Here is a 129,184-nt window from a genome sequence, read left to right on the forward strand (position 1 = left end):
CTTGCCTGGAAAATCCCATGGATGGAGGAGCCTGGAAGGCTGCAGTCTATGAGGTCGCTAAGACTCGGACACGACTGAGCGACTTCACTTTCACGTTTCACTTTCATGCATTGGAGATGGAAATGGCAACCCACTCCAGTGTTCTTGCCTGGAGAATCCCAGGGATGGGGGAGCCTGGTGGGCTGCCGTCTATGGGGTTGCACAGAGTCGGACACAACTGAAGTGACTTAGCAGCAGCAGCCTGAGAAAGCGAGGCAGGAGACCAGGGTTCGATCCCTGGGTTGGGAAGTTCCTCTGGAGAAGGGAATGGCAATCCACTCCAGTATTCTTGCCTGGAGAATTCCAAGGACAGAGAAGCCTGGCGGACTACAGTTCATGGGGTTGCAAAGAGTCAGACACGACTGAGTGACTAACACAGTCCACAGTCCTGAGAAAGCTCAGCCTCAGTATCTCTTGATTTGACAAAAAGGTTCGTGCCAAGGGCAAATCTACTTCTTCTACTCAGCTCTGAATTGCGTTGTTATCTTCCTGGCAGTAGAAGTGATAAAAGAAAAGCTTTCTGATTTGGGACTAGAGCAGATACGTTTATGGGAGTGAAAAAATACAGATTTTCTTTCCTCCTACCACCTTCTTCAGTTTAAACTAAAATACTTACATGCAAAATCTAGGGCAGAAATAATAGTTTGTTTTCAATTGTGGTTTAATTGGTGTTTTATAGATCAGCAGTTGTTAACAAAAGCTCAACACAGGGCCAGGCTAGGGCGTTTTGTTCAGCCCTGCACACCTGCTATTTTTATGGGCATGATTCTGTGTGTCCCATGGGGACCCTGAGTGATGTGGGTGGGAAATGACTAGACACATCCATCACTGGGAGGCACTCAAAGCAACAGGCTCTTTTGTGCCAGGCACAACACAGGGAGAACATATCTAAAGAACCCCAATCCTAGATCCTAAATAGCCCAGACCAGAGGCATCTCATCAGGAGGCATTGCCTTGTCTTTGGAACCTCCGAGAGTTGAAGGGAAATTCTCAAAGGGGATCTTTGCCTCCCCGACAACAGATACTGGGTCTAATCAAAGAACACACAACTGGCTTCTGGCAAGTGCAATGGGCTTATAGAGTCCCTCACAAGGAGTGTGGAAACCACACTGTTGGTCTCGCTCAGTCCCCTTCCCAAAGCTCTTGGATACAGGGAAAGTCAAAGTGTTAGTCACTCGGTCGTGTCCAACTCTTTGCAACCCCAGAGACTGTAGCCTTCCAGGCTCCTCTGTCCATGGAATTCTCCAGGCAAGAATACTGGAGTGGGTTGCCATTCCCTTCTCCAGGGGGATCTTCCCAACCTAGGGATTGAACCCAAGTCTTCTGCATTGCAGGCAGACTCTGTACCATCTGAGCTACCAGGGAAGCCCTGAATATGGGGACCTACTCCTTATTCTTTACGAGGGAGGGTTGGCAGTGGGCAGGAGGGAGTTGAGCAGATGAGCTGTATAGCCCTGGAAACCAACATTCTACTCTCCACCTCTCTGAATTTGACGACTTTAGATTCCACATATAAATGTAATCATACAGTATTTGTCTTTCTGTATCTGGCATATTTCACTTAGCCTCCAGCTTCATTCATGGTTAATGTCCTCCAGGTTTGTGTTGTCTGAAATAGCAGAATTTCCTTCTTTAAGTCTGAATAATATTCCATTGTGTGTGTGTGTGTAGTGCATACTGTGTATCAAAACGTCCCTTGTGAATGTATATATCCATACATATTTATATATACAATGTAAATATAATATGTCCAATCTGCTAAATCATGTTTTTTCTGGTGAATGAAGTCTGGGAACTCCGAGTCTGCCATCTTGCTGATGTCACCTCTTTGATACATGACTCTAATTTCCTAAAGTATCTTCACACTTTCTGTCCAATCCTTCCTCTTCACTGCTGCAGAATAGCCCCTGATAATTTATATTGTGGTCATTTTGTCTGTCCTTCTTACATGTTTATTAGTCATGCATATATCTATCCTCTTCTATGAAAATGTCATCTCATGTCTTCCTCTCATTTTCTAATTAGATTGCTTGTCTTTTCAATTGTTGAGTTTTGAGAATTCCTTATATATTATAGATACGTGTCCTCTGTCAGATGTACAATTACACATTTTCTTCTCAGTTTGTAGCTTATCTTCACATCTTCTCTCTTTTACAAATATTTTTAATTTTGATAAGGTCCACTGAACTGTGAGGAAAGCTGAGCACTAAAGAATTGATGCTTTTGAACTGTGGTGTTGGAGAAGACTCTTGAGAGTCCCTTGGACTGCAAGGAGATCCAACCAGTCCATCCTAAAGGAGATCAGTCCTGGGTGTTCATTGGAAGGACTGATGCTGAAGCTGAAACTCCAATACTTTGGCCACCTCATGCGAAGAGTTGACTCATTGGAAAAGACCCTGATGCTGAGAGGGATTGGGGGAAGGAGGAGAAGGGGATGACAGAGGATGAGATGGATGGATGGCATTACTGACTCGATGGACATGAGTTTGAGTGAACTCTGGGAGTTGGTGATGGACAGGGAGGCCTGGCGTGCTGCGATTCATGGGGTCGCAAAGAGTCGGACACGACTGAGCGACTGAACTGAACTAAAGGTCCAATTTTCAAATTTTCCTTTTGTACATTGTATGATTGATGTCAGAACTAGTAATTCTTTACCTAGATCTAGATCCCAAAAATTTTCTATTTTTTTCTGAAAGATTTCTAACTCCAATATTACATTTAAACCTGTGATCCATTCTGGATTAATTTTTGATCAAAGTGTGAGGTTTAGGTCACTGCTTTTTTTTTTTCTTTATTGCTTTTTTCCACCCCCAGGGATTTCCAATTGCCCCATCACCATTTGTTTAAAGGATCCTTGCTTTTATTTATTTCTCATTCACAAATGGGAGAAAAGACCAACAAATACAGATTATAATGACATAATTGGGTCTAAGCTGTGGCAGGTATAGGAACACAGGGATAAAAATGTTAATTAGATACGAGGCAATAATTGCCCAGGGAGTAATTAGCTTAGATATATGCTGTTAAAAACTAAGGAAAATAAAGAGACATTTGACCTATATGTTTAAGGGGGAGAATGATAGGTGGGAAAGAGAATGGAATAAAACATGTTGGTCTTTGTCAGTAGAGGAAGCAGCCAAGTTGGAATGTCATGCAGTTCTATGGAGTGAGGAGGAGAGTGAGGAGGAAAAAGGTAGGTGGGTGTTTGAGGGGACTGTGTGCAGCTGATTAGAACTTGGGAAAGTCGCTGTTTCCCTCCATGTAGCCTCACAGACCAGAGCAGCGGCAACACCTTTTGCAAGGCACCCTAACCTCTCCGGGGCATGACCAAACTTGGTGTCTCCCTGGAGAGGAATGCCAGGGCTGCCTCTGACACTCTCCTCACTGCATTTGCCCTCTTCAGCTTCCTTGTGATGTTGGAATGTAACTACTTAAGGACTCAAGAGCCTGCCACAAGACACAGGAAGGTTTTACATTCCAATGCTTGCTTCCTTGCCGTGTGACCATCTCCAAAATTTTCTGTTATTTTTGGAATGGGAAAACCAAACATGGTATGGTTCTTCAGAAAAGCAAGGTGATTGCTCTTCAACTTGTTTTCAGAAAATAGACACTTTCTATTGATTCTTTGCCATAGAAATATAAAATTCAAGAAGATGAGGCTGTAAGGAAAACAACTATTTTGACACAGTTAATTCTATGTGTGCACTTTGTTAGTGGTTGTAGTGGAATTTGGAGCAGAATGTAACCAAACATTTGGGCACTTAGTGTTTGGCACTTAAGAAATCATTGCCTAACTCAAGGTCAGGAAGATTTATTCCTATGTTTCCTTCTAGGGATTTTATTGTTTTAGCTCATACACTTAGGCTTATGAGGTAATTTTCATATACTATGGAAGTTTACGGAGAAGGCAATGGCACCCCACTCCAGTACTCTTGCCTGGAAAATCCCATGGATGGAAGAGCCTTGTAGGCTGCAATCCATGGGGTCGCTAAGAGTCGGACACAACTGAGTGACTTGACTTTCATGTTTCACTTTCATGCATTGGAGAAGGAAATGGCAACCCACTCCAGTGTTCTTGCCTGGAGAATCCCAGGGACAGCGGAGCCAGGTGGGCTGACATCTATGGGGTCACACAGAGTCGGACACGACTGAAGTGACTTAGCAGTAGCAGTAGCATGAAAGTTTAATATTCCACACATGATAAGCAGCTTAAATACAAGTTTTATTATTGCAGAATTCCCAAGGCTGTTCATTATTTACAGCTTGGTAATATTGACTATAATCCAACTCTTCTGCTGTGAGCTGGGTTTTCCTGCTGTATAGATCTTACCTGAATTTGTCAAGGTCCCTGGGAAAATGCTAAGTTGTTTCAGTCATATCTGACTCTTTTGTGACCCCAAGGACTGTAGCTCACCAGACTCATCTGTCCATGAGATTCTTCAAGCAAGAGTACTAGAGTGGGTTGCCATTTACTACTCTAGGGGATCTTCCCGACCCAGGGATCAAACCCTCGTCTCTTATGTCTCCTGCATTAGCAGGTGGATTCTTTACCACCTGGAAATATTGAATGTGAATATTGAATACTGAATATGTTGTGTTGCCAGAGGCAGAAATCCAAATCAAAGTAGGCAGAAAAGGAGATTTTGTTGGAAAGATATCAGGTCCCTCAGGTAACTGAAGGAAGAGTTGAAGTCCCTGAATGCAGAAAGTTTGGGTAGAGCTGGCCGTGAAGAACGGCTAGAACTTGAATGTGAGCAGGACTAGTCTCTCTCTTCTTCTTAAAATTTTTTATTGGTGTATAGTTGTTTTATAATGTGGTGTTAGTTTCTGTTGTAAAGTGAATGTTATATGTATACATGTATACATTCTTCTTTAGATTTCCTTCCCATGTAGATCACCACAGATCACTGAACAGAGTTCCCTGTGCTAAACAGTGTGTTCTCGTTAGTTATCTGTTTTGTACATAGTGGTGTATATATGTCAATCCCAATCTCCCAGTTTATTCCACCATCACCCCCACCCTCTCTGGCTCTCTCCTTTCCTCTCTACCCTTCCCCTTCTTCTCACTCTCACTCTTCCTCTGGCTCTTACTTCCATTTCTCTCTGTCCGTCAATTCCAGTCCCATGCAGGCTGGGTTCTCCATGAAGCCCAAGACAAGACTACAGGCAGGTTGCAAGACCCTGGACTCCAAGCTCACACCAGAGACTCTTCCCCCCAGTCCCGCCCTTTGAAAAATTCTAGGTAAGATCTCTGATTGGCTACTTGGAGTCATGTGCCCCTCTGGACTATCAATGCAAGCTTTCTGGTAACATTGAGGATGGGTTTTATTTGTAGAAAAGACTCTTCAGAAGTTTACTTTTGATTTAAACAAGTTGTCCTCAATGTATTATAGTTCTAGTTCTTACAGAACTTTTAGTTCTATCTATAATCTTGCAGTTGTTAACAATGACTTTTTAAGTGATTCAAATATTGTTTGGTCTGTTTGAAAACTCAGTTAATGAAACAGTTTCAACATTTCAAACATCATTTATCAATCTAATATATGTGAGTTTCTTTTAAACCATAATTGCTTGACCAAACAAACCAATCTTTCTGAAGATAACTCTTATAAATGCAGTAAATTAGCCTTATAAATAAGAGAAGTCAGAGATTCCAATTCTGCATATGAACTTGTTGGGATTTCAACATAATATCGTAAATCTAACTTAGTTATTCCCTTGAATATTTTAAACTGACTTTACAAGGCTATTACTCTAATACACCCAATTCTCTTCAGTATTAGCCTCCATCCCAATGGCTGAGATGGTAAATAGTCTGCCTGCAATGCAGGAGACCCAAGTTTGATTCCTAGGTTAGGAATATCTCCTAGAGAAGAATTACAGTATCTTCAGTATTACAAACATATAGGATATCAAATCTTTCTAGAGTCTTTCCAAACACCAAGTGTTAATACCATGGTTTTGGTTCCTATAAAATTTTTAATGTTTAGTTTTAAATCTTCCCGGAATTAAAAACCCAGTACTCACTGAGGAATGGGCTTCCCAGGTGGCGCTAGCGGTAAAGAACCTGCCTGCCAATGCAGGAGACATAAGAGACATGGGTTCAATCCCTGGGTCAGGAAGTCCCCTCGAGGAGGGCGTGGCAACTCACTCCAGTATTCTTGTCTAGAGAATCCCATGACAGAGGAGCCTGGTGGGCGACAGTCCATAGAGTCGCAGAGTCAGACACAACGGAAGTGACTGAGCACATATGCACTCACTAAGGAATACTCATAGACTTCCAGAGAGCTCAGAATATTTAACTCTTAATCACCCAGGGTTAAAGGATGCTTAATCACCAAGGAAACTTCATCTTATTCCAAGATATGTGCTTTTTTTTTTTTTTTCACATTTTAACACCACTGAAATTGGGATGTGTCTTACAATCAGCGGCACCTTAATTAGCAGCAGTTAGTCCTTCTCAATGAAACTTAAAATGATGGTGTCTTAAATTAGGTGAGATGTGCTGCTATCTCAGCTAACTGTGATGACTGACGACTAGAAATGAAGGCCGTGTGTGAGGCCTGGAGCTACAGATATCCAGAACATTTCTTTTCACTCACACCACTGTCACGTTGAGGTTGCCTTTTTTGTTTGTTTTTAAAATTTATTTACTTTTTTTTCGTTTGTTTAAAACAGAAAGTTTATTTGCTCAGTACACCAAGTAGAATGCAAGCACTATCATGACAAATATACAGAAATATGCAGATCAACATAAAACAGTAATTTATTTTTAAAGAAGGGAAATCTCTTTAAATGTTATGACAACATACTCCCAAGAATCCTTTTTTTCAGTTAATTATACATTTCAATAAAATAAATGATTATGAATTAAGTGGAAGTTAGCTTGTGAATTTTTCTTAAAAATAAAAATCCAACCCTATTAATCCATGCCAGTTAAACATTCTCAACTAAAATTTCCCAGTAAGTGCAAGATATGGGGTTAGTTACCTTTTTTGCTTGAACAGTCCCAAGGGAAATGGTTACCACAAATACAGCAGGCAAACTGTTTATTTAGACCAACCAATCTAGAACACAGTGTTGAACTAATTTCAGTCTCAAATTGTGCTGAACGCTCATCATTAGTACGGCACATTTTGGTCCGTGATGTGGTTTAATGCCAAGACAGATTCCAATTTGTTACAGAAACACATAGATTGCTTTGCTTTTTTTGTTTGTTTTGTTTATATATATATATATATATATATATATATATATATAGCCAGATATACTTCCACATACAAAGGCAAGTTTTCCCAAGAGGGATTTACAGGAAGCAGTCTGGGGTGCCCCGGGTCACATGAGGCTCTCCATGAGAGGTGCTGGGTCAAACTGAAGGAAGGAATATTTCAAAGTGTCATGTAATTCCATGATAGCAGCCTGGTTCCCACAACGGTAACAGTAATTGGGTGCACTGAAAATGGTAACCACGTTCCGATCGCGACACCAATTGTATCCCACCATTACAAGTTGGTGAGCACGAGAAACCAGTGTGAGACCATTAGCATGGTTAAACGTTTCAGAAATATCTTGTCCAGATGTGTAGCCAGCACCACGTGGTGAAATACCCCACCCACCACGATCATCTGGACCTGACCATAAGAGATCACACACTGGGCCCTCCTGTGGAACTAACTTCTTGTGAACGATCCAGGGCTCCTATAAGACCCAGTGTATCTATGGATGGAGAGAGGCCACCACGGAGGCAGAATACCCTGTCCATCTACTAAAGCTGTAAGTGGCAGATAATGCAAGAGATCTGTAAAATATTTCCAAACATTGGCATTTCTGTACTTTCGCAAACATTCGTCATAAAAGCCATATATTTGGGCAATTTGTCGGCTTTCCTGGTTTCCTCTCAGTATTGTAATGCGTTCTGGATAATGCACCTTTAATGCCACAAGAAGACTTACCGTCTCCACAGAATAATCTCTGTCTACATAGTCACCCATGAACAGATAGTTTGTATCTGGTGACTTTCCACCGATTCTGAAGAGTTTCATAAGATCATGGAATTGACCATGCACATCTCCACAGACGGTAACAGGACAACGGACCTCTTGTACATTTGATTCTTTTGTTAAAATTTCCTTAGCCTTTTCACACAGCGTCCAGACTTGGTTCTCATTGAGCCGTTTACACTCATTCAGCTGCTCGACCCCACTGGTTCAGGTCCTTACTGAACGCCTTGTCATCCATGTCGGCCCCGCCCCTCCGCTGCCGCCTCCTCCAGCCCCCCACCCCCCAACCCCCCGCGGGCCCTGCCCCGGGCGCCGCTCCCCTAGGTGCCCCCCCCTTCCCTCGACGCCCGCTGCCGCCAGCTCGCGGTTGGGGAGGAACCCACTTTATTTACTTTTAATTGATGGAATTCCAGTTGAGCTATTTCAAATCCTGAAAGATGATGCTGTGAAAGTGCTGCACTCAATATGCCAGCAACTTTGGAAAATTCAGCAGTGGCCACAGGACTGAAAAAGGTCCGTTTTCATTCCAACCCCAAAGAAAGGCAATGCAAAAGAATGCTCAAACTACCGCACAATTGCACTCATCTCACATTCTAGAAAAGTAATGCTCAAAATTCTCCAAGCCAGGCTTCAGCAATACGTGAACCGAGAACTTCCTGATGTTCAAGGTGGTTTTAGAAAAGGTAGAGGAACCAGAGATCAAATGGCCAACATCCGCTGGATCATGGAAAAGGCAAGAGAGTTCCAGGAAAACATCTACTTTTGCTTTATTGACTATGCCAAAGCCTTTGACTGTGTGGATCACAATAAACTGTGGAAAATTCTGAAAGAGATGGGAATACCAGAGTACCTGACCTGACTCTTGAGAAATCTGTATGCAGGTCAGGAAGCAACAGTTAGAACTGGACATGGAACAACAGACTGGTTCCAAATAGGAAAAAGAGTACATCAAGGCTGTATATTGTCACCCTGCTTATTTAACTTACATGCAGAGTACATCATGAGAAACGCTGGGCTGGAAGAAGCACAAGCTGGAATCAAGATTGCTGGGAGAAATATCAATAACCTCAGATATGCAGATGACACCACCCTTATGGCAGAAAGTGAAGAGGAACTAAAAAGCCTCTTGATGAAAGTGAAAGAGGAGAGTGAAAAAGTTGGCTTGAAGCTCAACATTCAGAAAACGAAGATCATGGCATCTGGTCCCATCACTTCATGGGAAATAGATGGGGAAACAGTGGAAACAGTGTCAGACTTTATTTTTGGGGGCTCCAAAATCACTGCAGATGGTGATTGCAGCCATGAAATTAGAAGACGCTTACTCCTTGGAAGGAAAGTTATGACCAACCTAGATAGCATATTGAAAAGCAGAGATATTACTTTGCCAACAAAGGTCTGTCTATTCAAGGCTATGGTTTTTCCAATGGTCATGTATGGATGTGATAGTTGGACTGTGAAGAAAGCTGAGCGCCAAAGAATTGATGCTTTTGAACTGTGGTGTTGGAGAAGACTCTTGAGAGTCCCGTGGACTGCAAGGAGATCCAACCAGTCCATCCTAAAGGAGATCAGTCCTGGGTGTTCATTGGAAGGACTGATGCTAAAGCTGAAACTCCCATACTTTGGCCACCTCATGTGAAGAGTTGACTTATTGGAAAAGACCCTGATGCTAAGAGGGATTGAGGGCAGGAGGAGAAGGGGATGACCCAGGATGAGATGGCTGGATGGCATCACGGACTCGATGGCCATGAGTTTGAGTGAACTCTGGGAGTTGGTGATGGACAGGGAGGCCTGGCATGCTGTGATTCATGGGGTTGCAGAGTTGGACACGACTGAGCGACTGAACTGAACTGAACTGAACTGAACTGAAGGATAGTTGCTTTACAATATTGTGTTGGTTTCTGCCATACATTGACATGAATCAGCCATAGGTATACATATGTCCCCTCCCTCTTGAACAGTTGGATGTTTTGTTTTGTTTTGTTTGCTATGACTTCAAAACTTAAAAAAGAAATGTGGCTCATATAGACCACTGCTTCCCTGGTGGCTCAGATGATAAAGAATTTACCTGCAATGCAGGGGGCCCAGGTTTGATCTCTGGGTTGGAAAGATCCCCCAGAGAAGGGAATGGTAACCCACTCCAGTATTCTTGCCAGGAGAACTGCATGGACAGAGGAGCCTGAAGGAGGACTGCAGTCTGTGGTGTCGAAAAGAGCTGGACATGACTGAGCGACTAACACTTTTCACTTTCCTTTAGACCACTAGCTAGATTCAGTTTATCCAAATACTTGAATCTCTGCCTGCTCACAAAATCTAGGAGTCCCACCTAGATGATCACTTGATTGGATCTGCACTTACCTGATTTTTGTGTACAAAAATGTCTTTTTTTCCATCCAGCTCAACACTGATGGGAACCTATGCTGTTTAAATAATTTTTAAAATTTAACTTGAAAGGTATTTGAATGTGATCAATTCTTTTCTTCCTTCATGTTCCAGATAGGATTATCCTACTTTGTCCAGGTATGGGTCATATATTTGAAATCATAATTATTCTTTTTTCCAAACATTTGTCATTGCTTAGCTAGGAAATAGAGGATATGGACATTCTTAACTTTTCTGTAAATTTAATGAAACTGTTTTGTATGTTCTTAATGATGATTGGAGATAGATATAATGTCAAGAAGTTATGCCATTTAAAAATCAGAAATGGATTTTAAACAACTGGATTGAAATAATTGTTCACATACAGTATAATTCACCCATTTAAGATGTGCCATTCAGTGGTTTTTAGTATGTTCACAGATATGTGCAACCATCACCCTGTCAATTTTAGAACATTTCATCACTTCAAAGAGAAACCTCATACCATTTGGCTTTGTCTCCATTCCCTCCCAACCCTAAACAATCACTAGTCTACTTTCTTTATAAATGTCCCTTGTCTGGACATTTTATGCAAATGGATCATATAGTATGTGGGAATTTTTTGTAACTGGCTTCTTTCACTAGAGAACTAGATGCTGAATTTGGTCAAACATCTTTTTAGGAAATATTAGAGGAATATCCTACTTTTTAATTTGGACACTTCATATGGGTTTGTCTGTCTTGCAATCACAATGATGAAGTCTTTCTATTGAAATGGACCAACCAGTTGTGGTCCTAAGGCAAGGTGCGGGGAGGGTCCCTTCAGATCAGATATCTGCCCCAGACCCAATCTCCAGTTGAGGGCGGAATCAGTCAAGAACATGGCAGCCCTCACTGGGAATACATGGTTAAGCAAAGAAAAGTCCTTGAAAATGAGGCGAGACAGAATCGAAAATGGCTTCTTTGAAGGTCCTCTCCCATGTTTTCTGAATCATGAGTAACATTGTACCCAAAATATTGCTGTGGTTTACTGGGAAAGAGACCAAAATAGAAGTCAGAAGGCCTAGGTTTTTGCTTTGATTTTGCAGTTTGTCTTGAAAGAAGTCAGTCTATAGCTCCGAACCTCAAGTTCTTCTTAGAGAGTGAAAATTTAGTACCCAGCATGGCTGTTGGTGTATTTGAAAGATTTACGCAAACATGAGACGTGTATGTATTCATTGTCTGTCTTCTCACTCTGACTCTTGGTATCCTGCAAGACGCACCATGGCCCCCTGTTTCCTGGATCTGTTTCAGGTTTAACTCTGGGTAAGTGCAGCATCCATCCCTCTACTTCATGCTGCCCTTGGGGACTCTGTTTATGAGGCCCATGGTCAGTGGCCTCCAGGGTTCCCAGAGGTTTCCCCAGACTGCATCCATCCACCACCTCCAAGAACACTAAAAACCTTGGACCACTGCCCTATACTCCCCACCCCCACCTCACTCCTGCTTTAGGTCTCCACTCACCCACTCAATCCCAGCAAAGATGGTTTGCTTGTTAGTTACATTAGTCTCCTCAGAGGTCTGTCATAGCCAAGCTCATCCTTAGTCACATTCTAAGCTGCAGAACCTGTGAGTTCATGAGGGGTACAGCTTCTGCTCCCTGGGGCTAAGCTCTGAGGCTGACATGTAACATAGCCACCAGGAGTGGGATACCTGATATGTGGGTGGCAAGTAGCCTGACACCAGGGCTGTGAGGCCCTGGCTTGTCTTTCAGCTTCATTTATACACACACAAACACACACAGATATAAACACACCTTTCTTTATACTTACACATTGAGATGATTCATAATCAGAATATTCTTCTTTGAAGGAGACCCAGGCACTTGGAGAAGAGAGCATTCTACATGCTGGCATTTAGAATTATCTGTCAGAACTGAAAAGAACCATGCACACAATCCAGTCTAAACACCTCCCTACCCACCCACTATCCCACTCCCCATTAATGGAAAAGATTGAAGCCCACTGAGGTGACGTAATTGTCTAAGATCACACAGCAAGTGAGAGAAAAAACAAAGATCATTTGTTTATTCAATAAAACTTTATTGATTCATATTTATCAGGCATGGCTCTAGGAGAGAATATAGGCTTATTCCATGCAAAGTCCCTGGCCTCTTGAAGCTTATATTTGTCATATTGCCATGGAAACAATATACAGTGTAATGTCAGATGGTGATAAGTACCATGAAGAAATCTAGAATATGAGGATAGACAATGAAGGAGGTGGGAAAGTGCCACATTTGATAAGAAAGTCAGGAGTGATTTCTCTAAAAAGTGAATGAAATAGGGGACAAGACATGTGGGAGAAGAGCATTGCAGATAGAGCAAAAGTGCAAAGGCCCTGGTTTAGTAAAGAGGCCAGTAATTTGCCATCTAGAGCTCCTTCATCAAACCACACTGCCTCTGAATCATCAGGAGTGTCCTAAGAGTCTTCATGCCACATAACGTGTCCAGGTTTGAGGATTGCTATATAAACCCAGAGTCACCATGCTGCCCAGGTTAAAACAGAACTTGTGTCCCCCATGTATATGACAGTGACCCAATACCTCCATGTAGCATAATAGCAACAGCTCTGAGGTGGGAATCAGGAGACTGGTTCTTCTATTGAGCGAGTGATCTAGGGCAAGCCCTCTTGGGAGATCAGATGGTTGTTTTTAAAATTTTAATTAAGGTTTAATGTTTAGTTTTAAAATGAGTGAGTACGCAGTTCTTTCATGTATCCTGACCTTGTTGTGGTGGTGGTGGTGGTTGTTATAATTCAGAGATACACACAAATCTTAAATGCACAGCTTGATGAATTTTTATGCATGTATATATCGGAGACTCTCTCACTCATATCAAGATGTAGAGCATTCCAGTGTCTCTGAAGTTTTTTTTATTATGTGCCTTCCCCCACACCTGTAAGGCTCGGAGGGCCGCACTCTGAAGGGGACACTCAGGGACAGCCTCTAGTGGACTGACAAATTTTATTGTCCAGCTTTCGCAGGTATATGGTCTCAGGGAGCAGAGCATAAAGCAGACTTGCACGTAGCCTTTCTCAATAAAACATCAAAACATTCAAGCATAAAATACATTTCCCACCGCCCAAGCCATAACATAGCTTTGGCGAAACTCTAAAGGGAGTCTTATCATGAAACAACAGTCCTTGCTCCCAGAAACAGGTGGTCAGAAGGAAGCCTTCAAATGCCTCAAGGCCTGGCGTATAACCCTGCCTTATCCGTTCCCAGCCTCAGGCACTTGGTGAACGTGCATAACCCTTTGTTATGCTCGTTCCAGCTTCCAACCTTCATCATGAGTGGAGCAAATACATTCTCAGTATTTGCTTAAAGCCTTCCAGCTTCTCCACACACACCCCTCCACCTCTAATGCACCACCCCCACCCTCCCACATGCAGAGTCTCTATAGGAATCTAGACAAGAAATCAGGCAGTCACAATATGGTGCGAAGTAGACGGCAAAATGAAGCACAAAGCAGGTTCACTCTACCTGGCCTCTGGGGGGAGGTGGCCTTGTGGAGATGTCACAGACAACTTTTTGGAGCAAAGAAGCTCCAATCTGTAACCTAGGGATGAGTAGAGGTGTCCTGGGAGAATGTGTGTATGTAAGTTGCGCATCAAAGAGGTAGGCATAGAACAGTATTTTTGGCAGAGGGAACAGCATATTTAAAACCCCAGAAGTAAAAATGAGCCTGGGATAAAAGACTGATATATGTCAAAATGTTGTTATTCAGTCGCTAAGTCATGTCTGACTTTTTGCAACTTCCCTGGACTGTTGCCCACCAGGCTCCTCTGTCCATGGGATTTCCCAGGTCAAGAATACTGGAGTGGGTTGCCATTTCCTTTTCCAGGGGATCTTCTCTACCCAGAGATCTAACTTGCATCTCCTGCATTGGCAGGTGGATTCTTTACTGATGAACCACCAGGGAACCCCTATATGTCAAGATACTTATTTATATAATCAGAACAAGGTGCGAAAGCACACAGTTGAATGCACAGAACTCACATCTGTTATCAAGAGCAGCCCATCAGATCAGAAGAGGTGGGAGAGTGATTTAGTACCACACCATTTCATGGAGAGCAACTTATTTTTGTGCTCTGGACCGTTGACAGATAGTGACTATGAGCAAAAGAGGCTCAAAGGTGAATGATTTTTCTTTTGCTTCTTTCTCTTCCTTTCCAGCCCAGTTCAGCCAAGGAGCTACCTCACAGAGATGAATTAGAAATAATGCACGCAAACCTGGTCATAGCAGAACATGAAGGCCAGTAGCTAGTGTTACGAGGAGGCTCAGAGAAAGAACAGGGTTGCTCTTCTTTCTGCATCTTGACCTCCACGTTGCTCTCAGTTCCACCTCTTCTGGAGGGCTGGCAGCAGTCATGCCCTCTTCCGGCAGGGGAGACCCACCTCTTTCTTCCTGGGTGACTAAGTGGTCTTCAGTAGGTCAGTGGCTAAGATTTTAAATCCATAGAATTTGTACATTTCCCAAATGTATACACAGGGACATCTATAGCTCAGCTCACATGGGCTGCACTAAGCCCGGCCCAAATCCCCCTCATGCTCTCTCTTCTAGTTTGACAGGCAGGGACTCCATCCTCTGACTGTCTTTGAGGGCCCAAGGTTTTATCTTCTGTAAATAGTTGCTAAAAAGAACATGTGTACACGTACACATGCGCACACACACACACATACACACACACACAGGTATATTTGTCTCGAGACATAGCTTTTGAGGGCATCAACTTCTGGGGAACTTTTATTAAATATAGTATGTATGGACCCTACCAAAACCTTATAAATCAGTATCTTCACAACTGGGGGCTTAGAAATTATATATATATAGATACACACATATATATCAAATTATTTTTTTCTTATTGAAGTTTTTTTTTTTTTGAAGTCGCTCAGTCGTGTCCGACTCTTTGCGACCCCATGGACTGTAGCCTATCAGGCTCCTCCGTCTATGGGATTTTCCAGGCAAGAGTGCTGGAGTGGATTGCCATTTCCTTCTCCAGGGGATCTTCCCGACCCAGGAATCGAACCCGGGTCTCCTGCATTGCAGGCAGATGCTTTACCATCTGAGCCACCAGGTATAATTAACTTATATTAGTTTCAAGTGTACAGCAGAGATTCAGTATTTTTATACATTATAAAATGATCCCCACGGTCAGTCTGGTTATCATCTGTCACCATACAAAGTTATCACAATATTATTGACTCTCTCCCCTGTGCTGTATACTATGTCCCTGTGACATTTATTTTCTAACTGGGAATGTGTACCTCTTAATCTCCTCACCTATTCAGAGGTGGTTGCCAGAGGGGATGAGGGGTGTGGGATGAGTGGAATAGATGAAGGAGAAGCTGTATATATTTTTAAGCTCCCTTGGTGATCTGACAAGCACTTCAGACCAAGAGCCCCTTAGTGGAGGGTGAGAACTCTGCTCACACCAGGCAAGGACAGCCTCTCTTGTTATCCTCCAGGTTTTTCCTAAACATCTTCTAGGCTTCACATTTGGTATAAGTGAAAGATTTGTTCAAGAGATTTCTTCAAAAGTGCTCAAAGGTGAATTACAGCTTTAATGTCTACAGAAACTTGAACCAGGAAGCTCCGAGATTACAAGGTTTCACAACACACACACATGCGAATATTCACATTCTCTCTCATAAACACATGCTTATAAAATACAGTTTATTACATATATTTGTGTAGCTTATTTCTCCTAGAAAATTATAAGCCATAAATAAATTTTAGAGCAATTGGAATTGTATTTTGTGAGATTTGCATTATAAGAAGTTCTTCAGTATTTAATTTCAAAAAGAAAATTATGGCTGCAGCCCTTCTGTTTAATAGATAAGTCTGTCTTGGGGCCAGTGGCATTAGAAATCCTTAACAACCAACCTGCACCATTATTTCAGAAAAACAAGAGTACCTGGTTTGCCCACCTATGTTCAAGTTGCTTTCTTTTCTTCCATTTTTTTGTTCTCCCTCTCTATTAGAAAAAAAATTCCACAGCTATTTCTTTGCAAAATGAATTTTATAATGCAAGTTGCCACTCAATTTCCTGGACACAATCCTTGTTAAAAATTGTACCTCAGGGAAAAACATGTTTTTCACCAGGGAAAAACAAGAGGCCTTAAAGTTTAGAATGAAGCATTTTTCATTTTGTCATTTTATTCTAGGTCTGAAAGTTTATTCTGCACCTTAGTTCACCTGCTTTTCTTGCTCTCTACTCTCATGCTGATCACCTGAGAAATCATGGTGATTAGGATGGCTGAATTTCAAAATCGCAGGCCTTGGTAGCAATAGAGGCTAGAGAAGTTTGGAGCTGCTCAAGATCACTGAGTGGAGGAGGGACTAGAACCTGGGATGTCTGGCTCCTAATTTGGTCCCCTTTCCAGTAGAACGCAGTGGTTTCAGTCCTTCCTATGCATAAAAATCACCTGTGCAGCAATGCCTGGCTGGGACCCAGCAAAACCTCTCCCTCCAACATATTTACATCTAAGTTTGTATTCAAGCCAAATCCCTTCCAACTATTAAGCTACTTCTAGTCCCCTCCCATATGAAAATGCCCATGTAAAGATTCTTGAGTCTGACTACTACCATGGTTATCAATTAATGTTTTTAAGAATTTGTTAATATGCAATTTGCCAGTTCTTTCCAGATTGTCAGGTTCTGTGAGTATAAAGGAAGCCCATGAACCTGCATTTCAACCAGCTTTCAAGTGGTTCTGTAGTCCATGAACCAAACTTCGCAAAGCTGCTCCAGAGACACCAAATTAAAGGAGGACTTCTGGATTCCACTCTGCCTCCTTCAGAGAAGCTTTTCTCCTTGTAAAATGTTAAGTACTGGAGGCAGGTTGCCAGGGAACATGTTTCTCCTAGCACTCTAATTAGCTGGCAGGTTGGGGCTTCTGAGGAATGGTGGGAAGCACTGAGGAGTTTGTATAAAGGTGTCCAGTGTAACCTGAGTGAAAGAATTTGAATTTCTGGGCAGAAAAGGCTTTGAGTGTGGGAAGTGGAAAATGAGGTATGCGGAAGGGAGGAGTTGATGTAAATTTCTCCTTGCAATTTGGCTTTGATATTGAGGAAAGCTGGCAGCTGGGTTCCACCCAACAATATACTACAACCACTGTTTCCTTGCATTTTCGCCCACGTTAATGAAACACCTGGTCACATTTTCCACGTTTGTCTTTATTTTAATTATTTGTAATATGTCTTAGTAAGGACTTTATTAAGAGATAATGATAGATTCACCTGTAATATTTATTGAGATACCGTTCCCCCATTCAGTGTTCGATTCAGTGGTTTTTAGTATATTCCCAAGGTTGTGCAATCATCACTAAAAGAGACTTCAAGATTTTTTCACTTCAAAAAGTCACCTGACCTTTTAGCTATAAACCCCCATTCAATCTTCTAACTACTCTCCCCATTCCAATTCCTAAGCAATCATTAATCTACTTTCTGTCTCTATGGATTTGTCTGCTGTCGAGATTTCATATGAATGGATTCACATAATATATGATCTTGTGGGACTATCTTCTTTCACTTAGCATGATGTTTTCAAGGTTCGTTCATGTTGTAGCATGAACCAGTACTTCACCCCTTTATATTGTTGAAAATATCCCATTGTATGGCTCTCCTGCATTTTGTTTATCTATTCATCCATAATACCGCATTTCATTTATCCATTCACCCACACTTGCTTCTACCTTTTGGGCTATTGTGAATAATGCTATTTGTACATAAGCTTTTATGTGGACATATGTTTTACTTCTTTTGGGTATATACCGAGGAATGGAATTATTGGGTCAAATGATAATTCTTTAACTTTGGAGGAATTGCCTGTTTTCCAAAATCCTCACTTAATTTTTTTTAAGCCGACATGAAGTCAGTGACTCTGAATTATCCCATAAGAATTTAGTAACATACAACTCAGCCTGATCAGGTATAACTTAGGACTTACTGTAACCAATTGTTTGGGGGGATGCAAAGAATCAGTCTAGAGTTATACAACCCAAAGCTCAAATACCCAAAAGTGCTATTTGGCATAATTTTGAAAGTTGGGACAAAGTCTCATGGATTTGGGTTGATGGAAAAGAATCTCACAGCTATAAATATGGCCAATAACAACAACATAAAAGAAAATTTCTGTGCAACAACTCTTAATTAGCAGCTTAGGAAAAGGTTTAGTGGCCTGAAAAAATATGTGAAGCCATTGGATAAAACTGCCTATGGATTTTAGTTACCTTTGCTGTCATCTGTTTCTATATAGGGAAACAGACAAAAATTTAAGGGTAAAGTACACAGAAAGACTTGAAAATATTTAAATATAAAAAACAGAGCACTGCACAAAGTACAGCTCCATGAATTTTCTCAGAATGAGTCTCACCCATGGAACTGGCATCCACACCAAGAAACAGACCGTTACCAGCTCTCCCTTTCCAGCCATTAAACATCCGAAGGAAAGGAGGATATCTGATTTCTGGCACCAGCCTACATAGACCCAAAGAATACATTTTTGACAGTACATTTCGGGTGTCAGAGACTGACCAGCGGAATAAACTTATTAGCTGACAGAGTTTCTCAAGACTCAGACTTTTTAACATTACACAATGTAGTAGAATGTTAAAAACTGAATACCTTTAAGCTTGTGCATAAATTAAAATGTATAATCTGGCACACGAGAAACTCAATTTAACATTACTTGCAATTTAAGAATACCTACCATAAGATGTTTTAAAGTGCATGAAATCACATACTTCAAACGTTCATTTTAAAAGACAACTTTTTTTCTTTCCGGGATTTGACGTTTATTTCCAAGAGGAGTTTGTAAAAGAAGTCCTTGAGACTATGAATCACAGGTGCTTTAATAATTCAAAAAGTGTGCATGTAGACACACATGCACATTGGCAGTGCATTACATTGTGAGTTACAGTAAGTAATGAACGAAATAAATACTGCCTTTGTAAGGAGAGCATAAAAACAGATACCCGTTTCCTTTGGTTTAGTGGGCAGGAGGATATAAAATACCCTCCCCTTACTTATTACTCACCTAATACTGAGACTGACTTTCTGCAGAGTGACAGTGCTCTGGTTCTTAACCTGAAAAAATTCTATTATAATCATTTTATGTATAAGAACACTTTCAACACATAAGAATTCCTACCATTAGGAAATAAAATTTTACAAAGGCAAATCATTTCTTTTTAAGTTCTAAATATATTTTATAAATTACCAAAAACAGATTAGAATTTTATGAGGCCGTTTCTCTGAAAGTCTGGGATTCTGTGTTCTACCAGATGATGCCTAATACAGCTCAGGAGTCAGCGTGAGACGGCCACAGAGTGTATGTAACACTTGCCAGCGCTCCAGGCCGTTGGTTCTCTTTCTGGATGCCGGATACTTCCAAGGAAACTTTGGCCTCCTGCCCACTCCTACGCTGGTGCCAGGAAAGCACCCATACCCCTCATTCCCCACCTCCCAACTTCCCAGGCGGAGGGGCTGCAGAGCAGTCAGCGCCGGGAAGCCCCACGCGAACGGTGACTTTGCTCTGCGTCGTCCTTTCCCGAAACCCTGAGGCTTAGACTTTTCCCAAGTCACCCACAGCTCTCTTCCTGTCATCCTTCCTCTAGGCCGGAGAAAAGTTTAAAGCCGGGCTCCCTTCGTATGAAAGGTCGCCAGAGTCGCGCTCGCGGCTGGACCGGAAAGGGGCGAGGGGCCCCAGCGCGCCTGCGGCGCTCCTGTTGCGCCCCAGCTTGGCGGCTGTCGGTACCTCCGCGCCCAGTCCGCAGTTCCCTCCTAGCCTGAGGGAACCTGTTTTAAAATTGGGGCACCTCTTCTGGAGCCCCGGGAGAGAGCGCCGGTTTGGCGGGGCCCCAAAGGGTGCAGGCGCTGCGCGGCGGGACCTCAGGGCGTGCGTGGTGTTGGGGGCGGGGTGTGGGAGTGGGGCGCGCCCGGGAGGCCGGAGGCCGGAGGCCGACCCGCCGGCTGGCAGGTGGGTGCGGCCGGCGGGAGCCGGGGCGGCGGCTGCGGCAGCAAGTGGTTGGGCCGTGCGCATTTTCTTCCCGCCCCCTCCGCGTCCGAGCCCGCCCGCGTGCTCAGAGCCTGGCGCCGGCGGCTCAGCTCCGCGCCCGCTCCCCGCTGCCACCGGCCGCTCCTTCCCCGTTTGTCCATGTCCCTGCCTGTGGTGCTCCCGGGCTCCTGCTGCCCGGTGGCCGGGCTCTCCGGCGGACCGCAGGCCGGGGGCCCGGGCGCCGCGGCCGCCGCCGCCCAGGAGCCGCCGCTGCCCCCACTACGGCCGCGCTGGCCCCGGGCTGCGCTGCAGCCCCCGGCGCGGCCTCGCTGCGGGGCTACCGCGGCCGGGGTGCTGGCCGCGCCGCCTGCACTCTCTTCCCGCCGGGCCGCCGCCGCGGCCGGGGCTCCGGGCTCCGCGCTGCTGCCCGCTCGCCTGCTGTTGTCGCTCGGTCTGCTGCAGCTGATCCTGGGCTGCTGCATGGTGGCACTCAGCTTTGGGGCACTGTCGCTGAGCAGCTCCCCGCAGGTGAAGAACTCGTGCCCGTTCTGGGCCGGCTCCTCGGTGAGTGCCGCGCGCGCGCCCCGCTCACCGCGGGCGCAGGGATCTTGGGCCGGTTCCCTCCTCTGCCTCGTGATTGAGCGTCCTAGGGCTGCACTTGGGGAGGAGAACCTCTCAGACCGGTCGAAGTTTTTGGGCCGTTGAGAGAGTGGAGGTCCATGGTGAATTGGGTTGCACCTGGACGGTGTCTATTCCATGTAGGCTAAAGGGTTTTGTTATTCCTGTCAAACTAATAGGATAAACTTGATTTCCAGCCCCTGGCGAGACTAGAAGGATGGGGGTCGGTGGCAAAAAAAAAAAAAAGGCGGGAAGAAAATGAGTAAACTTCTTCTTTCAGCCATTGAGTGTTTACTTCGCTAACAGCGTCCGCAAGGCTCTCGATCTATTTTGTTCACCAGTTTATCAGCAGTGCCAGGCACACGGCAGGGGTATTTGTGGGATGGATGAAGTGACAGGTTGGGGCATGTCACTTATTTTATTCTGCACTGAGGCAAACGTAAACATGAAGTGTCTGGTGTAAAGTAACTCTACTGTGTTTGGGGACGAGCTCAAGAGGTAATAACAGTGTGTTAACTCGCCGTGTATTTGGTCGTTAAAGGAGGGCCCTAGGCCCGCACTGGGTTCCTGGAGCCACACAAACTGCTAGGCAGAATTTAATTCTTGAGAACAGGAAGCCATCATGTGGATGAGCTTGGAGATGTCTACCCGGCTCTGCCACTGGCCCTACCGGACTGGCGCCTCCAACAGAGAAGGCTGATGCGGGGCAAAAGGTCTGCTGCCCTGGAGCATCTCTGCCTCCAAAAGAGTTCACAGCTTCCAAGGCAACCAGTGTCTTGAGGTTTGTTGGAGACTGAGAGACTTGGAAACAGGTCTTCGTGAAGTGATTGTGGAAGATGAATATGTAAAGCAAACTATCTTTCTCTCAATTAAATCTAAAAGCCTGGCAATGCCTATAGTTCTTACTGAGATCTGTAATGAATGTAGGATACCTAAAAACATTGGGTGGTCCTTGCAAGTCCACACAAACCCACTTTCAAGACCAGATTTAAGAATATGGCGGTGGTTGGTGCTCACTCCTGTCCGACTCTTTGCAACCCCATGGACTATAGCCCCACCAGGTTCCTCTGTCCTTGGGATTTCCTAGGCAAGAATACTGGAGTGGGTTGCCATTTCCTCCTCCAGGGAATATTCCCCACCCAAGGATCCAATCAGGGTCTCCTGCATTCTCCTGCATTAGCAGGTGGATTCTTTATCAAGGAGCCACATGGGAACCAAAGAATTTCAAGATTATAGGGAGAACGAATTGAACCCAAAGTAATTGTTTGAATAAGAACTGTAAGAAAATTAGGTATGTAGAGCCTGGCTTGGTTTTTATACTTAAACTGATGCCAGTTTGTTCTCCTTATTTTGATGCTGGTACGGCCTGTGCTATGGTGGGTGGAATTCACAATCTGTGCAACATATAAAAGAAATCCCCACTTCTAGCCCTGCCCTTGGGCTCTCCAGCAGACTTCTGGGAGTTCTTTAAAACTTCACGAGGAGGAATATTCTCAACAGGGTAGGTAGGGGTTGGCTCTGTCTTACTCCTTACTCCACTTGTCAGACTAAATTCAGCCAAATGATGGGTGCATTTAATTTCTCTAAATACCCTGGGCCAGAAGTGACTCTTGCATACATTTTAGGGATTTGCTCTTTGTAAAATCATAATCTCTTGTCTTGTCAAAGATAACTAGTTCAGGATTACTGAAAACTATTTTTTCTCTTCTAAAATTAAACCCCTAAATCAGTGTACTCCTGTGAATTATATCAGAGGTAAATGCATTTCAGATGTCAGTTGAGCCATGGTTAGATTTGATGAACTAACCACTCCAGTATTCTTGCCTGGAGAATATCATGGACAAAGGAACCTGGTGGGCCACAGACCACAGGGTTACAAAGAGTCGGACACGACTGAAGCAACTTAGCACACACGTGTGCATCAGATGGTAAATTGGGCCTGCTGGCTGGGCATGTTCTTGTCCCCAGGACCCAGCAAACCAGAGCAGGGAAAGAATCAGTGATTTGGAACTAAGTCTCTTCTATAGGGTCCTTTTTCCACCTGTGCCCCCCAACTCTATATGAAATTTGCAACTGTTATTTTTTGTGGCCTGTTTCTGAGGTTGTCTTCAGAATTTGCAGTGACAACAGAACCAACAGATACTGCATGTCCAGAACAACGGAATAGGATTTGAGAATGACCTTAAGTCCCATAACTCTGTTGCAGGACAAGAGTTTCAGCAGTAGCATACCTTTTGAATTTATGTGTGTGAGAGGCATTTTTTTTTTAACTCTTCTTTATGGAAAAATTTAAATTTATTAAAAAACTGTACAGTGAATTTTCATATGCCGCTACCCCAGTTGTTGCACACTGTTTTATCTGTACCTCTTCCTGGTTCTGTTGCTGGCTCTATGTGTCCTGCTCTTCCCCCTCCACTGGGTGGCTTGTGGGATCTTAGTTTCCCAACCAGAGATTGAACCCAGGTCCTTGGTAGGGAAAGTGTGGAGTCCTAGCCACTGGACCACCAGGGAGTTCCCTCTGTGTTCTGTTAACTCCAGAAGGATGGGCTTTCCAAGCAGGGTAGAAATCAGTTTCAGCATGCTCTCCAGTCTGTTTGTCAGAATCACTTCCTATGTTATTGTGAAACAAACCTCAGACATCACATCGTTTTATCTGTATTTCAATACATCTGTATTTTTAAAAAGAAAATCTAAATGGACTAGAGAGATAGCATAGAAGTGACCAGGAAGTCTTAAGAACCTCACTCCACTTTACTATTTTATTGTGAAAATTTTAAATTTTAGCACACGTCGAAAGAATAGTATAATGACCACCCTCCACCAGTGACCCATTACCCAGCTTTAGTAGTTATCAGCACTCACATGATCACTGTGTGCTCAGACTCATTCTCCTTTTGTAACACCCACTGGATTATTTTAAGCCAAATCTCCATCATTGTAATTTCAACATTAACTATTTCACAATGTATTTCTAAAAGAAAGAGACTTAATAGTTAAAGGGGAGGGGCCTGATAGCACATTGTAACTAATTTAATTACAGCTAAAGTTTTTATGAAAACTTAAAAAAATTATGACTTGAAGGCTGCAGAATTTTTTTTAATGAACACTTTTGTTGAGATATAATTCACATTCCATTTAAATCTACTTAAATCACCCATTTAAAGCGTGCAATTCAATGAATTTTATTAAATTACAGTTTTGTAACCACCCCCACGATCAATTTTAGAAAATTTTCATCACTTCCTCAAAGAAACCCTATACCCATTAGCAGTCACACCCCGTTTCTCCCTTAGCTCCCTTATCAGCAAGCAACTACTTACTTTCTGTCTCTATGGATTTGTTATTCTGGACCTTTCATATAAATGGAGTCAGTTGTGACTGGCTTCTTTCACTTGGTATAACATTTTCAAGGTTCATCCATGTTGTGGCATGTATCAGTACTTCATTCCTGTTTATAGCCAAATGAGAATCCATTGTATGGCTATAATGTTTTATTTATCACTCAGACTTTTGACTGGCATATGAAAGTAGGCAGTTGAGTGGCAGTGCCAACTTAAGTCTAAGGTTACTTCAAACCCACGTAAGAACACAGTAGAAAGATATCCTCATATTTCAAGTTTTGAATAACCATTATATGCCTGAGTCTGCTATAGCAAGTAAATCAGCAAATCTTGTGGCTTCAATAAAAGTTTTGCTCATATATCTGATACAAAATTAAGAGACAGATATATTCATCTGAGGCTTCTCTGGTGGCTTTCCTGTTGGCTCGGATGGTGAAGAATCTGCCTGCAATGCAGGAGACCCGGGTTCAATCCCTGGGTCAGGAAGATCCCCTGGAGAAGGAAAAGGCAACCTACTCCGCTGTTATTGTCTGGAAAATCCCATGGACAGAGGAACCCGGCAGTCTGTGTTCCATGGAATTGCAAAGAGTTGGACGTGATTAAGAGAGGCACTAAACAACAACAGCAACAGATTCATTTGAAAGGACCATCTTGTTAAACACACTGTAGTTCAAGAATATTTTTCCATGTATACTCCTGTAACTAGTCTCACCTTGAGCCTGAGATTTGGAGGCTTCCTTCACTTGTCTGAATCTTGAAGGCATATTTTACCTGTTGTAATGTATATTTGAGAATTAGCAAGTCCTATAAAGACTCTTCGATTTCAGTCTGAATTTGGCAATAAGGAGTTCATGATCTGAGCCACAGTCAGCTCCTGGTCTTGTTTTTGTTGACTGTATAGAGCTTCTCCATCTTTGGCTGCAAAGGATATAATCAGTCTGATTTCAGTGTTGACCATCTGGTGATGTCCATGTGTAGAGTCTTCTCTTGTGTTGTTGGAAGAGGGTGTTTGCTATGACCAGTGCGTTCTCTTGGCAAAACTCTATTAGTCTTTGCCCTGCTTCATTCCGTTTTCCAAGTCCAAATTTGCCTGTTACTCCAGGTGTTTCTTGATTTCCTACTTTTGCATTCTAGTCCCCTATAATGAAAAGGACATCTTTTTTGGGTGTTAGTTCTAAAAGGTCTTGTAGGTCTTCATAGAACCATTCAACTTCAGCTTCTTCAGCGTTACTGGTTGGGGCAAAGACTTGGATTACTGTGATATTGAATGGTTTGCCTTGGAAACGAACAGAGATCATTCTGTCATTTTTGAGATTGCATCCAAGTACTGCATTTCGGACCGTTTTGTTGACCATGATGGCTACTCCATTTCTTCTGAGGGATTCCTGCCTGCAGTAGTAGATATAATGGTCATCTGAGTTAAATTCACCCATTCCCGTCCATTTTAGTTCGCTGATTCCTAGAATGTCGATGTTCACTCTTGCCATCTCCTGTTTGACCACTTCCAACTTGCCTTGATTCATGGACTTGACATTCCAGGTTCCTATGCAATATTGCTCTTTACAGCATCGGACCTTACTTCTATCACCAGTCACATCCACAACTGGGTATTGTTTTTGCTTTGGCTCCATGTCTTCATTTTTTCTGGAGTTATTTCTCCACTGATCTCCAGTAGCCTATTGGGCACCTACTGACCTGGGGAGTTCCTCTTTCAGTATCCTATCATTTTGCCTTTTCCTACTGTTCATGGGGTTCTCAAGGCAAGTGGACCACATTCTGTCAGACCTCTCCACCATGACCCACCCATCTTGGGTGGCCCCACAGGGCATGGCTTAGTTTCATTGAGTTAGACAGGCTGTGGTCCTAGTGTGATTAGATTGACTAGTTTTCTGTGGTTATGGTTTCAGCGTGTCTCCCCTCTGATGCCCTCTTGCAACACCTACCCTCTTACTTGAGTTTCTTTTACGCTGGACATGGGGTATCTCTTCACGGCTGCTCCAGCAAAGCGCAGCCGCTGCTCCTTACCTTGGAGGAGGGATATCTCCTCACCGCCGCCCCTCCTAACGTTGAACATGGAATAGCTCCATTAGGCCCTCCTACGCCCCATGCAGCCACTGCTCCTTGGATGTGGGGTTGCTCCTCCCGGCTGCTGCCCCTGGCCTCGGGCAGGGGATAGCTCCTCCCAGCCGCCGCCCCTGACCTCAGACCCACGCGGGGTAGCTCCTCTCGGCTGCTCGTGCGCTGTAGCAGTCAGCTGTGATCAGCTGTGACAAGCTGGAATCAAGATTGCCGGAAGAAATGTCAATAACCTCAGATATGCAGATGACACCACCTTTATGGCAGAAAGTGAAGAGGAACTAAAAAGCCTCTTGATGAAAGTGAAAGAGGAGAGTGAAAAAGTTGGCTTAAAGCTCAACATTCAGAAAACGAAGATCATGGCATCCAGTCCTATCACTTCATGGGAAATAGATGGGGAAACAGTGGAAACAGTGTCAGACTTTATTTTTGGGGGCTCCAAAATCACTGCAGATGGTGACTGCAGCCATGAAATTAAAAGATGCTTACTCCTTGGAAGAAAAGTTATGACCAACCTAGATAGTATATTCAAAAGCAGAGACATTACTTTGCCAACAAAGGTCCACCTAGTCAAGGCTATGGTTTTTCCAGTGGTCATGTATGGATGTGAGAGTTGGACTGTGAAGAAAGCTGAGCACCAAAGAATTGATGGTTTTGAACTGTGGTGTTGGAGAAGACTCTTGAGAGTTCCCTGGACAGCGAGGACATCCAAGCAGTCCATTCTGAAGGAGATCAGCCCTGGGATTTCTTTGGAAGGAATGATGCTAAAGCTGAAACTCCAGTACTTTGGCCACCTCATGCAAAGAGTTGACTCATTGGAAAAGACTCTGATGCTGTGAGGGATTGGGGGACAGAGGATGAGATGGCTGGATGGCATCACTGACTCGATGGACGTGAGTCTGAGTGAACTCCGGGAGTTGGTGATGGACAGGGAGGCCTGGCGTGCTGCGAATCATGGGGTCGCAAAGAGCCGGACACAACTGAGTGACTGAACTGAACTGAACTGATAAAGACTCTTTCCCCATACTTTACATTCTTAACTTTCAGCAACTTGAAGAGAGTGTTTTTAATGTGCTTATTGTTTTCGGGCACTGTATAATCATCTGTTTCCTTGCTGGTGTCCTTGACTAATGACTCAATCTATTATTATTCCCCAAATTCATGAAGCTAAGAGATTAGACACTTGAAAAACATACTGAAGTTTGACCCAGGTGGGTGGCACAGGGAGGATTTGAATGTGTTCAGTCCTTGCTGTCCTGGCTCCCGGTTTGGAGGCATAGTTAGTTAATGTTACTTAGATCCCACTGGGATTACAGAGACCAGCCTACCACATTTTCAGGTTAATGAAAGAGTAGAGAGAATTGCATTGTTTTCTGTCTTCCTCAAAACCCAAAATTCCTGACCCTAATGCCATGTATGATCCTTGGGAGATATTTCAGGCAAGTGGTAGAGAATTAGTTACTATTTTTTGTTCTTCTCTGGGGACCCTAATGCCATTTATCATCATTAATGTCTCTGTGTTGAAGTCACTGACCTGAACTCATGGTCACCCCTCCCTTGATTCTGTGATTCTTTGTCAAAATTCCAGTTCCTTATAAAGACACAGACATTGGTGAACCTTAAGGTTAATCTTTAAAAAGTTTTACAGTGACAAAATGTAAAAAATGAATGGTTCAAAGGGGAAACTAACACAAAAATTCTAAAATCTCTACCAGTCAAACAATAGTAAATACATTTTTTCTATCACGGTCATCAAGTACTACTTTAATATTGCAGCCGTTTTTTAAAGTATAACCTTTGAGATAAATTTCATTTTCTTTGGTCCTTTATTTTACACAACAGCAGAGTCATAAGTTCTTGAGCAAATGTTCAGCCTGTCAGCCTCAGTTACTCACCTATAAAAATGAGTGAGATGATTCTTGCCTCAGAATTGATTTTGTTAAAGTATAATTAGAGAACACTTAGGAAAATGCTTTGTTGCTGAGCACTAGCAGCAGGCCTGGTACATACTAGAACTTCTGTCAGTGTTTTTTAAAACATAAGGATAATATTTAAGGTAAGGTGAACAGACTAGTTTTTGTGTTTTGTTCTGTGGGATATTGTGGTAACCAACAAGCATACACAAGAAATACCCAGTTGTCCACTTTGTCAGATCTTTTACTGAGTTGCCCTGGGCAGATAAAGAATGATACATGCACACATACATTAAAAAAAATTCCCAATGTAAAAGCTATCGGGCAAGATAGGTTATTAAGAGGTGTGAATATTGTGTGTTTTTTTACAAGGTAAGTATGGGATGTCTATAACGTGACTCTTTTTAACTCTGTATTTAATACAGCAACTTTGATGAATAATTCAGAATTCAGAACATTTTTGCACTACAGCATGTTATTGGATTCCTGGAGTAGGAAATCGCAACCCACTCCAGTACTCTTGCCAGGTAATTCCATGGACAGAAGAGCCTGGTGAGCTACAGTCCGTGGGGTTGTAAAGACGTGACTGAAGTGACTGCGTACCCATGTGTTAATGGATTAACACAGAAGAATAGGGTAGTCGAATTATTAATATATGCTTTTGACTTTAATGATTTGATTTTTAAGCTGAAAAGTTCAGGCACATTCACAATATATGGTGGGTAACAATGATTCTTGCCTGGAGTATCTCAATATCCTTCTTTGCAATATTAGAAATAAAGAAAGGCCTCTGCTTTTCCCTATAAGCTACAAGGAATGGGTTTCAAGTGAGTGAAACCAAAAGTGTAATAAATCTCATTATAATAATATAGAGATAATTTCATATTAGAAAATAGGTTCTTACCTATGTATTCAGAGCATGTTGTAGCTTGCACTGGGCAGAAAGAATGCTAATGGAGTTGCTTTTTACTGTTGCTGTACTCTTTTAAGAAGCACAGGAGTGAAAGTGTGTTTAGGCTTACACAGTCATCTTTGAGCAAGTTGATCTCCTGTTTTTGATCTTCATTCATTCATTTATTCTTTATCTACTCATTGACTCCTGCCATAACTAACTGAGTGCCCCTAGGAGCCTTTAGTGATACTTGAGTGAATATTCAGAGATCCAAGTCCTCATGAGATTGCAAGTGAGTGTAAAACACAATTGAACAAATAAAAGCATTATGGTGTAATAAAAAGGGCCCGTGTTAGGGCCCTTCTTGAGTCCCTTGGGATGCAGGCCCAGCTGCTGCTGCCCCTGAGGAGAGTGGAGGCATTGAATACACCGCATCTTCCTTTTCGCGTCCCCATCCCCTCTCCTCAGTCATGAATTCCACACCTTTCCCCAAAATGTGACCCTCAATTTCTTAAGGCTTGAACTCTTAAAGGATTCATCCCCAGCTACGACACTTTTGTTCAGTATTCCAGGGTTTCTACCTATGCAGTCCTACTTCATCTGCTTCCCCTTCTCCATCTCATCAGTCAGAGAGTTCCTCTAGTGTGTTAGGGCTTACTTAAGCTTAAAAAAAGGGATAAACTGAGTGGAAGCTGGTGTGAGACTTTGTTGCAGGGTTCAGGACTGAACAACTCCCCACCCATGACTGGAATATAGTTTCTTGAAGCATCCATAAAAAATGTTGTTTGCAAAAATCCTCCTGAAATTTAAAGTGGATGTGTGCTAAGTCTGCAGAACAATTCAAATGGAAATGATATCTAAGTATTTTGTCCTCCAACTCATGAATGTGATATAGGCCTTGATTTATTTGGATCTTTATTTAATATTGTTCGGTAAGGTTTTATTTCTTCCTACTGAGGTCTTAAACGTTTCTTTGTCATATATATTTTGAGATTATTGATATTTCTTACTTGTCAAATACATATTGTACTTTTTTTAACAATTATGTTTTAAATTTAGTTTGCTTATATATGCCAAGTTCTCCCTAAAAGGAAAAAAGAAAGAAAGCTTAGTTCTTTTGTCCCAGAGACCCTTCATTTGAAATTGTATCTGTCACGATCTATCAAAATATTTTATTTATTCATGTATTTATTTATACACATATGCTCCTGAAAACTTTAGCAATACTACTCCTGGGACTTTAGTCAACCAGAAATGAAAAGCACTTGTTTGTAAAGATATATGTCCATGATGTTTATTGCAACACTGTTAGTGAGGGTAATAAATTGAAAAAAGAGTGAATACCCATGAATATGCAGATGATTGAATATATTAGGTGCTAGCTATATAAAGGAATATTATGTAGCCATTAAATAGAAATGAATGAGAGCTAGTCTGGTAAGCATGAAGTGATTTCCAACGAAGTATTTGTTGAGAGATAAAAAGAAGAGGAAGAGGAGTGTCTTTGATGATTTTTTTGGTAAGAATCACACCCCTCTGCATGTGTGTGTATACTTAAAATCCATGTAAGGAATCTGAACCACAAGGCCTCATGGATTTCAAGTTCCAGGTTGTAAGTAGAAGCAGCCCAGGCCCTCTAGACCAGCAGTCCCCAACAGTTTGGGCACCAGGAACTGGTTTTGTGGAATATAGTTTTTCCCATGGATGGGGAGGGGATGATTTCAGAATGACTGATCCTCTTTACGTTTATTATGCCACCCCTGATCTAACAGGAGGCAGAGCTCTGGCGGTAATGCAAGCAGTGGGGAGTGGCTGTAAATACAGATGAAGCTTCATTCACTGGTCCGCCACTTACCTCCTGCTGTGTGTCCCGGTTCCTAACAGGCCACAGACCAGTACTCACCCACGGGTTGGGGACCCCTGGTCTAGATGAGCCCCACCAAGTATGTTTCCTAGAAGAAATCATTTAAAGGAAGGAAATATCCTATTGAATTTAAGATGACGAAAGTATATAGTGCACAAAACAGGCTGCAATAGTATGTTTAAACATAGATATATACAAAGAAGTGGTCCCCTGTCTGCCCATATGTATTTCTCATCCTCGATATAAGTGGGTCGACTTGTCCTCTGCTGGTTTGTTGTGAAATGATTGCCCTCAGTCAATAAATGGAGAATTGAGAGTATTGCAAGCAGGCCTATGAGCTTCGGATTTCAAGTAGCACTGTAATCCTTAGAGTTAAATAAGAAGTTCTTGTGAAATAGTACATTTGAGTGATTTTGGTAAAAAGTGAATTTGAAAAAAAATCCTCATAACTGCCTTCAGGAGATTCACTTTACTGCATACACAAAGATAAATGTGTTCTGATGGCATCAGAATGTCCCTGGGCTGAATAATTACTTTGCTCATCCTTTCTGACCTGCTTATGAACTGTGTTATTCAAAGGGCTGATGGTGGCTTCCACGTTACGTTTGGCAAAATGCTGGTTCTTCTTTACTGAGGATGTTTAGGTTGTTTACTGACATATCATTCTGCAACATGAGATATTTCTTACTGTATTCCCTCCCCCTTTGTGGAATGAGTGTTCAAGAACATTTTCAAATTGCCAGTCATGTGACAAGCGCTGTGCTAGGAGCTAGGGATTCAGAGAGACGAGACAGGAGTTCACAGTCAGTGGGCAAGACAAAAATGATACGATATTTTGGGGGGAGAAAAATTATGTGTAGAGGGCTTCTAGGAGGGTGGGGTGTTGAGATTAATAAGGCTTAACAGAGAAGGTGACTGTGAGTTGGGGCCTTGCAAAATGCAAAGGAGTTCTCAGGCAGGAGAGTGGAGAGGAGTTGAGAGATTTCAGTGGCAAAGAGAAGCACAAAGTCCTAGAATGTCTAGAGCCTGGCCAGTCTAAGGAAAGACAAGTATGCCTGGGAGGAGGGTATGTGGTGGGTGGACCAGGGATATGTGGAAACCAGGCTTGAGAAGTAGGCAGGGGAAGATCCTGAAAGGCCTTGTTTACCATTTTGAGGAACTGACTTGCCCCCTGAAGGATGGGGCTTCCCAGGTGGCACTTGTGGTAAAGAACCCATCTGCCAACGCAGGAGACTTAAGAGACGTGGGTTCTATCCCTGAGTTGGGAAGATCCTTGGAGAAGGAAATGGCAACCTGCTCCAGTATTCTTGCCTGGAGAATCCCATGGACAGAGGAGCCTGGAGGGCTGCGGTCCCTACGGTTGCAAAGAGTCAGAAACAACTGAAGTGACTTAGCACGCACGCATGTAGGATGGGTACCCACCTAGTGAAGGGAGGGCTGTGGCCAGGCATTTCTGTTCTTTTTTAAACAAAAACGACTTTTATTTTTTACTTACGGCTGCGCTGGGTCTTGTTGCTGCACTTGGACTTTCTCTAGTCGTGGTGAACAGGCCTATTCTCTGGTTGAGGCACGCAGGCTTCTCATTGTAGCAGCTTTTCTTATGGAGCGTGGGTTCCAGGTGAGCGGGCTTCAGCAGTTGCGGCTCACTGGCTCTAGAGCACAGGCTCAGTAGTTGTGGTGCATGGGCTTGGTTGTTCCATGGCATGTGGGATCTTCCCAGACCAGGAATTGAACCCCTGTCCCCGCACTGACGGGCAGATTCTTTACCCTTGAGCCACCAGGGAAGCCCCAGATGTTCTTCTTATGAGGCTGACTTTGGCTACAGATTAGGTGCTGCCGGGGGCCGGAAGCCCGGATGGGAAATACTGATTCCTTCATTTATTAGAAGGTAGGCTACTTTCTGTTTGTGTGTTCTTAACTGACCTTAAGAAAAAACATACAGTCAGTGAAAACATTTTAGGACCATGGACATGAAAGATAGTCCAAGATGGTCTACCAGGTCCCATGTAATCAATAGGAATATTAAATGTTTGAGGTAGAAGCCTTTGAAATTTCATGTATTTTAAAAAATATATACTTTAGAGATTGGGGATTAGTGATTGGAACTTGTCTAGATTTCTGATACTGTTTATCCTTGTAGGTGATACTCTCTGGAATCATAGGATTAACAACATGGAAGCGACCTATGATACTCCTGGTATGTACTGATCTTATAAATTTTTACCCTTTGTAAAATGTGCTGTTTATGAAGTCTATAGAGACAAATTGTTGAAATGCTAAAGCTTTCTTGTTCCTTAAAAAAGTAAGTTAACAATGGACACTATTACCCAGATGTTCTCATAACAGTAAAGTGAGATGATAACTTTGCTCTAATTTTGTGTGTTTCAAGTTCCAGGATTAGCTCTATTGTAAAGATATAGCAAACACAAAGTAAAGCAAAACTAAATGGCTTACTCTGAACATTCTGAACATACACTGAAGTGGAGGGAATGATATAAGGGACTCCCTGTACCGGTCATTCAACTTCAACAGTTTTCAACTCTTAGCCAGTCTTGAGGAGGTTCTCCACATTCTTTTTCTTTCTCATTCTTTTAAAGGAAATCTCAGCTTCAATCATGAATACATTATTTTTTACTGTTATAATGTTTTGGTTGGATAATCTCAGAAATTCCTTGCTTAGATCCCCTATATTCTCTCTTTATCACATCTATTATATTTTATCACATATATTTTCATGGCAGTAGACTTGGCCCTCTTTTAAGGTATTGAGGTAAAACTCACATAGTATAAAATGAACCATTTTAAAGTGTGCAGGTAATCCTTTGTTTTTATTTGCTGTGTCCTTTTGATCAGTAAATGTTATAAAAAATAGACAAATGTGCAGAGAGGCTCACGTACAAGGATGAAGTAGAGGATGTAGGAATTTGATATGAAGTATAATTAAAAATTATTTTTTCTGTATAGCATCTCTTCTTATTTTTCTCCCATCCATTTCAAAATAGGGTTAAATGATTTTCTAAACTCATTCTGTAAATATACTTAATACAGCCAGACTGTCCTTCAGACTACTGTTTGCAAGGTGATGGGTAACAAATACAAACTAGTTAAATTCTTACATACAAGGAGGAGAAGCACATTTTAAAATACAATGAGAATAATGGTACTGTGTTGATGGTCTTGAAAAACTAACCTGGAGAGTTTTCAGACCCAGAAGACAATGCAGGCAACATTTTATAACATTTCACATGTCTTTGCTGATATTTCCAGAAGGAACAAATTACTGATGCAGTATTTTAACATATTAGACAGCAAGATAGGAGAAAAGGAGGCTTTGGATGAATCTTGTGGCATGTGCTATGTGTGCCTGGGGTTTGTTTTGCAACAACTCTCTAGGTTATAGTCTCTGCAGAAAAATGTTTGATGGTGTTCAGTGTTTATGCTAGTATTTCACTATATGCGTCATCTTTGCACTGTCCTTTTCCATTAGGTCATTATTGAAATGCTCAGTGACCCTCAGGTATTTAAATAAATTAAAATCAGAAAACTATCTAATCTAATGCTCTTTGTACTTTTAAAATTTCAAATGGTGAATAGAGTGACTGCTTGTTCTAGATAGATATTAAGAAAGTCCACCTTTTAAAACATTTCTTTCTTTAACACTGTTTTCTTGTGGAAAGATGCCTTGTGAATTTATTCTGTGAGCTCAAGCAATTTTAACTGAAAATAACCCCAATAAAAATATATTTCTCATCTTTGTTGATAAGTATATGAACTTTGTCACAAAGTTGTAACCAGTTTGTGCATATCATGTTGTGCCTGCTTTTTCTGTTTAATATTAAATTAAGTTCGTATCAGTAGCTATTGTGTTTTCCTGAGCAAGGATTTCATATGTCTATCACTTAGAATTGCTAAGTAGCTTTTTGTCATATTTCTGTATTACCTTCGGTTGTTGAGTCTGTTGGACATTTGAGCTTCTGTGTTTTGACTGTTAAGAACATACATTTAGAAGGACATTTAGTGATTATTTTGAAATGTTAATTAACATCAGTTTATAAAGAAGATAAGTTAATTGACAGGAATTGTGCAAAGGAAAACTTTCTGAGTGTATCAGTAGTTCATTTGAGCCTTATGTATGTGTTAATCAGTTGTGTCTAACTCTTTGCGAGGCCCACCAGGCTCCTCTGTCCATGGAATTCTCCAGGCAAGAATACTGGAGTTGGTTGCCATTCCCTTCTCCAGGGGATCTTCCCAATGCAGAAATCAAACCTTGGTCTCCTTCATTGCAGGCATATTCCTTACCGTCTGAGTCACCAGGGAAGCCCATTGAGCCTTAGTCAGTATAATAAAGGAAAAAAACAGTCTGTGTGAATCTCAGTTGTATATCATTATAACCCGTGCCAAATGATTTTGTTATGTTAAAAAGCAAAATGAAAAAAGCTGATGTGCCAGTCAGACGCTCCTAGTTTGAGTCCTAGCTCTTCTGTGGAAGAGCTGTGACACCCTGTGCAAGCCACTTGACTTTCCAGTGTCCAGTTTTCTTTTCTGAACAGAGAGGATACTCTAGTGACACCATGGGGTGGCTCTGCCACCCCACCCCCACCCTCAGTGGATACTTTTTTTTTTTAACCGCACAAGCATCACCCTTTGTGAGTTTAGGGAATCTGCGGTTGGATGATTTGAGTGGGAGGCTATGTTCGTTAGAGAAACCAGAAGTGCCCATGTGTTTTCATCACAGACCCCGACTGAGCTGGTCCGAGTTACAACCCTACCCACCTGCACATCCCACACTCTACCTACAGGGGTGCCTTCTGACCCTGGCACAGCCAGGCTGTCCTTCAGAGACTAGGACCATCTGCCCCGAACTGTTTGCTTAGCTACCTCCTCTTCTGGGTCTCAGCTCAGCAGTCATTTTGAGAGAGAGATACCTTCCTGAACCACCCTGATTGAGTGGCCCCTCCTCCATGCCCCTTACCCGGTCCCAACCTCTGAGTACTGGCTCCTCGGTCTGAAAGCAGCCTGAGTGCTTTCCTGGATGAACCTCTCCTGTGACCCCCAGTAGATGGTCAGTGAGTTCTGTGAGGACAGGGGTCTCTCCCCAGGACCAGTGGGCTCAAGACTTACTTATTTTTGAACAGTGGGGTTACTCTGGCAACCAATAAGCTGTTTAGGTTCTGGGTTGGTTCTCAAAGTTTCTCTTTTTGTCTTAAATGTTTCTCACTTATTTTTGTTCTCTGAACTTTGTGTTTACCCGCTTTTAACTTCAGGGGGTTAGGGAGTATTCTGGCAGCAGAGTTTGGGAGGGGGCTTTCCAGTGGCAAGCTGCTCTCAGTTTTGGGCTGCTGTGGGCACACTGGTCTAGAACACTTGAGCTCTTCCTTTTGAGAGCTGTTTGCATTTGCGCTCCTTTGTGTGTGTGTGTTTCAGTGATTACATCAGGTTTATACTGGTTTGAACAAAGAAGGGTTGGTTTGACCTAGTTCCTTCAAACTCTAGTTTTCGTGGAAACTCAGTTGGAAACTTCCATGCACTGAGTCCTCTTCTTTTTATTGATAAAATACTCAGATGCCAGAACAAAATACAGTGTTGGGAGGTACTTTGTGAATGTTTGTATCTGTTCTGGCTATGAGTGGAATTAGGACTGGGGGTATGGGCATGTGTGTGCACTTGTGTGTGTATGTTGGGGGCGTTCTATCAAAAATACTTGTATAGTTTCCGTCAAGATCAAACATTTTTAAAAGATGGTCTTATTTTTTTTTTTTCTAGTTATCATTCATTTTTTTCATTCTAATAAAATATTGTAGATTTGTTTAGAAATCATAGATTCAGTGCTGGGAATGACCTCGAAGCCTGTCTTATCTAGGCACCTCAGTTGGAAAATGGACTTGTTTTGGTAAGATAGTTGCAGAATGAGTTGACTGGACCTGATATCCCAGGTAGAGAGCCCCTGTCTCAGGCAGGGAAGTCATTTTCTTATTGGATTTGCACAGCCAGTAATGAAACCATGCTAAGACTGGAATAGTATAAGCTTTAACTGATGGACAGAGGATAGAGAAGAAGGAACCTAGTTTACAAATCAACTTGTCAACCCAGTGTGGGTGAGAGACACCAAATATATTGGAGAGTTGAGGTAAAAGGGAGGGAATTGGAAAGAGTGGAAAGAATACCCATGTGTTATCTAAGAGTGGGGTAACAGGTTCCAGGGGACCCGGAACTAATGCAGCTCTCCTTTTCAGTCCTCGCATGGGCTTTCCCAGTTGGCATGGGCATCATCAAGTATCATGGTGCTGGTGGTTATGTCGTAACGTGCTGATGCATTTCAGTGAACATATAGTGAGGCTGAAGTTCTACTAGAGGTCATATTTTTTTTTTCCTTTTTTCTTTGCAGCTTCCTCCTGAAACTCAAAGATTAAGACTCATTGTTTCTGTTTGAGGGAGTGCAAGGGTCTCACTCTGGGGCAGCAACCTCAGTGACTGGTGTTTTTCTTTGGTGGTATACTTGGTAAGAGTCGCCACTGTGAAAGCCCGGTCAGGCATGCTGCCTACAGTTTTGGTTGCTTATGAAGTGCTAATTTGAGCTATAGTTATTTTTATTTTTCTTGTCAGTTTGGAACAGAGGGGGTGAATATGACCTTCAATGACTATCAAAGACAGCTTTATTCTCTAGCACCAAGAATGAAGAAGATTCTTCCCTAGTGATGTTCTGGGGTTATGTATGTGGTTTATTCTCAACTGTGGGTCCTGTTGATTTGAACTCTAGACTAAAAATAGGAAAAGTAAGTGAATTGGCTCTTTTTAGAAAACGATCCATCAGTTTCTCTTCTAACTTCAAGATTATAGTATTTAGGGTAAAACCTCATTCCCCAAAGAGCCTCAAAAAGTGGCATGCATAACGTATACAGAGATTTTATTCCCCCTCAGCTAATGGCACCAGTAGGCTAGGCTGGTAAGATGGTCCTTCTCCATGAAACTGTTTGGGGATCCAGTTTCTTTCCATCTTATTGTGCCTTACAGGAAGAGTAATGGAACATCCAGACCCTTTTGTCAAAAGAGATTGACAAATTGGCATCACTAGATTGTCAGAAATATACATATAGGTGGGTTATGGTGCAGGATAGGTAGTGGTCCTTTCATTCCTGATGATATAAAGAACAGGAGGAGGGCAGAATACCTCAGCACAGTTTAGGAATCTGTACATTTATAAAAGGAACTCTGCAGAATACCTCAGCACAGTTTAGGAGTCTGTACATTTATAAAAGGAACTCTGAAGCTCTGGCTTGTGCAGTTTGGTTCTTTCAAGTACATTTCACGGTCGTTAATACTTTGGAATGAACTCCCTGGTTTGAAAGTTCAAGAAACCTGCATTTTCATGCTGACATATTACCACTAATTATTGATTGGTCTTGGGGAAATCTCTTGATTTCCCCTTCTATAAAATGAGAACTCAGAACACTCTCTTTAAGAGTCCTTCTGGCTCTCATATTATAGGTGTCCCAAATCCTCTTTAGTTACCTGGATGGTGTTTTAACTTTAAACGTTTATTTGCACCAGGTTATTGTAAACTCCTGTGTATAAACTGAAATATTATGCTTGTTTCGCACTTGGTATTTTATTTTTGGCTGTGTTGGATCTTTGCTGCGGCGTGTGGGCTCTTCTAGTTGTGGTGCCTGGGCTTCTCTCGTTGCTGAGCAGGCTTAGTTGCTCCAGGGCATGTGGGATCTTAGTTCTCCAACAAAGTATCAAACTGATGTCCCCTGCATTGGAACATGGATTCTTAACCACTAGACCACCGGGGAGGTCACCACACTTGGTGTTTCAAGGCATAAATATGGAGGGCTTTTCTCACTCTTTAGAATTATTATACTACTCTGTTGCATGCATATAATGCATAACAGTTTACCAGGTTCTTTCATTTACCATTCTTGCATGATTTCTATGGCAGGTGTTTTACTTGTTTTGTAGATAATGAACCAGTGGCTCAAGAGTTAACTGGCTTGTCCACTTTCCAAACAGATGAACTATTATTAGAAAGAACCTAGGAGCTTTGATTGCTAGTCCATTGCTTGTTTCATAGTGCTAGTATGTCACCTCCTCCATTGGCAAATTAGTAGATATTTCTCTGTGGCCAACAGTGCTGTGTATGTGTAGCATAATTTAAATAAGTTATTTCCTTGGTGCTGACTGTCTACTTTTTTTTCATGTTCCCAAGTGGCAAAAGCTTAAGGAATTTTGCCCTTGACTCAAAAATATCAGACAGAAGGTGACAGAAGGTCAAGTTTTGGGACTTAGTCTTGTCACTTTCAGTCAGTGAGTGGATAAGGAATTTATCTGCTCAGTTTCCTCATCTGTACAGTGGGAGATCAAGCATCCCTCAGGATCTCAGTGAGGAACAAAAGACACGAATGGATAGGAGACTACAAAATGTAAGGGGAGGCAAGCACATTGTGCATTGTTTTTCATCGTTCACTGAGAAAATCAGTCTCTGAGATCTGATCTCTCAGTTTAGTGTGTCGTTAAGTAATCTGTGCAACAAAATATGCATTTAGGTATCATGAAGTTACCTAGACTGGGTTTGGGCTTATCTGTTGGCAATAGAGCTGTTATTTTTCTGCTCTGATCGTCTCTCCCAGGAGGAAATCAGAAATGAGAAAAAACTGTGGAACTCCTTTCTGGGAAGAATCAAGGCTTTGCTTTACAAAATGACCTAAGCCATTTGGTCATGCTCTCATTATTAGCAGGTTTAGTTTGGTAGCAACAGGTAGCTGGGAAGGCTTTGAATTAACCTTCCTGCCAAGTTGATTGTTACAGTGAAAATGAACCCCTGCCCTCAGACCAAATTTTGCTATACAAGCAATTAATAGCCAACAGACCCCTGCCCGCACCCCCCCCCCAAAAAAAGTTCATGCATTCTGTTCTACAAGCTTAAAGGATAAACTGCAATTTTTATCGAGCTTACAGAACAGCGCGAACGAATTTTTTTACGTTTTTATTTTACGAATTTATTTGTTGTATCCCTTTGTCTCTAGTGGGATTCCCAGGTGGCTCAGTAGTAAAGAAGTTGCCTGCAATGCAGGAGACGTGAGTTCGATCCCTGGGTAAGGAAGATCCCCTGGGGAAGGAAATGGCAAACCACTCCAGTATTCTTGCCTGGAATATTCCATGGGCAGAGGGACCTGGTGGGCTACAATCCACACGGTCGCTAGAGTTGGTCACGACTTAGTGACTAAACAACTTGTCGAATATCACTGTTTATTCCCTGAAATCCTGTTGATCAAGCAAAGCTAAGTTTATTGGACCTGCTGAAGTAAGGGGGAACACCTTACCAGTAGTTCTCAGAAAGACTGAGTCTAAGAGAGGATTTTATAGGGTTTTAGGATCCTGGCTGGGTGATTTTAAGGTGAGTCTCACAAGATAGGGAATTGATTGTATTTGAGCAAAACCTATGAGATAGTGACTTTGGACTGCTGGGCTGATGAAGGAGAGGGCCTGGAAGGAAGATTTGATGAGTAAGCTGTTAGTTTTGATAACTGTTTTAGTTGGCTCACAATCTTACCTTTGAGGAACAAGTATTTCTTAGAGCAAGTAGCTAAGTTACTGTTTTTGTTCGCAGTATTGCTTACTATAGGGTCCGAAGAGCATGGCCAGTCCCAGAATTAATTAACACGAGGACTGAAAGGGATATTGGTTTTGATTCTTACCATAAATTTCATGGGAACTCATTTTTAACATTCTTTACACTTATTAAGCAAGCCAAGAATTTCATCAGTTGGACAACTCATTTCCATTGTCACTGCTCATTTAGCAAAGCTGCTTGGATGCTGTTGGGATGTAAAGATAAAATCAGCAGCTTCTGGAGTGTGGCTGTGCCAGCTGAGTATCCTGGAATATGAATTCTTAGTCATCCTGAGCGTGTAGCTCAACCAGTCAGTATGTACATGGTATTACCCTGTCTGTGCTGAAGTGTTTCCAAGTGTATTTCAGACACTTGAAGTATGTGTCTGAGTTGTTGAGGGGCCTTCTGACTATCCTGCATCCAGGCTTTCTGGACCCGACAGATCATAGTCATCAATTTCTGAATATGATTCTCAGACAACTACGTGAACTGTGACTCTCTGGGGCGAGGGAGGAAACACTTTGAATCATGGAGCATCTTAAAATAGATGTTACATGAAAAGTCATGGTATAATGTAAATAGTATATGCAATAATGGAATAGTGTATATGGTACCACTTGTGATTTTTCAAAACATCTGGGGAATCATATGTGTGTTTGCAGTTACATGAAAGGTTCCTGAAAAGATGTGTAAGGAACTGTTGAGAGTAGGCACATCCATTGAGTGCAGTGGATGGGCAGGAGGGAGACTGATTTTCCACTTTACATCTGCAGAGGACATGTGGATGAAGTGGAGGATGTTTTAGCTTCCCTATTTTGTTTGGGTTCTGGCTGCTGGTATCTGCATATTTAAACTCTATTTGGAGGGTTGGTTTATCTGCCCTTGTGTGTCTTGATGAGAGACAGGACTCTTCCCCCAGCTGGAAGCCCCTGAGGCCAGACGCCTGCCCTCCTGAATGCTGGCAGCCTGGGTGGGAGCCCGTGACCTCTCTCCACTGAAGCCTCTGCCCAGGACTTGGAAGCTGGAGCTGCTGATGCAGAATAGCCAGGGCAGCTTAGATTTCATCGGGCAGAAGAGGCCACTGGCGTCCAAGGCTGGCAGCCAGGGCCCAGGCTTTCCTGTGGCATGACCTTGGTAGAGGTCCCAGCACCCAGGTTCACTTGGCTCCTTCCTGGGTTTCTGAGCCTGTCCCTGTGGATTCTGTGAACTACTTGATAGTTTTTATAGATATAGACATAAGAGAAATAGGGAACAGGGCTAGAGTCGTGTGGAATTGGGTCTCAATAAGGATACCAAAGGTTGCCTTGTAGAGCTCTTTAACGAACAGAGAAGAAGAATTTATAAATGGACATTGTGTATTAGCAGGTATTGGTGCATGTTGGTTAAGGGGAAAGAGGGTAGATTTGAGTCAGACCTGGATCTGATAGGGGCCCCATAATTAGATGTATGAAAGTGAAAGTGAAGTCGCTCAGTCGTGTCCAACTCTTTGTGACCCTGTGGACTGTAGCCTACTGGGCTCCTCTCTCCATGGGATTCTCCAGGCAAGAATACTGGAGTGGGTTGCCATTTCCTTCTCCAGGGGATCTTCCTGACCCAGGGATCGAACCCAGGTCTCCCGTATTGCAGGCAGATGCTTTAACCTCTGAGCCACCAGGGAAGCCCAATTAGATGTATAATTGAGGGCATAATAAACAAATCACCTCTCTGAGACTATTCTCTATTTCTTTTATGTCTATATCTATAAAATATATTTATATGTGATATATATACATAACAGTATATGTGTATGTACCAAACATATGTATATATGTAACATATGTACACACACACACAGATACTATATGTATATTTCAAGCATACCACTGTGACATTATGACTTTTATAATTTGCTAAGTGCCTTTTAAGAGAAAAGAAACCTTTAAAAAAAAAAGAGGAGCTCATTAGCTTTCTTATTCTTATTTAATTAGACTTCTGTGCATGTGTGTGAATTGCAGTCAGCACCCAAACGTGACTGCTGCTGCTGCTAAGTCACTTCAGTCGTGTCCGACTCTTGCGACCCCAGAGACGGCAGCCCACCAGGCTCCCCCATCCCTGGGATTCTCCAGGCAAGAACACTGGAGTGGGTTGCCATTTCCCTCTCCAATGCATGAAAGTGAAAAGTGAAAGTGAAGTCCCTCAGTCGTGTCCGACTCCTAGCGACCCCATGGACTGCAGCCTACCAGGCTCCTCCGTCCATGGGATTTTCCAGGCAAGAGTACTGGAGTGGGGTGCCATTGCCTTCTCCACCAAACGTGACTACATTCCCCCAAACTGACCATTTTAGTTTCTCTCTGGTTGTACTGTGCCTGGAGGTTGTCTACGTCTCACTAAAAGTGAGTCATGATGACGTTTTTCTCTCCTGCCTATCTTCCTCTTCTGTTTTTGAAATTATGTTTATTTCTCCTATTGATGGCTTTATTATTTTAAATAATATCATAAAGTTCTGTTTCTTGCTTCATCAACTTTGAGTAGTATCTTTTGATTCTCTCTCTTTTTCTTGGCTGTGTAGGTCTTTGTTGCCACTCTTGGGCTTTCTCCAGGCGCAGCGTGCGGGGCCTTATCTCGTTGGGGAGCGTGGGCTCTAGGCACATGGGCTCTGTGGAAGTATGCTTCTTGGGCTTGATCTGTGAAAAGTACAATTATTTGTACTTGTTGCATTTGGGAAATAATGGTACTCTCATAAACCAAGTTGCCACGCGGCATGTGGGATCTGAGTTCCCTGACCAGGGGCTGAACCCACATCTCCTGCATTGGAAGGCAGATTCTTAACCACTGAATCGCCAGAGAAGTCCTGATTCTCTTTTATAAGATGAAGAAATTAGCAGTTAGCTCTGCTTCTTCCCCTTTCTGCCTTCTTTTGATAACAACACCATTCATTTCCTTTATATAGGCAGTGAGTTAGCATTAACATTTACTCTTAGAACTAAATTATACCATTCAAAACTTTGTCTGTAAATGGTTTCTAAAAGAGTGAAAACCGATAATAGCGTTTATAATATTTTCGTTATATGAATATGGTTGAAATAGGGTGTTATGATTAGATTCTTGCTTTCCAGATTCACTTGAGGCCAAAATACAACCGATGTCAATAGCTCCCACATTCCAGTGTGTTAGAATATCTAAGGGGACTTGCAAAGTTTCTGGGTGAAAACCAGTTTTGCAGTCCTTAGCTGATCTCCATCCCCCAGACTGTAAAAAGATTAGGGGTTAAAGAGACCAATGTTTGGAGAAAGTTATTGAATCGCTCTGGCATTGAGTTCCACCTCTATGTGGGGAGGGGAGAGGTGCTTAACGGTAAGCAGTGGAGAGCGTGAGATGTGTCTCACAGTGGTTGAATTTGAAGGGCGGGCTGGAGTGCCTTGAGGCTGAGAGTTAAAGACTGCAGTTGGGAAATAATTGTACTTTCACAGACCAAACCCACGATGCATACTTCCAACTGACCAGGGGGTTGGGGCCCTGTAAGAGAGAGTAGGCCTGGGGTGAGCTTATATCCTGCCCCAGAGAGCCCCTTAGAGCAAACCACAGCAGAGTGAGGCTGGGCCTGCACTGCAGGATGCCTATGTTAAGAGAACTAACTGCAGGTTCAAAAGTGGTTATCTCAGAGGAGCCAGTGGGAGCCCCATTCAGCAGTCTCTCTAAGTACCTGCCAAGGCCAGTTGTGAACAGTCATGGGAACTCTCCTTTCCCCTCACCTGTGTACCCGCTTGGCCTGGCCTGCTCTGGCTCCCTCCTCTCCAGGGTGGCAGAGCTGTAGCTGGCAGGCTTCAGGAGAAGTGGACACAAAAAGCAGGGGTATCGAAAAGATTGTCTCTTTCCACTGCCGTTCCCACTGCAGGCTTGTTTGCTCCCTACAATGAGAAGATGAGACGGAAAGAAACTGAAACTTAAATGTGGTTTCAGGTTTTTACTGGGACACAGGTCTGGATATTTTAATTACCAAAATGGGACTTTTTGTGACTCGAAGTGCTTGGAGGAGGACTTTTTGTCACTGATATTGTCCACAAGAATCATGTGCCTCAAATTTCATCTAAGCAGTCAAGAAGAACTAGCTCTACAAAGTGGGAGTGGCCAACATTGGGGAAAAAAACAAAGTGGTTTTCTGTTGATGCCCATGAGTCCTGCTTGTTCGAGGGATCAGCTGTATTATTTTCTGTAGCACCAGGAAGAAATGATGGGATCTAGAGAGAAGGAAATTTAATCCTGTGTTTAAAGGATTTTAAACTGTGTTTAAGAGCAGTTTCGAGCTGCCAAGTCAAATCTGTTATTCTCTTTTATTTTCTCTATTGTTTGCTTGGTATCATGTCATATTTTAGTTTGCTTCAGTTTTGGACTGTGACTCTGATATGTAGATTTACGTTTTTACTAGAGTTTTTAAGTGATTCTTTTCTTTTTTTCCTGTAGACGAAAAAAGGAAAAGTTACCTAATCGCAGAGATCATCTAGCTGCTTCTTGCATTTTTGAAAATTTGTTATTTATGTATTTATTTTTGGCTGTGTTGGGGCTTCATTGCTGGGCAGGCTTTTCCACAGTTGCAGAGAGCAGGGGCTAGTGCCTAGTTGCAGTGCCTGGGCTTCTCACTGTGGCGGCTTCTCTTGTTGTGGACGACCGGCTGTAGGGCTTGCAGGCTTCCGTAGCTGCGGCTCCCAGGCTCTAGAGCACAGGCTCAATGGTTGTGGCACATGGGTTTAGCCGCTGAAGGCATGTGCAATCCTCCTGGACCAAGGGTTAAACCCATGTCTCCTGCATGAGCAGGTGGATTCTTTACCCCTGAGCCACCAAGGAAGCCCTCTTATATTTTTAAACATCTTGTGGAGATATAATTGACACACTATAACATTTACCCATTTAAACTCTACAGTTCAATGGTTGTTAGCATGTTCACAGATATATACAACCACCACCACCATCAATTGTAGAACATTTTCAGATCACTCCCAAAAGGAACCGTGTACCCATTAGAGGTCACTCCTCATTTCCCCTCAATATTCCCAGCCCTAGGCAACCACTATCTGTCTCTATAAAATTGCCTATTTTTGGTATTTCAAATAGAATCATATAATATGTGATCCTTTGTAACTGGTTTCTTTAACTTAGCACATTTTTAAGCACAATATTTTTAAGGGTCATATGTTATAGTATGTATCAGTACTTTCCCCCCTTTCTATTGTTGAATGATATTCCATTAATGGATATACCGCAGTTAATTTATCTATTCATCAGTTGATAGACATTTCCACTTTCTGTCTACTGTGAATAATGCCGCTGTGAACAATAGTGTTCAAGTTTATTTGTGGGCATGTTTTCATTTCTCTTGGCTATAAACCTTGAGGTGGAATTGCTGAGGCATATGGTATACATTTAACATTTTGAAGACCGGTTTTCTGAAATGACTTTTATTTTATATTTCCATCAGCAGTGCATGCAGGTCTCAATTTGGCTACATCTTTGTCAACACTTATTACTGTCTGTCTTGTTTATTATGGCCGTCTTTACGGGTGTGAAGTGGTACTTCATTGTGGTTTTGACTTGATGTTGAGCATTTTCACGTGTTTATTGGCCATTTGCATGTCTTTGGCTCACTAGACCTCATCATAATAACATCATCACAACTAAGAGAATTATCCAGTTTCCCTTTGCAAGTCCCTTATCAGATATTCGATGTGCAAATAGTTTCTCTCATTCTGTGAATTGTCTTTTGGCTTTTTTGATGGCATCCTTTAAAGCACAAAAGTTTTTGATTTTGATGAAGTTCTTTTGTTGCTATACTGTCATATCTATTAATAAGAAGCCTGGTCTAGCCCATGGTCATGAAGATTTATTCCTATATTTTCTTCTGGGAGTTACATTGTTTTAGCTTATGATTAGATCCATAATCTGTTTTGAATTAACTTTTGCATATCCTATATTAGTAGTCCAAGTTCATTCTTTTGCAGGTGGATATCCAGTTGTTCCAGCATCACTTGTTAAAGAGCCTGTTCTTTCCTCATTGAATTATCTTGGAACTTTATTGAAAATCTGTTGACTCTAAGTTCAGTTTTATTCATCTAGCTTCTTAATCATACTCTTTCTGCTAGTTGTTTTATTTCCCCCTTTGGACATTCTTAAGACTATTGACTTCCTATTCTAGTTTGGATTTAATTGTTTTCTAGGTATCCTATACAAATGTCATCTAGATATTTTCTTTGTATCATTGGATTAGGGACATTGTTTCTTAGAGCTCATGCCTCACACATTCTTTTTTCTTGAATTCCTTTTTCATTTTGCCAGAAAATGTGCTGTGTTGTGCTTAGTCACTCATTCATGACTGACTCTTTGTGACCCCAAGACTGTAGCCCGCCAGGCCCCTCTGTCCATGGGGATTCTCCAGGAAAGAATACTGGAGTGTGTTGCCATGCCCTTCTCCAGGGGATCTTCCTGAACCAGGGATCGAACCCAGGTCTCCTGCACTGCAGGTGGGTTCTTTACCAACTGAGCCACCAAAATTTCCATGAAGAATGTGAGAGAAAGGAGCTCTCTAAGAGTTTGAATGCTTGATGTATCTTTGTTTTGCCCTCCCATTTGAATGATGGTTTGGCTGCATGTAGAATTTTGGGTTCAAATGATTTTCCTTCCAAAATTTAAAGGCATTGCTTGATGACTATTGTCACTGATATAAATCTGAGTCTTGTTGCTTAGTTATTGTTCCGTTAGTTGCTCAGTTGTGTCCAACTCTTTGTGACCCCATGGACTGTAGCCCACCAGCCTCCTCCATCCATAGGATTCTCCAAACAAGAATACTGGGGTGGGTTGCCATTTCCTTCTTCATGTTCCTTAGTGGGCAACCTCTTTTTCTATCTGGAAGCTTTTAGGATCTTCTCTTTACCTTGGTATTGATAAAGTTTAATTTTCAAAAAGATAAAACCATGACTCTCACGCCAGTACAAAATGAATGTGTGTCAGTAACAAGGGAAAATTGGTTCAAAGCACAGTTGAGAAGCTCAGTGTTCATAGGATGTTCATAGGATGTTAGGAGGAGACTGCTGGGATAAATAGAAAACTGGTAGATATCCAGCAGTAAATCTCCAGGTTTTTCTATTACATTGGACAGATTTTGTTTCCATCCTTACTGAAAAAGAATCTGCAACTTAAGCTCTGCCTCTCCAGAGTTGTAAAATGGCCAAATAACTGAATAGGTAAATGGAACAGCCAGTAATTTCTTTTTCCCATTTCCAAGTTTCTGATAATTTTTCTGGCAGTCTTCTGAAATAATGTAAAGGTATATTTAGATGTGGGTCTTTTTTCCTTCATGCTTTTGGACTATTTTTACCCTTGAGTTTTTTAAAATTTGAGACACGTTTCTTGGACGGAGGAGTGTGGTAGCTTACAGTCCATGGGGTCGCAAAGAGTCAGACATGACAGAGCAACTTCACTTTCTTTTTTTTTTCCAACATAAAGCAGTTTCCTTTTATTATTTCTTTGATTATTTCCTTCCCTCCATTTCCTCTGCTCTTTCTAGAACACCCAGTAATCAGATGTTGGAGCTCTCGAGTTGAGCTACTTTGTTTCTTAACTTTTCAGAGTCTTACACTTTTTATTTCTTTGTCTTTTTCTTTCCTGCTCTGTGAGTGAGCATGTTTTCTCCATGCGGGTCAGTAGTTCTGGTTGATATCTTGGTCCTTCTTTTTTAGGGACTGTTATGTGTTTGAATGTCTGTTGACCCTTGATTATTCTTTCTAATTATGACTGAAGAACTAGGTTGGTAGTATTTTACTGTTTGTAGTAATTTGTAATAATAATAAACACACGAGTGAGATGTATGTATTAATATTAACCCACTAATCCTATAAGATGTTATTCGTATCTTTATTCTGAGGAAACCAAGACACAGAGAGGTTATGAAATTTGCCCAAGGTCACGTAGCTAGTAGTGACAGAGTTGGGATACACATTTTTAGGTAGCATCTCTCTAGAGCCCATGCTCTTAATCACTACCCTTGCTTTTGTGGGTCTGTTTGCACAACAGGCTTGTCTCTTAAGGGATGGGAGGGTTGCCTGGAAGCTCTGTGCTACTGAGTGGATAGGCTTTAGTTTAAAGTGTGCTTGAGAGAAGCAGATAATCCTCTTATGCCAAAAAGAAGATTTGACTTGGAGGGACTGTTCCATCAGGAGCCCTGTTTCCCCAGGTAGATGACTCAGTTCTTTTAGAAAGAAGTTCTTTAGTAATAGCTGATGGGCATGTGCTTCTGCTGCTTGTTACTTTTGCACCTGCAAAAGCCTCTTCAATATATTTTTTAATGTTTTATTATGAAAATTCTCAAACTTACAGAAAAGTTGAGCAAATAACATAATGAATTCTCACATACCTTCTACTTGGATTCAATAGCTTTTAACATTTTGCCTTACTTGCTATGTTTATATAAAATATTTTATATAGAACTATTTTGAAGTTTCAGACATGTGGTACTTCATCCCCATGTGCTTTAGGAGTTATCTCCTAAAAATAAGACATTCTTCTACCTCACCATAGTAACATTATCATAACTAAGAAAATTATTGTAATTTCTTAATGCCATCTAATATTCAGCCCATATTTAAATTTTCTCAATTATTGCAAAATGTTATACAATTTTTATTAATCAGAAACCTTTTCAGCTGAAATATGATTTGTACACATTTTTATATGTGTGAGTGTAAAGCTTGATGAATCATCCAAAAGTGAATCCTCCTATGTAAGCCTGTTCTTTTTTTACAAAAGTCAGGACTCAGTCAGGTTTCCGTCATGTCAGTGGACTATCCTGTCTCTTTAGTCCTCTGTATTCTAGAATACCCTTCCTGCCACTTTCTTTCTTTTTCCATGAGTTTGTGAAGAGATAAGTGCAGTTGGCTTCTTCACTCTTCATTCCCTCCCATCTCCTTTCCTCCTCTTCTCCTTCTTCTCCTTCTCTTCCTTCCCCCTCTCCGTCTCCTCTTTCATTTTCTTCTATTCCTCCTTTTTCTTCTTTCTTTGCTATGGAAAATTTCAAATATACTCCTAATGAGGGAAATACAACCGCCTCCACCCCATGCTCATTGCCCAGCTGCGCGTGGGCAAGCTCATCTCATCTGCCCCCTAACCATTTCTCCTCTCCCTCGCCACTGTGTTGGTTTCACTTAGATCCCAGCCTTCACAGCATCTCCTCCTTAAATATTTCAGTGCATGTTTATAAAAGACCCGGCCGGGAGCCCAGCAAGGGCTGCTGGCTGGAGCATGAACATGTGACCTCCTCATGTAACAGCCACCCAGCATGGTTCCTGAGAGGGCATGTCTGTGAGCAGTGTTCCAGGAGGCCCAGGTGGCTCAGGCATCTTACCGTCTAGCCTGGATGTCCCAGAACATCACCTCTGCTGAATTCTCTTGGTCAAACACGTTCCCATGGATCAAGGGGAGGTGAATTGGGAATTGGACTCCACCTCTTTTCCTTTTTGAAACAATTTTGTGATTCTTAAAAACCGTGGTAAAATATACATATTTAAAATTTTACAATTTTAGCCATTTAAAGGTGTACAGTTCAATGGCATTAAGTACATCGTACAAGTCCAGTACATGCTGTGTAATCAGCAGTGCTCTCCATTTCCAGAGCTTTTTCATCATTCCCAACGGAGAGTCTGTATCCATTCAACCAGAACTCCAATTCTTCCTGGGTAATTACTGTTCTGCTTTCTATCTCTATGAATCTGACGACTCTAGGTACCTCATGTAAGTGCAATCATACATGTCCTTTTGTATCTGGTTTATTTCACTTAGCATAGTGTTTCCAAGGTTCGTTCATGCTGTAATATATGTCAGTACTTCCTATTTAAGGTTGGATAATATTTCATTGGATATATTAGCCTTCACCTCTTGACATGAGGAACAGCCAGTGAAGTACAGACGGAAGGACTTGACGGAAGCCATCTTTGAGGACTGTTGTCTCTAAGTAACGTCTCTAGAGCCATGATCTTCATTACTGGGGAGTCAGAAAGTCTGATTCTAACTTAGCTTCTTACGAAGCTGAGAGTAGAGATTTCCCTGATGGTCCAGTGGTTAGGACTCCAAACTTCCAATGCAGGGGGTGCAGGTTTGATTCCCTGGTTGGGGAACTAAGATCTCACCTGCCATGCAGCCAAAAAGTTTTAAAAATAAAATAAAATTGGATCTTAAAAACTTTTTTTTTTTTAAAGAAGAAGCTAAGATCACAGTGTTCTTGTTTCAGTGGGAAAATGTAACCTGGAGAAAGGGCTGGGAGCAGGGGAAGAATGACACACAGATGAAAGAAAAGCACAACAGAGAAGGAAAGTGATGTCTCAAGAGTCATAGCTCTGCACTTTTGTTTAAAACTTGCTGCTGCCTTTCTTATCTTCAGATCCAAATTGACTTCTGCCACCTTAGTCCTGTGGGATCGAGCAGAACATGATCCTGAGCCTTTCACCTGTTCAAAGAGCAGATCTCAGGGTGTCCATCATCCTCTGATTATTTCGTCCTGAGACTCTCAGTAGGGTGTTTTCGTCTTAGCCCTCTGCTGCACTGCTGATGAAAACATGTGAATTCAGGGTGACAGAGCTTCCTCTGTCGTATCAGGGAACTGTGGCGCCAGACACATGATGAGTTCACCCCCTTCTCTGCTGGTTGCTTAGGTCGTGAGAAGAGTCGCTTTACTGAGAAATGAGGGGCATTGTGCAGAAAGGGAGCCCTGGGACACAGGGGATCTGTAAGAGAACAGGGCGGCGGGGGGGACCCCAGGAAAGGCAGAATTTCCTCTCGCGAGCTGGGAGCCTTAAAAGTACCCTGAGATTTGTATTTGTGTGTTGTTATTCAGTTTGTGACTCCATGGACTGCAGCATGCCAGGCTCCCCTGCCCCTCACCATTTCCTGGAGTCTGCCCAAGTTCATATTCATTGCATTGGTAATGCCGTCCAGCCATCTCATCTTCTGACGCCCCCTACTCCTTCCTCCCTCAATCTTTTCCAGAATCAGGGACTTTTCCACTGCGTCGTCTGTTCGCATCAGATGACCAAAATACTGTATTTGCCTGTATATTTATCTATTTATCCTTTGGCCATGGCACACAACATGAGAGATCTATTTCCCAAGCAGGGATTGAACCCCAGCCCCCTGCATGGGCAGTGCAGAGTCTTAACCACTGGACTACCAGGGAAGTCCTGAGATTTGTATATTTTTATCAGGAATTTGCAAGTCTCAGTTGTAATTATTTTTTGCTCACCTCAAGACTGTTCCAAAATAATGAAAAGTTGTGTCTTTCACTGGTTGGGAGAAGAAGAAGGCTTTCACTCCTGTTGAAAAAGGGATTCAAAATAAATGTTATTATATTTTAGATATTTTATGAAAAGAGAGTCTGGGACAACCATAACATGGACAAATCTGACACTTAAACATCTCTGAGAGGAAAGAGAGACAGCTGTTTCTGTTCACAGCAACGGGCCTGTGTTTGGCTTGTTGGCAGGGAGCACCAGCCTGGACATTGGCAATATATCTGCCAGGCTTCTGGAAGAAGTTTAAAAGATGTCAAGGGAGTGAAGCCCGGGAGCAGGTTCTCTTGGGATCTGAGTTGATTAAAGGCACATTGCAAACCAAGTCAGTGCGTGTGCGAGCTCCTGAAACAGGGTTAAAGCAGCCAGAGGCTGGGCTTTGTGAGTCACTGTGATTTATTATGTTTTGTTGGTTGCCGTGGTGCTGAACAGTCTATCAGAAGAGTCATTTTACTAAGCTAGTTCAGAAAGATTTTAGTTTGGTGTCTTCCTCCCCCCCCCCCAAACCCGGTGTCAGTGTGTTGTATTTAGATAACTTGGCCCTACAAGGGCCCCTTGATTCTACATCTGTGTATTAAAATGCTTCTCCAAACTGAATTAAAATTGTGAATATTAAGAGTCAAATAAGTGTTTTTGCTCATTGTCATATGTCCTATGACATTTGTCTTATTAACCAGTGACTGATCAGTAGTTTGGAGCTGGGACTTCTTGTCTCTGAGGACATAAAAGTTAGAATGTCAGTCACATTCCCAGCCAGATCGCATAATGTTCTTGTTTCAATGGGAAAATGTAACCTGAATTCTATGCACTGGGTGCTTAGTTCTTCCACCCACTCACTCACCACCCCTACTTGTTCCTATGACATGATGGGAAAGGAGTCCCAGCCCTTCCCATCTTTGCTCCCCAGGAAGTGGTGAGTTCCCACCAGAAGCAATAGCAGTAGCCATTTTCCTGCAAGCAGTGAGAGTCAGTCTGGTGACTGCCTTTCAGGGCCTGTCTGTGTATGTTCCCCAGTATTGATAAGGATGCATGATACCTCCAAACAGTGTTTATCATGAGTCAATTTCCTTTCATTAATTCATTGATTGATTTGTTCATTCATTCAGTAATATTTAAGATGACCTATGTTTTTGTACCCCACTGGAGAAAAGTGTATTCTGATTTTCATTTATTTTCAACAGCATCATCTGAGGAAAAATAAGGCATCATGACTAAATGGGTACCAGTGATGTTTTCTTGGGAAATTAAAAGATGAAAGAAAGTGTGAAAGAAAAGGATTGTGAGGCAGTAGTAGTATTTTTTGAACTAAACCTTTTTAAGAAGTTTCTAATGGAAATAATTTGGTGAGCCTTTGATATTTAAATCAAAAAATACATACACAAATTCATTAATCTCATTCATGAGAAATAAATTCTGTTGTTTTGGCTTTCCTCATCGCTGTTGTAAGATTCAGTTTTCTCAGGACCACTGACTAAATTTATTCTTGCCCATCATGACTTAATAGCCTCCCGAAGACCCCCAACTCCTAATACCATCACTTTGGGGCTAGGATTTAAATTTATGAGTTTGGGGGAACACAGACATTCAAACCATAGCAGTGGGTTTTATTTTATTTAAGAGGGTACTACAGATTATTCCTCTACTATCCTATTCTTGGACATTTGGGTTGTTTTCCAGTTTTTGGTTATTATGAACCCATTGCTATGACCTTTCTTGTACATGTCTTTTTGTGGGCATATACATTAATGTATGTACCTAAGGTGAATTGCTGAATCATAGGATGATAGATACTTAACTTCATTAGAAACTGCCACTGGTTTCCCATAGTGGTTGTACCATTTTCTAATTGCTTCTTAGACTCTCAGCCAGTTCTATCTTTAGCCTCACTTTTATATCCAGAGGTATCTGCTGCCACCCATTTTTGAACATGTGGCGACTGAGGAATAAATTCTTCTATCTGGGCTTTCGTCATTGCTGTTGTAGCATTCAGTTTTCTTAGGAGCCCTGAGTCAATTCATGCTTGCATACTGGCTTTGTAACTTCTAAAATTTTTCCTCTTGGTCCTTATGAATTTCTGCATTAAAAATGTTTCCTTTATTGTCAATTTATTGGGTTTTCAGGACTTAGTAGAACTAAATGCTTATGTTCAATTCACTATTTTAAACCTATTCATTTTAAGCTACTCTACCTTCACACTATTAGTGAAACTATTTATTTAAAGATACATAGTTTATTTTCAGGTGAATCTTAAGTTTAGAGCAGTAGGGAACTAAGAAGCAAAATAAAACCTCTTAAGCAGCAGGGAAAGGTCAGTCTATTTAGAGATAGAAATATTGTATCAAAAAGGACTCAACAATACCAAGCTGTGATAGCTATAATTATTTAATGATGTTATGTGAGAAAAGTTATGACAAACCTAGACAGTGTATTGAAAAGAAGAAGTATCATTTTGCTGACAAAGGTCTGTATAATCAGAGCTATGATTTTTCCAGTAGTCATGTACAGATGTGAGAGTTGGACCATAAAGAAAGCTGAGTGATGAAGAATAGATGCTTTAGAATTGTGGTGTTGGAGAAGACTCTTGAGAGTCCCTTGGACAGCAAGGAGATCAAACTAGTCAATTCTAAAGATTTCTGCCCTGAATATTCACTGGAAGGACTGATGCTGAAGCTGAAGCTTCAATACTTTGGCCACCTGATGCAAAGAACTGACTTGGAAAAGACCCTGATGCTGGGAGCGATTGAGGGCAGGAGGAGAAGCGGACGACAGAGGATGAGATGGTTGAATGGCATCGCTGACTCAATGGACATGAGTTTGAACAAACTCTGGGAGATGGTGAAGGACAGGGAAGCCTGGTGTGCTGCAGTCCATGGGCTCACAAAGAGTCGGACACGGCTGAGCGACTGAACAACAACAATGTGATGGAAATTATGAAGAACTTTCAGCAGGTTGGAATAAGCAAATTGCAGGTGATGTTTTTTATTGGATGGCTTCCCCAGACTGATTCTTATATTGAGTCACTTAATTGAGACCTAGAATGGACTGGGCACACATTTGCAAGAAATCAGTGTTAAGGTGAATTCCAAATACTCAATTGAAAAACATACTTCCAAGGACTTCCCTGGGAGGTCCAGTGGTTAAGACTCCACACTTACATTACAGGGGGATAGGTTCCATCCCTGGAGGGGAAATTTAAGATCCCACATACTGTGTGGGGTGGCCAAAAATAGAAAAGAAAAGACAAACATACCTTTTGTGGCAAGCTGCCTGGTGTCTGCTGCTGCTGAGTCACTTCAGTCATGTCCGACTCTGCGACCCCATAGACGGCAGCCCACCAAGCTCCCCTGTCCCTGGGATTTTCCAGGCAAGAACACTGGAGTGGGTTGCCATTTCCTTCTCCAATGCATGAAAGTGAAAAGTGAAAGGGAAGTCATTCAGTTGTGTCCGACTCTTGGCGACCCCATGGACTGCAGCCTACCAGGCTCCTCTGTCCATGGGATTTTCCAGGCAAGAGTGTGTAAGTATCAGAAAATACATATGATTCAAGTTAGTAACAATGAAACTGAAACTGTAAAAGGCTTAACTCATATTGCCAGTCCTGATCTTGGATTTTGCATTTTGCTCTTGAAAGCCACAGGATGCAATGAGGCAAACTCTCTACTTCTTGGGTCTGTCAGTCTTTCATGGCTAAAATATAAATTCTAGAAAGACTTTTCTCCATGAACGCTGGGTTTTTCTGTTTCTTGTTGGTAAATCCAAACTTCCCAGGTGGTGTTAGTGGTAAAGAACCCATCAGCCAATGCAGGGATTGAAAGAGATGCGAATTTGGTCCCTGAGTTGAGAAGAACCCCTGGAGGTAGGCATGGCAACCCACTCCAGTATTCCTGCCTGTGAATTCGCATGAGCAGAGGAGCCTGTGAGGAGCCTGATGGGCTACAGTCCGTAGGGTTGCACAGAGTCGGACACGACTGAAGTGACTTAGCATGCATGCACACACACATGTTGGTAAATCACAGTGAGGAATTGGCTTCAGTAGAATTCAGGGACTGTAACCCATGGGATTCACTTCATTGAGCAAGTAATATTCCAGTTTGAAGTGAGAGCAATAGGAGATAGGCTTAAAGAGCAGGGAAAAAATATGGAAAAATTTTATAGAGAAGGTCTTGCTAAAATGCTATAATGATACCCTGACAAGAAGTTCATTAAGGGCCAGTTCACAAAGATCTGTGCAGGGTGTAGTCCTGACAGGGGAAGATAGTCAGAGTCTAGAATTTGGGATCATGTGCTGAGGAGCCCTTGAGAAGACCTGTGGCTTTTCACGAGAGACACAGCCAGCCTGAAGCTGTAGAGAAGGAACCAGGAGAATAATTACTCCCACCTCATCCTCCTCTCTCCCTTGGGTCTTCTTCCAGGGCGCCCACTGACTGAACCAAACCAGACACCAGAGGGCAGAGGAGCCCTATTGATACAGTCTGCAGATCAGTCTCCCCGAGAGGAGTGGGGAAGTATGGGGAGCAGAGAGAGATCTGGAGGGGCCAGTAGGAGACACCTCACACACGTGTCAATGGTCAGCATGGTGGAGTGAGTTCCTAAAGCAGGCTGCAGAGAGATTTATGGAAGAGTTTTGGAAATAATATACCTACAGATTATTACAGGTGGACTGTAGTAACTGACTATCCTTCCCAGCTGCCATAGATTTGTTGGGGGGGCAGTTATGCATCACAAGTATAAGAACAAGTTGCTGCTACTGGAAACTAGTGAAACACATTTTGTGAAAATATTTTATAATAAAAAGTCTTCCCCACAAAGGCAAAACGCCTGTTGTTAGCAATAGTAAAACTGGTTGCCTAGTATTTTGCAGCATATAAAAGATTTTCATGTACATTATTTTGTGTTATTCTCTCATTAATCTTGGGAAGTACCTGGGATGATAGATCTTTTTTTTTTTAAACTTATTATATTGACGTATAGTTGATTTACAGTGTTGTGTTAATTTCTGGTATAGAACAAAGTGGTTTAATCATACATATAAGTACATTATTTTTCATATTCTTTTCCATTATGGTTTATCATAGGATATTGAATATAGCTCCCTGTGTTATACAGTAGAACTTTATTGTTTATTTATCCTATATATAATGGTTTGCATCTGCTAATCCCAAACTCCCAGTCCATCTCTCTTTCACCCTCTCCCCTGCTTGGCAACCACAAGTCTGTTCTTTATGTCTGTGAGTCTGTTTCTGTTTCGTAGGTAAATTCATTTTTGTCATATTTTAGATTCCACGTATAAGTACTATCATGATACTTGTCTCTCTCACACTTACTTCACTTAGCATGATAATCCCTAGGTCCATCTATGTTATTGCAGATGACGTCATTTCCTTCTTTTTTGTGACTGAGCAGTATTCCATTGTATATATCTACCGCATTGTCCTTATCCATTCATCTGTAAATGGACATTTAAGTTGTTTCCATGTCTTGCATATTGTAAATAGTGCTGCTATTAGCACAGAGATGCATGTATTTTTTCAAATTATAATTCTGTCCAGAATATGCCCCAAGTGCGATTGCTGGATCATATGGTAACTCTATTTTTTGAAAAACCTCCCTGCAGTTTTCCATAGTGTCTGAACCAATTTACATTCCTACCAACACTGTCGGAGAAGGCAATGGCACCCCACTCCAGTACTCTTGCCTGGAGAATCCTATGGACGGAGGAGCCTGGTGGCCTGCAGTCCATGGGGTCGCTAAGAGTCGGACACGACTGAGCGACTTCACTTTCACTTTTCACTTTCATGCACTGGAGAAGGAAATGGCAACCCACACCAGTGTTCTTGCCTGGAGAATCCCAGGGATGGTGGAGCCTGGTGGGCTGCCGTCTATGGGGTCGCACAGAGTCGGATACGACTGAAGTGACTTAGCAGTAGCAGCACCAACACTGTGGGAGGATTCCCTTTTCTCCACAGCCTCTCCAGAATTTGTGGTTTGTGGACTTTTTGATAATGGTTATTCTGACCAGTGTGAGGTGGTACCTCATCATAAGTTTGATGTGCGTTTCTCTAATAATCAGTGATGTTAAGCATCTTTTTATGTGCATGTTGGCCATCTGTATGTCTTATTTGGAAAAATGTCCATTTAGATCGTCTGCCCACTTTTTAATAGGGTTTTTTGTTGTTGTTGCGTTGTATGAGCTACTTGTTTATTTTGAAAATTAAGCACCTGTCGATTGTATCATTTGCGTGTATTTTCTCCCAGTAGGACAATAGACCTTTCTAACAGATGAGAAAAGCAAGTCTTATAGAGATAGAGATTGTCTAAAATATCACGGCAAGCAAGGGGAAAGCCTGAATTTGAACTAAGTGTCCTGACAAAAAATTCAGGTGCCTTCCACAAAGAGAAATCCAGATCACATGCAATGGTTTTCTAAAGGCAAGAATTGTTGACAATAGAAGAAAATACCAGTCTAAGAAATTCTGCTTTCAGGGTATAGCTGAGTGGGCTTTTGACTATGATGTTCTTTACTAGTAGCTGATTTTTTACTGTCTTCTGTTTGAGAGGACTCCATCTGGTGATAGATGGGGTGAATATTTGAGTCTTGGAAGTTATACCATTATAACTAGGTAAAAGCCAGATGAGTCCATTCTGAAGGTCTGTTTAAATCCTGAGTCCCGTATAACTCCAATATTTCATAGAGTTGAGCCTGATTTAATCTCTGAAAGACATGTGCTTGGTATCCTAATAGCTACCATGTCTGATATATGCTACAGTGATCTACACTAGAGTGATTAGGTGACCATTTGGCCAATGTTTGGCCAGAGTTATAACAATAGTAATAAAAAATCCATATCAGGAATAAATTTGGGAAAGAGTGCATGGCAGTTTTGTACATAGCCTGTGTGCCTTGGGGCAGGTCTTTATTCTGGGGTTTGTAGGTGGCCATTCTGGTGATGTGACTTTGACTGCTCATTAGCAGCCCCTCCACTGTAGAAGAGAAGCCAACCCATTAGGCAGTGAATCCCTGGGCCTTCTCTCATATTTGTTGTTCTGACATTATATGATCTCACCCTGCTGTCTTGACAGCTGGACTCAGAATTTTCTTCCTTATTTAAAAAATACATATGAAGTATAATTTATATAAACCCCAGATCGTAAGTATTCAATTAGCTAAGCTTTGACAGTTGGATATACACATGTAGCCAATATCCAAAACAAGAGAGAAAACATTTTTATCACTCCAGAAAGTTCCCTAATGTCTTCTTAATCAGTCCCCTCACATCATGCCTCCTCTGGGAGGGCAACTGCTCTTCTCATTTCTCTCACCAGGATTGTCTGTCTGTTCTTGAACTTCATGTGAGTGGAATAATACAGTATCTGGCCTGTTTTACTCAATGTAATGTCTTTGAACTGCTTGTGTTTTTGTGTATCACCAGTTTTTTTTATTGCTGGAGGTGTTCCATCATTTAAAAGTACCACAATTTGTTTATATATTCTTCTGTTGTTGGTTGGTTGAGCTCTTTTCATCTTTTCATTTTTGGCCCAGTTTGAATAAGGCTAATGTGAACACCCTTTTGTAAATTCTTTTGTGGGCAATTGCATTTATTTCTTTGGTCTATTCCTAGCAGTGAAATTGTAGGTATATGTTCAGATTTTTTGCAGTTTTTAAAAAATTATTTATTCATTTTAATTGGAGGATAATTACTTTTCAATATTGTGATGATTTTTGCCATACATCAACATGAATCGGCTGTGGGTATACATGTGTCCCACCATCCTGAACCCTCCTCCCACCTCCCTTCCCACCCTGTCCCTCTGGGTTGTCCCAGAGCACTGACTCTGGGTATCCTGCTTCATGCATTGAATTTACACTGATTATCGTTTTACATATGGTGATGTACATGTTTCAGTGCTACTCTCTCAAATCATCCCACCCTCACCTTCTCCCACTGAGTCCAAAAGTCTGTTCTTTACATCTGTGTCTCCTTTGTCGCCCTGCATGTGGGATTGTTGTTACCATCTTTCTTGTTGTTCAGTTGCTCAGTCATATCCGACTCTTTGTGATGCCATGGACTGTAGCATGCCAGACTTTTCTGTCCTTCGCCATGTCCTGGAGCTTGCTCAAACTCATGTCCATTGAGTCAGTGATGCCATCCAACCATCTTGTCCATTGTCATCCCCTTCTCCTCCTGCCTTCAGTCTTTCCCAGCATCAGGGTCTTTTCTAATGAGTTGGTAAAGTATTCACATCAGGTAGCCACAGTATTGGAGCTTCAGCGTCAGCATCGGTCCTTCCAATGAATATTCAGGATTGATTTCCTGAATCAGGTAGCCAAAGTATTGGAGCATCAGCTTCAGCATTGGTCCTTCCAATGAATATTCAGGATTGATTTCCTTTAGGATGGACTGGTTTGATCCCCTTGCAGTGCAAGGGACTCTCAAGAGTCTTCTCCAACACTACAGTTCAAAAGCATCAATTTTTTGGTGCTCATCCTTGTTTATGGTCCAACTGTCACATCCATACATGACTATTGGAAAAACCATAGCTTTCACTATATGGACCTTTGTTGGCAAAGTAGTGTCTCTGCTTTTTAATATGCTGTTTAGATTGGTCATAGCTTTTCTTCCAAGAACTAAGCGTCTTTTAACTTCATGGCTGCAGTCAGCATTTGCAGTGATTTTGGAGCCCAAGAAAATAAAGTCTGTCACTGTTTCCACTGTTTCCGCATGTACTTGCCGTGAAGTGATGGGACCGGATGCCATGATCTTAATTTTTTGGATGTTGAATTTTAAGCCAGCTTTTTAAAGCTGGGTCATATGGCATTTCTATTCCCAGTTTTTTAAGGAATCTCAACACTGTTCTCCATAGCAGCTATACCAGTTTGCATTCCCACCAGCAGTGTAAGAGGCTTCCTTTTTCTTCACACCCTCTCCAGCATTTACTGTTTGTAGACTTTTAAAGTTTATGACGATGGCCATTCTGACCAGTGTGAGATGATACCTCCTTGTGGTTTTGATTTGCATTTCTCTAATGATGAGTGATGTTGAGCATCTTTTCACATATTTATTAACCATCTGTATATTTTTTATTTTAGAATAGTTTTAGTTTTACAGAAGCGTTTCCCAGGTGATGCTAATGGTAAAGAATCCACCTGCCAATGCAGGAGATGGAGGAGACGAGTGTTCGATCCTGGGTTGGGAAGATCCCCTGGAGTAGGAAATGGCAGCTCATTCCAGTATTCTTGCCTGGAGAATTCCATGGAAAGAGGATCCTGGTAGGCTACAGTCCATGGGGCCTCAGAGAGTCAGACACGACTGTGTAAGCACAATTGCATAGAAATATGGTACAGCGTGGCCCTGTATACCCCATACCCAGTTTCCTCTGTTATTGATACCTGACATTGGTATGTTACATTTGGCACCATTAAGGAACCAGTATTGATATATTGAAAGTGAAAAGTGCAAGTGCTAGTCACTCAGTCGTGTCCAACTCTTTGTAACCCTGTGCACTGTAGCCCTCAAGGCTCCTCTGTCTGTGGGATTCTCCAGGCAAGAACATTAGAATGGGTTGCCATTTCCTTCTCCAGGGGATCTTTCCAACCCTGGGATTGAACCCTGGGTTGAAAAATCAGGTTGAAAAATCCTTTGTAGTTTCTAATCTGTGCTAAGTAAATACTGGCTTCTTGATTGATTTCTGTCAGTTCTTAATCACTTAGCATAGTGTTTGTAATATTTAACTTTGGAGATGAGTACTTGGAAGATCATTGCATGCCTTTTCTTTAGTACCAATGGTGTTTGCAACTGAAAAAGAGATTCACCTATATTTTATTTTTACACATATACTATGATTTCTGGCTGGTAATGGCTCTGAACTCCTTGATTTTCCTGGGTTCCACTTATGTTCTAGAATTCTCCATTTATGCAATTACCATGATTCTGTAAAAGTTGGAAAAAATAACAGTGGCTCAAGGAGAAAATAGCCATGGCTTAATGTCTTGTACAGCTAAAAGTCAGGACTCTATTATTTGCAAAGAGGAAGAAAAATAGGGACTTGAAATTGAGAAGACTTGAGAGTCAGTGGCATTCCTCAGCACAATTTAAAGCATTCTAAAAAGTGGGGGGGAAAAGTTTGCCCGCTAAAAACATGATTCTGGCTTTTCTTTTTTTTCTCTAGGGAAAGAATGAGTCTTTTTACTTAGAAAAAAATCCGTCTCTGAATTTAGCCGTCACCTTTTCTCTAACTGCCTCTTTTCTTGCTGTTTCAGGTGAATCTCTTTGTACTGCTGTCTGTGGTGTGTGTCCTCCTGAATTTAGCCGGATTTATTCTTGGCTGCCAGGGTGCTCAGTTTGTGTCCAGTGTGCCCAGGTGTGATCTGGTAAGCTGTCCTGAAGCATCACTTTGTGCCTATGCCAACCGTGGCCTGCCCAGCATTCTTGGGTGCCAGTGTATGTCTGGACACAGGACCACGCAGTGTCCTAAAGTGAGAGCTGAAGTTGGTAAAAGGAGGTGGGAAAACAAAATACAGAACTAACTGCTAATTATTTTACTCAGATTGTCGATTAGTTTTTCTAAAGCAGGGACCAGCCAGTAGAGCCCCCAAACCACAGCAATATAATGCATCATTAGTCAGTGAATAGATGGACCAGTTGTCCACAATCAGGATCTATCTGCTCTTGTCTTAAGAGAAAAGATGGATATTCTCAGAATTCAGGTTAGCAGTCCTTTATCTGAAACTTCTGGAGGCCTTTCAGCATTCAGAGTTTTTCCAGTTTTTAGAAGATAAGTGTGACACATAGACTGTTTATTCTTTAACAACTCAGTGGAGTTGGGAGACAGCAGACCGTAATCAAAATTTTTGGTGTCCAGAGCTTTGGGGGTTTCAGAATCAGAGATAAGAGGTTGTGAACCTGTGTTATCCCATTTTTTTTTCTAATTTTTAATTGTGGTAAAATATACATAGCATAAAATATACCATCCTAACCATTCATTAGTGTTAAATACATTCACCTCATTGTGCAGCCAATCTTCAGAACTCTTTCCATCTTGCAAAGCTGACATTATACATTTTACTTTATTTAAAAATTATTTATTTATTTATGGCTGCGCTGGGTCTCATTGCTGCGTACCGGCTTTCTCCAGTTGCAGAGGGTGGGGGCTGCTGTCTAGTTGCAGTGCGTGGGCCTCTCATCGCGGCGGCTTCTCTTGTTGTGGTGCATGGGCGAAGTTGCCCCACTGCATGTAGAGTCTTCCCAGACTAGGGATCAAACCCATGTCCCTTGCATGGCGGGCAGGTTCTTGACCACCGGGGAAATCCAATGCTATATATTTTAAACTGCTACTCTGCATTCCCTCTTCCCTCTGGCCTCTGCCAACCACTCTAATACTTTATGATGCTATGGATTTGATGGCTCTGATTGTCTGATGTAAGTGGGATCACCCAGTATTTGTCTTTTAGTAAGTGTTTATTTCACTTAGTATAACACCCTCAATACATCCGCATGTTGTAGGAGGTGTCAAAATTTCCTCTCTTTTTAAGGCTGAATGATAAATATTTCACTGTATGTAGAGGTCACGTTGTGTTTACCCTTCATCCATTGGAGGACTAGGATTCTTTTTACCTTTTGGCTGTTATAAACAATGCTATCATGGAAATGGGTCAATTCTCTGGAGTATGTGCCCAGAAGTAAAATTTCTGGCCATCTCTGAACTTTTTAAGAGGACTTTTCCGTGACAAATATCTCCCTGTGGCAAAAAGCAAAAGAAGTGGACTCCTGGGGATTCCCTGACCATCCAGTGGTTAAGACTCCATGCTCCCAATGTGGGGGGCACAGGTCAGGAAACTAAGATCAGCATGTCTCACGACATGTCCCCCACCCCCTCAGTGGACTTTTTACGAGTTATAGTAAACCTCATCTATTTGGAACTTGTTTCCATGGCATTCTCACCCAGTCAAAACCAGCAGGATGCAAGTGAAGGCCCCCGTGTCTCTTATAACGCTGTGATGGAATCTGTGCAGAAAGCTCATGATCTCCCCAGATGGGACGATTCCTCGGGGACTCAGTAAAAACTTGTTGCTCTTAACAACCCTTCACAGTTTTAAAAAAGTTTTTGTCATTTTGTTGCTTAATAACCTTAAGTTTTGGAAGCACAGGCTCACTGTGTTTCCTGATGTTTAAGGCCCTCTATGACTTGCCCTTGTCCCTCTCTCCCACTGTCATCAAGCCCAGCCCACAAGCCACCTAGGTTCCTGCCCTACTTTGCTGTTCCTGACAGTGCCTCTCCCCTGACCATCCCCTGTCCCTTACTTCTCTGTTCATCCAAATAGGATTGGCCTTTTAATGCCTCTTTCAATGATTATCTTTTAAAGGAAGTAGTCCTTGATCCCCAGAGAAGATAATCTTCCAGAATTCCTGTCTGTCCATCTCTGAAACATTTCTCCTTTTCTTTTTTGGGCTAAAGGTGTTCACACACTTGTCTTCTCTCTTTTCCTGTTCTGGAATCTCCCCGAGGACAGTGTCTGGCTCTCCATCTCCTGGGGAGTTTTCAACAGCACCTCCTCACACACTTCTTTATATACACAGAGTTCTCAGAAAAAAATTTTAAACAAGGCTCGATCTCCCTGTCACTAATCACACAGAAAATTGGAAGGGACAAAGAGAACAGACACAGCAGAGAAGTGAAAAGTCTTAATACACTGAAAGATAATTCAACAAAAGAGTAGCATCTAGTCTATGCAAGACACCATACTAGAGACTGCAGAGAGCAGAAAGAAAAGTCAGGCATCATTTCTGACCTAGAAGTTTATCACAGAGCACGGGGAGTGCGGTCACTGCGGCAAGTGCTTGATCAGTGTGTGCGGAGGGAATGAATAAACACCCACATGCAAAGCCAGGGAGACTGCGTGCAGCCATCAGAGTGAGACATGGTGTTCTGGGGATGCAAAAGAGAAGGTCTTGGACCCTTGGGAAGATGGGAAAAGGATACCTGGGACATCGGTATTTGAGATGGGCCCTGAACGATAATAAGTAAAGGGAGTGAGTTGAAGCCAGGAGAGGAGATTCTGAGTGCGGTGGTCAGAAGTTAGCCCAAGCGCTAGATCACTGGGGGCTCTGGAACAAACAGAAGCCAAACTGTAAGGTGTAAAGGTCCATACAATTGACGTTTCTGAGAAATTCTGTGGTTCTCTACCTTGACTGCTGTTAGAATCACCTGGGGAACTTTTTAAAAAGAATATCCAAGCTTGGGCCCTATACCCAGATATTCTCAGTTGCCCTGAAGTGGGGGCCTGGACATCAGTATTTTTTTTTAAAGCTTTTAAGTATATTTTTAATTAAAAAATTTCCCACTACCACAAAACCAACTCTGAGATTGTTTCTGATTATATGATTGTAAAAATTGGACAATCCTTAAAAGTATGGGATGGAACTTAAAAATCATTTGAAACCTCAGTATCCTGGGATATTGTAGTTAATCATTTGACATTTTTTTGTGTGTCTTTATGAATAAAAACATTCATCAACAGGACTGTATTGTAGTTAGTTTTCACTAGGGAGCCTGTTTGACAAGTGGGGTCGTTCTGAGGAAGGGATGTTTTCCTTCCCTCTTTGCCTCACCACCCACATGTCATTCCAAATCCACAGTAGTAAGCTGGGGGGTTTCCTTTCATGTTTTCACGCTTATGTAACCTTGCATAGATGTGTCTGGGGTGGGGCTTTGTTGTTCAGTTGCTCAGTCACGTCCAACTCTTTGTGACCCCATGGACTGCAGCACGGCAGGCTTCCCTGTCCTTCACTATCTCCTGGAGCTTGCTCAAACTCATGTCCATTGACTCAGTGATGCCGTCCAACAATCTCGTCCTCTGTCGTCCCCTTCTTCTGCCTTCAGTCGTTCCCAGCATCAGGGTTTTTTCCAGTGAGTCAGCTCTTTGCTTCAGGTGGCTCAAGTATTGGAGCTTCACCTTCAGCATTGGTCCTTCCAATGAATATTCAAGATTGATTTCCTTTAGGATAGACTGGTTTGATCTTCTTGCAGTTCAAGGGATTCTCAAGAGTCTTCTCCAACACCACAGTTCAAAAGCGTCAGTTCTTCAGCGCTCATCCTTCTTTATGGTCCAGCTCTCACATCCATACATAACTACTGGAAAAATCATAGCTTTGACTGTTTGGACCTTTTTTGGCAAAGTAATGTCTCTGCTTTTTAATATGCTGTCTAGGTTTGCCATGACTTATTTTTCAAACATGGAATCTGTTGTATCCACTTACCTGTATATTGTTTTTCTGACTTAAAATTACGTGAGGTACAGCTCTAACATCTTTTTTCTTTTCCCTTTGAGCAGCTCAGTTGTCTGTTTTCTTGTTGTCTGCTGTGGCTTGGGTTTTGGCCGATAAAAGCAATGCTGCTATGAATACCACTCTGCATATCCCCACGGGAGCTGTTGGCCTAAGTGGGCTAGTCTCCCAGGACAGGGATTATTCTTCTGTTTGTCTCATCTTTTTATAGCTCATTCAGCCACTTGATGATTGTATTCTTTTTTTTTTTAATTAAGATAAAATTTGCCAACAGTTAAATGACCAGGTTTCAAGTGCACAGTTCATCAAGTTTTGACCAGTGTGTCTATTCATCATAACAAATACACTCCTGTTCAGACAAGATAGGGAGCATTTTCATTACTTTAGAGAGTTCTTTGCTGCCTCCTTTCAGCCAAGTTCAACTTTCTCATGGGCAACCACTGTTCCAGTTTCGTTCACCATAGATTAGTTTTGCCTGTTCGTGAACTTCACACAAGTGGAGTCGTGTGGTATGTACCTTTTTGTGTCTGACCTATCTCAGCATGATGTTTTTGAGATTCATCCATGTTTTGGGGGTCATATCAGTTGTTTGCTCTTTTTCTTTAAAAAAAATTATTCATTTTAATTGGAGGCTAATTGCTGTACAATATTGTAGTGGTTTTTGCCATACATTACATGAGTCAGCCGTGGGTTCCCCATCCTGAACCCCCCTCCCACCTCCCTCCCCATCCCATCCCTCAGGGTCATCCCAGTACACCAGCCCCGAGCATCCTGTATCATGCATTGAACCTGACTTGAAATCTGTTTCACATATGATAATATACATGTTTCAATGCTATTCTCTCAAATCATCCCACCCTCACCTTCTCCCACGGAGTCCAAAAGACTGTTCTTTACATCTTTGTCTCTTTTGCTGTCTTGCATATAGGGTCATCGTTACTATCTTTCTAAACTCCATATATATGTGTTAGTATATGTATTGGTATCTTTCTTTCTGACTTACTTCACTCTGTATAATAGGCTCCAGTTTCATCCACCTCATTTGAATTGATTCAAATGCATTTTTTTAATGGATGAGTAATACTCCATTGTGTATATGTACCACAGCTTTCTTATCCATTCATCTGCCAATGGACATCTAGGTTGCTTCCATGTCCTGGCTATTGTAAACAGTGCTGCAATGAACATTGGGGTACACGTGTCTCTTTCAATTCTGGTTTCCTCAGTGTATGCCCAGCAGTGGGATTGCTGGGTCATATGGCAGTTCTGTTTCCAGTTTTTTAAGAAATCTCCACATTGTTCTCCATAGTGGCTGTACTAGTTTGCATTCCCAGCAACAGTGTAAGAGGGTTCCCTTTTCTCCACACCCTCTCCAGCATTTATTATTTGTAGACTCTTTGATAGCAGCCATTCTGATTGGCATGAGATGGTACCTCACTGTGGTTTTGATTTGCATTTCTCTGATAATGAGTGATGTTGAGCATCTTTTTATGTATTTGTTAGCCATCTGTATGTCTTCTTTGGAGAAATGTCTGTTTAGTTCTTTGGCCCATTTTTAGATTGGGTCGTTTATTTTCCTGGAATTGAGCTGCAGGAGCTACTTGTATATTTTTGAGGTTAATTCTTTGTCAGTTGCTTCACTTGCTATTATTTTTTCCCATTCTGAAGGCTGTCTTTTCACCTTGCTTATAGTTTCCTTCGTTATGCAAAAGCTTTTAAGTGTAATTAGGTCCCATTTGTTTATTTTTGCTTTTATTTCCATTACTCTTGGAGGTGCTCTCTATTTTTTTTAACCAGGGCAATATTTCATGCTATAAAAATACTATAACTTGTTTTATTAGTTCTCCTGATAATTGGGTTGTTTCCAGTTTGGGGGTATTATGAACAAAGTTGTGAACATTTTTGTGTAGTTTTTCTTGGTCAACCTGTTTTCATTTCTCTTGAGTAAGCACACAGGTGTAGAATTGTTGGGCTGTGTGGTGAATGTATGTTTAACTTTGTAAGAACTGCTAAATGGTTTTCCAAAGTAGATGGGGAATAAGTATATTTAATTAAAGGGCTTTAACTTACTTTTCCACCAGTAACCCTCCACCTACAACATGTTACTCTGATTTTTACCAGTCTGATGGGATTGAGTCCAGATCTCATTGTTACTTTTAGTTGCAGTTTCCTGATTGATAGAGGTGGTACAGCATTTTGGGGAAAACTTTACAGAAAATTCTAATATGTGGCTAGGGTAGAGAACTGTAGTAATGGATGATAGGAGGAAGAAGAAGATCTTCTATTTTACATTTAAAGTTGCTCAGTCGTGTCCGACTCTTTGTGACCCCGTGGACTAAGTCCATGGAATTCTCTAGGCCAGAATACTGGAATGGGTAGGCTATCCCTTCTCCAGGGGATCTTTCCAACCCAGGAATCAAACCGGGGTCTCCTGCATGGCAGGGGATTCTTTACCAGCTGAGCTATCAGGGAAGCCAAAAGTCTGACCCTTGTGGTTTGTTTTCTCCTGCCGTTAAAGAGAGAGAGAAACGATGTCTGACACCTGCAGCCTATTTCCTCCATTTGGAGACCCCTAGCCTTCCTACCTGTTCCCGTCTCATTCCCCCCCTTTTCTTTTAGGAGAATTATGTTGCCTAGGAAAAGGTACATCGTCCCTAAATTGTTGAGGCAACATATTCTCATATTGAGGGTCTCTAATCCAGGGGCCCCAAGTAGTAGTTGGAAGAAGCTGCCACAGTGGCAGGAGTTTGAGCAGCCATTTGTAACTTGAAAGCCTTCATGCAGCTAGAAACAAATCCAGTCACACAGTTACAGATGCAGGCAGCAAACAGCAAAAACAGAACAATCACCAAAGTTAAAAGTCACATTATGTCCACAGTTAAGGTACAAAGCGTTGCACCAGTCCATTTTAGGATTGTTAGATGTCATCAGATCAAGAAGAGCCATCACATATGATTGTTGCTGTCAAAGGTATTCGCAGACTTAAGAGAAAGTCTGAAAGATGGATGGTTTTCATTTAAGAATGGGGAGATTCTTAAGAGATGGAAGAGAAGTTTAAATAGATTTTCAGAAATATTGGGCAGAGATGGGATTAAGAAGGCAGGAGAAGGATTAGAAGCAGGAAGAACAAGGAACACAAATGCATGGTTGCCTAGAACCTTTTTGTACAGAGCCTAAGGGCTTTCCTGTATTCACTAGGCAAGGTGATAGATATTCACTGTTGTTTGCATAATGATTAACTTTCAGATATTATCTCTTATTTAAAGGAATTAATTCTCACTTATCTGGAAAAATTTTGCCATCCAAACTGGCTCACCCCAAAAGTTTCAGATAGCTGAGGTTTCTATATATTTGGATGCCCAGGGTTGTGTGAATTACGCAAGTGGGTGTACAGCCCACACAGGACTGGTTTCCCTCTTATGATAAAGCCTTGCATCAAGAATGGACTCACGTAGGAAGGGAGTACTTTGTAAGATGACACCTAATGTTACCTGAGGGAGGTAAAACTAGGTAAGATTTTGAGGCTTACACAGCTATAAATAATGGAAATTGCTTTGTGACCCATTGAAAAGCCTGAGTTTGGTTCCTGCTTGGGGAGGGAGGGTCCTGTGTATGTGAACAGAATGGAGATGTGAGAAGAATGAATAATCTCTATTAGCTGCTGCTTTGTTATACTGAATAATGCTATGAGTATTCAAACAGGAAGTTCTCAGCCAGAGACTTTCAAGGAGGAAGCCCACTGGGAGTAATATTTACCTTCTGAATTTAGCCTGATATCATTAACTGTGGAAGAGGGCCAAGGGAAAGTCAGCCATCCCTGAGGGGAAAGAATAGTTCCCACCTGCCGAGGGAAATCCCGTGTGAATGGCCGCAGTAATTTTCCTTTAGAAGGAAGAAGAATCTCTTATAGATATTAACGGCAGGATGTACCTTCAAAAATGGGAGACAATGAAAGAAAAATTCAAATACAAACAGCTTTGTGCCTTTGTGTGTGGACTTGTGGATCTAGGTGTGGGGACATTGCTGAGGTAACAATCTCTGTGGATAAACCAGGAAAAGACAGAAATCAAGTGTCTATGAACTGATACATTATGGAGTCCGTGGAGGTAACTCTAGTTGTAATTTTTTTATCAGAGGCAAAAGTTATATCAAAATCAGCATCTGTGTTTAATACAGTAACGCGTCCCTTTAAATATGATTTAAGGACAAGGAATAAAAAGTGTTCTAGGACCCATGGAGTTCTAGAAGAGGCAAAGCTATCCCTTTCTCTCTCTTTGCTGCATCTTGCGGATGTGGGGATTTGGTTCCCCGACCAGGGATTGAACCCACACCCCCTGTCGTGAAAGTGTGCAGTCTTAACCACTGGACCACCAGGGAAGTTCCTGAGACAAAACTAATCTCTATATAAAAAATATCCAAGCAGTGGTTGCCTTTGGGAGGGTGTGGGCATGGATCAATGGGGAAGGGGCATGAAGGATTTTCTCTGGTGATAGGATCTTCTGTATGTTATTAAGTGTTTGGGTCACAGAGGTATACGCATGGCTCAATGTTCCTTGAATGATATGCTTATGATTTGTGTATGTAAATTTTCTGTGTGTACTTAGATTTCAGCTCAAAAGAAAAACAGTTCAGGTTAGTTCAGTCGCTCAGTCATGTCCAACTCTTGCGACCCCATGAATAGCAGCACACCAGGCCTCCCTGTCCATCACCAACTCCCAGAGTTCACTCAGACTCAAGTCCATCGAGTCCATGATGCCATCCAGCCATCTCATCCTCGGTCGTCCCCTTCTCTTTCTGCCCCCAATCCCTCCCAGCATCAGAGTCTTTTCCAATGAGTCAACTCTTTGCATGAGGTGGCCAAAGTACTGGAGTTTCAGCTTCAGCATCATTCCTTCCAAAGAAATCCCAGGGCTGATCTCCTTCAGAATGGACTGGTTGGATCTCCTTGCAGTCCACGGGACTCTCAAGAGTCTTCTCCAACACCACAGTTCAAAAGCATCAATTCTTCGGCGCTCAGCCTTCTTCACAGTCCAACTCTCACATCCATACGTGACTACTGGAAAAACCATAGCCTTGACTAGATGGACCTTTGCTGGCAAAGTAATATCTCTGCTTTTGAATATACTATCTAGGTTGGTCATAACTTTCCTTCCAAGGAGTAAGCGTCTTTTAATTTCATGGCTGCAGTCACCATCTGCAGTGATTTTGGAGCCCCCAAAAATAAAGTCTGACACTGTTTCCACTATTTCCCATTTCCCACCAGATGCCATGATCTTTGTTTTCTGAATGTTGAGCTTTAAGCCTACTTTTTCACTCTCCTCTTTTACTTTCATCAACAGGCTTTTTAGTTCCTTTTCACTTTCTGCCATAAGGGTGGTGTCATCTGCATATCTGAGGTTATTGATATTTCTCCCGGCAATCTTGATTCCAGCTTGTGCTTCTTCCAGTCCAGCGTTTCTCATGATGTACTCTGCATTTAAGTTAAATAAGCAGGGTGACAATATACAGCCTTGACGTACTCCTTTTCCTATTTGGAACCAGTCTGTTGTTCCATGTCCAGTTCTAACTGTTGCTTCCTGACCTGCATACAGATTTCTCAAGAGGCAGGTCAGGTACTCTGGTATTCCCATCTCTTTCAGATTTTTCCACAGTTTATTGTGATCCACACAGTCAAAGGCTTTGGCGTAGTCAATAAAGCAGAATAGATGTTTTTCTGGAACTCTCTTGCTTTTTTGATGATCCAGCAGATGTTGACAATTTGATCTCCAGTTCCTCTGCCTTTTCTAAAATCAGCTTGAACATCTGGAAGTTCACGGTTCACGTATTGCTGAAGCCTGGCTTGGAGAATTTTAAGCATTACTTTACTAGCATGTGAGATGAGTGCAATTGTGTGGTAGTTTGAGCATTCTTTGGCATTGCCTTTCTTTGGGATTGGAATGAAAACTGACCTTTTCCAGTCCTGTGGCCACTGCTGAATTTTCCAAAGTTGCTGGCATATTGAGTGCAGCACTTTCACAGCATCATCTTTTAGGATTTGAAATAGCTCAACTGTGATTCCATCACCTCCACTAGCTTTGTTTGTAGTGATGCTTTCTAAGGCCCACTTGACTTCACATTCCAAGATGTCTGCCTCTAGATGAGTGATCACACCATCGTGATTATCTGGGTTGTGAAGATCTTTTTTATACAGTTCTTCTGTGTATTCTTGCCACCTCTTCTTGATATCTTCTGCTTCTGTTAGGTCCAGACCATTTCTGTCCTTTATCGAGCCCATCTTTGCATGAAATGTTCCCTTAGTATCTCTAATTTTCTTGAAGAGATCTCTAGTCTTTCCCATTCTGTTGTTTTCCTGTATTTCTTTGCATTGATTGCTGAAGAAGGGTTTCTTATCTCTTCTTGCTATTCTTTGGAACTCTGCATTCAGATGCTTATCTTTCCTTTTCTCCTTTGCTTTTTGCTTCTCTTCTTTTCACAGCTATTTGTAAGGTCTCCCCAGACAGCCATTTTGCTTTTTTGCCTTTCTTTTCCATGGGGATGGTCTTGATCCCTGTCTCCTGTACAATGTCACGAACCTCTTTCCATAGTTCATCAGGCACTCTATCTATCAGATCTAGGCCCTTTAATCTATTTCTCACTTCCACTGTATAATCATAAAGGATTTGATTTAGGTCATACTTGAATGATCTAGCGGTTTTCCCTACTTTCTTCAATTTAAGTCTGAATTTGGTAATAAGGAGTTCATGATCTGAGCCACAGTCAGCTCCTGGTATTGTTTTTCTTGACTGTATAGAGCTTCTCCATGTTTGGCTGTAAAGAATATAATCAATCTGATTTTGTTGTTGACCATCTGGTGATGTCCATGTGTAGAGTCTTCTCTTGTGTTGTTGGAAGAGGGTGTTTGCTATGACCAGTGCATTTTCTTGACAAAACTCTATTAGCCTTTGCCCTGCTTCATTCTGTACTCCAAGGCCAAATTTGCCTATTACTCCAGGTGTTTCTTGACTTCCTACTTTTGCATTCCAGTCCCCTATAATGAAAAGGACATCTTTTGGGGGTGTTACTTCTAAATGGTCTTGTAGGTCTTCATAGAACCGTTCAACTTCAGCTTCTTCAGCATTACTGGTTGGGGCATAGACTTGGATTACTGTGATATTGAATGGTTTGCAGGTCACTAGGTGCCCAATATGCTACTGGAGATCAGTGGAGAAATAACTCCAGAAAGAATGAAGGGATGGAGCCAAAGCAAAAAGAATACCCAGGTATGGATGTGACTGGTGATAGAAGCAAGGTCTGATGCTATAAAGAGCAATATTGCATAGGAACCTAGAATGTCAGGTCCATGAATCAAGGCAAATTGGAAGTGGTCAAGCAAGAGATGGCAAGAGTGAACGTCGACATTCTAGGAATCAGCAAACTAAAATGGACTGGAATGGGTGAATTTAACTCAGATGACCATTATATCTACTACTGCGGGGAGGAATCCCTCAGAAGAAGTGGAGTAGCCATCATGGTCAACAAAAGAGTCTGAAATGCAGTACTTGGATGGAATCTCAAACACAACAGAATGATCTGTGTTCGTTTCCAAGGCAAACCATTCAATATCACAGTAATCCAAAAAAAAAAAAAAAGAAACTCAAACCAAAAAACGTGTAATCCAGTGGTACAAATTTCTCCCCTTGGTTTCCTCGTCAACTTGCATTAGAAGGAAATAAGTTTCTTCCTTGGACTTCCCAGGTGGTGCTGGTGGTAAAGAACCTGGCTGCCGGCGCAGGAGATGTAAGAGAAACTGGTTCTATCCCTGGGTGGGGAATATATCCTGGAGGAAGGCATGGCAACCCACTCCAGTATACTTGCCTGAAGAATTCCAAGGGCAGTGGAGCCTAACAGGCTATATAGTCCATGGGCTTGCAAAGAGTCAGACACAACTAATGTGACTTAGCACACAGCACAAGTTTCCTCCTAATTTGGAAAATACCATGAAATTTGCCACTAGGATTAGACAGCAAGAATCGTAATCAGAAAAAAGACTTTTTTTTTCTGTTAAGTAATTAAAACAGTTTTCTGTTAAGTAACTAAAAAGCAGAGACATCACTTTGCCAACAAAGGTCCATCTAGTCAAAGCTATGGTTTTTCCAGTAGTCATGTATGGATGTGAGAGTTGGACTATAAAGAAAGTTGAGTGCCAAAGAATTTATGCTTTTGAACTGTGGTGTTGGAGAAGACTCTTGAGAGTTCTTTGAACTACAAGGAGATCCAACCAGTCCATCCTAAAGGAAATCAGTCCTGAGTATTCATTTTAAGGACTGATGCTGAAGCTGAAGCTCCAATACTTTGGCCACCTGATGCAAAGAATGGACTCATTGGAAAAGACCCTGATGCTGGGAAAGATTGAAGGCAGGAGGAGCAGGGGACGACAGAGGATGAGATGGTTGGATGGCATCACCGACTCAATGGACATGAGTTTGAGCAAGTTCTGGGAGTTGGTGACAGACAGGGAAGCCTGGTGTGCTGCAGTCCATGAGGTTGCAAAACACCGGACATGATTGAGCAACTGAACTGAATTAAACATTGTAGACATTCAGTCATTCTTAAAGATGCCTGAAAAATTTTGTGGCTAGTGAAGTCAAAACTGCCTCTGTATTTTAACAAGTATGAAAGAGGTGTGGCCTTTCTTTTTAGCCAAAATGATATAGCCAACTTTAACAGCTCAAGCTGCAGAGTATGTGAAAATGAGACTCTGTTCCCAAATTATGGGTCTTACTAGCCCAGTTCAGCTGATATGTATGTTCCCAACCTGTCAATAGAAACTTGGAAAAGTGACCAAACGTTTGCAAAGCATCTCACTAAAAACATAGGAGATTACTCATCAGTGATGTTATCACTTCAGATATCACACAACTTGTGCAAGAATCTGTGAGCATATTGAAGATGTGAACTAAGAGATCTCTGTAAGCCTACGTGGTTTAGGGCTACTGTTCACCCCATAGACCCTGAGCTCATTCCAGGCACACAGTAGACTGAATTTCCTTGCCCTCTTGTGCCGCGGCCAGCACAAGCAAGAGTCGCACCTGCACAGGGAGAGAACGGAGCGTCCCCGCTAAGAAAATAAGAGAGAGACAAAAGATGGGGTTGAGAGGATCAGACCAAAATGGCTGATACCTTGCTTTATTGTGCTGCAGCATATATAGGATAAAATACGTGATTTCTGACCTTTACAAGATTGTTTTTCATCTCCAGATACAATCACCAGACCCGTACCATTGTATTCAGATCACAATAAGCTAATCTATCTTCTATGACATGTTGCCGAAACCAAACATCTTGGAGCCTTAAGGGCTATAAAAATTCTTGAGGGTGGCGGGACAGGGAGCTTAGGCACATGTCCTAGGGCTCTGCATAACGCCGAGCAGCTCCCAAGACTTAACCCTTCACGGGCAGTCCCCCGCAGCTCCCCTCTCTTTATTTTTTAAAAGCTCCATAAGATGTCGGTGTTGCAACATGTTTTTATGTATTAAAACTCTCATCTGTAGAAATTCTTTAACAATACTACGAATAAGACAAGGAGTTAGACAAATTATGATAAGCACAACAGTCAGAACCGTGCCCACAGCAATTATACTTCGCCACAGTGAATGAAGGCTAGGAAAGTTAGAAAATAAATTTTGTAAAAAATTATTGACAGTTTCAGCTATATTCAAAGTAGCTTTTGGAGCATTTTCGATGTCAAGAATTTCATTATGCAATTGTAAAAGATCTAAAGAAACATTAGTATTAAACCAAATTCCTTGTAGATGTTTTTTCACCTTATCCCACGGAAAATCAGATGTATTGTAAGGCTTTTTTGTAACACAAATCCATTTATAATTAGCATGGCATTGAATTTTCATGCGAAAATTAATACTCTGAACTTGGTCTCCTAGAACTCTAACTACATCATATAAAGCTGATAATCTATCTTCTATCTTTTTATCTATATCTTCTTGAGTTCCCATTACTTTAGTAACATTATATGACAAGGAATCTACAGTATGAGCAGCTTGAATGGATTGTGCTAAGGATACAGAAGCAGTAACAGCAGTTGCTATAAGGGTGATTAAAGATACTATACCCAGAATAATCAGGCTCACACTTCTTTCCTTGCGGCTAAGAGCCGTGTTAATGCGTTGTAGCAATTCTAAAGCAGTCTCATCATACCATTCTTCAGTTATATCAACAGGTAACATTACAAAAGCAGGTTGTTTTACTATTATAACTTGTTCTCCTTTAGCAACACCTCTTATGCAATTAGTAAGTATGCAATTAGAACAATTTAAATGATAAATATTCAATGACAGTGTTATTTCTATATGGCCTTGTATCAACATAAACGGGTAAGGGACACAAGCTCGAGGATATAAAAACCCCGTAACTCCTACATTTCCATATTTACTCCCACTAATATTGGGTTGTAAATATAGACTATTGCCATGACCAAAAGCAGCCAAAAGTTTCCACAGTTCAGTTTGAAATATAGGAGCAGTGTTTACAGAGAGAATGGGTGGATGCTGTCCTCGATATTCGGGGAAATCAGGTTTTCCCCCAGGTGCCCAGTCCCATAAAAGGATGGCATTGGCATTGTTGATGTTATACACTGATGCGACCCGTGCTCGACATAAAGTCCAAGGAATGTCTATTCCTATGCCGATGCTTAGACGTTTGCCGCAAAACGGAATGTCGAGAGGTCCAGTTCCGTTACGGTATGATCTTTTTCCGGTTTTTTCATCAATGCCAGAAATAGTCACTCGAGGATAGGATATATCAGCTGACACCTGTATACAGTGAGGATGTTGTGATTGATAAGAAATCACACGGGCAGTCCCCCGCACTCTTGGATAAGTAGGACCATATGATTTGTTTTGGAAATGAAACTGAGTTCATGCGATGAGTGTCATTTCCTAAGAAGATTTAAGCTAGGGTGACCAGAAGTAGCAAATCTAAAGGCATCCAACTAAATTTGAATTTCAAATAAACAGCTAATAGTTTTTGTTTTTTTTTACTATAAACTTAACTTGTGCAATATTTGGGACATACTGACTCTAAGGAATGATCTGTTTATCTGAATTCAAATTTCACTGAGCATCTTGCCTTTTATCCTGTAACCCTGCTTTAATAAGTGCCAGTGAACAGTTCATCAGGTGCTGTCCATGTGTCTAGCATAGCGATCCGCAGTCATCTGAGTGGATGCTCCATCACCCTTGGACCCCACGGCAGTATGAAGAGCAGAGCCCTCTGCTGACCTGCAGTGGACATATAGCATAGTCAAGAAATAACCTTGGTTGATGAAGCCACTGAAATTTGGGGGCTGGTTCTTAACCACAAATACCTAACCTATCCTGACTGCTGTAGATATTGCCTGACCCTGAACCCAGCCATAACTCGTTCTGTGATATTACTGCTCCATGGTGTGGCCCGTGTATTTTTACTTAATGATTAAATTACTCTTCTGCCTTTTCCCCTTAAGGTGGACTTAGGTGAAGGCAAGATTTGCTTCTGTTGTGAAGAATTTCAACCAGCCAAATGCACAGACAAAGAAAATGCCTTGAAACTCTTCCCGGTTCAGCCTTGTAGTGCTGTTCACCTTCTCCTCAAGGTATCTGGAATGGATTCCGCTCCCAGCCAGTAAACACACCACAGAGACCCCAAGGAAGGCAAAGCTCCCTGAAATATCCCTCTTCTGTTACCTCCTTCAAATAATGCTGCTAAAAGCAGATATGAGTGACTCCTTATCAGTGACCCAGAGTCAGAATGGAGAGCAAAAGGGACCACAGGTTATTTATTGTTGCCTCTTAAGTTATGAATAGATGGCTTATTTGTGTTCAGAATTATAAGCTAGTAAAAAAGGTAAAGGAGCCTAAGTACATATACATGTATCTGTGTATGTGTATAAATTTACATATACACATATGCACACATACATCCCACGATGTGGCTGCACATGTATGATGAAGTTTTAGCAGAACCTCTGAATGCATGCCCATTTGTCACTGTTCTGATGCTCCTTTGTTGACCTAAATGAACCTTGTGGGCTACTGAGTGTTGCTGTTGTAAGACGCTTAGGCTAAGAAGATGTATTGGCCAAAAAATGAAGGAGAAATTCAAGACACTACCTCTTATTTAATAGGCTGCAACTATACCAAGCCAAAGATATGAAAAACAAATGAAACCAGCTGAAAAAAACACTAGAGAAATGGATAAAAATCATGTCCTGACTTAAGGTCTGTTAGTCCAATGAGTAACACGATCAGTTGGTAAACCCTGAGATACTAGTTTTTAGATGGCCCCTCACTGATGGCTTCCTTTAGATCTTAGTTTTGGGTTTATTTTTCTTGGAGAAGAGGAATCTCTAAACAAAGAGAGAGAAGCTGCCAGCTCTGAGTTTATGGAGGCTGTAAAAATGGCCTTCTTTCTTTGGCTTCTGGATTTTCGGTAGCTGAGTCACCCCCAAACTTTCTGAGCCAGGACTTTGCTTGGGGAAAGCCCCGCTAAGAAGCCAGGACTGTAGCAACAGAAACTTTTGGAATTGGCTTTGCTGCTATTTTGAGGCATGTGTTTAAAGGAGACAAGCCCTGTTTACACTCAGGCTGGCCTGCTCCCTGTGTTGTCCTAGTTGGTTCCCCAGGGCAGCTCTGCCAGCGGTGCCTGAAATAGAATCTGTGGCCACCAATGAAGGAGCATGTTTCCTGGTGGGAGGCTGCGGGAGTATGGAGGTTGGGACTCACTATCACTGGGGACACCAACTTTAGAAGGAAAATTCAGTACCTTCCTGGAAGAGACGTTTCCAGACAGGATTCTGATGCAAAAGAAATATGGTAATATCATGTCTACCCGGGACAAGAAGCTTCTAAGATAAGGGTTTAAAATTAAGAAGTACACACTGTTGTGTGACAGTCTTATTAACAGCCAGCGTTTGTTGGGCACCTAGCGTGAGCCAAACGCCGTGTAAGTCCTTTACATGCATTTTCACATTAGTATCGGCCTCCTAGGATAGTGTTGTTATTAATTTTTGAAAGTTTTAATGTTGCATTCTGGTCATCAGTTTTGAGATACTCAGATGCGTCATTGTTTCCTGGTTCCAGAAAGTCCTTTTCACCCTGTGTGCCTTGAATGCCCTGACCACCACTGTCTGCTTGGTGGCAGCCGCCCTTCGCTACCTCCAGATCTTTGCAGCCAGAAGATCCTGCATCGTAAGTCCATACAAGGTGGCAGCCTGTCGGTGACGGCGCTGAGCCCACCCTCAGATCTTTCTGTGTCATCTGTGGCCTTTCTCCCTGAGCCTTTGTAGCGAAGGCTGTTGACTAACAGATGCTGTTTAATTAGGATGAATCCCAGATTCCTGTGGAAGAAGTGGAGGAACACAGACGCGTCCCAGACCCTGATGACTTCGTGCCGCCAGTGCCTCCCCCTTCCTATTTTGCCACGTTTTACTCGTGCACACCCCGGATGAACCGCAGGTATCCTCCCTTAGTACCCGTACCCATCCTCTCAGTTTTGAGGCTCGAGGGGCAGAACTCAACGACATGAGCTCAGACTTCTCTCCAGAATCTAGACATCGTGTTATTTTCCAGGATCTCCTGTTTTGTTTTTTCTTTTCTTCTCTCCTTTTTGGTCTGACAAATTACATGAAACCAAAGAAAAGTCAAGCCTTGACCTAAGGATCTAGTTTTTCAATTTCAATTAGCTTCCCAGGAAAACTGACACCCAGTGAGATAACTACTGTAATTTGACATGATTGAGAACTGCTGTTACCCTGGAAACACTCTCATTTGGGCCAAATCGATATTCATTGTAACACCATCAGCAGGTCTTGAAATCATGAAATTCTTCCCAGCCATTAAAAAAAGATTAATTATTAATCACATCTCCTTGGTCTAGAAAAAAAAAAAAGACACCATGTTTATGTTCCTTTGCAAATTCTAGCTCAAAATTTTATCGTCTGTTTCTTAAATCTCTAAAATCATCATTTGTAGAACAAAGTGCCACATGCATTCCTTTGATTGTTAGCCACTTATAAAATTGTAGCTTTCTTAAAAATAAAAAGACTTCATTCATTCATTCAACAAGCATTTAATCCATTCTCTACTGCTTGCCAGTCACTGTACTGGGGTATTGATGTTCAAAATGAGTTACACTGACTTCCTCCCCCTAACAAGGAGCTCACAGTCTAGGTCATGAAAACTGAGTGTTGGAAGGATTGTAGTAGTACTCAGAAGGAGGTTTTGAGTGCAGGAGGGGGTGCTACCTAACCTGGAATGATGGGTGGGCTGTGGAGAGATTGAAGGAAGTCAGCTCATTAGGGTTGGCCTCCTGTGTGAAGTGATGCTCTTAGTCTGAATGTAAAGGATAAAGCACACCTATATTTAAACTTGTGGAAGAAAAGCACAGAATTCTATAAGAAAGACTAGTGCCTTTCCATTGCTAGTGAGAGGGCCAGGAATTTCTACCTTTAACCCTGAGGTACATGTGGAGAGTTGTCAAACAAATTTGGTGTCAGGCTTGGGGTTTTTGGAAATCCATTTTCTAGTGCTCAGGACAGCCACGTGTGATTTTCAGAGGTCACTAGTGGCAGCTCACACTCAGATGCTGTTCACATTCTTTTCCATGATTTACCTTCCTGACTTTCCCTCAGAATCAGGTCTAAACCCTGCTGCAGACCCTCCCCTGCTCACCCTCCTCAGTGGAAGCAGAGATGACCGCAAAGCTGGAGGGGGCGTCAGCTGGCTGCCAGATGGCCCCAGGGGACAGCTCCGCCTCCCTGTTGTACAGGGCCTGGTGGACTGGGATTTCGAAACTTCAGGGGCCAGGATGACTTCTGTAGTCTTTTTGGAAACGAACCAAGAATTACGGAGGCCAGAGGGACATAGCAACAAAACACGTAGTCTTTATGTACTATGGGGCACATTTGCTCAAACCTTAGCCCAATGTCAGGCTGTCTACAGAGGGCACACTGAAGGACAGTGACGTGCCTGTTATTTCACGGGATGGGGAGAGAAGTGCCCTCTTCATGGAGAATTCCTTGGCTCTCTGAGGTTGTGGGTGAGCGCTTGGTTGACCTAAGTGGAGGCGACAGACGGATTTAATTTCCTGCAGTGGCAGAAAGGGAAAGTGACTCATGCGGGTTTAGAAGTTGTGCTGACCCGCGGGATCTCCTGCTCCAGCCTTCCCTTCTCTCTTTCCTTTCTCTTTGCCTCCATGGCATGCTTTGAGTGTGGGTCTTTGAGGATCTGGATGCATCTCTGGACTTGCCCGTCTGAGTCCTGAGCCACTCCCTGGCCAAATCTGAGTTGGAAGAAGACGGACAAGCGTCTCACCAAGGGTTTTACCAAGCAGGACTTCCTGAGAGGAATGTGGGGGAGGGGGTAAGGCAGAATACCCTTGAGATCTAAAGTATATACTGGAGCCGTAGCTCATAACTCCAATAGGCAAACACCCTCATTTTCAGAAATTCCCCTAATATCTGAGTGCAGCCCACTTTTTTTTTTAACCTTTTATGTATTTTTTTATAATTGAAGTTGGCTTACAATAGTGTGTTAGTTTCAGGTGTTGTTGTTTAGTCACTAAATCATGTCCAACTCTTTATGACCCTGTAGATTAGCCTGCCAGGCTCCTTTGTCAGTGGGATTTCCCAGGCAGGAATACCAGAGGGGGTTGCCATTTCCTCCTCCAGGGGATCTTCCCAACCCAGGGATCAAACCTGAGTCCTTTGTCTCCTGCATTGGCAGGCAGATTCTTTACCACCGAGCCACTAGGGAAGCCCATTTTCAGATGTACAACATAGTGATTCAGTATTTTTTCTGTTTATGTTAATTGGAGGCTAATTACTTTACAATATTATGGTGGTTTTGCAATACATTCACATGAATCAGCCATGGGTGTAGATGTGTTCCCCATCCTGACCCTCCCTCCCACCTAACTCCCTGTCCCATCTCTCAGGGTCATCCCAGGATTCAGTATTTTTATAGCTTATGGAGAAGGCAATGGCTGGAGAATCCCATGGATGGAGGAGCCTGGTGGGCTGCAGTCCATGGGGTCACTAAGAGTTGGACATGACTGAGCGACTTCACTTTCACTTTTCACTCTCATGCATTGGAGAAGGAAGTGGCAACCCACTCCAGTGTTCTTGCCTGGAGAATCCCAGGGATGGGGGAGCCTGGTGGGCTGCACAGAGTCAGACACAACTGAAGCAACTTAGCAGCAACATACTCCATTTAAAGTTATTATAAAACAATGGCTATTATTTCCCTGGACTACACAATATATCCTGTTGCTTATCAATTTTATACATAGTACTTTGTATCTCCTAATCCCGTGCCCCTTGTCCACTTTTCTTTTAAAATGGCTAAATGTATTCTTTTAGATACATATTCTCTCGGAGATATTTTTAAACTTGACCGACTTTGCTAGATTCTCAGTGTAAATCAACTTCATAGGCACTAGCTGTATAAACCCAATTGATAATTTTCTTTCTTATAAGCAAGGCTTCCCTGGTGGCTCAGACAGTAAAGCGTCTCCCTTCAATGCGGGAGACCCAGGTTCAATCCCTATGTCTAGGAAGATCACCTGGAGAAGGAAATGGCAGCCCATTCCAGTACTCTTGCTTGGAAAATCCCATGGCTGGAGGAGCCTGGTGGGCTACAGTCCATGGGGTCCCAAAGAGTCAAACACAACTGAGCGACTTCACTTTCTTATAAGCAGACAGGCAAGAATGTTTGCATTAATGTTTCTACAAACAGTTATGCTAAGAGTTTTCATGCAATAGAGGCTCCCTATTTCCTGTAAGGTTTTATGACCTCTCAGAAGAGGTTTATTTATTTAACTTCTATAAATGTAACCATTTTATGCATTGGTATCTCCTTGAGAAAGGACTTCCTAAGTTACTGTCATAAACAGAAGCCTGATTGCAGTTAAGGCTTCTATCCAAAGATGGTTATCTACTTTGTGAATCAATTTGTCAGTACAGAAGGTGACTGTGTGTCCCCATCTCCTCAGGGAGTCCCCCAGTCTCAGAAACTGGCTTGAGCCAGGAGTCAAAAAGGAGTCTCTAACACAGTTAGAACTGGACATGGAACAACAGACTGGTTCCAGATAGGAAAAGGAGTACGTCAAGGCTGTATATTGTCACCCTGCTTATTTAACTTACATGCAGAGTACATCATGAGAAACGCTGGGCTGGAAGAAGCACAAGCTGGAATCAAGATTGCCGGGAGAAATATCAATAACTTCAGATATGCAGATGACACCACCCTTATGGCAGAAAGTGAAGAGGAACTAAAAAGCCTGTTGATGAAACTGAAAGAGGAGAGTGAAAAAGTTGGCCTAAAGCTCAACATTCAGAAAACGAAGATCATGGCATCCGGTCCCATCACTCCATGGGAAATAGATGGGGAAACAGTGGAAACAGTGTCAAACTTTATTTTTTGGGGCTCCAAAATCACTGCAGATGCTGACTGCAGCCATGAAATTAAAAAACGCTTACTCCTTGGAAGAAAAGTTATGACCAACCTAGATAGCATATTCAAAAGCAGAGACATTACTTTGCCGACTAAGGTCCGTCTAGTCAAGGCTATGGTTTTTCTAACTGACTGTGAAGAAGGCTGAGCGCCAAAGAATTGATGCTTTTGAACTGTGGTGTTGGAGAAGACTCCAGGAGTCCTTTGGACTGCAAGGAGATCCAACCAGTCCATTCTGAAGGAGCTCAGCCCTGGGATTTCTTTGGAAGGAATGATGCTAAAGCTGAAACTCCAGTACTTTGGCCACCTCATGTGAAGAGTTGACTCACTGGAAAAGACTCTGATGCTGGGAGGGATTGGGGGCAGGAGGAGAAGGGGACGACCGAGGATGAGATGGCTGGATGGCATCACTGACTCGATGGACGTGAGTCTGAGTGAACTCCGGGAGTTGGTGATGGACAGGGAGGCTTGGCGTGCTGCGATTCATGGGGTCGCAAAGAGTCGGACACGACTGAGCGACTGAACTGAACTGAACTGAACCTGTTTCATGAGTGTGGATCTAGCTGTACTGTGGGGATGTTTCCTGCTAGAGAAAACTGAAAAGGAGGGCATGGGAATCAGGTTGGCTTGGGCATTTCGGTCCACCCATTTCCTTTACAAATGAGCTTCAAAACCCAAGCTCAAGTGGAGCTGGACTGCACCAGGGCTGGACTCTGTGCTCAGCTGTTGTTGGGCTGAGTGCACCTGCCTCACTCCCCACTCCCACACCCCTTCCAAAACATGCCCTGTGGAAGGGCCAAGCTTTCCCAGCACACAGAGGAGGATCATTCTTTGGTCTAGGTCATGTTAGCTGCTTCATCAGCCTCGGATAAGTTCTCAGGTCCTATTTGTAATATCAAAGCAGAACATATTTTACATGATCCTTTTGGGTTTCCTGTTCATCTTCAGATCTCATGGGCATGAACGAGCAAAGGTTTCCTGGAGACTTTGGGGTGAATTTGCATCAACCCGGATATGGAGTCTCTTAAAAAGGTCACCCCTGAGTGGGTCTCTTAACCATTTCGGAGCTCAATTTCTTCATTCACCTACCTTGTCACGTGGCTCCTGAGCTTGTTATGAGATAATGGCCTAAAAAAAAATCTTTCTGAAAACAAAAGCTGAGACCATGTTCTACCATTGTTAGTTGCATGGTTTAAAATGTTCTTGGCATGTGTCTTACTCCAATACAATATTGTAAAGTAATTAACCTCCAATTAAAATAAAGAAATTTATATTTAAAAAAAGAAAAAAAAAAAACACCAAACATTTAGCCCCTCATCTTTGTTGTTGTTATTTAGTCGCTTCAGTTGTGTCTGACTCTTTGCAACCCTGTGGACTATAGCCCTCCAGTCTCCTCTGTCCATGGGAATTCTCCAGGCAAGAATACTGGAATGGTTGCCATTCCCTTCTCTAGGGGATCTTCCCAATTTAGGGCTCAAGCCCGTGTCTCTTTTTTCTCCTGCATTGGCATGTGGGGTCTTTACCACTAGCGCCACTTAATCTTACCCTGCCTAATCTGGTAGCAGTTGGATAAAGACACTCATTCTTAATAAAAGTTTGATCACCTTTCTCACATATAACAGGGTTTTGATTTCAGCTACTATAGATTTCAGCCACCATTATCCATTTCCTTTAGCAGCAGTCTCAATCCTGGCTGGGCCTTGGAACTCCTGGGAACACTGACAGCCTACAGATACCCAGCCCTGTCATAGGCAACTAGGGCGAATTTCTAGAGGTAAGGCCTGGGCCATACCCAGTATAGCAATGCTCCTAGGTGATTCTTCTCTATAGCTGGGTTGAGCATCCTAGGGCCTCAGGAGCAAAAGGTGCAGGAGAGAGCAGACCCATTTCCTTCTGTGGATCTTAATTTACCCAAAAGTGTACAAATGAAAAGTTGCTTAATAGGAAGGGAACTTACCTTCTGCATCAACTCTAGCAGCCTCTTCCATCTACATGAGGCTTTTCTGGTCATATAATAACCACCATAGAAGCCATTCATTTTGTGGTCCCTCTTTCCCCTCAGTTTTCCTTCTTGAAGAGATTCTGTAGTAGGTCAGATCTAAAGTGGAGCCTGTTTCTCCCACTTCTTGGCCCTAAGCAAGCCCTCTCTTCTGTAGGATCACACAGGCAGCCACTGGACTGGAAATAGGAAATAAACAGCATCAGAGCTAACAGACCAACCTGGGGGATGAGCTTTCCCCCAGGTTCCACTGTGGCGAGGACACCACAGTGAAGAAACCCATGGACACTAGGCTGAGGGGGGCTGACCGGGGTTAGTAAGTACTAGAAAGATGCATGGGTTATGCTAATTAAGGGTTGAAGACTGGACCTCTGGAGAGGACAGGGGTGCAGAGGTCTCAGTGAGTAAGGCATGCCGCCTTGTTCATTGGTCAGGAAAGTCTCCAGTCAGGTCCAGGAAGAGTCTGGATTCCTGGAGTCACTTGGTGCTTACAGTTCTTAAATGGCTTCAGCTGGAACAGAGAGTTGGTGTGAAACCCATGGGCAAGTCCTGCTCTAAGGAAGAAGAATATCCCTTTCTTGACAAATTTACCAGGACCGCTCCCAGCCAGGCCAGGGAGCGGCCATACCTGCAGGTTCTGCTCCTGGAATATGCCCCGTGTTAGGCCCTGAGCCCATGCATCCCTGCCTGGGCTGTCAGCCTATGACCGTCTCCTTCCTTCTCAGGTAAAACAGGGCTGAGGGTCTTGCTTCTGACCCAAAGATGCAGGAAAAAAGGGGAGCACTTTCTCACGTTTTCATTCAGGCTAGAAATGTCATCCTTCTAAATCCCAAACTTCTTGAAGTTTTATTGTTAGGAAGACAGAATATCAGATCTTTTTCAATTTTTTTTTTCTTCCACCAATTGTATTTTTGTAAATAGGCACAAATAAAACAATCATAAATGCAGAGAGCACCTTTATAAAAACAAAAGAATCCCCTGCAGCCAACTGGCTCTAGAATTTGTCTTTTCATCAATCTCCTTTAGTTTATGTCCATTATTGCATTTCAAGAGCATACGTTAAGCTTTTGGTATTGTCTCTTTTTTTCATTCTCCAACACTTCATGGCCTGAGTACAGGTTTTTTTGGTCTTCTCTTTTTTGTATTTTGTAAATTGTGATATAATTGGCATATAACATGATGTTAGTTTTAGGTGGACCTGTAAGTAGTGATTCAATACTTTATATATTGTGAAATGATCACCACAGTAGGTCTAGTTAACATTCATCACTGCATATAATTACAAGTTTTTGTTTCTTGTAATGAAAACTTTTAAGACCTACTCTTACAGCAACTATCCAGTATACCATGCAGTATTATTGACTCTGATCACCATGCCTTGAATTACATCCCCAGGACTTATTTACATGTTTTATAACTGGACGTTTTATCACAATGTATAAACTTTCATGTATTTTTAACTGTTATTTTCAAATTTAGGTTCTTTGTTATCTAGACAATTGTATGTGTGTGTGTGTTTGTGTAATTTTCTATGAATGCTGGCAGAAAACCTTGTGCATTTTTGGTTTTTATTTTTTGATCTCAAAGGACAAAAGGCATAGTACCTAGCATGTAGCAAGCACTCCATCAGTGTTTGTTGAATGCCCACCTTTAGGAAGAGACAGTGATTCCTTCAGTGGCATACTACTTTTTCTCTGAGCTATGACATTATTTGCTTTTTTGTGTGTGTGTGTTCATTGTTTCAAGTATTTATTTAATAAGTATTGAGTTTCTACCATTAATTGGACATTAGGAAAACACAGGCAAGAAACTTTTGTCGTGTACTAATGTAAAAAACGTGGAACAACAGACTGGTTCCAAATAGGAAAAGGAGTACATCAAGGCTGTATATTGTCACCCTGCTTATTTAACTTACATGCAGAGTACATCATGAGAAACGCTGGGCTGGAAGAAGCACAAGCTGGAATCAAGATTGCCGGGAGAAATATCAATAACCTCAGATATGCAGATGACACCACCTTTATGGCAGAAAGTGAAGAGAAACTAAAAAGCCTCTTGATGAAAGTGAAAGAGGAGAGTGAAAAAGTTGGCTTAAAGCTCAACATTCAGAAAACGAAGATCATGGCATCTGGTCCCATCACTTCATGGCAAATAGATGGGGAAATAGTGGAAACAGTGTCAGACTTTATTTTGGGGGGCTCCAAAATCACTGCAGATGCTGACTGCAGCCATGAAATTAAAAGACGCTTACTCCTTGGAAGAAAAGTTACGACCAACCTAGATAGTATATTCAAAAGCAGAGACATTACTTTGCTAACAAAGGTCCATCTAGTCAAGGAGATGGTTTTTCCTGTGGTCATGTATGGATGTGAGAGTTAGACTGTGAAGAAGGCTGAGCACTGAAGAATTGATGCTTTTGAACTGTGGTGTTGGAGAAGACTCTTGAGAGTCCCTTGGAGTGCAAGGAGATCCAACCAGTCCATTCTGAAGGAGATCGGCCCTGGGATTTCTTTGGAAGGAATGATGCTAAAGCTGAAGCTCCAGTACTTTGGCCACCTCATGCGAAGAGTTGACTCATTGGAAAAGACTCTGATGCTGGGAGGGATTGGGGGCAGGAGGAGAAGGGGATGACAGAGGATGAGATGGCTGGATGGCATCACCAACTCGATGGACGTGAGTCTGAGTGAACTCCGGGAGTTGGTGATGGACAGAGAGGCCTGGCGTGCTGCGATTCATGGTGTCGCAAAGAGTCGTACATGACTGAGTGACTGAACTGAACTGAATGTGAAAAAAAGAAAAACTAAATAATTGAGTTTACCTGAATCCTTAGTTGTTTGTTTATTTTTTATTGAGATGAAATTCATATAACATGAAATTAACCATTTGGAAGAGTACAATTCAGTGGCACTTAATACATTCACAATATGGTGCAGCCATCAGCTCCACCTAGTTCTAAAGCATTTTCATCACCTACAAGGAGACCCTGTATCCATTAAACTGTCACCCCCATTCTCTCCTTTCCCCAGTCCCCTGGGGAACCACAAATTTGCTTTCTCTTTCTTATGGATTGCTGTTCGCTTTTTGACTAGTGGATTTAAAAGGAATGATGGTATTACATTTTCTATATTGTCCCTTGTCTAAGAATTCTGGGCACTCCATCAGAGAGCAGCTTAGTTGATTATTCTCCTGCTCCTGGACCAGGAGGTTGTAGCATGGAGGGGCGAGGGGTTTTTCCCATTGTCAGTGGGTAATGCTCCAGGGTCAACGGCCAGTGTCTACAGACACCAGCATCAACTAGCCGAAACAAGCTTTCTGATGCCAAGATGCTCTTCCTAGGATGGTTGGCCCTGATGTTATTCCCCTGCCACATATCTATGGAGCACGAATCAAAGGAGTGGAAGTGTTCTGTCCTCTGGACCCCCCACCTCCCTATGAAGCTGTGGTGAGCCAGACAGACCAGCAGCAGGTACTGTCCATGGAGTTTCTCTTTGGTGCATTGATGGCAAGCAGGAAAAACAGCTGCAGAGGACAGGGTGGGAGAGGGACCATGTCTTGTAGATGTTTGTAAGAAGTTCACTTTATTCCAGATGATGGTTGAGTTGAATATCAACAAATAACCCTTTTCCCCTCTGATGCAGGGATCTTCATTCCAAATGCCAGAAGGATCAGAAGTTGCCACCAGCCCATTGGAACCAATCTGCATGCCAGGGATTCAAGGTAATAAATACATAATTGCTGCCTAGACTCATGATTCAGTAGATTAAGAACGATATTAATAATGATCCATATGATATTTTGTTGGAGGTCAGATATTCTTGGAGCAGATGGTTCAAGCTACATTCTTTCTTCCAAATGTAAAAGCGTTATCAAGTCCTTAGGGCTTACAAGTAGAAGATAATAAATGAACAGAAATATAGATATCATTAGAATCTTTTATGAATAACCAGGCTATTTTCAGAAATGGATTTCAGAGTTTAATTTAGCATTCTTTTTTAAAAAATTTTTATCTGTTTTTTTTAAACACTCAAAACATTTTGTATTGGGGTACAGCCAATTAACAATATTGTGATAGGTGAACGGTGAAGGGACTCGACCATACATATACATGTATCCTTTCTCCCCCAAATCCCCCTCCCACACAGGCTGGCACATAACACTGAGCCGAGTTCCATGTGCTATACAATAGGTCTTTGTTGGTTATCCATTTTAAATACAGCAGTATGTACATGACCTTCCCAAAGTCCCTAGCTGTCCCTTCCCTGCTGACAACGTAAGTTTGTTTTCTAAGTGAGTCTATTTCTATTTTGTGAGGAAGTTCATTTGTATCGTTTCTTTTTTGATTCCACATAGAAAGGATGACATATGCTATTTCTCCTTCTCTGTCTGACTTACTTCACTCAGTATGACACTCTCTAGGTCCATAATTTGGCATTCATTTATTTTCCGATCTAAGATTTTTTTTTCTCCCGTTAAGATAAGATGAGCTCTTTTAAAGGGACAAAGAGAGTTTCGTCTATTGCAGAGTGATTCGCTCATCTGTAACCCAGGACCCAGGTCATGCTGCCTTCACATGTACTGAGTGCCAATTCCCAATCCTCCATTAAATACTAGAGTCAGTTTACATTTATCCTTGTAGCTTAAGGGCACATTGTTACCGCTTTCTCTCTTTGGAGAGGTTTTAAATGGCCCAGAGAATTGTTCACAGGATAAAATTGCAGATGGTGATAAATAATGGATTAACTCTTAGCTATTTTAGACAGAGGTGATTTTTCAGCAGCAACATTTGGAATAGGTTTCTGCTCTGTTCGCCTTCCATCTTAAGTAGAATTATGAAGCAGGGTTCTGTTTCCTAAGTATGTTTTTAATCCTTCCATTTCTTAAAAAAAGTTTCCCAGAGTACTAAGGCTCACAAATGATGGGATTTTATTTTCCTGAGCAGCAGTCATCCAGTTTCAGAGTGGTTTGACTGATTCCTTTAATGGCCACTAGCTCTTTAACCTGGCTTCCCAGGAGTTTCACAGCCCAGTCCGCAGACACTTCCTCTGCCCGTATTTGGCCTGCAGCCCCAGGGCAGCCATCTCACCTGTACACCTCACCTGTACCGATATTCCCTTCCACCTAATCAAGCTCAGCCTGAATAGTCAGAAAGGGGAAATGGCAGGGACCTTTCCAGGGCCACACCAGCATGCTTCACTGGAGAAGATTCTAAGCACCTTTTTAGGCCTTTGGACATGGCTTGTTTTTCTGCTCTTGGTTTTATAGTTTTTTGTTTGTTTGTTTTAGGTGTGTTTTGGGCTTACAAGTAGTAGTTTGGGGAGGCGGCATTTCCCATAGTGCTGCCAAATAAAAATGTTCTGGGCCCACCGCCTAAGTAAATATAATTAACTGGACTACCCTTGTCCCAGCTGGTTGGGGCTCACAGGTGTTTCCTGCCCAACATTTTGAAGGCTCTAGCTGGTGAAATAATTTCTGTTTCTTCTCTTAAAAAAAAAAAAATCAGGTGGGGATATTCCTACCACACCTGGAGAAGAAAGCGCATCCATACCAACTCCCAACACAAACCAGCTGTGTCCGGCGAGGAGCTGGAGAGCCCTCCGACCCCTGAGAACAAGATCCAAGAGTGATCCTGTGCTCCATCATTCTGCTGAGAGAGGTGATGCCATCCCCCAGGCTCTCCGCAGGGCACTGTGTGTACTTGCCCACAGGTGCTGAGTGGCTCTGGCCACCCACGGCTCTATGGTTCAAGACAAAGCTTGGAGGGGGGCTAAGAGGTCTTGGCAAAATAACAAATTCTGCATGCATCTTAGGGATAGATATCTACCACATCTTTTCCAGCTGGTAGGAATTTTTCTTGTCAAGTCAGTATCAAGCATTTGGTTGCATGGGATACTGTGTTGGTGCCACACGAAGAAGGCAGTGAAACCTAGGTCTGATTCCTTAGATGCTCAAAGTTTCGTGGGAACCAATATTCTCTCTCCAGGAAAAAGTCAAACGGGTGTTATTTTCCCCCCTTCTTCTATAATTTGACACTAATTATCTTTTTATTGTGTATGAGTAAATTGAATTATTTAAATCTGACCTTGTTCCAAGAACTTTGGATAGAGTGAAAGTCACACTCCATCTCTCTCCCTTTCTGTTTTCAGTTTGTGTATAGATGGTATTTGAATAATTTTAAATTTTAATAATCAGAAATTTTTAGAAACTTGAAATAATCTTGAATCTTCTTTTCTAAATATATGACTACCTGAACATCTCCAAATACTTCTTCATTGTAGAAAATTATTTAAAAAAATAAGGAAAGAAAGGAAGAAAATGAAAATCTTCTGTAATCCCGGTAACAGAGGCTTCTTTCGGTGACCTGTGCTCTCTTCAAGCTCTGTGCAAATACAGCTTTGCAAACCCTCTGGCCCTGCTCTGCCCTGGGCCCCATGTCACCCCTAGTTGGGTTCCATCCCTCTGACAGCCTGTGTTGTTTGCCACAGCTCTGAACTGACCATGTGGGAGCCGGAGAGAACACACCTCCTGTCTCTCCAGTGGCTTCTGAGCGGGGAGGAGGCCTGCCTGGGACTGAGCACCCTCTGCCCCCCAGCAGGCCCCGGCAGCTCCCCAGACCCGTCTTCACCTTGGGGTCCTCTGCCCACCCGGCAAGCTGAGGACTCGAGATGGCCACCTGCATCCGAGGAGCTCGGCTGTCTGCACAGCTTAGTCTGCACCTCTTTCTAGAACCTGCTCCCCCTCTGCAGCACTGAGGGGCGAGGATGACACGTGTTTACCTGTCGGAGCCTCTGCGGTGGAAGGGACCGGGCCGCCTTCGAGTGGCAGTGCAGCGCCTGGCTGTCTTCCTCACACATGAGTGTCTCTAGCGAGTGGTCCCGGAAGACTCCTGTCCCCTGTGTTGTACGCGTGGCAGCCAAGGAAGATGGCTGCCATCCCCTGTTTAGAACTCCTCACACCTTTCTCCAGAGGAAAAGGAATGCGCCCCTGCCTCTACCTGTTCTCCCAGCCCCTGCCTCCTTTCTTCCTTCAGTATCTAAATTGCTGCATATCAGACCCTCATAGACTGAAAATCTCCAGTGTCGCGTACACTGAAGGCTGCTGGCTGGCTTATGAACACGTGGAGACCAGGCCTGACTTGGCGGCCCCCACCTGTCAGTGCAGTAATGTCCTGCCAGTCCTTACACCCTTGCTGAAGCAGGGAGTTGCGGAAATTAGAGCCTGTGGTGGATTTCCCAGGCCTGCTGTGGACTTCCAGAATGACGTGTGCTGGTCTAGATTTCTGCACTAGATTTGTCTTTCTGTAACAGTCAGCCATCGCGCCACCACCAGCCATGCTGTGACGTCGATACTGTAAGTCAGGACAGTGCTCCCCGGGATGTTTAGGACAAAGGTACAGTCAGTGTGAGCAGAGCGTTCCATTCATCCCACAAGTCTCCTCTCTCCTCGGTCCCTCTCTTTCAGTGGCTTCTTCATCCTACCCGCTGGAACGTTCTTGCTTTGGTCAACCATGTTTTTTTCTGCCTGTGCAAGCCATCCCCATGTATTGGTCATCACCCCATGAAACCACTGTTCCATTGTGATATGCATTCTGGATGCTCTTCTCTATCAGCTATGTTTACCCTGATGGTTATTTTTTTATGTGGCACAGTCAAATATTTGGGGGACCTGTCCTGTTGAAGTTATACTTCAGGGAACAAACTCGTGTCTCAGTCATTGGGTTTTTCTTTCTTTCCTCTTCCTTCTGCAAGAGGAAAAGCAAGACATGCATGACTGTTGGCACCTGTCACATGCTTTCCACATGGAGTTTCATGGTCTGTGCTGTTTCAGGTACAGATGTGTTCACAGGACTTGGCCAACAGGTACATGTTATTTGTCTCTGTCCACAGCCGTCCCTGTGCTCAGCTGTGAGGCTGCGACTCAGACTGAGGGAAGGCTGGACTTGGCTGCAGTGACCTTGAGGAGAAGGTTGAGGTCCCGAGCTTCAAGATGCAGACCGAGGTCTTTGATAGATTACAAGTCTTACATGGACACCAAGCTGCTGGTGGCGAGGTTCCTGGAGCAGTCCTCCTGCACCATGACCCCGGACATCCATGAACTTGTAGAAAACATCAAATCTGTTCTGAAGTCTGATGAGGAGCACATGGAGGAAGCTATCACGAGTGCCAGTTTTCTAGAACAGGTAGTTTTATTATTGATATCAGGCATAAGTCAGACAACCCGTTTCCATAGCAGCTGAAGCAGCTTCTCTGGTTTCCTGCCCAAGGCACAGGAAAATCCATGTCACTGTTTCAAGGGGAATGGGCTGTATTAAGGGGTTAGGAGTTCTGGGGAGGGAGAGGAAGAAGCAGACCTGCTTTCTTTTCGGGAGTGGTGACTTTTCCACAGTCTTCTTGGCCCAAGAGAAGAGAAAACGATTTTCCTAGAAAATGGAAGCATGCCTGGAAAAAAAAGAAAGGGAGCAGCCTAGGATGAAAGCAAGGTCTCTGTGGAGTGCAGAGTATGATCAACATTCCATTTCCTAAGTTGAAAGTTTCGCTTGATCTGGCATGTTTTTTCAGCCCTTTGACAATAATGGAAATACGTGAATTTTAATACTGACAAGATTCTGGGGGCTGGTCACGTTCCCATGAAATGTTTGGCGAGATTACCTAAACTGATAGACTTAAAGGAATAAGCACCTTTTCCTTTGCAGGAATCAAAAACCACATAGCAATCTCCAAACAAGTTGCAGGTGAAAAGATAAAACTGGATCTGTAAATATCCCACTTGGGTGTCAGGCTTCTCATCTGGAAGGTGAAGGGTTGGAGTGGGTGGTCTTTACACCCGCATTTCTGAGTGAATGGGTTTTGCCCCTGATGAGAAGTCAGAATGGTCACAACTTCCCTCACTCATCTCTTTCAAAAGCAGTGTTTACCTTTGGACATTTGCTCTGTTCCTTTGTGTCTGGGGTGGCCATTGGAGACCTCAACGAATGGTGGCTCATAGGTGTTACTTGGCTGTGCCTGAGGGTGTTGCATGCCCATCAGATACTTCTTCTTTGTGTAATTTTATTTATTTATTTTTGGCTGTGTGTGGGCTTTCTCTGGCTGCATCAGGCGGGTCTGTTCTCTGGCTGTGCTAGGGCGTCTCTGTGGTGGCTTCTCTTGTTGGGGAGCGTAAGCTCTAGGTCTCACGGGCTCTGGTTTCGGCACATGGGCTTCTGTGGTCGTGACCCCTGGGCTCCAGAGCACAGGCTCAAAAAGAGTCATGGTGCACTGGCCTAGTGGCTTCATGGCATGTGGGGTCCTCCTGGATCTGAGATTGAGCTCGTTTCTCCTGCATTGGCAGGCGGAGTCTTTACCACTGAGCCACCAGGAAAGCCCCCAGATACATCTTGAGTTGAGTTGGCCTGATTCTCAGGGTCATTGCCAGCTACTGTTTCCCTGGGTGTGCTTTTGAGGCAGATTGAACAAAGCCCCATCTCGCTTTCTTTTCTGTTCCTTTTCCCACCTGCTGGCCTCTTCTTACAGAAGCCAAATTCTGTGCTGTCTGTTGGGGAACGTGGGTAATAGGAGAGCAGCTGTGTGAAGAGGTGCATGAACCATGGACCCTCTTGTTGTTTGCTTTCTAAAAAAGTGGTCAACAGTGGTCCTAGGCCAGCTCCAGCTGGTTGCCTGTGTAGAAGAGAGGTTTCTATCTGCATGTCCCTGGTCTACTCCAGGGAGTAGATGTCACTACCTGCCCCCTTCCTTGTGTTCAGCCCCAGTTGCCTGATAAACAGAAGCAGGTGTTCGGAGCTGCCAAGTTCAGGCGAGGTGAGAGCTAGAGCGTCTGTGGAGCTGTTGGTCTGGACCTTCTGCAAAGTCTTGCTTGATGGAAGATGGCTTTGAGGAGAAAGAACAGACACTGATAGCTCTTTTGATAGATTTTACTAATAGCTCAGCAGGTGCTATCACTATAAAAGTTTACTAGGTCTTTCTGCGCAGACTGGGTCAAAGTTCAGGTACCAGGTTGTTATAATAGACTTTGTGCCACCTGCCGGGGCTTCCGGAACAGAACCCCAGTAGTCAGGTGTCATAAGGCCACACCACTCCTCGGAGAGAACGACGCAGGGACAAGGGGAAGGGAGCTTTTATTTCTGACTCTGCTCAGCTTTGCACGTTTTCTCCTCCTCTAGTATTACTGAAACGTGTTATTTTTTAAAGATTTGGTTTTTTTTTGATGTGGACCATGTTTAAAGTCTTTACTGAATTTGTTACAGTATTGCTTCTGTCGTTTATGTTCTGCTATTTTTGGCAAGGAGGTATGTGAGATCTTAGCTCCCTGCCCGGAGGTGAACCTGCACCCCCTGCGTTGGAATCTTAACCACTGGACCACCAGAAAGTCCCTGGAATGTGTTTTTATATATCCATTTATGTCTTTACCAATATCAAAACCAGTTGTCCCAACTTCCCATGTAATAATAGTAGACATCTATGAATGTTAGAATTTCCTTCTTAGTCAGGAAACAGCTATAGAGACAAATATAATAGAGTATTGGAAAATTTTAATGTCCCATATTTTGGGGGTAGTAAACTTTTAATGACCTTAGAATCTCTGAATGGTGCAAACTAAATGACCAGTCATCCTGATGATTGCTCTGTGATATTAGATGGTAATGAAGCACTTGAGTTTTCTCCAAGGTGCTTACAGCAATATGTCATACAGACATGACTGTGTAATTTTAAAAATTTGACGGTTCTCCCCTTATGAGTCTCAACTGGATCAGAAATTACCCATTTTTGCCTTGATATGGTATATTTAGAAGTTATGTGTGTGCTACCTTGCAAAATCGATCTAGCAGTAGAAATACTCTTAAGAGTTATTAATAAATGGTTCTAGTTTTTACGAGATTTATCATGTTTTTTATTGAAGTGTTATCAGATCAATTAGAAACACATTGGTTTAAGTTGACATAAACTTAACCAGACCAGTGGTTATAAAATTTGCAGGTTTAGCAGTATCACCTTGTGATACACTTTTAGTGAAACAGATGCCCACACCCGTTCCGGACTCCCCTGTCAGAACTGCTATGGGGGGAGCAGGGATTCTATGTTTCTGACAAGCTCCCCTCCTCTCCAGTGATGTGCAGACCCAGTGAGAATCACAGGGAAATTGGAACAAAAGGTGATAAGAAGAATGTTAAATATAAAGCAGAAAGTTGCAATAAATAAGTCAATAAGTATGGCAGGCCTACTGTTGAAATAATAGAAAATTGGGGGAATATCTTAGGAACTTCAGAAAAGAATCAGTATGTTAAAAGACTCTGGAATTTCAAGTGGGTTCCACTTTGGGAAAACACCCTTTTCTCTTCCCCAAGGCAACTAAAATCATGTCCAGCTCTTTGGGATACCATGGATTGTAGCCCACTAGGCTTCTCTTTCTGTGGGACTTCCAGGCAAGAATACTGGAGTGGGTTGCCATTTTCTTCTCCAGGGGATCTTCCCAATCCAGAGATCAAACCTGCATCTCCTGCTTGGCAGGCAGATTCTTTACCACTGAGCCCCCTACCCCAAACTGAACATTACCTGGGTGGATATTGGAGGCAGGTCTGAGGACCACATCAGGTAAAGTTTAACCTCTTGTCACCCTGTTTATTCTCCCAAAGATCATGGCTCCGATGCAGCCCAGCACTTCCAGGGCCCTGGTGCTGCCCTCGCGGAAACAGCCTGGCCTGCTGCACCTGCGGAGCTGCGGAGATCTGAGCACCTTCGTCCCCGCCGGGAGGCCCCCGGCGGAGAGGAGGCCCCGGCGAGCCGAGGCCGAGAGGCCGCACAGCCTCATCGGCGTCATCCGAGAGACTGTCCTGTGAGGCTGCAGGGCCGGGGCTCCTGAGGAGCAGGAAGACAGGTGGGCCCTGGAAGGCAGGGAGCCTCTTGAGGGGATGGGTTCCCTGTCTGTTTCCTGACTGGGAGTTAGGGTGCCCTTCCAGCTTCTCCTCAGAAAGAGGGGGCACTCCGGAGAACATTTATTCCTGCTCCTGGGCTCCCGGGTTTTCTTTTCTGCTGGCTGCAGGCCCTTGATGGGGGAATGACAAGTTCTTCTGGGCCATTTATCTTTTGGATACAAGTGGGAGACTGTGAATGAAGCCCAAAGCTCCTCTGCCTGGGTCCGCCCTGCTGTGGGCAGAAGTGGCTCAGGATTCGGTGCCTGCTGCACCCCTCACGATTCTTTTCTGCACTGAGCTCTTGCCTTCTCTGGAAGGGCAGATGTGCTGGCTCTATGTATTTGCTGCCAAGTGAGAGTGGAACTGGCCCAGAAGCAGGGTGATGGACCCCGATATTCTGTGATCATCAAGCCTCGTGTTAGATCACTTTCAAATCACATTTTCTTACGGAAAACAGGAAACTTGTTTGGTGACAAATTTTGATGAAAGAAATTTGGGAGAGAATTCTTGTTGATTCCATTTATTCATGCTTGTAAAACTAGAGATAGCTAAGGCAGAACTGAGAATAAAAATGTTTACCTTGGACCTCCAGGCTCACTGTGTAATATTTGTTTATGTGTAGGTGGCCAGGCCTTATCTTTACGATGGGTTTGGGACTTGGAGCAGTGGTAGTCAGGTGGGTAGGTCTGGGCAGGCCACCAAACCAGCTTAATCTCAAAAGCACCCAAGCTCCTTGGATAACAATGCTTCCTTCATCCATTCAGCCAGTGCTGGGCTTCATGGAGCTGCCTTCTCCTGGGGCCATGAGCAAGAAATCAGTAAGGTGATTATAGGTCGAGGATTAGTGCCAAGAAGGAAGGGGGCCGTTAGAGAGGGCTTCTTTGAGGAATGACATTTGAGCTGGGCTTGATTTTGAGGGTCAGGGAAGAGTGCTTGAGGTGCAGGGAAGAGCCAGTGGAAGGACCCCCAGCCCTAGAGACCATGGTGACTGCAGCCCAGAGCGAGGGGAGAGGCAGGAAGAGCTTTGGGCTGGGTTTTTTGCTAACAGTGAGGTATGATGGAAGAGTCAGCAGCAGAAGAGTACAGATTCAGTTATATTTCAGATGATCACCGTGCCATGTGGAGACTAGTTCAGGGCAGGATATGGAATAAAGTGGCAGTGAGGAGCTAAACACAGAGGCTGTGCACTGAGGCTGGCTGGCCTTTCTGGGCACCGCCTGGACTCTAGGTACTGTGCTGCGGGCTTTATAGGCTCATGTCACCCTCACAGCAGCCTAAGAGATGGAAGCTGTGATTGTCCCCATTTTACAGATGCGGAAAATGAGGCTCAGTAATTCAGAAGTGCTAGAGATGCCACCCAAGCCCATCATCTCTAGGAAACACTCTGTTCCTCGACCTCCCACATAGGAGCAGTCTGCCATTTCATGTTTCTGTGAGAAAGTGGTTGCTGAGACTTCTAGCCTGGTTTGTGAAAGCACAGACTCCCCCTGTTGCAAGGCAACAAACCAGGCCAGAGTGGAAACTGGGATGAGGTCATGGGACTGAGTTAAAAAGAGGGAAGAGACTGGAGGCATGGAGCTGGGGTAGAAAGCGGGCTGTAGCAGCAGACCTGGAGAAGAGGGAGAGATGGGGGGCTGTAGCCAGGGTGGGATCTGGCCTACTCCTGGGGCGGGCTGTGTTTATAGTGGAGGTTTATAGGGGCTTCCCAGAATGACGGTTTCTCCCTTCTCATCTGCTTGTGCCCAGGCACTGAATTCCCCATGCAAGTGAGCAGTCTTTCCTGGAAGCCCTCGCTGTCAGCATCGTAGCTGGGCTTGGTCCACTTCTCTGGGGCAAACCCCTGCCCTCTTCGAGGGTCTCCACTGTGGTACAAGTCCCCGCTCAAGCTCGCCATCTCCATAAACTGCCTGTGTAGCCCCGTCTGGTTGTTCTTTACTGCAGTTCATTTTCCCCAACCATGTGGCTCCAGATGAGGTCCACAGGCTCTTAGTCACCAATTTGCTGCTCCCAGTCCATGGCTGGGGAGAGCAGGACCTCCTTGGCCCTCTCAGCTGTGGCTGGCCCTTCTCACCTTTCTAGGCTTATGGGAGAGCATCCCTTTCCATCTTCCTTCTGAAGTCCTTCCCACTCACTTCCACCTGCCACTGCAGACCTCACCATGTACCTTGAAGGCTCCACGAAGGTAGGTGGGGACTGCAGGTGTGGACAGTGTCTGCCTATAGCCTTCTGGGAACAGTCACAGAGGTGGTCCCAGCCATCCTGAAGAAAACGAAAGAGTCAGAAACAACCAGAAAAGGAAAGGGGAACCCAAAGACTGAGGACATCACCTGATGCACATCAGGAGGAAGTGAAGACCTGCCTCAGCTTTGGAGAGTTGACCCGCAGCCTGGGGACTGTCCCATGTATTTCCAGGGTATTAGTGAACTCAGATAACTGACTTCCGCCTTACTTCTCAGGCTTTAAGGAATGTGAAAGTAAAAAATGTATATTACAATATATATTTGCCCTGGGAGGGAACTTAGAGGCCATGCAATTCATCTCCCTGTGAGGTTGCTAGGTGTGATATACTTTTAAAAATTATTTATTTTTAATTTAAAAATTTTTAATAGTTATGCAAAGAGCTGGACACAACTGAGCGACTAATACTTTCACTTTCATAGTTGATTTACAATGTTGATTTCAGGTGTATGGCAAAGTGATTCAGCTATATATATATATACACACACACACACACATATATGGGCTTCTCAGGTGGCGCTAGTGATGAAGAACCCACCTGCCAATGCAGGAGATGTAAGAGATGCGGTATTGATCCCTGGGTCAGAAAGATCCCCTGGAGAAGGAAATGGCAATCCACTCCAGTATTCTTGCCTGGAGAATCCCATGGACAGAGGAGCCTGGCAGGCTACAGTTCATAGGGTTGCAAAGAGTTGGACACAACTGAAGTGACTTAGCACACATATATGTATATACATGTATATATATTCTTTTTCAGATCCTTTTCTCTTATAGGTTCTTATAAAGTAGTATAGTTCCCTGTAATATACTTTGAAGTACATCGGCATTCATGTGCGTGCGTAATTAAATGTACCAGGGAAGGCAGCCCTTTTGTACTTAGAGTACCTTAAGAATCCAGTCCAGACGTGGTAACAAAACATCTCAAAAGTAGTTATCAAAATTATACCAGAGATTGATTAATTGGCACGAGGGGTCTTTTCACTGGTGAAATAAATGATGTCCAGGATCTTGGCTGACTCAACGCACAGGACAGTCGGTTCTGCACCAGCGTGGTATGAGAGCCTAGTCTCCACTTCATGAGACTGTCACATGGATCAAGTCACAGGATCAGGTCACAGATGGATCAGGTCACAGGCTGCTTCTTCAGAATGTTGTCTTTGCCTCAGCCTTTCATGCAAGTTGTGTTTCCGAGTGTCTGAGGACAGAGCAAGATTTTCCCAAGCTTATGAGCTGTTCCGTGCAGGCTTGCTAGTGAGTATTTGTGTCTGACTGGCAGAATTTCCCCAAGACTTGCTTTCTCTTCAAAGTTCCAACTAGCGGTTAAATAGGGAAGGGGTCTATGGCCCCTAACTGCCTGAGGTTGCACATACTTAGTGGAAGAAGCAGCACTTGCTGAACAGCCACATTTACTAGATCCAGTCACACTACTTCTTCAGTTGGCAGATGGAGAAACTGAGGCAGAGAGCTAAATGCAGAACGGAGACCAGGGTTTCTGGCTCCTGGACCAGGGCTGCTGGTGTGGGTCAGAGCTTCTCAAACAGGTGAAGAATCAGTTTTTTCCCTTCCAACCTGCCTCAGACCAAGAACGTTTGTAAGTTATAACAGACTGACTGTAAACTGTCATGGCAGCTCAGGCTGCCGAAACAGCATGCCGCGGATTGGGTGGCTTACACAATGGAGATATTTATTTCTCACAGTTCTAGAGGCCAGGAAGGCCAAGGTCAAAGTGCCAGGTGATTGAGCATCTGGTGAGAAAGCCCCCTTCCTGGCTTACAGACAGCCGCCTCCTGCTGTGTCCTCTCGTGGTGGAGAGTGAGCTCTGGTCTCTTTCTCTTCTTGTGAGGGCACTGATCTCATCACGGCAGCTTCACCCTCATGACCTCATCTAAACTCAGTCCTCTGCCAAAGGTCCCACATCCAATTACCACAACACGGAATTAGGGCTTCAACATACGGATTTTGAGGGGACATAGACGTTCAGTGTACATAGTGATTTACCACAGGCTTCCCAGGTGGCACAGTGGCAAAGAATCTGCCTGTCAGTGCAATAGACTCAGGTTCGACCCCTGGGTCAGGAAGATCCCCTGGAATAGGAAATGGAAACCCACTCCAGTATTCTTGTCCGGAAAATTCCCTGGACAGAGGAGCCTGGCTGGCTACAGTTCATGGGGTCCCAAAGTGTCAGACACAGCTGACAGACTGAGGACACAGTGATTTACCAGGAAACTGAAATAATAGTGATTTATAAAAAGGTATATGAAATGTAACTGCCCCCTTTATTAGGTTTTATTTTTAAGAGCAATTGTGGGTTCACAGGAAAACGAGTATTCTCATAAACTTCCTGCCCCAACGCATGCACAGACACCCACAATCAACATCCCTCACCAGAGTTGTATATGTATCGTAATCAAACCATGGTGTGATTCTCACCCAAAGTCCATAGTTTATACAGGGGTTCACTGTTGGTGTTGTGTGGTCTATGAGTTTTAACAAATGAATGACATGTATCTACCATTATAATGTGCTCGGTCATTCAGCTGTGTCCGCGTGGACTGTAGCCCATCAGGCTCCTCTGTCCATGGGATTATCTCAGCAAGAATTCTAGAGTGGGTTGTCATTTCCTACTCCAGGGGCTCCTCCCTACCCAGGGATCAAACCCACATCTCCTGGTTTGGCAGCCAGATTCTTTAGCACTGAGCCACCAGGGAAAACCCAACTACCATTATAATATCATACAGAACACTTTGTCTGCCCTAAATATCCTTAGCACTCTTCTCTGCAACCCCTGGCAACCAGTGGTCCCTTTACTGCCTCCACGGTTTTGCTTTTTCCAAAATGTCATGTAGTTGGAGCGCAGAATAGAAAGCTGCTTCAGATTAGCTTCTTTCACTTAGTATTGCACATGCAACTTTCCTCCATGTCTTTCCATGGCTTAATGGCTCCTTCGACCCCTTATTGAATTATTAGATTCAACAGTCATAATAGAACTCTATCCAGTTAACATTTCAAAACACCTTCATTTTCCGAACTTACTCTTGTCAGGGATCAGGAACAAAGAGTTCTTGGCTGATCTGCAGCCCATGCTTTGCACGGTGCTGGTCAGGGTTCTCCCTCTAGCTGGAGTTTGCCAGTTCGGTGTGGTTCTGTGTGGACATTGAGGGAGTAGGAGGAATTGATGGACTGGGAGAAGAAGGGCAGGCAGACAGCCTCAGGGTTCATGAGTCTCCAAGGGTGCCTGACAGCTGAGGCTCCCCTCATAGAGAAGCCCACAGTGCCATGGTTCCACACGCTGGCGAGCCCTTTAGGACCAGGAAGAACTGGCAGAGGAAAAAGGCAGCTGTGGCCTCCACCCAGCAGCAGAGGAGCTGGGGAAGCAGAACAAAGGAGCGCATCTCCACCTCCCCAGGCGAAGTGGGTGAGATTAGGGGCCTGGACAAGGGCATCTTTGTTTATGTCAGTTTCCTCCCATCACTCTCCAAGTCTGGGGCCAGAAGGCATCGCATGTCCTGCATTTCTTTCTGCAGAGCCTTCATCTTCCCACTCTTTCAGCAGGTATTAATTGAGCTCCTGAGTAGCAGGGAGTGAGCCAGGTACTGAGGAGAGAATGCTGAGCAGGGGGAGAAGGACAGACCTTCCCTGGTGACTCAGACGGTAAAGAATCTGCCTGCAGTGCAGGACACCTGGGTTCCATCCCTGCGTTGGGACGATCCCCTGGAGAAGGGCATGGCAACCCACTCCAGTATTCTTGCCTGGGAAATCCCATGGACAGAGGAGCCTGGCGGGCTACAGTCCATGAGGTCGCAAAGAGTTGGACATGACTGAGCAACTAACACCACAAATAATAATAATTGCAAAGTTAACATTTCTCTTGACTGCTGCTGATAGTTCTGAGGGACTGTTCCAAAGAGGTAAGGGAGATGCCAGGATGTATAGGAGTATTTGTTGGAAAAAAAAAAAAAGCTAGTATGATATCAAAAGATTACTACTGACTGATTACAAAAAACAGATATCTCAAGGTAATGGTTTTGGTGTTTTTCAGTGTGTAAGGGGTTGTAAGAATTTGGGCTCCTTGACATTGTTCTTTAGACGTGCATCTTAACTATCTAGGCCTGATATCCTGTTTTTCTCCACTCTGAGTTCGCCTCTGTGCACAAAATTAGGGACAGCTGCCGTGCAGTGGCTGATGGCAGGTAATATCCTTTGCTTACTAGAATAGCAGGCAGTGTTCTTTGTTTTTTGAACTGCAGGTAACATTCTTTTTTGTCTGCAGAGCTATGGAAAGGTAAAGGAAATATACCACTGGAACTCATAGGAATTGAAACATTAACACCAATACATGGCTTCAAAGTAGTAATCATAATTAACATTTATTGCTAACCCTTCCCTTACTAACTATGGTAGTTTTCATGATGACCTTCATAATTCAGTGCATGGTCAGCCACCCAAGACGGCTGTTTTTTTGCTCTCTGTACACCCCCTGCATGACCAGAGGCTGCTTTACCTACACCCTGTTCACATGACTGACCTTTTCACCTATTCCCCCCAGGCCCCAGCTGGTGATTGTTCTTATCAAGGGGGCAGTGAGGACTGGACCCCTCTGCTGGTTTCCCTGGTAACAAATGAGCCAACCTGATTTCAATTCTCATAAATTGAAGGGCTTCTCGCCCTTGGGAGTGAAGCCTGCCGCCATGTCCTGACCACCATTGGCCACACACGTTGGGGTGTTGCTCCAGGATATTGCTTCAGAAAAGTAAGCTCCCCGCCATTGATGTCTCTCACTGACTCTGGACTCTTTCTAGCGTCTTGAGGCTGGGCTGGTACAGGTTGTAGGCTTGCTGGGCGCATCCCAACAATTGGAGGAGCAGCCAGCCGATGACGGAGAAGACTCCCACCGGCGCCGAGATGTCGGGGAGTACAGGACAGGGAATGAAATGTTGTGGGGCAGGGGCGGGAATGTCCACTAGCATGTGGGGCCCGGAAGTGTTAACACAAGTTTGAAAAGTCAGAGTTTGAAGCAGAGAAAGGTTTACTGCAAGGCCCGTTCAAGGAGGGAGGTGACTCATGTCTTAAAAAGCCCTGAGCCTCCTGAAGGTTTTCCGCAAAGCGATTTTAAAAGCCAGCTCACGGAGGGGTGTTGCAGGGTCTGTGATCAGCTTGTGCACAATTCTCTGATTGACTGGTGGTGTCCCAGGGGTTAACATTACCAGTCCTTAGGCTCTAGGGGGCCTGGGACTCTGTGCTCCTGTCCTCAAGTATTTAACATCTTCCATTTGTTGGAGAGGGAGAGGTTTTTAACATCAGCAAAACGACTCAGGAAATGTGTACCAAATATCATCTAGGTACTTCAGAGAGGAGCTGAAGCAGAGGATATGGGGGAAGGCCTGTCCTGGGAAGGCCCCACAGGGTCCTGCTTGGTTACAAAAGCTGCAGGTGTAATCCTGGGGTAAACAGGATTAGAACCACGTGTCCAGTAACACGTGGGTTCTAAAGTTCCAAGGATGACCCTGAAAGTTGGGGAAATCCCCGGGTGGCCATCCACTAGTATGTGGGGCCCTGTGGTGGCCGTCCCTGATGAATGGGGACTGCCAAGAGACAAGAGATCTGGGGAACAATGGTCTGTATGGGCTCTGATATTGTATCAAAGGGTTGTTATTGCAGTCGCTCAGTCGTGTCTGACTCTGCGACCCTATAAATGGCAGCATGCCAGGCTTTGTAATTGGTTAAGCTGGCTCTCTAGAAGAAACTGGTATTTATCCTCTTGTGCCTTTGTGATGTAAGTGATATACCTGGACTCTCAGGAAGCTTAACCATGAGTGATCTTCAAGAGGGAGGGGGAGAACTTTTAAGGTGAACTCTGTAAGAATAATTATGTTTTGGGAATGTCTGTCTACTTTCTCCAGATTTCAGAAACTTGAAAGTAAACTAAGTTAGTTTTTTGTCTTTGTTTTTTAATTGACATATACATTGATAAATTGATTTCAAGTGTTTTGTTAGTTTCAGGTATGAAGCAAAGTGATTCAATTATACATATTTTTTAATCTGTTTTTTAATTGATGTATAAATTGATAAATTAACTGATTTGCAATGTTGTGTTAGTTTCAGATGTATAGCAAAGTGATTCAGTTATGCGTATACATATATTCATTGTTTTAGATTCTTTTATAGGTCGGTGCAGAGTATTGAGGAGAGCTCGCTGTGCCGTTTCATAGGTCCTTGCTGGTTATCTACCTTATACATAGTAGTTGTGTGTGTAGTTGTGTGTGTTCATTGCAAGTTACTGAATCATCCCTCCCCTCCATATTTCCCCTTTGGTAACCATTAGTTTGTTTTCGATATCTGTAAGTCTGTTTCTGTTTTATAAATAATTCATTTATATCATTTTTTTAAACATTTCACATGAGGTATATCATACGATATTTGTCTTTCTCCACCTGGCTGACTGAGTGTGATGATCTCTAGGTCCATCCATGTTGCTGCAGATGACATGATTTTGTTCTTTTAATGGCTGAGCAATACTCCATTGTATATATGTACCACATACTCTCCATCCATTCCTCTGTTGATGAATATTTAGGTTGCTTGCATATATTGGCTATTGTGACAAAGACGGGCTTCCCAGGTAGTTCTAGTGGTAAAGAATCTGCCTGCTAATGCAGGAGAAGCAAGAGGCATGGGTTCAGTCCCTGGGTCAGGATGATCCTCTGGAGGAGGAAATGGCAACCCCCTACAGCATTCTCGCCTGGAGAATTCCGTGGACAGAGGGGCCTGAAGGGCTACAGTCCATGGGGTCGCAAAGAGTTGGACACGACTGGAGCAACTGAGCATAGCACAGATTGTGCTGCAAGGAACATGGGGGTGCATGTGCCCTTTCAGATATGGTTTTCTCCAGATATATGCCCAGGAGTGGGATTGCTGGGTCATATGGTAGCTCTGTTGTTAGTTCTTGAAGGAATCTCCATACTGTTGTCCCTAATGGCTGCACCAGTTTACATTCCCGCCAGCAGTGTAAGAGAATCCTCTTTTCTCCAGGCCCTTTCTGTTACTGAAAGGTGAGGGGTCCGGCTGCTCTCTGCTCAAAAGCCAATAAACAGGCCAGGTTGGTGGGACAGGAAAGTGTGCTTTATTTCAGATGCCAGCAACTAAGGGGGAGGGCAGACATCTGTCCAAAGGCTGACTCCCCCCGACTGGCAACCAGGGCGCAAGAGCTTTAATAGACAGAAAGAGGGGGCTACATGCCGAAACAGCACAATCTTCTCTGACAATGATCTTCAAATTTGTCTTCGGTGGTCTGACCGGTGCCATCTTGGTTGTTTTAGATACAGTTAATCTTCAGTCCCAGGTCTGGTTTGTTTCCATTTTTTTGAGGCCAGTTCTTGGAATTGTGGCAGCTCACATCATGGGTACAGTCTGGTCATTATGTAGTTAACTTCTCCACCTGGGGTTTCAGAATCTATAAAAGATAGCTCACAGGATATGGCTCAGAATATTATCTAAAGCCCTTGAAAAGGAACGAAAGGTCCTTGACTATGCTTAGTTCAGTTCAGTTCAGTCCCTCAGTCGTGTCTGACTCTTTGTGACCCCATGGACTGCAGCACGCCAGGCCTCCCTGTCCATCAGCCACTCCCGGAGTTCACCCAGACTCATGTCCATTGAGTCACGACTACATTATTATTATTTGGTCTCCTCTGACTGTTTTCCTTTGTTTTTGTGTGTTCTTATCTCTCAGATTAAACTTATTATTTGACTAAAGTTGTTCACAGGCAAAAGGCAGGCAGAGGACATGGGGGGTGAGGGGCAAGAAACATAGGCTCCTGCCTCATTTGATCTCCAGCATTTATTATTTGTAGACTTTTTGATGATGACCATTCTAACTGGTATGAGGTGGTACCTCATTGTAGTTTTGTATTTCTTTGATAATTAGTGATGTTGAATATCTTTTCACGTGCTTTTTGGCCATCTGTATGTCTTCTTTGGAGAAATGTCTGTTTAGATATGCCCATTTTTTGAAACTTTTTTTTGTCATAGAGCTGAGTGAGCTGTTTATAAATTTTGCAGATTAATCCCTTATTGGTTGCATCATTTGCAAATATTTTCTACCATTCTGTGCGTTGTATTTCTGTTTTGTTTATGGTTTCCTTTGCTGTGTAGAAGCTTTAAAGTTTAATTAGGTCCCATTTGTTTATTTTAGTTTTTATTTTCATTACTCTCAGAGATGGAAAAGATATTGCTGCAATTTATGTCAGAGAGTGTTCTGCCTGTGTTTTCCTCTAAGAATTTTATAGTGTCTGGCCTTACATTTAGGTTAGAGAATGTTATGATTTCACTTTTTTACAGGTAGCTGTCCAGTTTTCCCAGCACCACTTATTGAAAAGACTGTCATTTCTCTGTGATACATTCTTGCCTCCTTTGTCATAGATTAATCAACCATGGGAGCATGGGTTTATTTCTGGGCTTTCTACCCTGTTCCATTGATCTATATTTCTGTTTCTGCACCAGTACTATACTGTTTTGGTGACTGTAGCTTTGCAGTATGGTTTAAAGTCAGGGAGCCTGATTCCTCCAGCTCTCTTTTTCTTTCTCAAGATTACTTTGGCTATTTGAAGTCTTTTGTGTCTCCATACAAATTAAAAAAGACTAAATTTTAGTTCTTTGAAAAATGCCCTTGGTAATTTGACATGGATTGCCTTGAATCTGTAGATTGCCTTGGGTATTATAGTCATTTTGACAATATTGTTTATTCCAGTCTAAGAACATGGTATATCTTTCCATCTGAATCATCTTTGATTTCTTTCCTCAGAGTCTTGTAGTTTTTGGAGTACAGTCTTTTGTGTTAGGTAGGTTTATTCCTAAAGGTATTTTATTCTTTTTGATGCAGTGGTAAATGAGGTTGTTTCCTTCATTTCTTTTTCTGATCTTTCATTGTCAGTGTATAGGAATGCAAGAGATTTCTGTGTATTAATTTTGCATCCTGCAACTTTACTGAATTCATTGATGAGCTCTGGTAGATTTCTGGTAGCATCTTTAGGATTTCCTAGGTATAGTGTCGGACTTCCCTGGTGGCTCAGATGGTAAATTGTCTGTCTACAATGCCAGAGACCTGGGTTCGATCCCTGGGTTGGGAAGATTCCCTGGAGAAGGAAATGGCAACCCACTCCAGTACTCCTGCCTTGAAAATCCCATGGATGGAGGAGCTTGGTGCAGGCTACTGTCCATGGGGTTGCAAAGAGTTGGGCACGTTTGCAAACAGTGACAGTTTTACTTCTTTTCCAGTTTGGATTCCTTTTATTATTATTATTATTATTTTTCTTCTCTGATTGCTACAACTAGGACTTCCAAAACTATGTTGAATAAAAGTGGCCAAAGTGGACATCTGAACACTTTTGGCTTTTCACTGTTGAGAATGGTGTTGACTGTGGGTTTGTTGTATGTGGCCTTCATTATGTTGAGCTAAGTATGGCAGCCCACTCCAGTACTCTTGCCTGGGAAATCCCATGGGCGGAGGAGCCTGGCAGGCTGCAGTCCATGGGGTCGCGAAGAGTCGGACACGACTGAGTGACTTCACTTTCACTTTTCAGTTTCATGCATTGGAGAAAGAAATGGCAACCCACTCCAGTGTTCTTGCCTGGAGAATCCCAGGGACGGGGGAGCCTGGTGGGCTGCCGTCTATGGCGTCGCACAGAGTCGGACATGACTGAAGTGACTTAGCAGTAGCAGCAGCAAAGTTGTTAAGAGTTTAAAATTGATCAAGGATTTATTATACAACTCATGATTGTCATTATCACTCACATTTTGCTCCATTAGGTTGTTGATCCAATCTTGTATATATAATAAATGTAAAATTTTCAAAATATGATGCATCATGAAATTATGAGTGAAGAATTTTTTGGTGAATTTTATGCAAATACTGTCTCTGATTGTCTGAGCAACATATATACTAGTGTTTCAGAGCATGATAGTTCTTCAGAATATAGACCTGATTCAAACAATGTGAATATTAGACCAACAAAACGACAAAAAACCTTAGTGATTGATTCCGATATAGAAAGTGAAAATGAAACTGATGATACTGGAGAATGTTCTTTTGTTTCTGCAGATGCCTGAAAAGAGATATTTCATGAAAATTAAAAACTTTACAGGTGTGTCAGGTGTAACCATTGAATGTAATAACCCGCACAGTGTTAGTGAAATAGCAATTAATTTTGGGCTGGTCAAAATAAAAGTTACCAGCCACAGGCATTAGTTTCTGCAAAAAATCCCCCCAGTCAATGAGTTAATGTATTGTTGGATTCAATTCGCTAATATTTTGTTGAAGATTTTTGCATCTATGTTCATCAGTGATATTGGCCTGTAATTTTCTTTTTTTGTGTTATCTGTGACTGCTTTTGGTATCAGGGTAGCCTCATAGAATGAGTCTGGGAGTGTTCCTTCCTCGCAATTCTTTGGAATAGCTTCAGAAGGATATGTGTTAACTCTGCGTGCTTGATAGAATTTGCCTATTAAGCTATCTGCTCCTGGACTTCTGTTTGTTGCAAGTTTTTTTTTTTTTAATGTTTTTTTTTTTTGTTGCAAGTTTTTTAAAATTTGATTTTCTTTATTTGTTTTTGGTTGCACTGGGTCTTCGTTTGCTGTGCAGGGGCTTTTTCTAGTTGCAGTGAGCGGGGTCTTCTCTTCACTGTCATGCGCAGGCGTCAGTGCTTTCTCTTGCTGCAGAGCGCAGGCCCCAGACACCTGGGCTGGAGTTGAGGTGCAGTAGTTGTGGCGCATGGGCTTAGCTGTCCCCTGGCATGTGGAATCTTCCCGGGCCAGGAATATAACCCGTGTCCCCCGCATTGGCAGATGGATTCTTACCCGCTGGACCACCAGCGAAGTCCCTGATGGAAGGTTTTAAATCACAATTTCAATATCAGTACTTCTGTTTGGTCTGTTCATATTTTCTATTTCTTCCTGGTTCAGTCTTGGGAGAGAGTACCTTTCTAAGAAATTGTCCATTTTTCTAGGTTGTCCATTTTTTCTAGGTTGTCCATTTTGTTGACATGTAGTTGCTTAAAGTAATCTCTTAGGAGGCTTTGCATTTCTGTGGAGTCCATTGTAGCTTTTTTCAGTTCTAATTTTATTGATTTGTGCTCTGTCCCTTTTTTTCTTGAAGAGTCTGGCTAAACTTGGATCAGTTTTATCTTTTCAAAGAATCAACTTTTATTTCATTGATCTGTTGTACTATTTTCTTCAACTGTATTTCATTTATTTCTGGTTTGATCTTTGATTTCTTTCCTTCTAACTGGGTTCTGTTGTTCTTTCTCAAGTTGCTTTAGGTGTAACCTTAAGTTGTCTACATGAAACTTTTCTTGTTTCCTGAGCTAATAATTGATGTCTAACCTCCTTGCTTAGGACTACTTTTGCCAGCCTGGCCAGTAGGGAGATGAGACTCCCCTTACCCCATGGGTCAGCAGCTAAGATTAGACCAGGGAGTGGTAGCCTGGGAGCCAGGGAATGAGATTCTAGCTGACTACTCACTGTATGGCTTTTGCTGAGTCCTATTCCTGTTTAGGACATTTGTTTCCTTATTTGGAGAAGGAAATGGCAACCCACTCCAGTATTCTTACTTAGAAAATCCCATGGATGGAGGAGCCTGGTAGGCTACAGTCCATGGGATCGCAAAGAGTCAAAGGACACGACTGAGCGACTTCACTCGGAAAACAAGGGGCCTGCGAAGTGTGTCTGAGATTCCTCATTTGCTCAAACACTATCTGAGATTTTAACCTGTCTGGATTTGGCATTTCCAAAGTGGTGTCACCAGAGGGCGCCAAATCCTAGCTCTTGCTAGTGATGAGCGCTCAGAGGAGCGGGTAAGTGTGAGCTGAGCGTGATGGAAGTGTCTGTTTGAGTGGAAACAAAACCACTCAAGGTGTGTGTGTGCATGTGTGTATCACCAGAGTTCTCACAACCACCGACATTTACCACCATCACACCCCACCCCATGCCTTCATCTCCAGCCGCTTGCTGCCTCCCTCTCTGCTCCAGCAGCACTGGCCTCCGACTCTCCCTCAGGCCTCTGTGTGCTGCCCCTGCAGCTCGGAACCCTCATCCCTAGACATCCACAGGGCCTCCCTTACTTTTCCTCAGTGAAGCCTTCTCTAACTAAAGAATTTTATCTAACTAATTTTGTCTATTATCAGATTTGGAAAACTCAGCAGTGGCCACAGGACTGGAAAAGGTCAGTTTTCATTCCAATTCCAAAGAAAGGTAATGCCAAAGAATTCTCAAACTACCACACAATTGCACTCATCTCACATTCTAGTAAAGTAATGCTCAAAATTCTCCAAGCCAGGCTTCAGCAATATGTGAACCGTGAACCTCCTGATGTTCAAGCTGGTTTTAGAAAAGGCAGAGGAACCAGAGATCAAATTGCCAACATCTGCTGGATCATGGAAAAAGCAAGAGAGTTCCAGAAAAACATCTATTTCTGCTTTATTGACTATGCCAAAGCCTTTGACTGTGTGGATCACAATAAACTGTGGAAACTTCTGAGAGAAATGGGAATACCAGACCACCTGACCTGCCTCTTGAGAAATCTGTATGCAGGTCAGGAAGCAACAGTTAGAACTGGACATGGAACAACAGACTGGTTCCAAATAGGAAAAGGAGTACGTCAAGGCTGTATATTGTCACCCTGCTGATTTAACTTATATGCAGAGTACATCATGAGAAATGCTGGACTGGAAGAAACACAAGCTGGAATCAAGATTGCCAGGAGAAATATCAATAACCTCAAATATGCAGATGACACCACCCTTATGGCAGAAAGTGAAGAGGAACTAAAAAGCCTCTTGATGAAAGTGAAAGTAGAGAGTGAAAAAGTTGGCTTAAAGCTCAACATTCAGAAAACGAAGATCGTGGCATCCGGTCCCATCACTTCATGGGAAATAAATGGGGAAACAGTGGAAACAGTGTCAGACTTTATTTTTTTGGGCTCCCAAATCACTGCAGATGGTGACTGCAGCCATGAAATTAAAAAACACTTACTCCTTGGAAGAAAAGATATGACCAACCTAGACAGCATATTCAAAAGCAGAGACATTACTTTGCCGACTAAGGTCCATCTAGTCAAGGCTATGGTTTTTCCAGTAGTCATGTATGGATGTGAGAGTTGGACTCTGAAGAAGACTGAGCGCCAAAGAATTGATGCTTTTGAATTGTGGCGTTCAAAAGGGACACTTGAGAGTTCCTTGGAGTGCAAGGAGATCCAAGCAGTCCATTCTGAAGGAGATCAGCCCTGGGATTTCTTTGGAAGGAATGATGCTAAAGCTGAAGTTCCAGTACTTTGGCCACCTCATGCGAAGAGTTGACTCATTGGAAAAGACTCCGATGCTGGGAGGGATTGGGGGCAGGAGGAGAAGGGGATGACAGAGGATGAGATGGCTGGATGGCATCACTGACTCGATGGACGTCAGTCTGAGTGAACTCCGGGAGATGGTGATGGACAGGGAGGCCTGGCATGCTGTGATTCATGGGGTCGCAAAGAGTCGGACGCAGCTGAACTGAACTGAATTTTGTCTAACTAAAGTTATCTAACTAATTTTATCTCATATAAAATGACACCTCCAAACTCAGTCCATGTTTGTGTATTTTTTATTTAGAAAAATTTGGTAAAATATACATAATATGAAATTTACCTATAACTATTTTTTAAGTGTTAAGTTTTCTAGCATTAAGTACATTCCCATTAATGTGCAACTATAGCTACCACCCATGTCTAGAGCATTCTTCATCTTCTAAACTGAAATTCCATATCCATTAACCAATAACTCCCCAGTCTGCCTTCCCTCATCCCTTAGCAACTATCATTCTTCCTGTGTCTATGAATTTATCTAGTCTAGGTAGCTCACTAAAGTGGATTCATATAGTATTTGTCACTTGCTTGTCTTTAAGCTTTGTCCATGTTGTCCATGTTTCAGAATCTGCTTCCTTATTAAGGCTGTCTAATATTCCATTTTATATGTATACCACATTTTGTTTATTCATTCATCCCTTGATAGATACTTGAGTTGCTTCCACTCTGCCTACTGTGTATAAACCTGCTATGAACCTGGGTGCACAAATATCTGCTGGAGTCCCTGCTTTTTGCTTTTTTCTGTGCTTTATTTTTCTGCCTGGCTTTTATTATCATCCAACAGTCCTCCTTCTCACCCCAACTCGAGATGCAAATGATTTCTGCTTAGAAAAGAAAATTCCAAAGGTGATAATTATAGGGCTTAAAAGGACATTAGCCAAGTATATCTAACCTAGCAGTTTCATTCGAATTCCTTTTTAAAGGGTCTGTGCAGAGAGGGAGGGAGAAGGGGACGCTAAGCCTTGCCCCCAGCACCTGGAGCAGAGTCTAGCCTGCAGGTGGGGCAGCTTTTTTTTTTTTTTTTTAAATTGAAGTGTATTCTCTTTGCAATGTTGTGTTAATTACTACTGTATGGCAAAGTGAATCAGGTGTACATACATATACATTATTTTTTTTAGTCGTTTCCATTATGGTTTATCACAGGAAGCTGAATATAGTCCTCTGTGCTATACAGTAGGGCCTTGTTTATCCATTCTGTATACAGAAACTATGTCTGCTGGCCCCAACCTCCCACTCCGTCCCTCCCCCAGCCCCATCCCCCTTGGCAGCCTGCAGGTGTTCTCTATGTCAGGGATTCTGTGTCTGTTGCATAGATAGGTCCATTTGTGTCTTATTTTGGATCCCATGTATAAATGATACTATATGGTATTTCTTTCTGACTTACTTCACTCAGTATGATAAGCTCTGGCTGCATCCATGTTGCTGCAAATGGCATTACTTGATCTTTTTATGGCTACGTAGCGTTCCATAGTGTGTATATACCATATCGTCTTTACTCATCCATCTGTTCGTGGGTATTCAGATTGTTTCCATTTCTCGGCTATTGTGAATATTGCTGCTATGAACATAGGGGTGCATGTATCTTTTTGAATTATAGTTTTGTCTGTATATATGCCCAGGAATAGAATATCTGGATCATATGATAATTCTATTTTTAGGTTTCTGAGTAACTTCCATACTGTTCTCCACAGTGGCTGCATCAACTTATATTCCCACCAACAGTGTAGGAGGGTTCCCTTTCCTATACACCTTCTCCAGACTTTGTTATTTGTAGACTTTTTAATGATGGCCATTCTGACTGGAATGAGGTTGTACCTCACTGTAGTTTTGATTTGTAGTTCTCTAATAATTAGTGATATTGAGCATGTTTTTATATGCCTATTGGCCATCTATATTTTTTCTTGTGAAGTTAGGTCTTCTGCCTATTTTTGAATACAGTTTTAGGGGTTTTATTTTTTGTTTTTCTTGTTGACTTGTATGAGCTGTTTGTATATTTTGGAAATTAAGCCCTTGTTTGTTGCATTATTTGCAAATATTTTCCCCCATTCGGTAGGTTGTGTTTTCATTTTAAGCTTGTAAGTGTATTAGGTCCCATTTATTTTTGCTTTTATTTCTGTTGCCTTGGGAAACTGACCTAAGAACATACTAGTACCATCGAGTTCAGAGAATCTTCTGCTTATGTTCTCTGGATTTTATGGTGTCAGGTCTTATGTTTAACTCTTTAAGAGATGGGGAAGCTTTGACTGAATAGCCATTGAGGTTTACAAAAGATAGGAACCTGGAAAGAAAACTGTAAGAACCAAGAGTGAACAAAGTATAATGCTGAGTTCATCTGCTGTGACAGAACGGGGAGTCTTAACACAGTTGGAGCAGCTGGAAAAATAAGCACAAGCCTCAAATTCTCGGTGCCTGTTTCCTCATCTGGAAGATGGGCACCGAGTGTAATCTACCTCCTGAGGGCGCTGTGGGGATTAACTGAATTACTCTGTAAACAGAATTAATCTGAAACAGTGCCTGGCACATAGAAGGTGCTGAAAGACGGGCTATTTCTCATTCTCCAAGTTGTGACTTCTTCACACACCAGTGAGATGTGCTCTCTTTCCACTTTCCTGTACAGTGGACATCTCTGTGTGATGAGATCTGCCTTTGTGAGAGGGGACAAAGGTTGGGAGGAGGCCCCTGGCGCCAGGTTGCAGGAGGCTATCCCAGGACCTCTGGTACAAGGCACAGTTCTATCCCCAAAGGCTTGCAGCAGCCCCAACTAACAGACCATCAAGGGCTGGGACTGGGCTCTGCAGGAAGTGGTGTCCACAGAGAGAAAGTGTCACGGGCATTTTTTACTTTAGAAACAGGGCTAGATACTCTGTGTTAGTGCACTGGGTGCCCCCAACCCACCACTGGCAGAAGGCGTGTCATGCCCAGCAAACTTCAAAAAGCAGAAGTGCCAAGAGCTCAGGAGAACCCTGAGCCAGTGGATGTGGGGGAGATGGGACAGGGAACGTTTCCTTCTGCAGTCCACTTAAGCAGGGCTACCTCCCCTCCTTGGGGATTTCTTGGGGAAGGTAATTCGCTTCTACTTCCCTTCCCTCACGGAGAAGCCTACAGGGTTCCTGTGTCTCATTCAGTGTGCTCCCAGGAGGCCGACGAGACAGTGGACTTTCTGCTTTACCAGCTGACGCAGCTGCTTGTGTTTTCTAGCTGAGTTGCTTCACAGAACCTGCCCGTGAAGGCAATGGGCTCTGGGCACTGTGCAGGCCCCATGGGATGGGTAGGAGGTAGCCTTTTGGGATGATGACATCTTTCCCCCACTTTGTCTTGTCCCTCCCCTGAAACACGAAGACACTGAGCCAGAGCCAAGAGGTAACATTCTTGTTTATTGTTGCGGCAACTCTTACAGACATTAGCGTTCAGTTAAATAAAGGAAGAGGCCACATTAAGTACTTCACAACCCCCAAACAGTGGAGACCTTTGTCTCTCTTTCCTCATCACAGAGGGAATGTTTTCAATTTTTCAGTGTTGAGAATGTTGGTTGCGGGTTTGTCATACATGACCTATATTATGTTCAGGTCCATTTCCTCTGTTTCCACTTTCTGGAGAGCTTTTATCATAAATGGGTGCTGAATTTTGTCAAAAGCCTTTACAGCATCCATTGAAATGATCATAGTTTTTATTCTTCAGTTTACTAATGTGGTGAGTCACACTGATTGATTTGTGGATGTTGAAGAATCCTTGCATCCTTGGGATAAATCCCCCTTTATCTTGATGTATGTTCCTTTTAACACATTATTGACTGCAGATGTAGTAATACATCTTTTGTTACCTGAACATTATTGACTGGAGACGTATCAATATGTTTTTAGAGAATGATACAATTAACATCACAATGCAAAGTTGTTAAGAGTTTAAAATTGATCAAGGGTTTGTTATACAACTTGTGATTGTCATTATCATTCACATTTTGTTGCATTAGGTTTTTGTTCCAATTTTGTGTATATTATAAATGTAAAATTTTCAAAACTGATGCGTCATGAAATAATGAGTAAAGAAAAAATTTTCAGTGAATTTTATGCGGATATTTTCTGATTGTCCAAGCATCATATATACTAGTGTCTCAAAAGATGATAGTTGTTCCCTATATTAAACTTACTTAAAAAATAAAAGCTGAAGATGATAGATGTTCAGAATATAGTTCTGATTCAGACAATGTGAATATTAGACCAACAAAAAGATAAGCCTTAGTGATTGATTCTGATATGGGAAGTGAAAATGAAACTCATGGTGCTGGAGAATGTTTCTTTGCCTCTGCAAAACAGTGAATTGAGGGCAATGTTTCATGAAAATTAAGACTTTACAGGTGTGTCAAGTGTAACCATTGAAGGTGATAACCTGCACAGTGTTAGTGAAATAACAATTAATTTTTGGCTGGCCAAAATAAAAATTTCCAGCCTGAGGCATACATTTCTGCAAAAATCCCCTGGTCGAAAATCAGTTAAGGTATGGTTGGATGCAATTTGCCATTGTTTTGTTGAAGATTTTTGCATCTATGTTCATCAGAGATATTGGCCTATAATTTTCTTATTTGTGTGTTATTTTTGGTATCAGTGTAACCTCACAGAATGAGTCAGGGAGTGTCCTGCCTTTGCAATTCTTTGGAATGGTTTCAGAAGGATAGGTGTTAACTCTTCTCTAGGTGTTTGCTAGAACTTGCCTGTGAAGCCATCGTTCCTGGACTTTTGTTTGTTGGAAGTTTCTTTTTTCGGTTGCATTAGGTCTTGGTTGCTGGATGTGGGTCTTCTCTAGTTGCAGCTCACAGGCTCCTTGTCGTGGTGGCTTCTCTTGCTCCAGAGCACAGGCTTCAGGCGCCTGGGCTGCAGTAGCTGCAGCACACGAGCTCAGTAGTGGTGATGCACAGGCTTAGTTGCTCCGTGGCGTGTGGGATCTTCCTGGACCAGGGATCAAGCTCGTTTCCCCTGCATTGGCTGGCTTATTCCCAGACAGACATTTTTTTTTTTTTAAATTAGCATTTATTGGTTATGCTGGGCTCACTGCTGCAGGCAGACGTTCTGTACTGGTGGTGAGCGGGGGCTGCTCTTCATTGCGGCCCTTCGGTGGCTTCTCTTGTCCGGGGACGCCGGCTCGAGGCTAGCGGGCTTCAGTTCCTTTGGCTTTCAGGCTCTAGAATGCAGGTTCAGTAGTTGTGGCAGGGGCTTAGCTGTTCCCTGGGACAGGGGAATCTTCCTGGACCAGGGATCAAACCCATCCCCTGCACTGGCAAGTGGATTCTCATCTACTGTACCAGCATTGAGGAAAATGTTGGAAATGTTTAAACCACAGTTTTGATTTCAGTGCTTGTGACCAGTCTGTTCCTATTTTCTGTTTCTTCCTAGTTCAGTCTTGGAAGGTTATACTTGTGTTAGAATTTGTCTATTTCTTCTTGGCTGTCCATTTTATTGGCATATAGCTGCTTGTAGTAGTCTAATGATCCTTTGTATGTCTGTGGTATCTGTTAGAACTTCTTTTTCTTTTCTATTTTTATTGATTTGTGCCCTCTCCCCTTCTTTCTTGATGAGTCTGGCTAAAGGCTTATCAACTTTGTTTCTTTTCAAAGAACCAGCTTTTAGTTTCATTCACCTTTTCTATTGTTTTCTTCATCTGTATTTCATCTATTTCTTCTCTGATCTTTACGATCTCTTTTCTTCTTCTAACTGGGTTGTTTGTTCTTTTTCTAGTTGCCCTAGGCGTAAAGTTAGGTTGTCTGTATGAGAGTTTTCTTGTTTCATGAGGTAACACTGTCTTGCTCTAACCTTCTGCTTAGGACTACATTCGCAGCATCCCGTAGGCTTTGGGTTGGTGTGCTTTTGTCTCTAGGTTTTGTTTTTTTTTTAATTTCTTCAGTGACCCATTGATTGTTATTAGTTATTATAATAGATTGGCTACATTCCCTCTGTTGTACAGTATATCTTTGTAGTTTACTTTACACATAATAATCTGTACCTCTTAATCGTCTACCCCTATTTTGCCCCTCCCCCTTCTCTCCCCTCCGGCAGCTACCAATTTGTTCTCTGTGTATGAATGAGCTTCTTTTTCTGTTACGTTCACTAGTTTTTTGTATTTTTTAGATTCCACATGTAAGTGATATCATATATTTTATCTGTCTGAATTATTTCACTTAGTATAATACCTTCCAAGTCCATCTATACCATTGCTAATGCAAAATTTTGTTCTTTCTTTATGGCTGAGTATTCCATTGTTTGCATATGTGTGTGTATGTATATATTCCATATCTTCCTTAATTTTCCTTATTCATTCATCTGTTAGTGGAAACTTAGGTTGCCTTCAAATCTTAGCGATTGTAAAGAAACTGCTATGAACATTGGGTGCACGTCTTTTTAAATTAGTGGTTTTCTTTTTCAGATATTTATGCTGGAGTGGACTTGTTGGGTCTCATGGTAGTTCTATTTTTAAGTTTTTGAGAAGCCTCCATACTGCTTTCCACCGTGGTTTACCAGCAGTGTAGGAGGGATCGAATGCTCTGGGTTTTAGTCCATGTGTGATGAGACCCAGTTGGAAGGATTTGAATAGGGAGTTAACAAGATTTTGCCATGTTAATAGCTTTATTCTGCCTACTGATTGGAGGGGGAAGTGGAGAGGAATGAAAACAGGGAACCAGTTAGCAGGTTGCTATGTTAATCGAGGTAAGGATGGTGGTGGCTTGCTCTAAGGAGGACACAGTGGAGGTCATGTCTAACGTGGTTGAACTCAGATGTGGCTCCTGCCACAGCTATTTCTGTCCAGGAAGTGGTGCCACTGACCTAAGACAATAAAGTTTCAGCCACTTGAGTAAATTTCTAGCCAATCGGTGGCCATTCTTTGAACAAACGCCTGTTCTGTACAATGTGCTAGGCACTCTGTTAGGTGTGACGGGTAAAGAAGTGAGCAAGACGGACACAGTCCCCACCCACGAGGCATTCAGGAGCGAAGGAGAGTGATGGATTAGAGTTACAATACAGGACATTGAGATAAGGGTGGTAAAAGGTACTCAAGTCATCACACCGCAGCAAGCAAGTCATTCTGGAGGCACAGATGGTTGAAGAGGGTTTCCTCGGGCAGGAAGGGTGTCACAGGCAGAGAATAAAGTGGCAATGGGAAAAGCTGTATGTGGGGAAAGGCCAGTAGGCGGAAGCACTGAGGAGCTGCAGAGCATGAGGCAGGATGCAGAACCAGGCTTGTAAAGGCCCTGGAACACCTCGCTATGGCCATTGGACTTTATCCTGGGGGCACATAGGAGCCCCGAACAGAGCCCACAGGCAGCGGGGAGTATAGATGAGCGTGGAAAAATTGGAAATACGAATTCCTTTTGAAATGTTATTGCTAAAAAAAAAAATGTTATTGCTAATTCTTCAGGATAGGTTTAGAATTTCAGAGCAAAGATAATAATTGCAGCACAATTTGAAATACCAAGAAAAAATTAAAACAGTCCTTCTGTTCAGCAAGAAGACTAGTTAAAATATTTTGCATTAAAATGAAAAAAACTATATGTGTGATAAAATAGTATATTGCCATTAAATATATTTTCAGTGAATTCTTACCAGCCTGGGAAAGAGTTTATGATGTGTTAAATGAAAGAAGTAGGATCTAGGAATACAGTGCAACGCACAACAGTCAGAAAGGAAAATTTCCCAGTGATTTTCTCTGGGTACTGAGACTACATGTGATTGCCATTTTTTCCCCTTTTCTGCATTTTTGAAAAATTTCACATGAATATGCATCAGTTTTATAATCAGAAGAACTGGTAATAAATAAAAATTAAAAATTAAATAATGACTTAATGTCATGTTGATGTATGGCAAAACCAATACAATATTGCAGAGTAATTAACCTCCAATTAAAATAAATAAATTCATATTTAAAAAAAAATGAAAAGCCTGGCCTTAAGAACCCGATTTGGAGGACTACCTACTCTGGAAGCAGAACTGGGAAAACTTGCTGGCTGATATAATGTGGGGGAAAGACTATAAGATGACTAAGGCATCATGTTTTCTTTCTTTTTTTTCTTTAACTTTTTATTTTATATTAGAGTATAGCAGATTAACAATGTTGTGATAGTTTCAGGTAAACAGCAAAGGGACTCAGCCATATATGTATCTGTTCTCCCCCAAACTCCCCTCCCATCCAGTCTGCCACATAACATTGAGCAAAGTTCCCTGTGCTACACAGTAAGTTCTGCTGGTTATCTCTTCTAAATATAGCAGTATGTACATGCCCACCCCAAACTCCTTAACTATTCCTTCTCTCCATCCTTTCCCCTGGTAACCATAAGCACATTCTCTAAGTCTGTGAGTCTCTCTTTTGTAGGTAAATTCATTTGTATCATTTCTTTTGATTCCACACATAAAAGATGTCACACAATATTTCTCCTTCTCTGTCTGACTTACTTCACTCAGTATGACAATCTCTGCTGCTGCTGCTAAGTCACTTCAGTTGTGTCCAACTCTGTGCGACCCCATAGACGGCAGCCCACCAGGCTCCCCCGTCCCTGGGATTCTCCAGGCAAGAACACTGGAGTGGGTTGCCATTTCCTCCCTCAATGCAGGAAAGTGAAAAGTGAAAGTGAAGTCGCTCAGTCGTGTCTGACTCTTCATGACCCCATGGACTGCAGCCTACCAGGCTCCTCCAACCATGGGATTTACCAAGCAAGAGTACTGGAGTGGGGTGCCACTGCCTTCTCCGATGACAATCTCTAGGCCCATCTATTTTGCTGCAAACGGTGTTATCTCATTCTTTTTAATGGCTGAATAATAGTCCATTGTATATGTGCACCGATCTTCTTTATCCGTTCCTCTGTTGATGAACGTTTAGATTTCTTCCATGACTTGGCTATTGTAAACAGTAAAGGCATTGCATTTTCAGTCCTGCTCCATGCAGCAGCCAGAGTAATCCTGTGAAAACATTCCTCTGGGCATAACCCTCTACTGGTTCCCACCTGGCTCAGAATAAAAGCCAGAATCCGAGAGTCACTAATAGGGCTCCACCAAGCTACAGATAACACCCACCCTGGCATTATCTGTGGCTTGGTCCTCTCCTACCCTCTCCCCCAGTCCCTTCCTCCCCCTGCTCAGGCTGCTTTGACTCCCTCCATTATTTCTAAACATATCCACGTGTTCCTACCCCTGAGCTTTGGTACCTGCCCTCTCCCTGCTGGGAACAGTTTCCTATCACTTGCGCCCTCACCTCCATCATGTTTTAGACATCTCCTTATCAGTGAAGCCTTTCTGCCTCCCCCACACCCCACCCCCCTCCACTGCCAAACTGTAACTCTCTGGCATTCCGATGTTTTCTCTGCTTAATTTTTCTCCCTATCATACATCATGATTTTAAATTAACTATATATTTTATTTACATTTTTGTCTCTTTCACTGGAATGTAAATTGCAGGAGAGCAGGAATTTTATCTGTATTGTTCGCTATGGTCGCCCCAGTTTCTGGGGCACAGAATTAACCATAAATAAGTGCTATTTGACTGAATGAATGCCCATAATCTAAATAACCCAAAACATTCCACTTACCCCCAAAAAACCATCAGATTTACCATTGTTTAGTAAAGGCTATTAGATGGTTAGATTTCTTGGTGCATTTAGAGTCCATTAAAAAGAATTTTATTCCCACATGATTTTGTTTGCTGGTTTTTTTTTTTTTTGGGGGGGGGGTGGGGAATAACCTAACTCTATTGTGGCTTAGAAATTAGGGTTGGAGGTAGGTGGCTGAGTTGGGGAGCCCAGGATTGCCAAGAGCATATGAAAGCGCCATCTTTGGTGTGCTTGATACAGCACGGTGCGCTGGATGCTCTGGTAGCACTTTTTAAAAAAACCTTAATTTACGTGTTTTTTTTAACACCGAAACATCTTGTACTGGGGTATGGCCAATTAACAATGTCGTGATAGTTTCAGGTGAACGGCCGAGGGACTCAGCCATACATATATATGTTGCCATTCCCTCCCAAACCCTGGTCTTTGGTAGCAACTTTGGGATTGGTTCTGGGTTGAAGAAGTGCTAGTCCAAGGGTGGCATCAGTGGTTTTCCCTTGGGGGGTTCCTGGCATCAATACCCAGCCTCCACTGAGAAAGCGACTCCAGGCCGATGTTAAAACATACCCGGCTTGCACTGTGCTTGTGGCATTCGAGGTGGTGTCCCTTGCTTTTAGTGTCAAAGGCTGCAGAGTTCCAGCCCAGGAAAAACACCCCTGCCCCAGCTGGACTGGCCTGGACCCCTGGAACCTTGGCCGGTGAGAGCCACTGTGCTGGATGGAGGGTTCTGGAACTCAGGGTGGGGTTCTTGGAGACCTCACTCCTGCCTCCTACTTCGAGCCAGATATTTCCTCTCTACCTATTTTTTTTAATTAATTTTTACTGGAGTATAGTTGTTCTTGGGCTTCCTTGGTGGCTCAGTGGTAAAGAATCCACCTGCCAATTCAGGAGACATGGGTTCGATCCCTGGGTTGGGAAGCTCCCCTGCAGAAGGAAATGGCAATCCATTCCAGTATTTTTGCCTGGGAAGTCTCATGGACAGAGGAGCCTGATGGGCTATAGTCCCTGGGATTGCAAAAGGGTTGGACGTGACTTAGCAACTAAACAGCCACCTTAGTTGCTTTACAGTGTTGTGTTAATTTCTGTTGTACAGCAAGGTGAATCAGCTGTCTGTGTGCATGTATACATGTATCCCCTCTTTTTTGAATTTCCGTCCCATTTTGGGCTTCCCTGGTGGCTCAGAGGTTAAAGCATTTGCCTGCAATGTGGGAGACCTGGGTTCGATCCCTAGGTTGGGAAGATTCCCCTGGAGAAGGAAATGGCAACCCACAACCCACTCCAGTGTTCTTGCCTGGAGAATCCCATGGACAGAGGAGCCTGGTGGGCTACAGTCCACGGGGTCGCAAAGAGTCGGACACGACTGAGCGACTTCACTTCGCTTGGTCACCACAAAACACTGAGTAGGGCTTCCTGTGCGATACAGTAGCTTCCCATTATTTATCTATGTTATGCATAGTCTCAAAAGCATACATGTCAATCCCTTCTCCCAGTTCAGTCCTCTCTTCCCCACTTGATGTCCATACTCTTGTTCTCTACATCTGTGTCTCTATTTCTGCTTTGCAAATAAGATCATCTATACCATTTTTCTAGATTCCACATATATACGTTAATATACAATGTTAGTTTTTCTCTTTCTGACTTCATTCTGTATGCACCTAGTCTATTTTTGTATGGAAGTAAATCACTGCAGATGGTGACTGCAGCCATGAAATTAAAAGACACTTACTCCTTGGAAGAAAAGTTATGACCAAGCTAGATAGTATATTCGAAAGCAGAGACATTACTTTGCCGACTAAGGTCCGTCTAGTCAAGGCTATGGTTTTCCAGTGGTCATGTATGGATGTGAGAGTTGGACTGTGAAGAAGGCTGAGCACCGAAGAATTGATCTTTTGAACTGTGGTGTTGGAGAAGACTCCAGAGTCCCTTGGACTGCAAGGAGATCCAACCAGTCCATTCTGAAGGAGATCAACCCTGGGATTTCTTTGGAAGGAATGATGCTAAAGCTGAAACTCCAGCACTTTGGCCACCTCATGCGAAGAGTTGACTCATTGGAAAAGACTCTGATGCTGGGAGGGATTGGGGGCAGGAGGAGAAGGGGACGACAGAGGATGAGATGGCTGGATGGCCTCACTGACTCGATGGACGTGAGTCTAAGTGAACTCCGGGAGTCGATGATGGACAGGGCGGCCTGGCGTGCTGCGATTCATGGGGTTGTGCAGAGCCGGACACGACTGAGCGACTGAACTGAACATGAGCAAAGCCACAGAATGGAAAGTGCGCACTCCATGCTCTGTCTTCACCCACTGTAGCAGCCTGAAGAGGAGATGAAGTAACTTACCGAACGCTCCCCTGCTGTTAAGGGCCCGGGTAGTGAGGGAACTAGAACTCACCACGCACTTACATCCCTCCACACAGCTGGGGCCAGGTCCCGACTGAGCCCCCAGCACCTGTGGCCCCTCGGGTCCAGTTCCCCTGTTCCCTCAGTTCCCAGCACAGTGGTGGCACCAAGTCGTGCTCAGAAGTTGAAGAAATGAACCAAGGAAGTCTCAACGATGAGAATGGAAACTGGCAAGTATCAGTACAGGTAGAATTTCTGTGTGCCCTCACATAGAGCTCTTCCGTAGTGAACAGGGAAATCACATGAAGTTGCAAATGGCCTTGCTCCCGGCTGCAGTAAGTGGGCCTCAAATTTTGAGTCTAGTCAGCCTTTCCAGATGCGCTGTGACTTGGCTGTTCCCCACACTTCCTGATCCTAACCCCTTCCTCTATGTTGGCTGCGCATCTACCTCCTCAACCCTCTGTCCTCACCCCAACCACATCCCCCGCCGCCAAGCTTGAGCATGCTGCTTGGCAGAACACATACCTGTGTACATGGAGGCCATGCCCCTGACCACACCCTCCTGCAGGGAGAGTGGACGGTTATGTGTAGCCAGGACTGACATGAAGTCATCACTCTGGTACTTGGGGCAACTTCCTTGAGTTCAAATCTTTGCCCATAGCTGGTTTGGGACACTCCGGTGTGATGAAGTGATGTAACTGACATACATGTGACTCCTCTGCCTGCATCTTCGAGGTGGTCAAAGGATGAAAGTTTTCACTGTGACTGGTTAGCGGGGCTGGTTGGAATTTATCAAACCCTGGTGAGTGGTGAGTGTTTTGTTTCGCAAATAAAGATTTGCAGGCTAACTCTCCACAAGTAAGCTTGGAAATGACCCAAGCCAACTGGAGAAGCTGGATTGGAGCAGGTGTGCTGGTAAGGGCTTAACAACCGGCTCTCTGGTGGAAACATATGAATGCGTGCATAGCCACGCACATACATGCACATATGTGCACTTATGTACTGTAAATTCAGTAAGTCCCCTGCACGCAAATGAATTCCATTCCAGGAGCACATTCGTAAGTCTAATTTGCCCAGAAGTCCAATGAAGTTAGCCTAGGTACCCAACTAACAGAATCAGCTATATAGTACTATACTGTAATAGGTTTATAATACTTTTCACAGAAATAATACATTAAAAAACAAACATAAAAATCCATTGAAAATTACAGTAGTGCAGTACACCAGCTGGCGTACAGGGGCTAACAGCGAGTGAACAGGCAGGAAGAGTTACTGACAGGAGGAGCTGGGAGATGGTGGAGCTGAAGGGCTGTCAGCGATAGGAGATGGAAGTCAAGCTGCAGTCTCGCCAATGCCGGCCCTGATGGCACAGGTTCTGGTTCGGCGTTGCTGGAAGCAAAGGTACGTTTGCATCTTTGCAAGTTCGTATGTAGGGGACTTCCTGTGTAGACCTAGCTCAGGACTCAGACTGGAGGAGCGGTTGAAGGGTCCCACCCTGAGCTGACCGTGGACCCAGAGCCCGGTGACCCTGTGGGGACTGTGGCAGCATTCAGCTCTCCGCCTACTCTCAGCGTATTTTGGCTGATGCTTGCTATCTGCCCTCCAGATCTCACTCTGACTTCTCTTGTGGTCAACCAACTTCTCCTGAAATCACACAGGGAAGGGAAATCTTGAAAACCAAGACTACCTTAAGTCTTAGCTAAATTAACTCAGTGTAAAGGCAACCACCACACTTCCATAGTACCAAGTGCTTCTGTTTTTTAAAAAAATGTTTATTTCTTTGGCTGTACTCGGTCTGAATTGTGGCATGCGGAATCTTTTAATTATAGCGTGTGAACTCTTAATTAGGGCAGGTGGGTATTTAATTTCCTGACCGAGGATCAAACCCTGGGCCCCTGATTGGGAGCATGGAGTCTAGCCACTGGACTGCCAGGGAAAAACCCCAAGTGCTTTCGGATCCTCTTACCACATTCTTCCAGGCCTCTATGCCTCTTCATGGAATGTTCTTCCCAACCATGGCACCTGGCAAACTCCTATCGCCAGAAATATTACCTCCCCAGAGAAGAATTCCCTGATGCTTTCCCTCCAGGACCATCTGTACTTTGTACAGGATGACTGCCTATATTGCACTTGCTAAAGTTTCGAGAGCAGAATCTCTAATCTTAAGAACTGAGCCAAGCTGTGCCTATGTTATAAATGAAGAAATAGTGGCTCAGAGTAGTTAATTAACTTGCCCAGGGTCACACAGGGAGAATATAAGTAATATAACAGCTGAGCTGTAGTTTACATCCCTGTCTGTGACTCTTCTAATTATAACCTGTCATGACTAGAAAGCTGAGAAAAATTAGGTCCCTGCCCATAAGCAACTATGTAGTGCAGGGGAAGAGAGCTGTGGTGTAGCTGGACGGCTGATGAGACGGCCGGTAGGAGCGGAGCGTGCAGTGGGCTCTGGGAAAGGGGTGCAGAGCAGTGGCGAGGCTGTGCTGCTCGCCTTCTCCCTCCTCTCTTTCTCACGATGGCATCCTCAGCCCTCCAGGCGTGGCTTCTCCCAGCCTAGCAGGAGGGCTGGCGAACCAGCAGTTTGCTGTGCTTTTCTGTCTCGCTCTCACAAAGGCTCTGGAGGTGGCCCAAGGCTGAGGTCACAGCAGTGCTGAGCCTGTCTCCAGGCTGCCCCCAGCCTGGCCAGTAGGGAGAGGATGCTCCCCTCACCCCAAGGGTCAGCAGCTGGGATTAGACCAAGGAGCGGGAGCCTGCGAGCCAGGGAGTGCGGATCTAGCTGACTACTCACTGTATGGCTTTCTGTGAGTCTTATTCTTGTTTAGGACATTTGTTTCCTTATTTGGAAAACAAGGGGCCTGTAATGGGTGGCCAAGATTCCTCATTCCCTCAATCACTATCTGAGATTCTAGCTTGTCTGGATTTGGCATTTCCCAGGTTATAGGGCACAAGAGGGCGCCAAATCCTAGCTCTTACTAGTGACGAGAGCTCAGAGGAGCTGATGAGGAGTGTGAGCTGAGTGTGATGCAGTGTGTGGGTTTGAGTGGAAGCAAAACCACTCGAGGGGAGTGTGTGTGTGCATGCATGTGTGCATCACCAGAGCTCTTCCACCACCGACATTTACCACCATCACACCCCACCCCCTGCCTTCCTCTCCAGCCGCTTGCTGCCTCCCTCTGCTCCAGCAGCACTGGCCTCCGGCCCTCCCTCAGGCCTGCGTGCTGTCGCTGCAGCTCAGAACCCTCATCCCTAGACATCCACAGGGCCCCTCTTCCTCTCAGTGAGGCCTTCTCTAACTATCCCATGGAAAATAGTACCTTTAAACTCATTCCATGTATGTGCACTTTTCTTTAGAAAAATTTGGTAAAATATAATACGTAATTTACCTTTTCAAGCATTTTTAAGGTTAAAATTCTGAGGCATTAAGTAAATTCTCATTGTTGTGCAACTATAACCACCACCCATGTCCAGAATATTCTCCATCTTCCTAAATGGAAACTATATCCATTAAACAATAGCTCCCCATTCTGCCCTCCTTCAGCCCTTAGCAACCACCGTTCTTCTTCCTGTGTCTATGAATGTGTGTACTCCAGATAGCTCATGTAAGTTGAATCATACAATATTTGTTCCTTTTTGACTAGCTTATTTTACTTAGCATGTTTATCTTCAAACATCAACATGTCAGAATTTGCTTATTAAGGCTGTATAATTGTCCATTTTATATGCATACATCTTGGGTATTCATTCATCCCTTGATAGATTTGGTTGCTTCCAGTGTGACTACTGGGTATTAAGTTGCTATGAACACGGGTGCACAAATATCTGTTGGAGCCCCTGCTTTTGATTATTTTTCGTGCTTTGTTCTTCTGCATGGCTTTTATTATCATCGAACAGTCCTCCCTGTACCCCCAACTA

General features: G+C 43.0%; 1 protein-coding gene and 1 pseudogene across 1 annotated transcript; one reads left to right on the forward strand and one right to left on the reverse strand.

Moving 5' to 3' along the window:
• LOC102187219 lies at window positions 7,346-8,277 on the reverse strand (annotated as a pseudogene).
• Window positions 20,501-98,311, forward strand: FAM189A2 (family with sequence similarity 189 member A2). The gene is made up of 11 exons (XM_013965970.2): window positions 20,501-21,004; window positions 33,285-33,341; window positions 62,316-62,426; window positions 77,840-77,968; window positions 79,455-79,562; window positions 79,696-79,829; window positions 89,161-89,290; window positions 89,463-89,541; window positions 91,325-91,477; window positions 93,708-94,000; window positions 97,448-98,311. Exons 1-11 carry the CDS (start codon window positions 20,600-20,602, stop codon window positions 97,649-97,651), a joined length of 1,803 nt encoding a protein of 600 aa, XP_013821424.2. The 5' UTR covers window positions 20,501-20,599; the 3' UTR covers window positions 97,652-98,311.

This window comes from Capra hircus, chromosome 8 (assembly GCF_001704415.2).
Source record: "Capra hircus breed San Clemente chromosome 8, ASM170441v1, whole genome shotgun sequence".
Classification (NCBI taxonomy): domain Eukaryota; kingdom Metazoa; phylum Chordata; class Mammalia; order Artiodactyla; family Bovidae; genus Capra; species Capra hircus.

Excerpts from the sequence above, each read along its gene's own strand:
- FAM189A2 (XM_013965970.2), top strand. The coding sequence starts at position 20,600 with ATGTCCCTGCCTGTGGTGCTCCCGGGCTCCTGCTGCCCGGTGGCCGGG. Across the intron at positions 89,542-91,324 it reads CTGCATGCCAGGGATTCAAG|GTGGGGATATTCCTACCACA; the intron begins GTAATAAATACA and ends AAAAAAAATCAG. Across the intron at positions 94,001-97,447 it reads GTGCCAGTTTTCTAGAACAG|ATCATGGCTCCGATGCAGCC; the intron begins GTAGTTTTATTA and ends ATTCTCCCAAAG.